This window comes from Podarcis muralis, chromosome 7 (genome assembly GCF_964188315.1).
Source record: "Podarcis muralis chromosome 7, rPodMur119.hap1.1, whole genome shotgun sequence".
Classification (NCBI taxonomy): Eukaryota; Metazoa; Chordata; class Lepidosauria; order Squamata; family Lacertidae; genus Podarcis; species Podarcis muralis.
The window spans coordinates 66,526,090-66,669,376 of record NC_135661.1 but is presented as its reverse complement, the minus strand read 5'-3'; the positions used below and the strand labels follow the sequence as shown (position 1 = coordinate 66,669,376).

Sequence of the window (143,287 nt, the reverse complement as noted above, 5' to 3'; positions counted from 1 at the left end):
GAAGGAAAGTTCTTAACCTGAGGTAATATTTCTGGGTTAGCGAAGTCTGTAACCTGAAGCGTATGTAACCTGAAGGGTATGTAACCCAAGGTACCACTGTATAGAAACTAGCCTATAGCCATAGCTGTCAAGTTACAGATTTGAAAATAAGGGACCAGCAGCCTCGAAAATAAGGGATCAGCAGCCAAAATAAGGGATTTTCCAAGCACAGGTATATTCAACTTCTGAGCCCCTCTGAGCCAAAGGCAAAAAGCCCAGCCAGCAGCCAAACGAAGCCTCAAGCGGTGGTTCCCACAGCACAGCAACCTGGCAAGGGGGATGCAGCAAGGGAAACCACCGTCACCTCTCTGCTGGGAAGCGCTGAGCAAAGGCGAGTCCCCAGGCAACGTGGCTGATTTGATTGGCACAAGACATGCAAGCTCCACCCCCTAGTCATTCTTAGACTCCTTATTGGGTGAGCAACGCAACCAAGCAACACAGTTGGAGCCTCCCTCGCCCTCCCTCCCTTTCCCGCCAAATAAGGGACGGTTGACAGTTATGCCTATAGCTTGAAGGTAAAATCAACATTTGTTGTTTCACCCTCTTTTGCCTCTAGCCATGCCCATCAATGGCATGCAACCCCCCCAGGGGAGAATACAGCCTCATACCCTCCAAAATGATGTGGCCCAAAAATCTGGGTCCAAAATCCTGTGTGAGTCACGTGAACTGAGTAAGATTTTCCCAGGGAGAGATCTTGGCCCGAAATCATGCAAGAGCAAGGTGCCCCAAATGGCCACCGTGCTCTTGTGGGGAAAAACCAAGACGTCCCAGTTTTTCTAGGGCAGTTGAAAAAAGTTCCCCCTCCCGGACTTAATGGGTCAGGACTCCAGTAATATCTTGACGGTGCCAACCTCTGATGCCAGACATGGGTGAGGAGATAGTTTGTGGCAGCTGGGATGGAGGCTTGCCTCTTAGGCTTCTTTGGGTGGTCTTGGCCAAATGGCGGCCTCTCCACTGTCATGAACGCAAGAGGTAACAGTTGCAAATCTCCTCCGCTTCCGGTGATTAGTTAAACAAGGGCAGCCTTGCCTCTTGTTGACAGCTACTGTTTGCACGTCTTAAAACGGTTCCTGCTGACAGAGCCAATACGTGCGGGATGTCTCCAATGGCCAGGGGACCACATGATCGCTCCGAGCAGCACGTGACTCCCATCATCATTAGTCTCCGAGAGCACGAGACAAGCGGGCTTAGTTGATGGCTTGATCACACATTGAGCAATCAGGCCTCTTTGCGAAGCAGGATTTCAACAATCAAGTTGTGTGCGGATTGCCGTTTGCATCTGTGGATTTCCCCCGCTTAATACATGGGGAACCTTGGGTTGCGATTACTGCATAGGGCTTATATCTCTCCATAAACAGAAGGGGAATGAGTGGGCAAGGATAACAGCCTGACCTATCAGATAAACACCCCAATGCTTTATTTTTTTGTATGTTTAACATTTTTATTCTTCTTGCAAGGAGTGCTGTCACATGCCACTTCTTCTTTTGCCAAGTTTAATCTCACAACAACCCTGTGATGTAGATGGTGGTGAGAGATCAGGGGCTTCCAGATGGGGATTTCACACTGCAAATTATTCCAGTTTTGTATTTCTGTAAAGTAACTTATTGGATTTTCTGCACCAAGGGTAAATCCTGACTGAATGGATGGGGAGAAACACGGGCAGGCATTTTGATGCTGGTAATATTATGTAGATGCTGGAGGGGGTGGGAAACAGAATCTTGCCTGCATGGGCAGTACTGATTTCACAATAAGAACTTATAGTGACTGGTCCAAGGTAAGAATGGGGGAGATATTTGATTCAGATCACATTTAAAGGTGAACCACATTTCAGAAATGCAAACCAAAACAAAGCCGTTTTTCAAAATGTGCACTTCTCTGAATTTTGCAATGCTGTTCTGCTCCCAAAACGACCAAGGTTTGCATAAAATGGGCGCATGCTAATTTATAAGCATATACATGTACATTCAAAAAGAACTGCTGTAACTGAAATAAAAATATTATTATGCCCACTAGCCTGTGTTTGGTTGTTATGGTGAATGTACCACTAAATGCAGTACATATTTTTTAAACAAAACCAATGCAAATCCCATGGTCTGTATGAGCCACAAACAGGATACAAAAAGGAATACAAAAAGGTAAAAGGAATAGCAAGGGATATTTAAATAAATCCATTTAAAAAGTGCAGTGAACACAGGCATCCTGTTGGGTAGGCCCAGCCAAAGTCCCATCAGTCACCAATTTCTGGGCCTCAGGAATGTTTCTGCAGACAGTGCGGCATTCTGGACTCTGCAACGCCAATAATAATATTCACTCCTGATTGCAGGCTCCAAGGTGCAGATGGAGATTATGTCCCATCTGGGTCAGAGACAGGCAGACAGCTCTCACCAAGGACAAAGTCTGGAGCATGGTGATTCCATCGTTTGCCTGACAAAGGCCATTCCAATGGCTTAAGTGGGTTCCTTGTGTTAACTGGAGGTGGGAATCAGTCCTACAATAGCTACAGCTAATGGCATTCCGGGCAGAGAGGGCTACACCTACATTTTTTATCTTACCATCTTATCTTATACCCACCCTTTACTGTATAGGTAAACATGCGGGATGCACATTCACAACCCGCAGCGTTCGCAACCTGTAATGGCGCGATTTAGCGCTACGGCGCATGCGCAACCCCCGAAACCCGGAAGTAACCCATTCCAGTATGTCAGGGAACTGCCATCGGAAGGACAGGAGGTGCAAAGGCTCCCTCAGGTTGAAAGAGACGGAGCAGCTGAAGAGGGAACCAGTAGGGGGCGAGCAGGAACTTCCAGGGAAAGTGAGTCGGAGGGGTGGCTCAGAGACGTTTCCAGCGAAAACAGTGGAGAGGTCTCAGGACCTCCTATAGGGACACCCACGCCTCGCCGGAAACTGTCACGCAGAGAGTCCAGAAGACGTGTTTCCGTGAAAGAGCTTTTATGTTGGAAACGTTTCCGAAAGCAACCACTTTCGGATTCTACTAGCGATTGACGCAGCCATGCCGGAGGGGCTCCGTCACAGGCAGAGGTTTGAAAACCTGATCAAACTCTGAGGGACTTGCATTTTACGCACAAGCAGCTCATCATCCCACCACAGCAATCCGAAAGTCCCTGAAAGCCAGCTTGTGCAGGGAGAGGCATCATGAGCGACCCAGCCGGAACCGGAGGAGCAGGAGCAGCTGGAGGAGGTCCAAGCCTGGAAGAAAGGTACAGGGCATTGGAGATCCAGCTGGCCATGCAAACGGCGAGGCTTGAGGAGAGGAGGGCTCAGGATGCAGAAAAGGGAAAGGAGAAAACCACCTCGATAGCCAGAAAGGTGCCAGGATTGGTGCAGAAATTCGGGGGAGATCCCAGAAACTATCATGCCTTTAGAACTGAGATGCAATACGCTCTCAACCTGCAGTATGATGACTTCCCCGACGAGGAATCGCGAGTGGCTTTTGTAATTGGCCATCTCGAAGGGGGGGCGAAGGATTGGGTTCGACCCCTGATGGCAGTGAATAATGAGATACTAAAGGACACGAGGAAGTTTTTTCGTGCCATGGACCTGATGTTTTCCAGTGACATTGAGCAGGGGGTGGTACGAAGGCAGTTAATGGCTTGCAAACAGGGGAGCCGATCTGTCCGTGAGTACTGGACTGAGTTTACTATGCTGATTCATAAATTGGGGTGGGACCTATCGGCGGAACCCATCCAAATGCTTTTTGAAGAGGGGCTTTCTTCGGCCGTTAAAGATGAACTTTCCCGGGGGCCAAGGGCGGAGTCTATGGATCAGCTGACCAAATCCGCGCTGGCCATAGGAGCGCGCCAGGAAGCGAGAGCTTTGGAAAGGCGGGAAGGGAAAGGAGAACGTTGGAGGGAACTGCGCATTCCGGACATTCCAGAGCCACCTTTCCCGCCGGCAGAGCCGATGGAAGTTGGAACAGCGCGGGCGCGCGCAGTTTCAAATCCCAGTGAAGGGCGGAAGAAGGAGGGAAAGAGTGCCAAGAAATGTTATCTCTGCCAACAGCCAGGGCACTTTGCCAGAGTCTGCCCACAAAGAAAGGAATGGCAAGGGATGGCAGGAGCTGTGGGGGAAAGGGAGGAGGAAAACAAGGAGCAAGTAAAAGCCAACGCCTGGCTGCCACCGTCGGGGCACAGCAGCCAGGCCAAAGAGCAGTGAAAGTGCCCACGCCAGAACCACCCAGACCTGCTTTAGTGATAGAAGTGTCACTAGAGCTGCCAAATGGACACCCCCTACAGGTCAAGGCGCTTTTGGATTCAGGCAGCTCCTGTAATTTTATGAGTAAGGAGTTTGCAGCTGAGCACCAGATACAGACCATCCCTTTAAGTAATCCCTTGCAGGTGACCACGATTGATGGCAGAGAGCTGTTGGGAGGAGAAGTTAGCCAACAGACTGTCCCGATGATAATGAGGGTGGCAAGGCACACCGAACGGATAGCGTTTAATGTGGCCACCTTGGGAGGAGCTCCCATCATTTTGGGGATGAGCTGGCTGGCGCTACACGATCCGCTAGTGGGCTGGCATCAGAGGGTGGTCTCCTTTGGGTCAGCGCATTGCCTAGAACACTGCAAGCAGGGGAAGGTTCAGGGCGGAGACAGAGTCACCCTAGCCGGGATGGAAGTAATGGGCAGAGGGAAGGTGCCCCCGCAATACGCAGATCTGAGCAACGTATTCAGCGAAAGGGAAGCAGACAAACTGCCGCCGCATAGACCCTTTGACTGTCAAATCAATCTACTCCCTGGGGCCCAACTCCCAGTGGGCAAGCTGTACGCCATGTCCGACAGGGAGATGCAGGAGCTGAGGGAGTTCATTGACAAAAACCTGAAGCGAGGTTTCATCAGAGAGTCCCGAGCGGTGGGGGGCAGCCCAGTGTTTTTTGTGGACAAAAAAAACACAGATAAGCCGAGACTTGTGTGTGACTTCAGGGCCTTGAATGCAGTGTCGGAACCCCTGGCTTTCCCTATGCCCCGAATTGATGACATTTTGACCAGGGTAAGGAAGGGAAAGATTTTTACAAAGCTGGACCTGCGGGGGGCGTACAATCTGATACGCATAAGGAAGGGAGATGAATGGAAGACCACCATGTTCACCCCTTTGGGAGCCTTTGAATACCTCGTTATGCCCTTCGGTCTACAAGGAGGCTCCGCGTGCTTTCAAGCGTTTATTAACCACGTTCTGGGGCCTTTGCTCTACAAGAACTGTGTGGCCTTTTTAGACGACGTGTTGGTGTATTCGGAGGATGAGGAGCAGCATGTGAGGGACGTTCGAGAAGTGTTGGGCAGGCTGCAAGCCAACCAGCTGTGGGTGAAACTGGAGAAGTGCCAGTTTCATACCAAGGAGGTGGAATTCCTGGGGTACCGCTTGTCAGACAAGGGATTGGCCATGGATCCAGGCAAGGTCCAAGCGGTACTGGAATGGAAGACACCGAAGACCAAGAAGGATGTGCAAAGATTCTTGGGGTTTGGGAACTTTTATCGGAAGTTCATCAAGAACTTTGCCCACTTGACGGCGCCCATCACCGACTGCCTCAGCAGCAAGAAGAAATTTGTTTGGACGGCGGAGGCGGAGCGAGCATTTGAAGAACTGAAAAGGGCTTTCGCCTCGGAAGAACAACTTCTGCATGTGGATTTACGAAAACCCATGAGAGTGGAAACCGATGCGTCCGACCGGGCGGTAGGGGCGGTACTTCTTCAACCGGGGAGGAGTATGTCAGAGTGGAGACCGTGTGCCTTCTTCTCGCGGAAGCTGAATAAATCCGAGAGGAACTACACGGTGTATGACAGGGAACTACTTGCCATTCACGAAGCGTTCCGGAGGTGGAGACATTTATTAATTGGGGCACAACACAAGGTGCAAGTGTGCACCGACCACAAGAATTTAGAGTATTGGAGAACAGCTCGAGTGCTCAACCAACGACAAGTGAGATGGGCACAGGAATTCTCTAAATTCAACTTTGAAATTTGTTATGTGCCAGGTCCAGAAAACGTCAGGGCGGACGCTCTCTCACGCAAACCAGAGTATTGGGAGGGGGAGGGGGCGATTGAAGAGAGACATGTCATCCCTGAGGACCGCTGGGTGTGTGGGGCGGCGCTGGTGGGGCAACGAGAACTGGTAGAGGAAACGGAAAATGATGAATATGCCCAGGATAAGCTCAGAGGACTCAGGGGGGAGGGCGAGAGCCCCGAAGGTTTTGAGGAAAGAAATGGGGCATTGTATTACAAAGGGGCACTGTATATACCCGAAGGTGAATTGAGGGGGAGAGTACTCAAGCAGTTGCACGATAGCCCCACGGCGGGACATTTTGGGCAACACAAGACCATGTGGTTGGTTACCAGGGAATTCTGGTGGCCCAAGGTGAGGGAAGATGTAAGGGAGTATGTAAGAGGGTGTGACCAATGTCAGCGAGCCAAAGGGGAAAGACGGGCGCCGGCAGGGTTATTAGAACCATTACCCACACCAGAACGGCCTTGGGAAGCGGTATCAATAGATTTTATGACGGATCTGCCGAAGTCCAAGGGGAAAACAGCCATCATGGTAGTAGTAGACCTGTTAACAAAGATGTGCCACTTTGTAGCATGCTCACATGCAGTCACAGCGGAAGAAACAGCGAAGTTGTTTGTAGAACACATCTTTAGGTTGCACGGGGCTCCCTTGAGGGTGATCTCAGACCGCGGCAAACAATTTACTTCCAGGTTCTGGAGGAAGCTCATGAGCTTGCTGCACGTGGAAGTCAATTTTTCAACGGCCCGGCACCCTGAAACCAACGGGCAGGCGGAAAGAGCAAATGGCATTCTTCAACAATATCTGAGGTGTTATGTCAATGACAGAGAGAACGATTGGGTCGAAAAGTTGGCGCTGGCAGAATTTGCCTACAATAATGCGGAGAATGTGTCCACAGGGATGAGCCCCTTTTTGGCTAATTACGGGTGTCACCCCAGGGCATTTCCAGGGGAGGGAGGGGAGAGATGGAGCGTTCCAGCGGCTGAACATTTTGTAGAAGAGATGGAAGCGATCCATCATCAGCTCCAGCTCAACTTAGAAAGGGCCAAGGCACAATATAAGAAGCAGGCAGACGAGGAACAGGAAATGGAAGGATTCACGGAGTCGGAGTTGGAAGAGGGAATAGACTCCGAAGACGAGGAGTATCGAGAGACGAGGGACAGTAGCAGGTGGAGGGAAGTGTTCGAAACTTCGGACGATGAGGAAGGTTCTTTCAGGGGTTTTACTTCCTCCCAGCCCGGAGGGGAGGAGACGGGAGGGGGTGAAGGGGGCCCTGGAGGGGAGGTGGATGTCAGGGAACTGCCATCGGAAGGACAGGAGGTGCAAAGGCTCCCTCAGGTTGAAAGAGACGGAGCAGCTGAAGAGGGAACCAGTAGGGGGCGAGCAGGAACTTCCAGGGAAAGTGAGTCGGAGGGGTGGCTCAGAGACGTTTCCAGCGAAAACAGTGGAGAGGTCTCAGGACCTCCTATAGGGACACCCACGCCTCGCCGGAAACTGTCACGCAGAGAGTCCAGAAGACGTGTTTCCGTGAAAGAGCTTTTATGTTGGAAACGTTTCCGAAAGCAACCACTTTCGGATTCTACTAGCGATTGACGCAGCCATGCCGGAGGGGCTCCGTCACAGGCAGAGGTTTGAAAACCTGATCAAACTCTGAGGGACTTGCATTTTACGCACAAGCAGCTCATCATCCCACCACACAGTACTTCCAGGTTTCGGTGGCTCTGTAACCTAAAAAAACGCAACCTGAAGCATCTGTAACCTGAGGTATGACTGTATTCAGAACAGTTTGAAACATCTTACAAGGTAATCATAGCTTGGGGACTCAGTATTCACAGAAAATAATAACAAAAGTGTGAGATAGATAAATAAATAGTGTATGAGCCTGCAGAGGTGGGGAAAAGAGCTCATTCCATCAGCCATGCTTTAAAGGCCAGCTCTCTTGAGTTGCCTCCTGCAGTTCATCATTATTTGTGGTGTGCAAATTTTGGCTGATGCTGGAGCCTGGAGACACAGCAGCAGGTACTGCTCTGAGCTGGAACCAAAGCCGGGGGTCAGGGCTTCCCTGGAAACTGAATGGGGTGGCAAACTCTATTGGCTTGTGAGTCCTCCCACCCTGTGCTCAGGTTGCATGCATGTAAATAAAACCACATATCCTAAAGATGCCACAGTCTCCATTGACCTTCATTCCAAGGCCTCTTTTGTTGCTATGTGTGTTTCCGCCACCCTGCTTGGTTACCTGTTCCAAAAGAACCCCCAATATGTGTAACTTTTCCTTGTGTGGGACTGGCTCCAGCCCCTCGATCGTTTTGGTTGATTTATTTTGCAGCTTCACCAGGCTGACAATATTCTTGTTTGATAGGTAGTGAGGGGTGGAAATCATGGACACCTTCCCTGCCACCCAAGGAAACTTGCAGTCTTTTCCTGACAGTCATCAAAAAAGTATTTCCTTTTAGGGCCATGCAAATATATGAGGTGAGCTGTTCTAAGTCCACCTGCAACTAGGTCCCGTCCATAAGTTACAGCGTGCACTTTCTTCCTAGACGGGCAAAGATCGCCAGCTGTAAAACAAAACAGCCAGTTTCTATCTTAACCACAGAGCACAAGCCAGTGACAGATGGCTTGTGGGTGACATATGTCTTATACTGAGGTCATCAAGCAGAAGAGACAGTTTGAAAAACATTTGAAAATGATTTTGAAACAGATGCTGTCAGAGAAAGAAACAGCATGTGAGACTATATACCGTTTCACAAGCTTGCTTTCTTTGTCAGATAGCACCAGATATACTTTTCTCCCCAAATATTTTTATTGATTTTGCAGTGGCATATATCAAATGAACACATTGTCATCTGTAAGGGGGACAAAGGTCTTCTAACAACTCTCAGCACTGTTAATAAACTACAGTTCCCAGGTTTCTTCGGGGGGGGGGGAGCCATGATTTCCAGTTTGTTTCCAGGCTCAATTCAAGGTGCTCATGTTAGTACAGTGTTTAAAGCCCTAAACAACTCAGGCCCCAAATATGGGGAAGACCACTTCCTTCCCTACAGACCCTCTCAGGTGCTAAGATCGGTGGGGGAAACCCACTTGGTGGTTCCATCGCCCTCAAAAGCTCCCTTGAGATGGCACTTGAGAGGTATATTTTTAGGACCCACCTTATTTCTGCAATTTTATATTGCTGCTTTTAATATTGCATAATATTGTGTTTTAATTCTTTTAACCCACCCTGGGACCTTAGGTGAAGGGCAGGTAATAAATTGCAACAACAACAACAGTTTAAAATGATATGATACTGCTTTAAATGGATAGTGCAGGTGGTGGAGCCTCAGAAAATGAGCTCGATTTATTGCTAGTAAGTAGGATGAGCTGAGGAAGCCTTCCTTACCAATTTGTCAGGCTGGCACAGGCCCCCTTCAATAAAGTATGCCACATGCTCTCATGATGCCCTGAGTACATGCTAGTACCTATAACAACACATCTCCATTCATCACCTACCTTTACATGATAAGAAACTGCCTTATACCGAGTGAAACCACTGGCTCACCTAGCTCAGTCTTATCAACACTGATGGCGGTATAGACCAGTGGAAGCCCTGTGGTGCCCTCCAGATGCTGTTGGACTACAGCTCCCATTATCTACTCCAGCATGGCCAATGATCAGGGATAATGGGTATTGTAGTCCAGCAACATCAGGAGGATAGCACTTCAGCTACCCCTAGTCTGAGCTTTCATCCTGACCCGAGGATGCCAGGGATTAAACCTGACAAGCCTGTGCTCTCCCATTGAGCTTTCAGCTCTTCCCTTTCACATCTCTGCACTGCGAACCAAAGTATACCTTTTGCCACGGCTATGCAATGGTGGTAAAAGGGACGCGGGTGGCGCTGTGGGTAAAAGCCTCAGTGCCTAGGACTTGCCGATTGAAAGGTCGGCGGTTCGAATCCCCGCGGCGGGGTGCGCTCCCGTTGCTCGGTCCCAGCGCCTGCCAACCTAGCAGTTCGAAAGCACCCCCGGGTGCAAGTAGATAAATAGGGACTGCTTACTAGCGGGAAGGTAAACGGCGTTTCCATGTGCTGCGCTGGCTCGCCAGATGCAGCTTGTCACGCTGGCCACGTGACCCGGAAGTGTCTGCGGACAGCGCTGGCTCCCGGCCTCTAGAGTGAGATGAGCACACAACCCTAGAGTCTGTCAAGACTGGCCCGTACGGGCAGGGGTACCTTTACCTTTACCTTTTATGCAATGGTGGTATTTGTATCACTGTTATGCAATTGCCTATGAAAGCAAAGGGAGATTAATTCTGACTTTCACGTGCATTTAGGATCTCATCAGCAGATGGCAAAACGGTGACAGGCACAGCAGGCCAGGCCTTGGCAGGGAGGAAGGTAAACTTGTGTTATCTGACTCAGTCCTACAGCTCTCAGAAGCATCTTCTCCCAACTAGTTTTTTCCAACTGAACGTAACAGAGTTGATTGTAGCTTGTGTGGCAGCAAGCTGCCCTTTCTGTGCCCTCAAAGGTAGCTATAAATCACTTTGTTCTTGCAACTTCACTCAGTAGGAGACAGACATGGGGGTGATAACAACAGATATACTCAGATGGTTGCTCTACAGACACCTGCTCTTTAGAGTAATAAAAGGGAGGCAAAAAGGCAGGTGATTTAAGGTGTTCAGAAATTTAACATGCTGGGCTGTAAGGTGGAAGTCCATGGAGTCCATGCAGAAGGGCTCAGTGGTACAGCACCCACTTCACATGCTGAAGGTCCAAGGTTCGATCCCTGGCATCTCCAGGAAAGGCTGGGAATCTAATGACTGAAATCCTGAACAGCTACTGCCAGTCAGTGTACACAGTACCGAGCTAGAGGGACCAATGGTCTGACTTCAAAGAAGGCAGCTTCCTATGTTCCTAATAGATACAATGCAATGGTAACAGCTATTTGGCCTTTTATGCAGAATGAAATCCAGGACTCCATTATTAAGGACATAGAGGTCCGGTTCACATGTCAGGGCATACTATAGTTTGCTCCGAGTCTGGTTCTCTGGTTTGTTTTATTTTAGATGGCTGTAACTCATCCTGTGACCTTGGGGTAAGGGTGGGTAATTAAATAAACAAACAACAACAGAAGAAGGATGTTTACCACCACCAGCATTACGGAATGTAATCTCCTGGGATACTTGTCTATAGCTTTGATTAGAAATTGGAGCATTAATAATAGCAACACCATTAATAATAAAAATACATCAGCAATGGTGCTTTTGCTAAGTATAAAAGGTCCCTGCCCTGAGGAGCTCACAATCTACATCTTTATCACAAGAGACAGCAGGAAGGAGAAGAGAAATGGTATTTATGTGAACCGCCCTGAGACCTTCAGGTACAGGGTGGTATAGAAATTCAATCAATCAATCAATCAATCAATCAATCAATCAATCTTCCATTGTCTCCTGAGACATACAGATGTCATCCATCCAAAACAATGTACTTAGGCTTTGCCACAGTAGGGTATGTGGACTAAAAAATTGTGCCAAACAAATGTGGGTGTTGAGAAATCCGAAGGAAATAAGAGAATTTCCAAAATATGTTTAGAAGTGTCTTAACACTATTGGGGAGGGGAGGGTTAGATAAACCTGGAGATAGGAAAGGTTGTGATTCACTCATCAGTTGCTCCATGCTTTTGCTTTGTAAAAACCAAAGATCACAAAGGGATGGGAGAAGTTGCTACTCAGTGGATTACTTAAGCAAAACCTGAAGTACAAGCCACCCAACAAAGAGGCAAGTAAACAACTGTAAATAGCAGTTTACTGCAGTTTGGTACTTCCATATCATGAGAGCGTGGGAAGCTGCCTTATAATCAGGGCTTTTTTTCAGCTGGAACTCACCAAAACTCAGTTTTGGCACCCCTCAGGTGGGCGCTATTGCCATTTTAAGAGAACAAGGGAGACATTCATAGTGAGTTCCAGCACCTCTTTTTCTAGAAAAATAGCACTGCTTATACTGAATCAGACAGACCATTTGTCCATCTAGCTCAGTATTCTACGACTGGCAGGTCTCTCTGGGTATTCAGACAGGGGATGTTCCCAGTCCTACATGGGAGATGCTGGGGCCTGAACCTAGAGCCTTCTGCATTCAAAGCATGTGCTCTGCCAGAGTTGCAGTCCTTCCTCTGAATGCAGAAATACAGAATTTTGCCACTTGCTTAGAGATATACAATGTTCCTATATGGCTGGTGCTGAACTGGACGAGTCTTTTAAAGAGCCTAAATGGAAGCTATATGCAAACCAGTCTGGACACTTCTGAGAAAGGTGCAAATTATGTAATGAGAAAATAAACACCTGTTCTGAGTCACTGCTATTTGTAGAAAAAAATTGCTTTGCAATCTTCTGAAAATATGGTGATTCACTATACTGTAGTCAGGGCATAGTAATTGTTTTTGATCAGCACAGTGACAGAAACTAAGCAATAGATACAGTTGCCTTACAAGCCTGGAGAGGATGTCATGACGCAGAATAAATTTTTGTGGGTTTGGCCAGAGTCCATTGCCTTGCCAGTACTGCTCTGCACCTCACCAATCTTCGTCCTCCATATTCCTGTTTTTAAGTTCACTGCAAGCTGTGTCTTTCTCAACACCCAAACTCAGCATTTCACCTGCGGTCTTTAAAAACCAAAACTAAACTTCTCCTTAGACTGTTTCAACAGTAACTCCCTACGATGATGCGAAGAAGTCTAATCAGGGATTTTATTCGTTCATTTGCAGCACAATCCTATCTATGCACGACTACTCAGAAGTAAAAACCACTGAGTTTAACGGGCCTTACTCCCGGGTAAGAGCATAAGACAGGATTGCAGCCTCGGGGTAACTTTTTGCTTTATTAACTTTGTTTCGAAGTAAAATAAAATTTCGTGGTGGTGGGGAACAAAACATGCGACAAATTATCCGGATGCTGAACCACAGTTCTGGATTGGGGCTACTTATTATTATTTGAGGAGGAGGAGAGGCCCAAATCTATACAGGTCTACTCAAAAGTAAGCCCCCCCAACTGGGTCGCCTGAAGGATTTCCAAAGACTAGTCCTAGATCGTTCATAGCCTGAGACGCACCCTAACCCCGGGAGGGGCACCGCATAGGGACTATTCAAGAGGGATCCGGCGTGGTTTGTATTTTGCTTTTCGGCGGCGCAGATATATAACGTAATGCGGCAACGTCACTGTTTCCCCGCGGCGGAGTTTTCTTACCGCAAAGCGCGACGTTGTTGTTTTCTTTCAGCGAATACAGAATGAATGAGAACGTGCCGTACGGTGACGTAAGGAAAAAGATGGCGATGCCCATGAACCGCGCGGGAGGGGGAGGAGAACGCGCATGCGCTGCTTGACTGGCTGGGCAGAGAAGGAAGAGTGCTTCCAAACGGTGAGGCGAAGAGTGTTGCAGGTAATGTGCCTCTCCGCCTTGCTGGAGACTCCCCCCTGTACAACACCTGAAGTTTTCTTCCTAGGCCGTGCGCACAGCCCCCGCCTGAAGTTACTAGTTCAGCCGAGCCGGAGATAAGGTTTTTGCGCCGCTGATACTAATTGAGACCGGGGCTTTGAGGCCTACAGACGGAGGGTTAGTTCGGATAGCATTTAGCTGAGAAAAGTAGGACTTCTCAGGAGATACTGGAGGTGTCTCGTATCTCACCCACACCCCCCATTTCCCAATGAAGATCGTATCTCTGGAACAAAGGGAATCCTTTTACGGGGATCTGCTGTGAAATAAGGAACATTTACAGCCTTCTTTTTGTTGTATTCCACATTCCAGGCAGAGGGCCTTCTCAGTTGTGGCGCTCCCTTCAGGTGTCAAGGAGATAAGGAATTACGTAACTTTTAGAAGACATCTGAAGGCAGCCCCGTATCAGGAGGTTTTTTATGCATGATGTTTTTATTCTGTTTTTAGATACGCTATATTCCGCCCAGAGTGGCTAGGGAAGCCCAACCAGATGGGCGGGGTATAAACAACAACAACAACAAAATAAATCAATCAGTTAGTTAAGAGAGCGACTTAAAAACATAAAGCTGAAAAATTAAAGAAGGTCCTGGAGTATGGCCGCTATGGTCAGATGCAAATGTGAATAGGGTTTTGTCAGGGGCTCTTTAATAGAGAGAATTTCAGCAGGTGTTACAGCAGTAGCCCTAGGAAGGAACACAGGAAAATGCTTTATATCGAGCCAGACCACTGGTCCATCTAGCTCAATATTGTCTACTCTTCCTTGCAGTGGCTCTCCAGGGGCCATTCCCAACCCTTCCTGGAGAAGCTGAGGATTGAGTGGGATTTTCTGCATGCAAAGTGGATGCTATGCAACTGAGCTATGGTCCTTCCCCTCCTCTGCATTACTGTTAAGTGTGGAGGAGCTCTCTGTTTACACTGGCTACCTTGCTGAGTGTATTTAAAATCCCTCTGGATGCTTACTTGTCAATATATTCTACAAAAACCCACAGGGCTTCCTACTATGTGTATGTAAGATAAAGCTGTTAATATTAAATATTTACATATGTACTTTCTAGTGGGGGTGGGAGAAGCTGGCTGCAATTCTAAGCATGCTTACTTAATGAAAGGGAATTCCGCTGGATCAAAGACAGTTACCACCAAGTATGCCTGATTAGGAGTGGGCCGTTTGTGTATTGTAGACCCTAATGGATCTGTATGACTTGTGATTGTTCTTGGTCAGGCCAATGAGTAACTTGTGGAAAGTTCATTTCAGATGCATGGTCATACATGTCAGTAACCCCAGGAGAGCCTCTGAATTGTCTGAGCTTATCGGATTTTACACTGGAGTTTGTCTGTCACCAAGTTGCCTTATTTTAGGATTGGGATGGGGAAGCTGTTGGCTCTCCAGATGTTCTTGACAGCTCCCATTGGCCATGCTGGTTGGGGCTAATGGGAGACGGAAATCTAGCAACATCTGCAAGGCCATGAGCTGGGAAAAGATTGGTTGCTTCCCTGTCCTGCTGCTAGGGGGAAAAGCTGGTGCAGGGGTGGGCAGGAGGAATTAGGCCTTGATTCATGCATCTTCCACACAGGGGAGGTAAGAACATGACCCCGAGGGAGTGCTTTTTCTGAGCCTAATTCTCTCCCCGCTTCTCTGCTGAAGGTCTTGGCAGACCACTTAATGATTTTTCTGCCTTCTGTAGCTGCTATAATGCACTGTCTTTGATGCTGTATGGTTTTTAATTGTATTTTTACAGGCACTCTGTGGACCCCCTGAATGAAGCTCATGAATCTGAGAACCCCTGCTCTGGATTCATTGTCTCCCAATTAATATTTGGACCGTATTATATACACACACAGTAATAAAGGTAAAGAAGGGGCACCTGTGGTGTTTGAACTGGGGATACGTTATGGTTCTGCTTTGCTGAAATAACCATGCTGTGGTTGGCCATTGTGAGAACAGGATGTTGCAATACATGGGCCTTTGGCCTGATCCTGCTAGGCTTTTCTTATGTTTTTACATTTATCTCATGGTTCAGCCTGAATGACCAGCTTGTTTTTTTTTTATTGATCCTGCTGCTTGTAGAGAAGTAAATACCATGGAGGCCCCTCCCGTCACCATGATGCCTGTCACTGGAGGCACTATTAACATGATGGAATATTTACTTCAAGGTAAGTCACGGGCAAGACTTGGCTTAACTGTAATATCTGATTCATTCCAGATGACATTCTACTGGAAGAATATATGTTTCTTTAGCAATGTAGATGTTTTCCTTTTATAGCTGTTAAAGAAACAGAACAACTCTTGAGATTGTGAGTGGACAAGTCTAGGGTCTTTCCACAAATAAAACCACAAACCTAAGTTGGTCACAGAGTATATACTCGATAATGAGCTGACCTTGAGTGTACCTGCATGATAGCTTTATTAGCAAACCCTTGTTTCACATTTGAGCCTTATTCTTTGGCCGATACACTTTAAAATGTGTGAAAGGGCCCCTAGCTGTATCTTTTGTGAAGAGCTTTGTGGTTCTCTGATCCATGTTCCATTGAGCAAGGCTATTGTACTGTTTGCAGCTTGCCATAGGTGGTTTTTTAAAAAATGTTGGCATGATGCTACTGGACTGTCTGGGCAGTAGGATGCTTTCCATTTGTTAATGAGGATGGTTACCTGTTCAGTGATGCTGTCTTAATCCCTCCTTTCTCCCTCTAGGGAGTGTTTTGGATCAAAGCCTGGAGAGCCTCCTTCATCGACTCCGTGGCCTATGTGATAACATGGAACCTGAGACCTTTCTGGATCATGAGATGGTGTTCCTGCTCAAGGGGCAGCAGGCCAGTCCATTTGTTCTCCGCACTCGGCGCTCAATGGACAAAGCAGGCACTCCCTGGCACTTGCGGTACCTCGGGCAGCCAGAAATGGGCGACAAAAACCGCCATGCCTTGGTACGCAACTGTGTTGATATTGCCACATCTGAGAACTTGACGGACTTCCTGGTGGAGATGGGCTTCCGCATGGACCATGAGTTTGTTGCCAAGGGGCACGTGTTCCGCAAGGGCATTATGAAGATTGTGGTGTACAAGATCTTCCGCATCCTGATTCCAGGAAACACTGATAACATTGAGCCCTTGTCCCTCTCTTATCTTGTGGAGCTCAGCATTGTAGCACCAGCAGGACAAGACGTGGTTTCTGATGACATGAGGAGTTTTGCTGAGCAGCTAAAGCCTTTAGTTCACCTAGAGAAAATTGATCCTAAAAGACTGATGTGAGCAAGATGGCCAGCAGCTAAAGCTTGAGTCTTTACTGTTACAGAGACTGAAGAATTGCAGAAAGCTTTAACGCAGGTGTGGAGAGCCTTTGGCTCTTCAGGTGTTGCTGAACTATGATTCCCATCATCCCTGGCCATTGACCATACTTGCTGGGGGTGATGCAAGTTTTTGTTCAGCCACATCAGGAGGGCAACAGGTCCCCCACTCTTGCTTTAATCAATACTGATAAGAGTTATCTTGCTCAGACCTTTGAAAGCAAAACAAAATTCAGAAGGTTGGGTTGGTCTCTTACTTAAGTAATAATGGATTTTATTATTATTACTTGGTGATTCCAAATAAAATTAGTATTGCAACTGGCTTTCTCTTACTGCATTTTGGAGTTGGGGCATCTAGTTTTTGTAATTTAAAATCAAATCTTCCTCTGGCAGGATGGGGGCAGAGCCAGCTACTATATCTTGCTAGAACTGATGGGAGTTGTAGTCCAGCAACATCTGGAGGGCCCAAGGTTCTCCACACCTGGTTTATACAAAAGAATGGGCAACTTCCTACACATACTGTTCTTCAGTTCACACCCCACATCATAAGACAAATGATGTACCTAGTGTTACTTATCTGGTGCCATCCCACTTTGCCAAGTGATTTTTCTTCATCATTCATGAATAAAATGTTGCCCTGGCCATGTTTCAGTTAAGTCAGAATGCATATGGATTTCCTGCTACCAGCATTTTATCCCCACAACAGCCCTGTGAGATAAGTTGGACTGGGAGGGAATGATCCCAAGTATCTCTCAGCAGCTATTTGAACCCAAGTTTCCCATGTCCTAGGTTTGTCCTTATGTGCTACATCACACTAGTTCTCCCAGAATCTTAGTATAGGAAGCTTGCATGTAACTCAGGGATTACATTCCAGGAGTCACACCTAAAGCCAGAATTGTGTGTAGTCAAAACACATTGGATTCAATGTGGGTGGGATTGCCAAAATCTTTTTTCGCAGATGCCCACCTCCTTTTCACCCCCTTTTGAAAAATCTTACAATTTTGTTTGCATGTAAAGCTGAATGCACACAAGTTAAATGTGAATAAGTTTTGGGCTTACTGAATGTCCTTTGGATTTTAGTTTATTCAGTTCTAACATGTTTTTCTCCTCTCCCTGCCGCTTGAAACTAAGAGCATAGTATAAGATATGGGGAAAAGGTAAGGTTGGAAGAATGGACATCCGCTTAGTATAAACATATTGGGTTGAGCTGCTGGCTGTTGTACAATGAATATCACAATAAGAATTTAGTAGACTAATTGGAGTAGAGGGGACAGGATGTATCCTTGTCTCATTGCCATTGCACATTGATGCTTTTATGGTGATAATAATAGAATGAGTTACCCCTGTTGCATTAACTTTGGAGAGACTGGATTATCATGCCACCTGGCCAGCAAAGGCACAGGAATTCAGGAGAGGAAGGGAGTGACTTCTCTCCCCAGGAATTTCTCTCACTTTCTCCTTGTACATTGTTAAAGAATGAGCAGAATGTCACATCTAAGGTGCTGCTGCCATTGAGACACAAGTGTTGCACAGAGGCACTTTAATGGCCAATGACACCAGCTGTGCTTATCCAAGGTGAGACCTGCACTGCAGCTTGGCTTGGTGCACTTAATTATTTCATAGGAACAGAATGTAACTTTGCCTCAGGACCTAAAATATGCCTGCAGAATCCTTTGTCCCTTACAGAATAATTACGCTGCTCTTTTGTTATGTAATTGGCATAAGACTCATCCTCTCTGAGCTGGATCGTTTCAGAACTGGCCATAATTACTCCACTGAAGAGCTTCCATTATGCTAACACTAATCATAATTAGTATAATAATAGCTAAGTGAGTAGTAAATGTTTAATGCACTTGTCATGTCCAAATAAAATAAAATCCTCCTCCTAACTGTTTCCAGATACTTCAGACTGGAGCTTAATGGGAATTGCTTCCCAGTAAAGCTGTATGGCATTGTCTTGCAAAGACATGTTCATGAGGGTCTGTTATATTCATGATTTACACTCCGCCCTTCAATTAAACAATTAGAGTGGCTTACAGTAAAATATAACATCTATAGAAATGTCCTTAAAATACCAAATTTATAAAAGCAGCAGTAAAACGTGCATGATAGAGTCACCTTCCCCTCCAACTGATAATCACAACTTAGCCAGAAAACAGCAATTTAAGAAAACCAATAAAATATGTAAGATCTGTGCATGCATGCACAAAATCATCAAAAGTTTAAAAGTCAGGAAATATAAAAAAAATTGTACCTAGTGAAAAATATTAAAGTGAGCAGCAGGCAGTCCTCTTTGGGGAGAGGGTTCCAAAACCAAGGTATAGCCAATGAAAAGACCCTTTCCTTGATGAAACCATTTGCCATACTAGATGGCAGGGAGCCTAGAGGAGGGTCTCTAATGAAGTTCTCACAGTATGGGTAGGCATGTGTGAAGATGGGTTATTGTTGTTTAGTCGTGTCCGACTCTTCGTGACCCCATGGACCAGACCATGCCAGACACTCCTGTCTTCCACTGTCTCCCGCAGTTTGGTCAAACTCACACTGGTAGCTTCAAGAACACTGTCCAACCATCTCGCCCTCTGTCGTCCCCTTCTCCTTGTGCCCTCCATCTTTCCCAACATCAGGGTCTTTTCCAGGTAGTCTTCTCATAAGGTGGCCAAAGTATTGGAGCCTCAGCTTCACGATCTGTCCTCCCAGTGAGCACTCAGGGCTGATTTCCTTCAGAATGGATAGATTTGATCTTCTTGCAGTCCATGGGACTCTCAAGAGTCTCCTCCAGCACCATAATTCAAAAGCATCAATTCTTCAGCGATCAGCCTTCTTTATGGTCCAGCTCTCACTTCCATACATCACTTCTGGGAAAACCATAGCTTTAACTATATGGACCTTTGTTGGCAAGGTGATGTCGCTGCTTCTTAAGATGCTGTCTAGGTTTAACATTGCTTTTCTCCCAAGAGAAAAGGAGATGGGTTATAGAAGAGTTATTATGATTCTCAAAAGCCAGTCAGGTTTTTTTTTGTGGGGGGAGGGGATAGATTTCTTAATCTACACCAAAAATACTGCATAAACAGAAAAAATATATATTGGGGGTCCTCTCTGTAATGTGTTGTGAATGTGTCAGTTGCGTGCATTTTCTGTCCACCGTTTCTTCATTCTCGTGATAGATAAGTTATACGTTGTTGGTGTGTCATACATGCCTTTCTGCTACTTTCATAATTGGTAACCATTGTCACAAGTCAATCCAACGTCAAAACAGACTCACAGCTGACACCTCACAAGTTAAGAGCGGCTTAATAAATCCTGATGACATTGCAGGTGGATAAACCAATACACCAGGCAACTCATTTTATGCACCTCCAGCTGCCTCCTGAAGTTGCCCCATTCTTCTTTTGACAACATATGCTAACATTTAAACAAATCTCAGAGCATTTTACAGCGCAAGTTAAAGCATATTAAATAAAAGATGGGGGAAGCTCCACAGTCTATAAAACACGATTAGCTGCTAAGAGCATCCTGTTTAGCATCAAAATATAAATGGGTTACAAAATACAAGGGCAGTTCCACATTGCAAAATATAAACAACCAAACAAAGCATATTCCAAACACCAGGAAATAAAAGACTACAAATTAAAACCATGCATTTCGCATCTATAAATAGAATGACTGACAGCTATGCAAAAGAGAGATCAGCTTGCTCTTCCCAACCACTGTATGTCCAATCAATCATACACTTAAACTACGGTAATCCCATTGAATTCCTAGCAACTAAGAGTTATATCTGAATTAGCACAAACTGACTTGTTGGTCAGCACAAAGATTTCTGCTTTTGCAACCGAACTTTGCCCACAAACTTTGACACGGAGCAATGGATCCAAACTACAAGAAAGAAGATTCCACCTAAACATTAGGAAGAACTTCCTGACAGTAAGAGCTGTTCGACAGTGGAATTTGCTGCCAAGGAGTGTAGTGGAGTCTCCTTCTTTGGAGGTCTTTAAGCAGAGGCTTGACAACCATATGTCAGGAGTGCTCTGATGGTGTTTCCTGCTTGGCAGGGGGTTGGGCTCGATGGCCCTTGTGGTCTCTTCCAACTCTATGATTCTATGATTCTTCTACCACTGTGCACCCTCTTAAATCTATCCTAGGGTATACCCCAATCCTCCGGAGCAGATTTGAGGGGGGGGGGGATTTCCTTGTGCAAGTGCAAATCCTTGTGCTAACAGAATGAGGACATTGGATTCTGCCCAAGAAACACAACTTAATCTGACTTCAGTTTAAAAAGCGTTCCATTCAGTTCAAGCACACCCATACGTGATCAACACGCACCAGTCAATCAAACACACACACGCACTTTCCATCGAAGTTTCTTCCTTCCTGTTGGGTTTCCTTCTTATTTTTCATGGCTTAATGGTATGTGTCCCCCCCCCCCTCTCTGAAGTTTCGGAACAATTGGAATAAGCTTTTATTTTTATTAAAAATCTGATAGTTCCTTTTGTCTTTTATTAAACCAAAAACAAACTCTCTTTCCATGTTGTACGGCTTGAGGAAAAAATGTGTTCCTACTCCAGCTTCTTGAGAATGAATTGGTAAGCTTCTTACTGTGTATGTTGTTGTTGGCATCTTTCTGTCTTGACAGACAACGCAGTGTGCCTCCAGGGGTGAAGTCAAGCTGATCCATTAGCAGCACCAAAGTGACCTTCCCAGAATGCAAGGTGGGCGGTGTGTATGGGGCTTGATATCTTGGACTGCCCAGACAACAAGACCCCCCTCTCAGCCTCGCTGCTGTGGTCCAAAGGAAAACAGCAATATGTTTGGCACAAGCTTGGCTGCAGAAGTTGCTGGAAGGAGGCGTACAAGGTGCCATCCAAGCGTTTTAGGGACTCCATTCTGGATATGTGTAGGGCTTACTCCTTAACCCAGGCTTCCTCAACCTCGGCCCTCCAGAGGTTTTTGGCCTACAACTCCCATGATCCCTAGCTAGCAGGACCAGTGGTCAGGGATGATGGGAATTGTAGTCTCAAAAATATCTGGAGGGCCGAGGTTGAGGAAGCCTGCCGTAGCGTTTTCTTCTGAAGATATCCCACAAGGCAGTGGGTACAAATTTTTCCTCAGGGGTTTACTCCCAAAGCCTTTCTCAGGAATGACTATATCTGCAAGGCAGTGGAGGTTAACTGTGTGTATGTGTATAGTTATATATAACACCCTAAAGTTGGGAAGGAATTCTGTTACAGAACAGTAGATGTATTGGTCTGCTGTATCTTGAAACCCCCCCCCCCCCATTGCCTTGTATACTTGGTTGAGGGTAAGAACACAAGAAGAGCCTGCGAGATCAGCACTCTGGCTATTTTGTCCTCATGGGCCATCCAAGTGCCTATGGGAAGCCTGGACACAGGACCAAAGTGCAAGAGCACTCGCCCATCCTGGGATTTCCAGCAACTGGTCATCAGAAGCATTGCTGCCTTCAAACTTGGAGGCAGATCATAGGCATCATTGCTCCAGAGCTGTTACCTCCCTCCATGAACTTGTCCAATCCTCTCTTAAAGTAACTTGATGAAACTCAGGGCAACAGATGTTGCTCTTTTGTAGTACAGTGGTACCTCGGGTTACATATGCTTCAGGTTACATACGCTTCAGGTTACAGACTCTGCTAACCCAGAAATAGTGCTTCAGGTTAGGAACTTTGCTTCAGGATGAGAACAGAAATCGTGCTCCAGCAGCGTGGCGGCAGCAGGAGGTCCCATTAGCTAAAGGTTAAGAACAGTTTCAGGTTAAGAACAGTTTCAGGTTAAGAACGGACCTCTGGAACGAATTAAGTACTTAACTTGAGGTACCACTGTACATTCCTCCATCAAAGTGCCTTGAGGTGAAACAGTCCTCGTACCTGGCACTTCCCGTGTCTCGTTCCCACTGTCTCAGTAAATAGTCTGGCACAAAATCTACCTTGTTGCTCTTAAAATGGCTTGGCTGCTTCCTCGGAATCTGGTTAAGCTGATATTTAATAGGACGAGTTGCCTATATTCATTTGCCAAAATTAGAATAGACTCTTGCCAAATCTACTGACACTGGCTGTTGTTGTTCCACACTGTAGCCAGAAACAGGGGAAGCTGGTAAGACTGCCCACACAATATAAATATCTAGGAAGGAGGGTACTGGGTGCTGGTCAACACTATCGTAACCAGTCCCTCTCTCTCTTTCTGTGCTTTATAATGAGCAACTAGCCTTGGGTGGGGTTCTTTCTGAACCCCACTGGTTGAGATCCTTTTAAGTTAAAGATGTCCGGGGACAAAGTTAGGAACAAGCTAATAGCCACAATGCAATACAATAATTTTTTTATTAATGGTTTATTGCATGGTTTGAAGCATGTTTAACACACATGACTTCCCCCAAAGAATCAGGGGAACTGTAGTTTCCACCTCACAGAGCTACAATTTCCAGGACCCTGAACAAATTACATTTATCAGTATTTGTAGGGGGAAGCCATATGCTTTAAATGTGAGTTCAATGTGCTTTAGATGTGTGTTTTGTTGTTGTTTTAAATGAAATCTCAGTCTTAATGGAAGGAGCCTGGATTGTCCCTCAACAGACCAGGTCTCCCCTTCCCCACAAAATCTGAGTTATACCTGAGTTATAGATATGTACAGCATACATTAGAGGTGGAGAACCTTTTTCACCCAATGGGCTGGAGCATTATCTCCAGGCCAGCTTGGGTCGGACTACCTATCTGTCAATCATACAATTTTATAATGATGCCAGGCAATTGACACTTGTCATGGTTGGTTGGTTGGTTGGTGGGGGTGGGAAGATGGGGTTTGCTCAGCCAGCTTCATTGTCATGCATTTGGGAAGCACTGCATAGCAAGCTAAGCAACCCCCATGCTTGGCGCTTGGGAAGTGCAGAGCGCTGATTTGCAAAGCACTTTACCCAGTGCTGGGAAGCGGGTGGCGCTGTGGGTTAAACCACAGAGCCTAGGGCTTGCCGATCAGAAGGTCGGCGGTTCGAATCCCTGCGACGGGGTGAGCTCCCGTTGTTCGGTCCTGACTCCTGCCCACCTAGCAGTTCGAAAGCATGCCAGTGCAAGTAGATAAATATGTACCGCTCCGGCAGGAAGGTAAACAGCGTTTCCGTGCGCTGCTCTGGTTCGCCAGAAGCGGCTTAGTCAGCTTGCCACGTGACCCAGAAGCTGTACGCCAGCTCCCTCGGCCAATAAAGCGAGATGAGCGCCGCAAGCCCAGAGTCGTTCACGACTGGACCTAATGGTCAGGGGTCCCTTTACCTTTACCTTTTTTACCCAGTGCTTCCCCAGTACTCAGTATATGGCTGTCAGGCATTTAGGAACCTCTGTAAAGGTAAAGGTAAAGGTAAAGGTAAAGGTAAAGGTACCCTTGCCCGTACGGGCCAGTCGTGACTGACTCTAGGGTTGTGCGCTCATCTCACTCAAGAGGCCGGGAGCCGGCGCCGTCTGAGGACACTTCCGGGTCACGTGGCCAGCGTGACGAAGCTGCACTGGTGAGCCAGCACCCGTGCCGCACACGGAAACGCCGTTTACCTTCCCGCTATAAAGCGGTACCTATTTATCTACTTGCACTTAGGGGTGCTTTCGAACTGCTAGGTGGGCAGGAGCTGGGACCGAAAGACGGGAGCTCACCCCGCCGCGTGGATTCGAACCACCGACCATGCAATTGGCAAGTCCTAGACACCTCTGTACAGGAACCTCTGTACAGAGCCCCTTTTGGCCAAACCCTGTCCTTACCTGCCCCACTCCTGACATCATATATGACATCAGGCTGGTGGGCATGGCTTGCCTGAAATGGGCAAGTGGGTCCTTTGGGGAGGCCTGGTGAGCTAAATTTGTCCCACAGGATGGAGGTTCCCCACCCCTGCTTTACATCCAGAAGTCCTGGATTCCGTCCTCATCTATTAGCCTCTCCAAATTGGGATGGGCAAGACTCCTGCCACTACACTGCTGCTCATGCACACAGACAGGTCTGAAGAAGATGAACCAGCGGCCTGATTCAATAAAAAGCAGTTTCCTGTCCCCTGTGACTGTTTGCATGCAAAATATGTCATTTAGTGTTCAGCGTTGGGCCCATATAGTAGTACTTATTAAATATGAGAAGAGTCCTTTCATAAGTTGCTCACTTTTTCTTTCTTTAAAAGCACGAGAAGCTGTGTTTGATTGCTAGAGAGGGCACAGGACGAAACTCCTGCATTTATACAGGGTGGATAAAGATTGGATGGGTGAAGGATTACCAGTGGAGGAATATTGACCCAAACATGCTGTCTTCATCTGACTAGTCCAGTCCGCAGTTCGTACCCCCTGTGTAAATCTAATCTACTGCATTCCTTGACACCTTGCCCTTGTCACCATTTGTAACGTCCTGCTGGTAAAGTACCTTGAATAAAATTGTGTTTTCTCTGCGGGGAACATAGAGTACGGTGATCCAATCCTGTACCAAAAAAACTAAGGCTTTTTTTTTATTCAACAGAGCCACCTTCTGGACATCGCTGGTACTTTATTGCTGCATATTTCCCGATCTCGTGATTAAACCACTGTGCTTAACCACTTCAGTATGATTAGAAAAGGAAACTCTATTCTTTTTTCTTTCTTTTCTTTTCTTTTCTTTTCTTTATTATTATTTCTCTTTTTTATGTATTTCTTTTTTGTGTGTATGTGTTATGTATGTTTCTTTCGTTTGTTTTAATGTTTGATGTAGCAAAACGAATTAAAATCAATTTTAAAAATTTAAAAAAGAAAAAGAAAGAAAAGGAAACGCTATTCTTTTCATCCCTGTTTTTCCAAAGTAGTTGTTTTGAATCCCATGGACTTTTTTTCTTTGAAATTACATTCTCCACAGCCACTAGGTCAGGAGTGGGGAAGCTTTTTGGCACTGCTGATTAGAACTTTATCTTACCACCACCACCCTGCAAGCAAAGCAGCTCACCCACCTATCAATCCTGCCCACCTGTCAAAGTTGACCCACGAGGGAGAGGGTGGGATCTGCTTCGTTTTCATTGATTTTGTTTATTTAGTGCACTACTTAAAATGAAACTCCCGTATTGCTAATGTAAAAATCGCCACGTTTCTCCTACTTCTGCTATCTATGATAACCTCTTGCATTTTGATTAAGGCTAGAGACAGGGGCAGAAAATGGCAGGATTTCATTATTTAAAAAATGGGGGAAAGCTGTGTGTTTCTTCTTCCCAGCCTCTCTATTTGGTCTCCTGAAACTGCATAGTAGTACCTCTTCCTACACTAAGGCTGAGACCAATACCGATTAAGGTGAACTCTTACCAAGCCTTAGATTACAAGGTTAGTTCTCATCAAGTTAGGGTGCCTTTCAGTAATTTTCAGGGTGTGTGTGTGTTCAAGTACCTATATTATAGGAACTTTAGGTTTGTGCAATTAAAGTGGATTAATGTGATCTGTCACCACAAATCCACTTTAAAAGGACAACAATAGACTTTTTTGTGGTTTGGAAAGTAGCAGGGAACTGTACCGAATGAAGTGTGGGATGAATGAATGGTGAATGGGAAGATGTACACACTCTCCACAAGCAAATCAGGTTATATAATTACTCTATAAGCAATTCAGAACAAATGCTCAATAAAGACTAGACACAGTCTAACCGCCGTGTAAGATTTGTGCAAGCAAATCCAGATTAATGCTGAGTAAACGGGCAATCTTTGGAGCCCTTAGATCTTTTTTCTTCTCCACCTCCGCTCCTTTGCTCAGCATCCAAGCTGATGAAGACTTCTGGTGTACAGTACTCTGAAGTTTGCTCCCTATTTTGTGACAGTTTAGTTCTACGATAGGTTTTGGAATCTTTAAAAAGTGATGGCCTCATCACTTCCTAACAGGGCTGTCAGTCTTCCTGCCCGACTCCTTCCCATTTAACATCTTACAGGACAGGCAGATATTCAACAGATATTTCACATTGTGGAAATGTAGAGAACAATGTCTGTTGAATATCTGCTTGTGACACAGCTCTTACAGGCACAGTAACCTTTTCACAAGTAGAAGAAAATGGCAACATATCCTGCCCTCCCAAACTGCATTAAAAATAGATGGAGCCTCAGCTGGTCAGAGATTAGGAGGCTGCTCCTCTCAAATGCAATTCTGATTATATATATTTCAAAACAGAGGGCTTTGCATTGTTACAGTTTTTATCATGGTAGCTCAAAATTGCTAGAACAGATAGATAATAAACTGAAAGAGTATTTGTCATCTATATTCCAGAGTCAGCCAGTTTCACTGCCAACTCGATTCAGAATAATGCCTCTGTGTTTGTTACACTTTATTAAAAGGTCATTAGGGATATAAATATATAGCAGTTCTCTACCACTGAAAGATTTGCTGATCTGCCAGAATTTCCTTTGTTCCTCTTTTCCCAGTTGTGTTTATTTTTACTTGTATTTTGCAGAAGCTCTGGAACCTGGAGGAAGTCAATGTGCCAAAGGAGGAATTTGTAGGCTTCCCACCTTTGGGTGCCAGTCACAACAGCAGGAGCAAAACTGCAATTCAGTGTGCATTTTAAGGATTTCAGGGTGGTTCTCTCACTATAATTATGGTATTGGATCCAGAAATCCCATAAACATAAAGCTCTCATGCCGGAGAAGGGTGGGGGCAGAGAGAAAGGAAGGCAAATTTTGTCAATTCCCCCCCCCCCACACACACCCTGACCCCAAACTGCTCCAGAGGATTGAGGCACCCTGCAGATCACTGTGGTGGGGAGGCATCAGAAGCTTCAGGGGAAAGAGGAAACAGCAAAAATGCAGCTCTCATTCCACTCTGGATCTTCTGCCAAATTGACAAAGGGAAGGAATTCTGTTTCAAATTTCTGGAACCAGAAATTTGTTTCTCCTTGTTTCTTGTTCCACACTCAGGTTTGTGAGCTGAAAAACTTAAATTTTTTATCTTGCCTTTCCTACAAGCTTAGCGAGGCATAGATGGTTTCCCCCACGCCACCACATTTTATTCACACAACCCTGTGAGGTAGGACAGACTGAGAGACAAGTGAGTTTAATGGGTGAGTGGAACCTGGGTATTCATTATTTTATTGGGGAAAGGCCGTAGCTCAGTGCTAGAGAATAAACCTTGCATGCAGAAGGTCCCAGGTTGAATTCCTGGCATCTCCAAGTAGGGCTGGGAGAGACCCCCACCACCTGAAACCCTGGAGAGCTGCTGCCAGTCAGTGTAGACAATACTGAGCTAGAAGGACCAATGACCTGACTTGTTCATATACCGGTACCACCCTTCATCAGAATAGAGTGATGAAGCAAAAGGTTTTAGTTTTGTACCAGGCTATTTGGGGATTGCTTTCTACACCTGGTTACCACAGCCAAAGAGGTCTCCATGTCACATGGATTCTGAAGAAGGCATTGGCAGGTAGGAAAACAAGGTATAGTCAGACTATGAGAGCAGCTAGTGTTGTCTACACTGATGGGCAGCAGCTTTCCAGGGTTCTGGGCAGGATCTCTCTCCCAGCCCTAGGACCTGATGAGAGGAGTAGGATGCTAAACCACTGAGGTATGGGGGTGGAATGGTATATCCTGGGAAAGGGAATGGTTGGTCTTTTTCATGGCTGGAACCTTGAACAGGAGCACTCCACACAGTTGACCTTTTGTTGCATTGTAGCAGGTCTTACCTGTCTCATTTAGTTTCCTTGTTCTTTCGCTTATGTACCCTGTGCACCACCCATTTCCTCCATGTGCTTCATTTATCTGTGGCCTGAGAAAACTCAAGTCAGCCCACAAAAAAATCCATGACCTCTAAGGCATCGTAACATGCTTTGCCTTTTTTCTGTTGTTGGCATTCAGAGGGATAAGCCCAGTGGTGGGCCAATGCCAGTGGAAGTCACCTTGAAGGGGAGACACCACAGGGAATTATCCTTCTGGTGTGTCCCCTTCTGAGGTATCACTGGGGGCTAAGTACAGCACCCACATAAAAGTGGCAGCTAGATGGTAAAAAGACTTTGAGTGAGAGTTGGGAAGCTGAAGATCTCTCAGGGTAAGAGACTGGGAAAGGAAAGGAAATTACTCAGATGAGAGCTGAGAGGGTTTGTCATTCTCTGTGGGAGCCAGAATTAAGAGTTGCCTTTGGACAGAAAGAAGGTTCTTTATTGGTTCACTGTTTTTATATTTTAGATACTCTCCTGCTGGTTTTCTCCTCTTTGTTTTTTATACTGTTGCTGCTACAATAATTTGTATTTTATGATAACCTGTATCCCATTATGCATTACATCTTTTTGTAATTGTATTTATATAACTGTCTTGATTTTCATATTGTATACATATTATGTTATGTATTGACATTTGTGTTCTTTTGACAAAAGGCGGTATATAAATGTAACTAATAATAATAATTTTCTGCACTGGCATTGTTGGCAAAAGTAATTGTGTGGTTTTGTATGTCTCTCTGCACAGCCTGCTCTTGTCCGCGTAAACAGAATTCTCTTCCGCATGATCAAGGTCAAATGGTTTGCCCGACTCCTAATTTTGCTAATGGCAGCAAGTTACTGATTGACTTTGTCCTGAAGCGAAAGTTCCTGAATCTTCTCTGCTCATGTAGTTCACCTTTGGTATCCCAATGGCTCGGTCTCACGTTTATGTATAGGAAAGATGACAGGATATTTATGACATGAGAGAAGATATTGTTGGTTGCTAGTATTTACGTACTTCTGTCACCCAGTTTTAAGAAATCTTATTTGACTGATGGATTGATTATGCTCACAAACTGATTAGATGGATCAATTTTTAAATCTAGATTCTGGCCCAGATTTGTAACTGAAACTGGCTTGACCACCATGATGGGTGCCTTACACCAGGAGATAAAAGGGGGAAATTCAACTCTGTTGGTTCTACTGGATCATTTGGTAGCATTTTATATCACTGAGGTTGGGGAATGAAGGCACCTCCTTCTAAGTGGCTCTGCTTCTACCTGGAGGGTGGATTCCATAAAGATCTTACTTCTGCATCATGACATTTTCATTATGGTGCCCCTCCAAGATCCATTTTGTCCTCCATATTGTTCAACATTAATATAAAGCTGTATGGAGCTGGGTATCATTAATCCAGCTCTATCTGTCTTTCCAGTCAGGTGATTGATAATGGGGCTGAACCAGTTCCCTTATGGTGAGGAAGTGCAGGGGTGCCAACTTGAATAATCCATCAGCACTCTTCTTATGCTCTTAGGGCTTGCTTAAGATCAAGTGCAGCCTAAATATATGCATGTTTACTCAAAAGTAAGTGTTAAATGGGACTTACTCCCTTGTACGTTTTACAGGATTGCTGTCCCTAGTGGGTTCATGGCAGAAGTAGAATTGCAAAAGGGAACTTCCAGATCGTTGTTTATTTGGGTCCCTCCAAAAGTTATTTTATGATACATTGGTTATCTGTGCATATGATGGTATCTGGGTGGTTATATTTGATTCCGCTTTCAATACTGTTTGTGCCTACTTGCAAAAGTGTTGGGGTGGACATAGGGCTGTATCTAATGTTCTTTGTTTTCTAGCTCAAGGGCTCTTGTGGTAGCAGATGGGCAAGTTTTAATGTTGCACAACAGAGGAATCTAATGCAACCGTTGCACTAGTGGAAATGTGTTGTGCAATAGACTGCTCACTCTATGGTACAATGAAGATGCCAGCAACTTGCTTCTGCAGTCTCTTGCACAGTTTTTTTGTAGAAGACATTTTGCCTGTGGAACAAATATACTGCTAAGTGACTTTAACTTAGCCCTACACTGGAGTTAACCCATTCATTCAATTTTGTTTCCAACTGGTGAGTGTCCTGAAAAATTCCTGCTGACATTCTGTAAGTTTTTGACCATTCCAAGGTGGTGGTGTTGTCCTGCTTTTGTAGCACTGTGGCACAAGAGTGCCCCTCCAGACAGCAATAATGAAGCGACATTGCAGAAGCATCACAGAACTACAAGTACAGTGGTACCTCGGTTTAAGTACTTAATTCGTTCCGGAGGTCTGTACTTAACCTGAAACTGTTCTTAACCTGAAGGACCACTTTAGCTAATGGGGCCTCCTGCTGCCGCCGGAGCACGATTTCTGTTCTCATCCTGAAGCAAAGTTCTTAACCTGAAGCACTATTTCTGGGTTAGCGGAGTCTGTAACCTGAAGCGTATGTAACCCGAAGCGTATGTAACCCGAGGTACCACTGTAAAGCAAAACAATGTGTGGACAGTCCAGCACAAATCCACTACTAAAACACTATTATTGCAAAATATGCCCTCCACCCCAACAGGTTGGAGGGGCCCATAAACCCAAAATCTTATGCATACTTTCCTCAGATTAAGCTCCATGGAGCTTGCTTTTGAGCAAACATTCATAGGTTTATGCAATCCTCTTTTTTCAGAGGGTACTCAAGGGTATGCAGTACCAGCACCCCCCTTTTTGGTTAAAATGTGTGGCAGTGACTGTAACAACTTCATGGTGAGTACTGGCACCTATTTTTCTAGAAAAAAAGCACTGGGTTTATGGAATTAGCAACTTTGATGCACAAACTCAATGAGCCAAGTATTATTAAGGCACTAGTCATAAGTACTGCTTAGCTATCCTAGCTAACTTCTTTTTTTTTTACAGAGAAAAAGAAATCATCACATGCTCTTCCTTAAAAGAGGTGTCAATTTAAGAAAGAAAGAAAGAAAGAAAGAAAGAAAGAAAGAAAGAAAGAAAGAAAGAAGAGGAATCCTGTGGGCATTCCTGGTACCTGAGTCATACTTTTGCCGGAAGGGATGCCTAAGCATTTGAAGGAGAAAGTTCATCTGCAGATTTCCACCCACTCCCTCTGTAAGGTGAGGCAACTGTGGGTGGAACTTGGATGACCTGCAGCTACGGTAGTTCTTGGAGTGTATATACTTAAGGCTGGACTGAAACCTGAGTTATAAACTCTGTCTGCAGTAGCTTCAAAGTCAGGGAGGTGTCATTTGTATGTTTTCATTTCTAAGTATGCAAATTTTTTTAATAACTAAGTTCCGGTTATTAGCAGCACAAGCTAAGTTATCCTTTGTGGTTAGTCAGATAATGATATTGTGGGAGGTATTTTAAAGATAAATGGGAAGGCAATTGTGTCAGTATTTCACCTCTATTAACATTTTTCCATGAAAAACAAACAGAACCCTTAGGATACCAGCTTAACTTTATTTTGTTAATCAACTAAAGCTGCAAATCCTATCTACTTGGGAGTAAACTCCCTGAATGAATGAAGCATATTTCTGAGCAGGCATGTACAGGATTGCACTGAAAACTGCAATACTAGCCTAACTGCAATACTACTGTTGTTATTATTAGGAATCATATCGGGCATCTGCAGCAAAAACTGCAAGGAGTCTCGCGCCGCATTGGCGTACAGTGGCATAAACTTTCGTGAACTAGTTTACTAGTTTACCCCACGAAATCTCATACCCTTGCCAAGTTTTTAAAGCGCCACAAAGCCCTCGGCTGTTATAACTCATCATCATCATCCCAACTGCAATATGTATTCTGCACTATATATATGTAGATTGAACTTATTGAACTATATATATATATATATAATTTGAATTTATTTCCCTCCCGAGAAGCCCGTCGGTCTAGTGACAAGGCAGCATCCCCGCCCCCCCACCAAGCCTCCTTTCCGCACGAAACCGGACGACGAAGCACCCGGCCTCCTGGCCCGTCCTCCTTCCTGACCTCACCTGTCCGGCGTCCTTGATCCCCCGCGGGCGGGGGCGGGGCCTCGCCGTAAACTACAAGTCCCGTCATGCCGCGCGCCTCACACACACACCCCTTCCCAGGAGCGGGGCTTCCGGCGGTGGCGACGGGGACCTTCAGCCCCTGAGGGACTCTCAGAAAGAAGAGGAGGCGGCGGCGGCGGCGGCGTTGGCGGCGCGAGGTGAGGTGAGTTGGAGTGAAGTGAGGGTAGGGGCCGGCCGCCCGGGCAGGAGTTCGCCAGGTGAGGAGGTGCTGCTGGTTCCCCTCATCTGACTCCAGGTGAGTGAGTGAGGAAAGTGAACAAGTTTAGCCGACAGTTAATTCTCACCCCCGCTCTCCGTGAGAAGCGAGGGGGTCTCTCTCGCAGCCACCCCGAATACTCTTTTGTTTTGTTTTCGCTACTTTAGTTTTCTGTGAGGGGTGGGTGGGGCATTTGCTTTCTTTTATCCCTACAGCCAACTCCCCACCACATCCCGCTTTTCTAATTTGCCAACCTCCCTTTCAGACGCTGCAAGGGTCTTTGCTTCCTGCTCCTTCTTAATCCTTCCGAGCTGCTGCTGCTTTTTTTTTTTTTTTAATGCATCAACATATCTGCTTTCCCCGTGTTGTTAATCGCTCATTTTCACTCGGTTGACATGATAAGTATTGTGGCTGGTTTTGTAAAGAGACTTCTGAAAGGCGGGATGTAACTCTTTTAAACAAATGAATGCATCTGCCCGTCCTAATTCACTGTCTTTTTCCTGAATTCTCTCAGCTCCCTCAGACCTCATAGTATCTTGCACCCATCATTAAAAAAAATATGGGGAGTTTCTCATTATTTCTCTCTTTCTCGCTCTCTGCCTCTGGTATTAACCCACCTCTTCTAATATTAGGTGGTAGTTGATCTGTCAGTGCCATCCTGTCACTAGGTGACCTCCCTTTTGTGCCCCTCTGCCCCCCAAATGCATTCTGAGTGACTTGCATGACCCCCTCACTCATCGCTCGTCTTCCCTGCCCCCTCCCTGACTTTGACTGTTGTGTTTTATCAAGTATATGGGCTCTTTCTCCCCACTCATGCCAAAAGGGAACTCTCCTCTTGAGTTTATAGTGTGTTACAAAAAACTAAATCAAGAGTGATGTCCTGGATTTACTTTTGGAAGTGTGTGTGTGTGTGTGTGTGTGTGTGTGTATGTGTGTGTGTGTCTCAATATGTATCTGCCAGTACAAGATGAAAATATGTTGCTGTATATGTTGAATGACACAAAAGACTGACTTGAATGCCTCAAAAGACCAATTTGAAGGGTGGCTGGTTGATTTGTGGTTGTTTTGTAGTTCAGAAAGTGAGATTTGTCTTTGTATTCTCTTTTTACCCTCATGAACTGATCTGAGCATGTTTGTTAACTTGTAAACAAATTATGAGATTTATTGGGAAGAATAGAAGTGGCTTGCTTGAACTTAAGCGGAGGAATCTGTGTGAGACAGACAGTAAACTTTTGGGATGCTGGTATCTTCCTCTGTTTTACACTAAGAAAAGGAAGCCACCCTAATCGTTTAATGTTTCTAGCTGCATTAAGCCTCAGGAGAGGCAGCATACCGTATTTATTTTTAAAAATTAAATATTTACATTTGCAAAAGTGGGCGTATTCAAACTACATCTTAATCTGCCCCCCCCCCGGTAAAAAGTGAATGTTTTAGTCAATTCTTCCCTCATCCAGAGTGTCCCAACCTTTAGATGTACGTACTGTGCTGCCCACCATCCCATTTGGACCTAATTAAATGGATGCTGGCCCATGATATGGAAATTGCTATCCTTTACATTGCAGTGGAGGATCTGTGCTTCTAGGCATCTGTATCTAAGATTAGATTCTTAACATATTTTTACCTACTTAGGGAAGTGTCCTTGTTCTCAGAATACTGAATTGGGAGATGACTATTCTACATTTTTCAAAAATGGGGTCACTTATTTAGGCACTTCAATGTTGGTTTCCTGGGGTATCTTTTGTCTTTTTCATGTGGTGTGTCTTTAATCAAGTCTTTTTATTCACATGTCTCATGTAAACATATTGTTGCTGTGGACTAAACATGCTATCTTTTTACTGTTTTCTTCCAATGGGATTATTAAAGCTTTTTGAGTACCTTCGATTGTGTTGTGCCAACCTCAGGTTGGGATTGACTGGGGTATGTCATACTTGTGCAGTGTGCAAAAGTTTGGGTTGTCGGTAAGAATGAAATAATTGTTTCAGGTCCCTTTTTCTGTATCTCAGTTATCACGTTCAAGAATGTACTTCCCTAACCCCAAATATGGGAAGTAAGACAGAGGTGTGCAAATGCTTAATGTGTTAACTCTTACAGCCTCATGGAGCAGGAAGTAATGCTTTTCCACAAAATGGAGGGAATGCATGTTAAATAGGTCAAATCAACACACAGCCAGCTACTGTTTTCTGAAAATGAAGACTGGAAAATAATGGTTGTGATTCTTCAGTTGTAAATTGAGGTTTTTTAGTTTTAGCTAGTCATAGATAGTAAGAAGATAGAGCTTCCATTAGAAGATCTGAGTGGGAATATAAATTGCTGCTGAGGAGCTGATCTAGACTGTGATTGCATTTTTGTTTCTGTGCTTTCGGATTAGAAGTATGTGATTATGCAGACTTTCTACTTCATTCAACCACCAGTTAAATTAATCTCTAGTTTAATTTGATAATCTTGGGAAGCAAATCACTTCTACCGAGCAAAATAGGTCTGTATCTTGGTCATGTGCGGCTGTTCTTGATGGTAGTCACTGAGATTGGTGATGTTGAGGTATTAATAAAATGGTATTAGGTGACAATTGCTGTTAACTTGATATATAAATTCTAGAGGGATATGTGTTGTGTCTGTAGCCTCAAAAGCAATATGTTTTTAAAAGGAGATTTATTGTGGCATAAACTTGAGAAAATCCAACCTTAATAAAGGAAACATGAGGAGTTAACTAAAGCTAGTTTGTTATTGACAGTGAAATGCACGCCAAACAGAAGGGATATACTTTGCAAGGAGCTCAAAATTTATGAACTAGGAAGTGCAAAAGTAAGGGCTTTAATCAGTAAGTCACAGAGTTTCCCTTTTAAGTCTGCAGGAAGTAATGAATACTTAGAAAAGAAGTTAATGTCATGGTTAGAGCATTGGGCTAGGCTGGGTAGCATGGGTTCAAATCTCCCTATCCCAGCTGTGCATCTCAATCATAAGACCTTAGGCTAGTCACACTCTTTCAGCCTAACTTACCTCATAGGGTGGTTGTGAGAATGAAATTGGGATGGAGGAAAGAAAAGCGAATATGTGTCACCCTGAGCTCCATGAAAGAAAGATGAGATAGAGATAAAGGTAAAGGTAAAGGTACCCCTGCCCGTACGGGCCAGTCTTGACAGACTCTAGGGTTGTGCGCTCATCTCACTCTAGAGGCCGGGAGCCAGCGCTGTCCGCAGACACTTCCGGGTCACGTGGCCAGCGTGACGAAGCTGCTCCGGCGAACCGGCACCAGAGCAGCACACAGAAACGCCGTTTACCTTCCCGCCAGTAAGCGGTCCCTATTTATCTACTTGCACCCGGGGGTGCTTTCGAACTGCTAGGTTGGCAGGCGCTGGGACCGAGCAACGGGAGCGCACCCCGCCGCGGGGATTCGAACCGCCGACCATGCGATCGGCAAGTCCTAGGCGCTGAGGTTTTACTCACAGCGCCACCCGCGTCCCTGAGATAGAGATATATACATGCAAAAGAGATGTCCCAACTAAAGTCCCAACTTCAGGGGGAGATATCTCAGCACATGCTTAATTTTCAGGGGAAGAGGCACTCCTGGTACCTTGGGACTTCAAAGTGTTCAACTGTGACTGGGTTGTGTCATCCAAGTTTTATAGCTCCATTATTGAATATGTCTCTCAGATCAATACTCCCTTTGTTAAGTGTATATCACTCTTTTGTTGCATTTATTTTAAAGCACACGAGAGGTGTAGAATGTTCTGAGACAATCAAAGCTTGCCTTTGAGTAAAGAACTTGCTTTTCCTAACGTTTATTTTTAGCTGTTAATTAGCAGTGCTCACCGAGTCGTTTGAGATAAGGGTTGTTTTTGGGTGTTGCTGTATGTCAGTAGCGGTGCTGCTGTTATGAATGACTTAAGTGGTGAGCCTCATTTATTTATTTAATTTCAAGTGTTTGGCTTCCTCTATTCCCAAAGACTTATTGCGGTATTTTAAAAAAGCCACTGAAAGAACTTCCCTTCATTTTTGACCAGATGTTTGCTCAGATAATAACTCTGAACACTGCATTTGGAAAGCCAAAGGCTTTAACTTTTATAAAGTGTCTGGAGAAAGTGGGGTGGGTCAAAAGCCAGAGAGCAGCTTGCAAAATGGCAGGCATTTGCATGTGGAAGGAATTGCTAGGAAGCCACCCTTGGCTACTGGTAGCAATCATTATGGGATGCAGGGAAGCAACTTACTGGTAATAGTTGTGTTTTGCTTCCTTCAACCTTTTCTCTGTTTTCCAGTTCTTGGTATCAAGATCATTGCCCACCACCCCACCCTGTAAAGTGCTTTCAAAACATCTTAGTATTTTTTTCTTTCTAGAAGGGTATCTGTAGGCACTGGCAGTCTTGCATTTGAGCACTAGCCTGGGAGCCATAATTGAAAATGGACTTGGGTGCAGGTAAGTGAGCTATGTGTAGGCATATGAGGGACTGAAAACTTTCTCCCTCCTCTGTGATCAGCATAGAAACTAATCAAGCTGCCAGAGGAAGAAAGCCCCTGCTTTGGTTTCCAGTACAGAGATGCAGCAGGTTTCTACAAGAGGGACAAGAGCTGCACATTACTCCTCTGCTAACACGCAGCAGACTAGTAAAAAGTTTTGGAGGCTAGTGACTTTTGTGGGCGTATTTACAAGGTTGCTAAAGGCTTTGGTACAATCAATAGGGATGCTTGTGGAACTGAGTTTCTGTGAATTCTAACAGAAACTTAACTGGCCTGAGCCACACCTCCTGCACACATGTGTTGATCTGATCATATATGATAACGATTGCAGTTAGAATGTTTATTATGATCTGATCCACACGTTTGTCCAGAAGGTGTGGATCAGGCCAGTTAAGTTTCTATTAGTAACCAATGCTACCTGAGAACTTCAGTGACAGTGTTGAATCCAAGAGCACCCACAAACTATGGACCAGCCCCTTCCAGGGGTCTGCAACCCGATCCAGGACAGACCACTTCCTCACCTCCTGGACTTAAGAATTTAGGGCACTTAACACCTCTTTCTTTTCAGAACTCTGCTTCAATTTATTGCCCCATCTCAGTCCTTCACCATCTCCAGGCACTGGTCTAGCACCTGGATCACTTTTTCTGATTCAGAATGAACAGAGAGGTATCAGTGGGCATCGTCTGCATATGGGTGTTGCCTCACTTCAAATCTCCTAATGACAGATCCCCAGCAGTTTCATATGGATATTAAATAGCACAGGGGACCCCCACAGGATATCACAGGAGAACTTCCATGGTGCTGAGCAGTAGCCTTCCATAACTACTTTCTGGAAACAACCCTAGAGGTAGGAGTGGGACCACTGAAGTACAGCCCCTCCAATCCGCACTTCCCCCAAGAAGGATACTGTGGTCGGCAATATCAGAAGCCACCAAGAGATGAAGGAGAAAAAGCAGAGCTGCACTCCTCTTATTTCGCTCTTAACAAATGTCACCCAGCAGGCAACCAAGATGGTTTCAGTGCTATGCTGGGCCTGAAGCCAGACTGGAATGGATCTATGTAATCAGTTTCTTCCAAGCATTAGGAATAGTGATGCAAAATCCATCTTTTAATTAAGTGTGGTGGGTGGGGTAGTCACTGAATAGTTAAGCTACATATGGGTAGTTAACTGCTTGTTTTTGATGCAGTTTCTGGGGTTGTTATTTTTTAATGAAAAGTGGCCCAGCACTCTAATTTAGTGAGGAAGCTCTGACAATTAAATTCCATTAAAGGTTTGTTTCTGAATAACAGCTTTTGATGCTATAAACCTTGTGTATGCTTCCAGCAGAGTAGCTATAAATTCCGTCTCTGGATCATATCTCATTTGCTTACTGCTTGGTAACTAGCCTTGCCCTAGTAAAACAATGTTTCACAGTTTAGGTTGTTTCCTGTAGTAACTGTAGAGCATTTATACACCCTTGAGATTTGTTACCATAGGGTAAATAGTTGAAGGTCACAATGTTTAATCAAAGTGATTATTGTAAAAAAATACTCTGATCTCAACTGTGTGTATGTATGTTGATCAGCTGATTTATAGTTTCCCGCCATTAAATGTAGATTAGAGCTGTTAAAGAGAAGACAACTTCCCCTGCCCCTCTCAAGGTCATAAAGAACACCCCCTCTCCTATTTTTTAGAAATTGATTTTTAGAAATCAAGTGTTGTGCTTTGTTGAAAACAAAAATCTGTGCTTTCCCCCTTATCCTATCACAGATTCAAAAATGAAAGAAAACTCGTGGCTATGGACTTTACTTTAGCCTGGCATGCCTATCTAACTGATCTCTGCCCAGAGACCTTGCTAAATCCTTATTGACATACTAATCTTTGTTTGAATTGTCTTCATTTCCTAATAACTGTCACCAAAGCTCTGTCATACAATGCTTTGGGGAGGGGGCGGGAGGAAACCATGCTTTCCCAAAATATTCTCCTGGTGGCATGAGCCAGACTGCATCTGTGAACATATGAAGTAGCCTTGTATAGGAGGCATTGTATGATACCAGTTGTCTAGCAAGGCAGAATGGGACACAATGGAGGAGAGGGTAGTATTAGGTACAACCCTGTCCACCAGAGCAATAACATTCGGCCCTTTTCCGGCCCTTATTATTCCTGTCTGTGACTTTCACTTTTCTAAAAGTGTGGCCATCCCCTGATCTCTTAAGGCAAAGAAAAAAGAGGGGTCAGAAGGGGAGAAAAATCATGTGCTAGAAATGAAATTTATTCCAGGGATGACTCTTTGCTTGAGGGTACGGTTTTAATATCAATTCTTGCCAAATGCACAGGACACTATAGTAACTTCATTGACTCTGCTGATTTTCAGTGATGCCCTTTATATCTTTTAATTCCTTCTTATGATGTCTGTATCGTGTTGCACCTCTCTTCCTTCTCTTCTTTCCCCAGAAAACTCTTAGAGGAGACACTTTTACTCAATCCACAACCCTTGCCCTCACTTGTAAACAACTGATACTGCAAAAAGAAAAGTGAATGCAGAGTAGCTTTCCCCAGGCTTGGTGCTGGCATGATGCATCTTTGGGTAGTTCCTGGAGCTGCAGTGCCAAAACCTGCCTTAACCTCCTACATTTGGTGGCTAGGAGCAGCATTATAATTTCCGGTAATGCCTCTGACATATCACTTTGGGTCACTGTGGTCAATTAAAATAGTGGCTCAAAGTTGCCTGATTCTCCTGGCTGTTCCATGCCAATGGATCCTTGACACGGTACAGTTGTTCCTAGCTTGCACTAGTGCAGTACTTGGTAAAGTAACAGGCCTTTACAGACTCCCATTGGTTTTAGGCAGATGGGAGGCAGTTGCACTGCTTCTGATATTTTATGTGGGAAAGGCAGGAAAGATCTGTTAAAGCACTTTTTGCAAATGATGTTATTCTGTTGTTTTTGTGCCAATGGTAGGTGGATTATGAAATGCAATTTGCAATTGCTTAATTAAGACTGGGCATGCTGTCTAGCCACCAAAGAATTGATGCTTTTGAATTATGGTGCTGGAGGAGACTCTTGAGAGTCCCATGGACTGCAAGAAGATCAAACCTATCCATTCTTAAGGAAATCAGCCCTGAGTGCTCCCTGGAAGGACAGATCCTGAAGCTGAGGCTCCAATACTCTGGCCACCTCATGAGAAGAGAAGACTCCCTGGAAAAGACCCTGATGTTGGGAAAGATGGAGGGCACAAGGAGAAGGGGACGGCAGAGGACGAGATGGTTGGACAGTGTTCTCGAAGCTACCAGCATGAGTTTGACAAAACTGCGGGAGGCAATGGAAGACAGAAGTGCCTGGCATGCTCTGGTCCATGGGGTCACAAAGAGTCGGAAACGACTAAACAACAACAACAACATGCTGTCTAGCCTAATAATAATAATAACAATAATAATAATAAGTTATTTCTATCCTGCCCATCTGGCTGGGTTTCCCCAGCCATTATTAGTTAATTGAGCATGTCTTCCTGGAAGTCAGGAAGCAATGCAGGGTATCCAGGGATGGAGGTCAGCTATGGAGAGCCTAGTGATTAGTTTCCAACCATAAACCATTATAGGCAAAGGGGTTTGTGTAGGCAAGATCAAATCAAATTACAAAGCTATATGCAAAAAAACTGGAATAGTGTCTGTCTCGTAGTAGAGCAGGGCCTATTTGGAGTTTTGCCAGCAAAACTGAAAGAAAGCTGTGGAGAGAAGGATAACCATGCCATTCACTAGTCAGTGGAAAGAATCCACTGAACTGGCTGCAGCCCCCCCCCCCCTGTCTTTTTGCTAAACTCAGCCCATTCTGGACTATGTCAGTCCTTGTGCTAGCTTTCAACCTTAATCACATCCTGGGTGAGGCTCATGCAGGTACGGCATAGCTGCAGATTGCAGGGCCTTGAGACTACATGTGATTCAAGTTCTGCCACATGTGAATCTTCTTAGAGGAAGCCATATGCGTTTATGAAAGGCAGTTCCCATCATAAATAGGGTACATTTGGACCCAGGAAAGAAAACACATTCAGAGGATGAGCCTGACACTTGCTTTAGGTACTATTCCAGCTGATTTTATAAATTATTTGAGTTTATTTGTTATTTTCTACCAAGATGTCTCAAAGCCTCTTACAACAATAAAATTCATGCAGTAGTAGCTTATATAAATATTTGAAATCAGTAACAACAGAGAGTGTCTTTCTTCAGGAATGAAAATACATTCAAAGAGTGAACTGTTCTTTTCCTTTTTTCCTCTCTGGCTTGGAAATTAACACCTGCAACTAGTAGGGACAAAGTGTAAAAGGTAAAGGTACCCCCCTGACTGTTAGGTCCAGTCGCGGACGACTCTGGGGTTGCGCGCTCATCTCGCTTTCCTGGCTGAGGGAGCCGGTGTTTGTCCACAGACAGTTTTTCCGGGTCATGTGGCCAGCATGACTAAGCCGCTTCTGGCGAACCAGAGCAGTGCACAGAAACACCATTTACCTTCCCGCCAGAGCGGTACCTATTTATCTACTTGCACTTTGTCATGCTTTCGAACTGCTAGGTGGGCAGAAGCTGGGACCGAACAACAGGAGCTCGCCCCGTTGAGGGGATTTGAACTGCCGATCTTCTGATCGGTAAGTCCTAGGCTCTGTGGTTTAGACCACAGTGCCACCCGTGTGTATTTTATAACAAATGCATTATGCTGTGGGTCCAAGCTGCGGCTCCTGATCCATATACCTGCCGTGTAAAACAGGATATTCCAGATGTCAGGAAAATTAACCCACAATGTGGCCCTTAAGATGGATGCATTCCATTTTGCTTTAGTTGTGTGCTGAAATCCCCTAGCTGACTAAAATTGTAATCAGAGCCAGGAGGAAGTCAGAAAGCATCTACTGCTCAAGCGTAGGAGTGTCAATGTGTGACCTGCTTTGCATTTTAGATGTGATGTCTGTATGTTTGTGGGTCTTCTTAACCGGATGATGATGGCTTTAAGTTAATCAGCTGGCTTTAGCTGAGCAACTTGTACCTGCCTGTGCATTTATGTTCTTTTTAAGTAGAGGGAGGCAGCTGTTCATTGTGGTGGTTGGAGATATAAAAATGGAAACAAAGCATGGAGAAGCATCTGCTACGGCCGTATTGACTACTTAATACAATAAAAATTCCAGTGTGTGTGAAATACTGTGTGCCTTTTGAGTTCCTTGCATCTCATTTTTATTGAGATGTAGACCAAATTATAGTGTTTAGATGCAATTTCCTCTCTGCCCCATCCTGCTCTCATCTATTATGAGCTGGCTATTGTGCCTGAGGCCAATTAATTGTAGAAGTGCATTTTAAATAAATGCCAAATGAAGCTGATGCCTTGTGAGATCAGCAGAGCATTGGATAAATCACATTAAGTTTCCTGTGGGGAATAACTAGTGCCCAGTATATCTAATGCTTGCCTTAGTCCGCATTGGAAATTTGTCATGGAAACAGGCTGCAGCTAAGCATCCCTGACCATTGGTCATGCTGCCTCGGGATGTTGCGTGTTGCAGTCCAGCAACATCTGAAAGGGACACAGGTTCCCCTACCTTGATCTGAATGATATAAATACCACGAAGCCTTTTTTGATAAATGTGGTTCTATTAGGATGCAGAAGGGCTAGGATTTGCCCTTTGTTTTAGCATCGTGCTTTGAAAAATTAAACTTAATTTGTCTTTTTAAAAAAACATTTTCACCCTTTCTTTGTAAAAATAAATAAACAAATAATACTAATTCCCTTAAGTAGGCAGGTAGGATGGCTTGAAAGCTTTGGAGATGCTTACATTTCCAGTTAGCACATAAGTTAGATTATCTCCTTTCTGTGAAGGATTTATTCTGATTTGGCAGCATTAGTGATGGAGAAATAAAAACCATTTTTGAAATCCACTTTGCTGCATTTGAGCCTCCAGGCTGCAAACCTGTGTTGAGATTTCCCTATCTGCCTGACTGGAAGCATTCTGTGTGATGACTGTGCTAAAGGTGGTTTCACTCTTAGGCACAAACTGGTTGTTTGGAGGAGGGAGGTGAGGTGACAACTGGACGGACAATGCATGTTGAATACACAGAAGCATTATGTGGGAAAGAAGCTTTCAAGGGTGGTCTATAACCATTTATTGGAGCCTTAACAAAACCTAAAAACAATTCTATTCCTTTAAATGCAGTGTGTGCATTGAAAATATGACAGCAGTAACACCAGAGGAACAGAAATGAGGAAGACAAAAGGAAACTCCTGGTTTTCAACTTCCATGCTATGTCTGTAGTATCAGTATATCCCTCCCTCCCTCTTTAAGGTTGAACGTAAAGCACTATACCTTTCAGGATTACTTCAATGTAAGATAACAACCAACAGTAGTTGACATGTGCCAGTTTATTGCAGGTGCAGAACTACATGTATATTCAAACTAATTTATCTTAATTGAATATATGCAAAGTAGCTGATAAGCTCAGGATATGTTTCCTGTGAGAAATCTGATCATCACCTTATTTTTGTTCAGGACCATATTGTACTATAGAAAGAACTCTGGTAATGTGATAAAATGAATTTCTAGTCCTTGATATGTTACATTTTATAATTCTTCCTTCCTTCCTACATGGAACTCAGCACCATACATAGGGTCCCCAAACATTCTTCCATCTAGGCATCAACCCCCTAAGCTTCAACAAGGTTGTTGCATCATATGCCTTTGAAAAATGCTTTGGCTCCGAATCATTCTCCTGTAATTGTGCACATGGCATCAGCCAACCCTTTTCAAGGGGATTATAATACCATTTGAGGGTGTTTCCTTAATTTAGGTTTGTAGCCTACCTTTATCCTCAGAGTGTAAATGTTAATCTAATCTAGCATCCTACGCCCTACACTGGAGATAGGAAACCCATCAATAGGGTATGAAGGCAGGAGCTTATCCCTCGATCTTGCTCTTCAGGGGCTGATATTTAGTGGCACAATTTGGACCTGCAACAAAATGTGAAGTTTTCCTGTCCAAGTTTTCAGAAACTCCGTTTTACCTGCCCTCCAAACAGTCAATCAGTACTGTTTGGCCATTGATCATGCTCCATCCTCTCACCCCTTAGCAGTTTTTCTAAATATTGTTTAAATACTTCTTAAAACATTGGGGCACCTCCAGGTTTTCTGATGGTACCTGACTTGTACCATTTTGGCTAAATATAAGCAATGGCACACCTAACCTAGACACTGGAAATAGAAGGGAATGATGTGGCCTCTGAGTATCAGATGCATTTGTTTATTTAATAGGGAAAGCGGGAAGAAACTGTTTGAGCAATATTGACGTTACTGCTTTTTCATGACAGAGCATTGGTGCCAACAGTGAGGGGAGTTTCCTTGGCACTGGCTGCTCTTTAGCTGCTGCCCAATCAGGTGCACCTCAGTTCCAGGTAGCTGACTCATTTCATGGTGCTACACAACCGTCTGTTGTTTCCATAGCAGCTGAAAATTTACCAAGAGGGTGGGGTCCATAGTTCACTGCAACCTGGTTTGAAGAGTGTACATATGGTTTTATACTTAATTCTGGTAAGGAATTTTCTGCTAAAAACATACTTGAACTCACCATCACTACTGCAACACGATGTGGATATTTTAACCATATTGGTGACTTTCATATGTTTTTGTTTCCTTTTTCCTGACTGCTAGCAATTCTTTCAAGCTAATGGCTCTGGGAGTTTCCCTAGGAAGTGCAGGTGTGTATAATGTTTCATAGCAAAGCAAGTTCTGCTTTTAAAGTACGAATAATCAGTAAAAGTCAGTAGAATGATGAAACACTTTCATTTGTTCTCAAAGAACTTTGCCAAGGAAGTATCAACTTGCTCAAATTTTTTTGGTCCATTTCACTTGTGTGAGAGGGTACAGGATGTAATTCTTTATTAGAGGCACCTGGATTCAAACAGCTATTTTGAGGTTGGTATACATTGCCTTTTAGGTTAAGAAAAACTTTACAAAGCTGTCCACCTAAAAACTAAAAAAAATAAAAAAAATTTATAAGATGTTTATTGAAAGTTTTAAACATTATAATCACCCAGCACATACAGACCCATCACCAAGATACAGTAAACAAAGAAAAACATAAAAAAGAAAAAGTTAACACATAATCCAAAAAATATAACCATACTTTCTTCACTTTTAAAAATAAAAATTTAAACCATCCTATATTACAATGGAGGGAATGCAAAGGCTGAATAAAGCCATTCTTCTCACTAAAATGTGTTAAAACCTGGACAGTGCCAAAAAGATAGTCTGCATCTGGTCAGCCTCCCTGGGGAATGTATTCCAAGCATAGGGTGTTATAACTGAGATGACCCTACCGCACCTTAGATGATGAGTTTTGGGGCTGGTTCCTGGAGCAGGAGGTATGAGATAAAATCAGTAGTTGGAACCAGCAGGTAAGCAGTGTGATTCAGCAGCAAAAAAACCCTAATTCAATTCTAGGCAGCATCAACATCATGCATAGTGTCCAGACCAAGGGAACTAATAGTACCACTCTTTTCTGCCTTGGTTAGACCCCACCTGGAATACTCTGTCTAATTCTGGGTACCACGGCTTAAGAAGGATAGCTAGCCTTATGAGGGAATTGGGAGTAGAGAAGACTGAGAGGTGATAGGATAACCATCTTCAGATATCTGAAGAGGTGTCACATGGATGATGGAGCAAGGTTGTTTTATGCTGCTCCACAGCATAGGACCTGACCAAATAGATTCAAATAACAAAAAAAGAGCTTATGACTAAATATTACGGAGAATTTTCTGATGGTAATAGCTATTCAACAGTGGAACAGACTACCTCAAGAGGTGCTGGACTCTCTTTTATTTGAGGTTTTTAAACATGTTAGATGGCCATCTTCCAGGGCCTCTTAGCTGTGATTGCTGTATTGCAGGGAGTTGGACTAGATAACCCTTGGGGACCCTTCCCCCTCTACAGTTCTATGAAATGAGGCAAGATTTAGCAGCATGCCAACTGAAGAACTGCCAAAGCATACACCAGAGCTCAGAGCACTTTGTTGCCTAAGCAACTGCAACAGAAAGCCCTCTTAAACTCTTTTCTGTCCCAAAGGAGCCAATGGCCAACTTGGGTGGGCAGAGTAAGTCCAGAGCCTGAGGGCACTTCACCCAAAAGTTGCTGCCTGCAGTTCAGTGGCTCATGACATAGAGCAGCTGCCCACCGATCCCAGCATCTTCTAACAGCAAAAGGAGGTTAACACCTGGGCCAATGTTTGTATAATGTGGTTTGCCCTTGAGGTATATGGTTCAGAGCCATTTAAGGTCATGACCAGCACCTTGAATTGGGCCAGAAATGGACCAGGAGCTAATGCAGTTAAAACTGTTGACAGATGTTCTAATATGGACCTTATCAGCCCACTGTAGAACCTTCCTTAGAAAGCTGCAGGAAGTACAGGAAAGGTGACGTCTACTAAGCTGTGCTCCTGTTGAATCCACCCACACCATTTTATTTTGTCATAGCTCTGCATGCAGAATTTGGGTGTGCACCTTTTTGGGGAACTTTTGTAGCCTGTTTAAAAATCAGTGGCATTTTAAAAAATGATCACTATTAGTATTGCTGGCCTTGGAGGTCAATGATCAGCTTTCCCCTCCCTTGTCATAAAATGTAACAGTTCTAATAGATTTTGCACAATGAACCTGGGCTGCGGACAGGAAGTTGTTTTCTGGACCATGTTCTGCCTTTCCAGACTGCATAGTCAATAACTAATTTCTTGCTGAGTATCTTATTATTTCCTGAAGTACTTCAAGTACATCAATAATTGGGATTGGAAGGCCAGCTTGAAAGCACAACTAGTGCCTTTGTGGCAGTGCTGGGAATCAAACTTGCACTGGCACAACTTCTAGGGACACAGGGTATGAATTGCATTCTTATGTGCAGAAAGGGGAAGTAAATACCATTTTAGTTTGCTTACACAGCAAATTTGCTACCAGTAGGATCTGCAGAAACTGGTGTAAACATGCACAACCTTTTTTCTTTCTTAATTTTAAACATTATAAATGTCCTCAGGGACGCTTACAAGAAGAATAAAAGCAAGTTAAAATGCATACTGTAAAATAGGTCAACAATAACGCATATGAAAGCTGCATAAAAAATGGCAAAGACAAAACTAACTGACGTAAGACCTGGAGCAGATTAAAAAGCCTGGGAAAGTAAAAAGTCCTTTGCCTGGTGCTGATATGCTGTCAAAGGTAGACAACAGACGTGCTTTTCTTGGGGAGGACATTCTGTAGTAGAGGTACCACCACTCATAAGTTCCTTTACCTAATAGCCACTCATTGCACCTTGCCCAGTGGAAACATCCAAAGAAGAGCCACAGAAGAAAAATTTAAGGTCCAGGTATGGAAATGTGGAGACTGAGGATCCTTCATGTACCTGGTCCCAAGTTATTAATAGTTTTAAAAGTCAAAACCAACATGTGAGGAAACCAGGACTTTGCCAAATGGGGTCTGGGCTCAGGATAACTAGAATTTTAAAATATTCCTTTTTTTATTTATTGGCAACTGGTTGATACCCTGTGTTAATTGATGCTAATGCCCTCATTCCTGTTATCATTGTCTCCTGGGGACATCTTGCCTGATACTTGCAGCTTCCAGACCTGGCACTCTCATCCACAAGCAGGTTTACAGCTGAGCCTAAATGGGTTCTTCCCTTTTACAAAGCCCTATGCAGAGGGGTTTCCCCATGATCAAACATCCGGCTGGGGCTCAGCTGTTAGGATGCAGACCACTGCTTGTGTTGCTTGCAGCCAAAGCTGACCTGTTGGATCTAGTTACCTGTTATTTTGTTTATTTGGAACTAGGAAAACTAACTGGGCTAAACTTTGACAACCTTTGCTTTAAATTTCTGTAACAGTTGTTCATAGACCACACCTTTTAAATGTGTGTGTTCATGTGCTCAGGATCATTTATTAGATGGTGTGTTTTTGGGAGGACTACTCTGTGCTTAGTTCAAAGTGTGCCTGTTGTGATTGGTCAATGTTTGTGTGGGAATTAAAGGAGGGATGGTTGCATGGTAGAATAATGCTAAAATAATTAACATGCTGTCCAAAAGTCTATTGTTTAAAGAGCTGAATTCCGCCATTGCTAATTACCATCATGGCTCATTCACACTGGTAGCTTGCTTCTTTGGTTTACTTGTTCAGAAAGGGTTTGACTGCAGTGCAGGCAGCTCCTTGGCAGTGCTGTGCATTATGACTTGACAGTGTAAATGAAAATACTGCACCTTTGCAAAAAGCCAAAACAAAAGAAAAACTGCTTGCCCAGTTGGTTAGACTTTGAACATTCATTTCTCGTGGGTCTCACTATTGCATCACCAGTCTTGTTAATACCTCAATGTTCTTGTCTGTTTTGCTAATGCCTCAAACACTAGGCCAGAAGACAACCTGAGAGAAGTTGTGTGCAGTGTTTAAAGGGAAATAGGAAGTAACTATTGATGCTGCATGCTCAACAAACTGTGTAGCGAAGTGCTATTGCTTTGTTGCGCTTGGATGTTATAGCTGTGAAATTTGAGTGTGGTTGCAGCCACCAGTGGTTATGTTATTGGATGAAAATGTCACAAGCCAAGGGACACAACACTCTAAAGTAGGCATAGGCAAACTCAGCCCTCCAGATGTTTTGGGACTACAACTCCCACCATCCCTGACCACTGGTCCTGTTAGCTAGGGATGATGGGAGTTGTAGTCCCAAAACATCTGGAGGGCCGAGTTTGCCTATTCCTTCTCTAAAGCATCTATTAAAGAGCTGTGTTGTGGTGTTATGGAATAAATGGAATCTGTTGCCTTTTCCATGCCAAAGATGCTCTGGGCTTCCTTCCACCTACATACATGCATGTTGCATGTCCTGGAAAAAAATGGAGATTCCTTTGGAATGTGTAGGATGTTCAGAAGCTCTGATTTTGATCACTGTAAGTGGCTATTTAGGACAGAATCATCTGGTGTCTTACCTGTACTTCTCCAGCTCCTGTTCTTAGCTGGAGTTTGGGGTGGTTGCCTAATTTTGCTGTTTACAGTGATTTTGACCTGACCTCATTTGGATGGATGGAGGGGGGAGTGGAATTGAGAGCAGAACTGAAGGGATTATCAGGCAGCTACAAGTAGAGTGCTTCTGCCACAGCTGCTACTCTGAATTAACCCAATGTGTTTGGGGAGGGTGACCTAGCCAGATTCAACGGCTTCTTTGCTTTTGTTTGCTCTTTTCAAAATGGTTGAGTGTGTTGAGGCATACAGGTGCCCAGCTGCAAAGGCAGGAGAAAGGACAGAAGAGGCAGTGGGTCCTGCTGTGGATCAGATAAGTGCAGGATAGAGCAGGTTGCAAAATGCTAGGAGTCGAGGGGGTTCTTTTTGAAGCTTGGTTCTTTTTATTCTATTAAAATGAAATATATTGTTGCCCTGCTAAGCTATAGCACCAATAAAGCTAAAATGTTAATCTGAAACATTTATGTTTGAAACTGAATTATCTCTCTTTCCTGATATGCAGAAGTGTACGTACATACATACGTGCATTAAACACTCCTCCCAATCTATGATTGGAATAAATTCTGAATCTTAGGTTTTACTATTGGAATCTTGACCCGTTTCTCAGATTTGGCCTTTTTGGATATTGAGGTTTGGAAAAACTACCGTATCTGACAGTAAGAGCTGTTTGACAGTGGAACAGTCTCCCTTGGGAGGTTGTGGACTCTCCTTCCATGGAGGTTTTTAAGCAGAGGTTGGATGGCCATCTGTCATGGATGCTTTAGCTGAGATTCCTGCATTGCAGGGGGTTGGGCCAGATGACCCTTGGGGTCCCTTCCAACTCTACATGTTTATGATTCTTTTATTCCCTCTAGCTTGATGACTCTTCTGAATTGGCTCACAGGTGAATTACACCCAAGTAAATTATTCCAGATACACGAGCATCATTCCTTTTTAAGTCATGATGGTTTAAGAACTAGCCAGCAACAAATTGAAGCATTTCTTGTTTGATAAATTTGATCCCATTTTGTAGCAAGAGGTTTGCTGGCATTCTTTGGGTATATTGATAACTATTGTAGTCACTTACGTTCAGTGTCCTTTGGAGAGAGTGTTAAGCATTATCTCACAAAAGCAGTTTCCATGTATGGAAATCAGAAATGGAAACTTTCTCAAGAAATTATTTCTCTTGACACTTTGCATATAAAACTGTTTATGTGAGTAACACAACATGTACTTAGATTCAGGTAGGTAGCCATGTTGGTCTGACGCAGTCGAAATAAATTAAAAAATTGTCCAGTAGCACCTTAGAGACCAACTAAGTTTGTTCTGGGTATAAGCTTTTGTGCGCATGATACACACTGAAGCTTATACCCAGAACAAACTTTGTTGGTCTCTAAGGTGCTACTGGACAATTTTTTATTTTTTTATTTATTACAACATGTACTTATTTATTTTGGCTATTTGTTCTCTGCCACTGCTAGGTAGCTTGTTGGGATTTTTAAACCTTTGCCTTTTGGTTTCTGAGCTCCACAATATTTTGGGTTCAGGTGAATCTGCAAAGTATTGATGTCTTTCACCAAACCACGAGGGCTGGTCTTCTGAAATGGCTATTGCATGTCTTGTGGCTTTAGGTTTATGGAAGTATCACTATAAATAAAACTGGCAGAGTTCCAAGTACCAAGCTGCTTTGATGTGAACATTAGATATTGGCACTTATAAATCAGGACCTGAAATCATGAGTGTAGAATCACACTGTTAGGTGGAATTGCAGTCAGTTGTGTGCATATTCACATCATTTCTTGTATTGAAAAATGGGGAATCTGGGATTCAAGGGTACAGTTTCGTCATTTAGGTAGAGGCATTAACTAGCTGACTAGCTCAAAAGGCTTAGCAAATGGTGCAAATGACCCATTTTGCAAGACATGTTGAGTCCCACTTGCTAGGAAGCCACTTATTGTTGGCCAGCTTGGTTCCTTGTTATACATTCACTTCACTGAGTTCATTGAAGAGTTCCTGGGAATCCTGGATTGATGAATACCGAACATCCATGTTGCCATCTAGGCAACCAAGAGGACACATTCCAGCCAGTCAAAAATATTTAAGGAGGGGCAGTGGGGGTTGTGACATAGGGAGAGGAAGTGTGGCTTGAGAACATTCTTATGGGCTGGATGGTGAGACTTGGAGGGCTGTATTTGGCCTGCTGTGGGTAAAACCTCAGTGCCTAGGACTTGCCGATCGCATGGTCGGCGGTTTGAATCCCCGCGGCGGGGTGGGCTCCCATCGTTCAGTCCCAGCGCCTGCCAACCTAGCAGTTCAAAAGCACCTCCAGGTGCAAGTAGATAAATAGGGACCGCTTACCAGCGGGAAGGTAAACGGCGTTCCGTGTGCTGCGCTGGCTCGCCAGATGCAGCTTGTCACGCTGGCCACGTGACCCGGAAGTGTCTGCGGACAGCGCTGGCTCCCGGCCTATAGAGTGAGATGAGCGCACAACCCTAGAGTCTGGCAAGACTGGCCCGTACGGGCAGGGGTACCTTTACCTTTACCTTTATTTGGCCCCCAGTGATGGGTCTCCATCCCTGCTAATTTACATTACAAAACAAAGATATTTCGTGTGAATGCTTAACCTTTGATGCTACCTAGCTGGCTCAACTGTTCACAACAAATGGCTTCATCTTGTTTAAGAGTTAACATGAATAGATGGAGCTGACTATGGGTAGTCATAGCCTTCACAATCATAGTTATCAGGGAATGCAGGGGGAACTTCTTTAGGGAGTAGCTGTGACATGAACTACATTTGGGAGTTGACTGGCATATCCATGAAAATCTGGGGGCCTTCTCAAATAAGACCTGATTCCAACCATACTGCTTAAACACATGAGTGTGTTAAAACTGTGTAATAGTAATATGGCTAATGTAATAGTAATATGCATATTGTCCAGAGGATTCATGCTTTCTTGAGTTGTCTAATAGCTGATAAACTGTTACTTACATGCTGCTTTCCTGTGGTATACACAGGTGTGCACAGCCTAGAGAAAAAGTGCCATGAGAACGTTGTGGTACATTTGTTTGGTTTTGATGATGTTGCAAATACTTTGTTACTTTAGCTGTAACTCTGACTACCTTTGAAATTTAGCACTAGTAGCGGCTCAGATGTTCCCTATTGTGAGGAAAGCCTCCCTTTTGGAAGTTGTAAGCTTTCATACTACAGTATTTTCTTTCATGGAGTTGGTGGTTTTTCCTTGTTTAATTTAGAAGCATGCGTATCGGCCTGTCTTGTGACTGTGTTAGGGGAGTTGGTAACCGCTTGTTTGTGTGCAAACTGACCTTTCTGCTGAAGCTTATTGTGAAGGAAACTAAAATCCAACGTGGTGTCCATATAAATTAGGTCTACTATCTATCAATTTTTTGAAGCATAAACTTGAAAGAATGTGGCTGATTCATGGCACATTTATTCTGAACAAGTGGCAACCTGTAGGGGATTTGGCAGTAGTTTTCTACAGAAGGTCACTTTCAGATCATCTTAATTTCTTAAAATTGGGTAGTCCTCAATACAGTGGTGCCTCGCAAGACGAAAAGAATCCGTTCCGCGATTCTCTTCGTCTAGCGTTTTTTTCGTCTTGCAAAGCAAGCCCATTGACAGCTTAGCGGATTAGCGCTACAGCGGTCTAGCGGCTTTTCGCGATCAGCTGTTAAGCGGGTTATCAGCGGAACAGCTGATAGGCGGCTTAGCGGCTTAGGAAAAGGGGGGGGGAGCGGAAAAAACCCGCGGCGACGCGCAATATTTTTTCGTCTTGCGAAGCAACCCCATAGGGAAATTCGTTTTGCGAAGCGCCTCCAAAACGGAAAACCCTTTCGTCTAGCGGGTTTTCCGTCTTGCGAGGCGTTCGTCTTGCGGGGCACCATGTGTGCATGCCAAATTCCTTCTCATCTGTGAAGCCAGTCACTCTCTGGCTAATCTACCCCACAAGGTTGTTGTGAGGATTAAATGTGGGAAACAAACTAGGCATGCTTTCCCGAACTCCTTTGTGGAAGGACTGGATATAAATAAGAGAGAATGCCCTACCTAGTATCACTTCCCAACATGAGAGCTATTTCTTAGGAGATGAAAACTTTTCAGTGTCTAATTGCATTACAGTTTGTGTGTTAATGCTGCTGGAGACCAAACCTTTGGTTTTCAGAGGATTGCTACTTCTTTGTCATCTCACCCACACACCTTGAGACTAGCAATAAACCTATAGCCCAGTGTGATTTCTACAAGCCTCATTTCCTTTGTTCTGCCTTTCCTTCAGGTCAAGGAAGAGCTAGATGGGTAGCCTCTCTTGTTTTGCCCAAAGGATACATTTCTACTTAAAATTTCCGCCCACTTGGTTTGTCAGTAGAGCCAAACTGGAAGCACAGAAAATGATGCTGCAGACAAGACCAGGTTAAAAATAGCTTAATATGCAACTTCATTTGTGAATGGTTCTTAAGCAGGAGTCAGCAAGGTTTTTGTGGCTTGGGCTGGTTCACGGTCCCACAGGCGCCGGAGTAGGCGGACGCACGCATGCGCAAATGCTATTTTCGATACACCTTCCGACACGGAGGAGACGTGCACAACTTCCCATTGGCTGCAGGAGCTTCCTGCAGCCAATGGGAAGCTGGCCAGCATCACAGAAGGTGGTCCCCTGTCTGCTCCACACCGGTTTAGTGCGGTGCACGGAAGCTGACCAAGTGGGCGGCGGGGTCCCTGAGCTGGCGGCAGGGGTCCATGGGCCAGTTAAATGACCCCCATGGGCCACAGGTTGCCGACCCCTGTTCTTAAGGGTACAAGTGAAATCATAACCTATCTAGAAAATCAAATGTTGCAATAAGACAGGGTTTCCCAAACTTGGGACTTTAAAAATTTGGGTAATTAAATGTTAACCTCTCTTTTAGGAAGTACCACTTCAGACTGCAGTTTGGTGCTCATGTGACTGAATTGCCTTTGGTTGAAAGAAACCCCCTTACATTTTTTTCCCCTCTATCACAAATGGTTTTGATTTTATAGCACTCCAAAGTTTCATGAAATCTGCGTTTCTGTCCCTCTTGAGATCCTCGGCCTTGTGTACATTTTATTTTTTTTCCTCCAAGAAAAGGGGTTTCTTTCAACCATAAGGGAAGGGTGTACACCAAGTTTCATCAAAATTCGAGACAGTGGGTGGCATGACCGCGTTGAACTGACGTGGAATGACCTCAGAGAGAAATGGACTAATGTGTTATTAGGGTTATTACTGATGTGCAGAAGTTCTGTTCTGATCTGGGTTAAAGATTTGTCCTACAGAGTGAAAATAATATGATTTTAAAGTTTAAATGTAATTTGGGGTCCACGCATTTTGTCTGGCATTGGTAGCGACATAATGTGTTGTCACCAGAACCCTGATCTTGTCCTTCAACACAATTTTTATTTGGAAGTAAGTCCCATTATGTTCAATGGAGTTTTGTAGTGGGTTGGTCATGTAGTCCAACCCTCTGCAATGCAGGAATCCTTCCCACAGCTGTTCCTGGGTGTGCTTGAACCACCAACCTTCTCGTTAAGTTGGAACTTTGCATGTAAGAAGGAAATCCTAAAGTTCCTAGGAACACTCTTTGACCATATTGTATATGAGTTTGTGTTTTTGACTGGAGATGTTTTTCTTTTGCTTGGATGTCAAAGCTTCTGGTGTTCAACAGATCCATGATTTAATATAATTTCTAATTTCTCTTTTCTTTTGCAAGATTTTGCTAAAAAACCAGGCATGTCACAGGAAATGGAAGACAGCATTGGTAAGTGCTCTTCTTGTTATCCAAAATCAATGTTTGCAATCCCTTCTGTCCCCAATTGTTCTAAATTTTCATTTTTTAAAGTTCACTTTTAGTCTTAATTGTGGCATTGGCACACTGGCACAAATGGCATTGGTACAGTGGGCAGTTGACTAGTCTGATATTATGCACTGACTGTATCTTATTTGACCACAGTCAAATATTGAGCTGGTTTATGCATAAGATTGCAGTCACTGTGCTTAGAATTCTAAAGTTAAATTTATAAAGTTAATTCCTGAAGTATATCTGATTATTTGACAGAATTTGATCAGTCCTTCACCAGGCAAATGCCTGACCCTACATACAAGTACATAAAGAGCTCTGAGTTTGCTGTTAGTTTAAGATTTTGACCTGAATGAGTTTTAGAACTGGAAGACATTTTCTCCCTTGGTTTGAAAAATTTGCAAGTATGTGATCTTATGTACACTCAGCTTTTTCAAAAATTTCTGTGAAAAGCAGTTATGATGCCAGAAGCTCTTCTCAAAACAGCTTCTGGGTCACAATGACAGTTCTGCGGTTGAGAGGTTATAGGTCAGTGGTAGAATTCAAAATGCTTTCCAGGCAGAAGGTCCCAAGTTGCGTCCCCAACATCTCCATGTAAGGCTAGGAAAAGCTGCTGCTTGAAAACCTGGGGAGCTACTTTCATTCTGAGTAGATAGTACTGAGCCTAAATGGACCAATGGTTGTGGTATACCAATGGAGAAGGAAAATGATTTATTTGGGTTCAGAAGCACTTCTCTAATTTATTTGTGCATGGCATTATGCCATTTGTTGTGTGTGAAGGAAAGGATTAAACACAGAATTAAAAACAGTTGTCTGTGCTATATGAATTTCCCAGGTCAAATTAACCTATGTAAGTGACTTTAATTGATAGCATAAAAAGGATTTGGCAAGTTTTAAAATTTGTGCAAAGCTGCCAGTAAGATGCTGTAAACTCTTCTCCATCTGATTTTTCCTCTCTCCAAAATTCTTAACAATACATAATGTGCAGCAAAGGCAATTACTTTTGCAAGTGATCCACCTGCCTTTTGACATTTATGGTGTTGCCTGATCTATTAGAGATAATTGTAAGAAACTATTTGTTTTGAGGATGGTATAGACTATACATTCTGTCCTTTTAAAAAGACTCCTCCCCCCTAAGTGATATGGCAAAGAGATTTTCTGACTTAGTTTTATTGTTGCAGCCTTTTAAAAAGTTTGTGACCCCAAATCTGCACAGTGGCCATTGATTTTGATTTTTATTTTTTGTAGTCCAAGACTTGGGAACCAGGAGGCACTGTTCTGTCATGCATTGTCCCAGTGCCCGTAATGACAGGGATTAGTTATGGAAAGGCCAGCTTGGGACACAGCAGAAATCGGTCTCCAAGGCCCTAATGACTTGGTTGGCATGACTGCAGCTTCCTGTCTATGCTGGAGCCCGTGACTGAAATGTCTTCGTGTTGGTGCTCCTGATGACAGCAGAGCTACTATTATGTGCTGTAATTGTTCCTTTAATTGGATGTTTCACTAGTGTTACTGCCCCATTTCTTTTCCCTTGAGATTTGATGCAAGCTATGCTGTACTGCAGAATGCTCTTTGGATAATCTTAGTGATAATTGTTGTAAAGGTTCTATTCTTAGATGCAGTGCTTTTTTCTGGGGGGACGCAGGGGTACGCATACCCCTAAACATTTTGCGAATTTAAGTTTGGCCTCATTGAGGGGCAGTATTTCAAGATGCGTAGGAAAATGAGAGAACCCCTAAACATTTTTTGAGAAAAAAGGCGCTGTCAGTTGTATTTAATATTCCTCCCATAGTAATCTATGCCTTCATGGTGCAGTGATCAAATCTGCAAACTTTTCGTGGCTGAGTTAATGCAGCTAAAGCCAAAATTCCTGTGACTTTTGAATCAGAGGGTTTAACACTGCCCCCCCTCCCCACAAACAGCCCAGCTTGGCAATGCTAGATTTCAGTTGCTAGGAGCAATTGATGCAGCTCTTTGCATGTTGCTGTTTTATCTTCCCAAGTAACTATTTAAGATCTGTATAGCCTTGTACTCACAACATAGAGTGAACATGGGGAGTCTTGTGTGCCTGCATGGAGTCTGTGTACTTGCAGCTGTTCCAGCCTAGGGTTCTCCCTGTGTAATTAGGAATCCTGGAAGAGAATCTTGCATGCAGATAGTTGCATCTTTGTAGACTCTATGTGTACATTAAATTGAATGCATGTAGCTTGGTGGACGACGGGGCTTTCTGTGAACCTACTTCCCTCCCACCAAGTATCTGTTATCTACTGCAAACAGGGCTCTGGGCAGAGGCCAGAGTGGCCATGAAGCAGAGCTTTGCAGTCCAGGTCTTTTGAGACCAGCTCTGTTGACTTCAGCACTTTCTCCCCCATCTTTTATTTACTTACATGTATTTCCCAACCAGGTGGCTGGACCGATTTCTGTCCTTTGCCATTTGTTTGTTTACCGCTTGCACAATAGGTGCTTAGCTATTTAGATTAGAAGACCTTGTGAGTCTTCTGAGTAGCATTGTTGTGCACCTTGTTGGCCACGAGGGGATCCCAAGGAAAGTTCCCCCCCCCCCCGGCTGCTTTTTGAAGAAACTGTGAGGAAGAAGCACTTTCTGCTTGGTTTCTGCAGCTAATCTGCTGCCTTATGGAGTAATATGGCTGATAATAAGATAGAATCTATTAGATTGAGCTTTTGTTTTGCCTTGTGTTTTCATGAAAAGATTAATTAATTTTTTTAAAAGCTTGTGGATATTAAACCCTCCAGAGGAGGATACATAATAGTTGTCTGGGTTTTATGATGCAGTGAGGATTAATGTGAATCAGCATAGCAATGCCTTTTTGGTGCAGGTCTCTATTAAAAGCTTGCTGTGTCATTCTTGCTTTCCTAGAAAACTTTTTACTCTTACAGCAGCATTCTGAAGTCGTATGTTTTTATTTTCCCTTCCTTGCATAACTGAAAACGGGGCAAATTTTACAGAATGGATTTGATTTGGAGGACACAGCACTAGAGGAAATGGTATATTTGTAAATCTTCTGCAGCTGTGTTCAAATGTCACATTAAGTCTTAGTTAATGGTTAGCTATGACTTAATGCAAATGAGCAGAGTTTTGATGCACAACAATCCCTCCTCTACTTTTAGTTGTGCCAGGAGCAGCAAGCCTTGACTTGTGTTGTCCAAAGTCAGGCTCATGATTTGGTTCTCTTTAAGCGACCATGGACCTGGTTTCAGATGTAATTCTAAACCTAACCATTGCTTACCTCTGGGTGGTGCTGGAGCAGCAGCAGGACCAGGGAAGAGGTGAAGAGACTGCAATTTCCCCCTTGGATATTACAGGCTTGCTAAGCCACACTTTGACTTCACGTTACATGTGAACCAGGCCTTTGAAATGCATTTAATGTTACTATGCAGCATTGTAATTGTATTGCATTGACGTGCTGGCAACACTAATTTCTATTTTGTTGATAAAGCCTCCAGGATTTTAGATGGCAGGCTTCTTGGGGACACGGACTATGCTTGTGTCAGTGTTTGCTTCAGTGTTTGCCCTGCTTCTCTCTTTCTGAAACACACCCTCAAGGTGGGTTGAGCCCAGCTTGTCTGTTTCTATGCAGCACCAGCTTCACTTTTCCTCCCAACTGAGCTCTGATCCTATAAGCAAGCTCACCTGTGAGAAAAATAACATTGGGATGGTGGGAGTTGGGAGGCCAATAGGGAGGTGAGCTGAAAGTGAAAGGAATGTCTCCCAATATTCACTTCTTATTCTTAAGACCAGTCCCATAAATATAAAAGGCAGGGCAGAGTTTAATGAGATCTTGTTAAGCCTCTCTGAATAGTAATGATGATGGCAAGGACATGGCATACACATTTTAAAAATGGAATAAAATGGATTAAAATAGATTTGCTGCCTTTTGCACAGAGTCTTCATATTTGGCAAATGCCTTATCTGTGGCAGTTGTAAACAAAATTTACTGCTGGCTATAATTCACCCTTATTATTTCAGTTCAAGATTTGCAGGCATGTTGGTCAGAATGTTGTTGTTCCTGTTGCACTTGCCTGTCTGACAAGCCTCAACTTGGCATTCATGCCCAATTTTTCTGGTTTCTCCAATTATATAAGTGCCTCATGTTATGTGTTGTGTAGTCAAGCTCTTCTGCTCTCAAGACACTAGATGGCAGGCTTCACTTTGAGCTTTATACCTTTGTGGCAAAAAATACCTGCCTCTTGTTTGTAATGAGTTGTTTTTAGAATTCTAATGGAAGATTTTACCTTATGTGCAGCTTCCAAGTGTTAAGCTAGGAATAGTCATTGTAGTGCCCTCCTAGTGTTGTTGGATTCCAGCTCCCTTCATTTTTTACCATTGGCAATGCTGACAGGGGTTGATGGAAATGGGAGTCAGACATCATCTAGAAGGCACTATATTGGCTATCTCAGTGCAAAGGTATAACGTCAGCATTCATTCATGAGAACTTTTTTGTTTACAGTTGTTTGTTAAAATGTTTTTTCCACATCCTTTCAATTTGTGGTTCCATGAAGCAACTATGAAAATACTGATTGTTTTAGTACATTGTTTTAAAGCATCATGGCTAAAATACAAGGCACATCTCAGCAACAGCAACAACAAGATAGACAATAGAATTATGGCAACGTCAGTCATTCAGCAATTAACTCCAAAAGGCAGGGAAACCCCTCCATGTAATAGGGGTAGACTAATGAAGATGGAATGAGATGGACCTCCTTTGGAAGGAAGCTCCAGTTTTCATGCCAGTGTTGAAAAGACTCTGACCAGCATGATAATCTACGATATGGGTCAAAACAAAAAAAATTCCTTCCAGTAGCACCTTAAAGACCAACTAAGTTAGTTCTTGGTATGAGCTTTCGTGTGCATGCACACTTCTTCAGATACCCCCTATTCTTCAGATAGGGGACGCGGGTGGCGCTGTGGGTAAAAGCCTCAGCGCCTAGGGCTTGCCGATCGAAAGGTCGGCGGTTTGAATCCCCGCGGCGGGGTGTGCTCCCGCTGTTCAGTCCCAGCGCCTGCCAACCTAGCAGTTCGAAAGCACCCCCGGGTGCAAGTAGATAAATAGGGACTGCTTACTAGCGGGAATGTAAATGGCGTTTCCGTGTGCTGCGCTGGCTCGCCAGATGCAGCTTGTCACGCTGGCCACGTGACCCGGAAGTGTCTGCAGACAGCGCTGGCCCCCGGCCTCTTGAGTGAGATGGGCACACAACCCCAGAGTCTGTCAAGACTGGCCCGTACGGGCAGGGGTACCTTTACTTTAGGTATCTGAAGAAGTGTGCATGCACACGAAAGCTCATACCAAGAACTAACTTAGTTGGTCTTTAAGGTGCTACCTATCTGTAACTACGATATGGGTGTTGGTGGGGTCACAAAGTGCAGGGCCTCTCAGAAGGATCTTCAGTGTATGGACAAGCTGATACGGGATAAATCTCGTTATAAAAGTTGGGTTGATGGGTGGAATATAAATATAGTGAGTAAAATAATACATTATAGGAGTCATAGCCCAACAACATCTAAAGGGCTGCAGCTTCTCTATCCATGAGGCAAAGCAGGGCTGAGGAACCTATATGGCCCTCCCAGTGTTGTTGGACCCCAAACTCTCATGAGCCCCAGCCAGCATAGCCAGTGGTCCAGGATGATGGGAACTGTAGTCTAACAACACCTGAAAGGCCACTGGTTCCCTATCGCTGGTGTAAAGGGCTTCCATGGGCCTTTTACTGAAATTACATGTGAAATTGCTCTGTGTTCCATTCTTTATGAAACAATAGAAATTTGACACTTGACGAGGTGGTTTGGTGTTGTCTTAAACTTAAGTGTAGCTCTGCATGTCGCAGGGATGGGGCTTCAAATTTAATGTTTTAGTGAGCTAGGTGGGGGGACCTAAGTAATTTTTCTTCCTTAATGCAAAATCTATCCTTGTAGTAATTGGCATAAAAAACACTGACTCTTAGCAAATTGCTGAAACACTGTAAGTGAGGTGCAACATCTCTCTCAAAAGGGCATCAGGCCAGTGGGAGTCAACTGTGCATTTCAGCAGTTTCGAATGGTGCTGTGTGGGAAGCTATTTCCGTTAGCTCCAAATTTATTTCATGTTCGTTTACTGTTCTTGTGTGTGTAGCAATATCAACACCCTATTTTATGTGGGCGGTGGTGGTTCTCATATAAGGACTAAACTCACAGTGGCCCTTCCTTTGGTCTCATTCTTCAGTTATTTGTCTTCTGGGACTGTTGTTGCAGCAGAGGCACAGTAAGGGGCTTACAGAAAGGCGCTTCTAGTGGGCTGAGCACATGTCTGCACCTTGGTAACCTGGCATTATTCATTTATTTTAAATTTATACGTTCTAGGTGACAAGCAAAACTTATACTTGTATAAAACAATTTAACAAAGCAGTTCAAAATAAGAATACAGTGGTACCTTGGGTTACAGACGCTTCAGGTTACAGACTCTGCTAACCCAGAAATAGTACCTCGGGTTAAGAACTTTGCTTCAGAATGAGAACAGAAATTGCACAGCGGTGGCAGCGGGAGGCCCCATTAGCTAAAGTGATACTTCAGGTTAAGAACGGACCTCCAGAATGAATTAAGTTCTTAACCCGAGGTACCACTGTACATAGAAGAATCCTCTAAGTTGTAAATCTGAGATGATCAGATCTCTCCATCTGCTGTTTACAATGGGTGCTGTATGCAGGGGCATACAAAGAGGGGGTGAGAGGGCGGCTCACCCCAGGTGCCACCCTGGGGGGTATGTGTGTGTGTGGCGTTCGTACGTGCCCCGCCCTGGGTGCTGAGAGTGGTGGAGCTTCATGCTCCAGAGAAGCTTCATGCTCCGGAGAGCAGGCGGGGATGGGGCTGGCACGCGTCCCGGGGGTGTGGCACACCGCCCACAGGGGCGTGACATGCATCTTGGGGGCGTGGCACCCAGCGCGAGTGGGGGGGGCAGCCTCGATGGCACCCCACCAGGATCATGCTGCCGGGTGCGGTGCGCTCCCCACACACACTCCTCTTCCTCCGCCAGTGGGTGCCGGAAAGGCTTCCTCGGCCCCTGGCTATATGGCTCCAGTGGAGGTGGCAACAGAGGGCAGCCATTCGCTCCCCCCTTCCTACTCTTTTTGCCATGCAGGTTTAATCCCTGTATTGGACAACTGCATATTCCTGCATTGCAAGGGTGTTGGGCTAGATGATTGTCAGGGTGTCCCAACTCTACAATTCTGTGAATCTTGGAATAGAGTGCTCACCTTTATCTTCGGAGAGTAATTTTTGGGAGGTTTCCCCCCCCTTTTTTTAAATACATCTGCTGAAAGTCTTAAACAAACCTTTAAAATGGCCTGCACCTTTGATGTAAGTGAAGCCTTCCCCTCTGACACTTGATGCCCCATTCACTGTTTGAAGCCTAGGAATTTGCTCCAATGCTTGCTATCGGATGTTACATCAGAACATCTACATTAAAAAATAAAATAAAATAAGGATGATCATACTTAAGGCCGACTGTCTCCTTCAGTTCTACAGATACATGACATTTGGTGCTCAATGTTATCTGCAGATTCTTAATTCAGTTTTGGGCATTGGGCCTCCAAGGTTGCAGGCAGCCTTTCTCCATGGTGCGGAGTCCCTGTGCTCTGCAAACACACCTGTATCCATGCACCCTGACTCACATGTTGGTGATTTCATGTGTGAATCCAGCCCAAGACTGGCCTTTTGAGGAGATGCAGGCAACAGCTGGGTGAGGTGAGCATTTCTCTGGATTGCTGCAGCCCTGGTTATTTTCTGCCTTCAAAAGCTACCTGAATACTAGTTGCTGAGAGAGGATTGTTGTTGTTGCCTTCATGATGGGCTGTTGGGTGCCTTGTTACTTTCTGGTGGCCACAGAATGCTGGACTAAAGGGGCATTTGGCCTGATTCATTATTGCTGCTCTTATGAGGTTTGCATACTCATCCTGGCTTGTTTTGAAACCCACAGTCTTTTGACTTCCCGGGGCTCTTCTTTTAGGAACCTTAAGGCATATCAGTCCCATGTTAGCCTGACTCAGGGGTAGGCAACCTAAGACCCATGGGCCCACGGGGGTCATTTAACCAGCCCCCGAGCTGCCCCCGAACCGAGCCGCCTGCTCGGCGAGTCCCTGCGTGCTGCGCTAAACCAGTGCGGTGCGGCACAGGGGCTCGCTTCCACGGTGCTGGAAATTGCATCTGTGCATGCTCTGATGCCAACACCGGAAATCGTGTTTGCGCAGATGCCAGAAATTGCGGCCGTGCCTGTTTTCTGCTGCTTTGCATGCACAGGGTGCAATTCTGACTTGAAAAATATTACCATAGAAAAATCAACATGTCTTCTATTGTGCCTGTCATGAAATCAAACTTTCCTTTTGTTTCCTTTGGCTTTCCAGTGTTACAGTTCCTTATTAAGGAAAAGGTGAGAAGCAAATAATTCTTGCTGGTCTTTGTAGTGCTGCCCAGAAGGTTTGACACCCACCAGGCATATCTCGGTTGATCCAAGTGTGACATTTCCAAAGGCTGTGCTGGAAATAGGTATAGGTAAGAACAATGACAGATATGACAAATCAGCCACATAGATCTTTAAAATGCTTCTTGCCACAAATATGACTCTTTTTAAATGCCAGGAATTCATCAAAGAGAATGCTAACAGAATCTCCTGGGACAAAACATTCCAAAACCTGGGTGTTAGTCAATCCATCCATTGTATGTAAGCCACGGTATAAGGCAACTTCCTGTGTTCTTTGCGCCGTGCCACAGATGGGGGTGAACTAGGGTGCTGAAAGATAGTAGCTTGCACAAGACTGCCTTGGGAGTTCATGACTGAGGAGGTGAGATCAAGCTTCAATTTTTAGCCTTCTGCGCAACTTGCTTGTCTGCTCAGCCAGGCACTCTGGGCTGCCAGTCCATACTGATGCCTGACAGCTTGAAATGCCCCCAATTGCTCTTGCTTCCAAACTCAATTGGGTCTCTCATTCTAGCAACTTTTTGTGGGACTCCATACCTGCTATGTGTTTGCCTATGATTTCTAGTTCTTACATTTATGATTTTGGTAGGAGAGCTTGTGAAGATAAAAATGAAGACCCTTCCCAAATACCAGCTTCATACATTCAATGTGTGTTTGTGTGCATAAATAATAGTCTGATCACTACAGGATTCAGAAGTTAACTGCTTATTCACTTCAACCACAGGCTGCCTATACCTGCAAGCTGGAGCAAAGTCTAGAAAGCCCACACAAAGCGGGACCCCCCCCCCCCGTTTGCTAACCTCTTGAAACCAAATGTGTGCATCTTGTTCTTGTAGAACTGAAAGTGTGAGATGGAAGGTGCGGGGGGGGGGGGTTGTGTCTAGAGAAAAGCCACGTATCTCAGGAAGTGTAAAAGATAATATCTGGAGAAGGATAACGTTTTTGCAGCTGTTTCTTTCATAATGCTGGAGTGCTGCACCTACCTGTTTTTCAGTCCCTGTTATCACCACTTGCCAGTTTCCACCCCCCCTCCCATCCCGCCCTGCAGAATGGCCTTTCCATTGTAAGCAGCTGTTATTTCATTGTGTCGGTAGGGCTGGACCCGCATTATGCAGGATCTTTGTTGTCCTCCCCTGCATTGCCAGCATGCTTGACTGATCCTCATTAAATTGGGTTAGGCATCAGATTTCTGTATTTGGCTCTGGGGTTAATTTAAGTAAGCAAAACACTTTTGTCTTGTTTTACCGGGGTGACCAGGAGATCTCTTTCAAGTTGCATAGAATTTTTTTTGTTTTTAAAGTACAGAGGAAGAATTTGGAAATGTGACTGCACGGGACACAGCCACTTTGATATTGGGGCTGAGATTGTGCCCCTGTCCCAAGGAATGTTTGTGTGGCCCCTGTGCTGTTTGCCTGTGACTGGACCACTAAGGCTATCTTATTTCATCTGGCCTTTGGATTGGACTGATTTGTCACCTGGTACGCTCTCTCTCTCTCTCTCTCTCTCTCTCTCTCTCTCTCTCTCTCTCTGTGATGGAGTAGTTTTGCTGCCCTGTTTATTTTCATTCTGTCTTATGAAAAGCAGCTACAAAGTTCAGGTCTTTTTAGCTTAGGGAAAAATCAAGTCAGGGGGGGGGGGAGACACATGATACAAATGGATAAAATTATGCATGGTCTGGAGAAAGTGGAAAGGGAAATGCTTCTCTCTCTCTTTCATACATCCATTGAAGCACAATAGTAGGAAAATTCAAAACAAACAGAACTATGTGCTTCACACAGTGTGTAGTTAAACTGGAATTTGTTACCACAAGATGTAGATATGGCCGCTGGTTTAGAGTGCTTTAAAAGGGGATTAGACGAATTCATGGAGAATAAGGTTCTAGTGGAGCTTGGCAATTGGCATGGGGAAGTAGCTTGGGATGCTAAGCAAGCAACCAGATCATCTCTGAGATGGCACAACTTAGTGATGTTCATATTTCTTGGGCAGATGTGTTGTTGGGCTTGTAGTAACCTGAATCACAAGGCTGTTAAACTGGAAGGGTTTCTTCTGCGCTGATCCTGTCTTTGGGGAACTATTTATTCATAAATCATTTCAAAAGGTATATTGGTGCAATGTACAAGGAGGCCAAACCTGTAATTATGGTTAGATTCATGCAATTAGGAAAGCCTAGCAAAAAGCAGTTGTGTGTATCTGTGACAAATAAGTGAACTACTGTGGAAGTCGAGAAAGTTTTAGTGATTACAGAACGAAATGTGAAGAGCATTTTTGCTCCTGAATTTATCTCTTCAAAATGAAAGAGTTTAACCAGTTTCTTGTTTGAAAGTTCCTTTCAATTACTTACCAGCGGTGGCCAAAGTCTTCCCGAAGTGATCAGCTGCTGAGCTTGCATATGCTGAACTTGCTTCGCATTTTAATAAGCTTCTAGTCCAGTTAGAAAGTAAAATAGGGCAGGTGCCTGTAAATATTGGTTGCTTCCCAAAAGCTAAATCAAAGAGCTTTTATTTGGCGTTATATAGCTAAGCCAAAAGAGCAAACACTGCTAGTAGTAGGAATATGGAAAGCTGCCTCAGACTGAGTCAGACCCTTGGTCCATCTCAGCTCAGTGTTGTCTATACTGACTGGCAGCAGCTCTCCAGGGTTTCCGACAGAGGACATTCCCAGCTCTAGCTGGGGATTGAAACTGGGACCTTCTGCATGCACAGCAGATGCCCTTCCTCTAAGCTATGCTCTTTGTTTATTATTCTCATATTCGAAAGCTTCTTGGACCCAACCGTGAAAACATTGAATTGGAGTCATATTGGTACAGGAAGCGGGGGTTGTGTTCTAGGTCATCCGCACGTCAGCGGTCATACGTCAGCCTGCCCTGCCCCTGCCGGTGTGGGTACGTCAATACGGACATGTGCAAAATGATCACTGCCTGCATAAGTAATAGAGGAAAAACCTGGTGCCAGGTATATTGGAGACTCCTAGGAAACTATGGTTTGCAAAGAGGGACAGTCTTGTGAATGCATGATCACTCCTTTCTACTCTTTTCCTCCAAGGAATGTTTTCATTGCATTCCTTACGTGAGGAATTCTTTCAGTTGTGTGCAGACTGATGCAAACTATGGTTAATATGCTTCCCTCCAAAAACACGCTGTTTTGTCCGGTTGCCTTTAGATGCTCCTAGGCTTCTGCATCACTGCCCTTTCCCGTCTACTATGTTTCTTTGGTTTTTGGCTCAATTTTCAGATCTTCAGAAAGTTCCACATATGCCTGAACTTACTTGTTTGAGGTTGGATTAGTTCCCTGTTTTGAAGACTTTGGCTTGTTTAATTATTATTATTTTTTGCACATTGCTTGCCATCCACCATTTTATTCCTTGGCCTAGTGAAGTTAGCTACAGCTGCCTATACAAGCCTTTCCCCAACTTGATGCCCACCCTCTGATGTTGATCTATGACTCCCATCTTGGGCTGATGGGAGTTGCAGTGCAAAACATCTGGAGCAAACCAAGTTAGGGAAAGTTGGTCTGTGCTGTGCATTCTGCCTCCCAGATGTGTTCCCAGAAACTAAAACTAAAACTTTGTATTCTCTACTTTCATTAAAGTCTTGTGGGTATGATTTTGTTTGGCATATATTACCCCTCCAGCAGATTTGGGGAAGTCTTTCTATTTCCTGTTTAGTTATGGGCTCACAGCTGCCAAACGAATTTTGGCACTTCTTCAACAGTACCTTCCTCCAGATATCTGGTTTTGAGGGATATTATTCTTTTAAAAACCAGGTATCTGGAGGAAGGTACTGTTGAAAAAGTGCCTAAAAGTGAAATAAGAAGGTGGGGGCAGGGAGAAGTAACACCCTTGATTTGGGGGTGGCAGGGGGAGGGGAAGAAAATCATAAACAGAGTTGGATTTAAAAGCCAGCCGTGAAATTGTCAAATAAGATTTCAAATCAAGTTGAAATAGTTGGGACATTAAAATTGACTGATTTGATTTTAATCATTAGTGTATCTTGCAAACTGTGACTGACCAGAGTTCATGTTCAGACCTAGCAGTTCTGTTGGGTTTATTCTATTTTTTTCTTAATGAAGCAGAGTGCATGAATTCAGCCAACCAATCTGAATACTTATTGGCACAACCTTATTCTGTCTGTGTTTGACTGTCACTTTCTGGCATTGAAAGATGAAAGCTGTCAAGCTTGTTTAAGGACTCTGAAATTTAGACACCTGTGTGTCCTTCAGAGCTCTCTAGTAATTGGAATAATATGAACAGTGTGTCTGAGTGAACCCAAAGTGAATTTGGCTCCCTTTCATGTTGAATTTCTGGTTGCAGTTGAGCCATTCTGATGGAATTTTGGATTTATTGGAGAATGGAAGCTGTTGGTAGAGACTGGAGTTTTGAATTCATTTGGTAAGCTTGTGGTAGTTAGTGGTCTTGGTTCTAACATTGCAGTCTTTAATATTTTAAGGGGTGTGATACCAATGAAGTCAGTGTCTCCAAATCAGCATCTTCTTTCATAATGCAAATGGGTCTTGAGCTTGTTTGTTTTTTAGAAGTCATTTTTTTCTTTATTGCATTACTGTAATTTGGAATGTTTTCTTTGCCAAGTTCAATGGGGAAATATTAAATACTGCCTTGGGGGGGGGGGATACCTAAAAGCTCCCTTTTGCTAAATTAAGAAGTTGTCATTTTCTTTTCCTTTGGGATTTGTCAAAAAACAAAATGAAAAATGTTCTTCTTGAGCTTTTGCAATGTGGTTGTATTAATTGTTACCAATTGCATAAAAAGTGTGTGTGCGCGCGCACACACACACACACACACACACACACACACACATATATATATATACGGTGGCAGCCTTATTTCCTCAAGAGTTAGGGGAATGCAAATACCGTTAAGTGGAAATTTGTTCAGATGTAGTATATTATGTGGGAAAATGAGTGCAAGTGCTATATTCTCATTTTCCATTTCACATACTATTTAAGAGGTTGGGGTGGCCAAATGCTGTTGGACTACAGCGTCCATCATCCCTCACCTGTTGGCCATGCTGCAGGCAGGGGCTGGTGGGAGTTGGAGCCCAACAGTATTTGGAGATGCCACATTGGCTGGCCCTTCTTTTGAGATTTAAGGTGTGGGCATCCAAATCTTGAACATGAGAAAGCAGGCCTTCAGTTGTCAGGGATGGAGAACCTGTGGTCATCCAGATGTTCTTGGACTCCAACTGTCATCTACCCCAACCAGCATGACCAATGGTCAGGGATAATAGAAGCTGTAGTTCTGCAACATCCGAAGGTCCACAGGTGTCACATGCTTGGTCTAGCAAAATATGAAAGCCAAGAGGAAAATCCAACAAGCAGGTTAAAAGCCCTTCAAAATGCGCACTTGGAAAGGGGGAGAGTGAGAGGGGAGAACCTGATGAAACAGAGTAAAACTATTTAAGAATGTTCAGAATGCTATTTGTTTCCACCTCTCCCTCCTTGAGCTCCCTCCAGGAATGTTTATAAATCCAGTAGTGATGCATTCATCGGACAATAAAATATCTTTCCTCAATTTGGATCTCCTATCTAATCTGTGGGGTCCCTGTTGCTGAGATAGTTGTAAAGCAATTGCTCCATCGTTGTTGATCCTGAACTGACAGTTCAGGACTGGCAAAAGGATCCTCCCATGTTAACATCTGATGTGTCTGAGTCACTGAAAATGTTTGTGTTGCAATAGTGAAGGCAAAGAATGTTAGTCATTCCTTATTGTAGTATCCTGTGGGCCTCCAGATGGCTCCAGGGGGTCTCAAAGCAACTTCTAGCTTCAAGTGCAATTAAGTGTTGAATTCCTTTTTGTGACATTAATGGGAGGATTTTGAAGAGAATGGAGGGATTGGTACTGGTTCACATTTTCTCTTTTTTCAAATGCGGGTTAAACTTTGCCAGTCAGGGCCAATGGATCCTGTCTTTAAGCTAGAGAAGCAAGTGTTGGGTGCCGAGTGTGAGCAACCACTTGGGGCCATGACCAAGGGCTCACTGAGGATGTGAGAGGAAGATGTACAACCTCAGCAGGCTATGGATATGTGTAAGAGTTTGATCCTGTGGGTCCCAGGTATTAGCCAAAATACCTAGAAGAACCAATACCCCAGAACCAATAAAAAACTATTTTTTAATTTACAAAATTACAAATCAGAGAACTTTTTGCAACTTTCTGTAGGTACTACTTTTGCAATTAAGGCTCTCTAATTTTTATTGAACTCTGCTGAAAGGGTTGGTTGCAGTTTCTTTTTCTTAGAAGGTATGAGGTACTAACATTATTTTTTCTTCAATATGTAAATGTTATAACTTTTCCTATTTATAGGGACAGCCCCAATTTTTCTAGTATCTCTCTCTCTTTTATTTTATAGCACCATTTTTTCTTTTTGGAAAGAATTTGAAGATGCCCTTTAAAAATATTGCGAGATTGATATCTGTCCACTTGAGTTCTTCAGTATTTAGCTTTCTCCTAGGTCTCATGTTAAATATGAGCGCATACCCCTCTACATTTCTCAGTTGAAAATAGGGACAACATATACTACACCAGGAAGCTTCTCCCATGTTTGATCTCCTGCACACATAGATGTCATATACACATCGACATCGGTCACGTTGAGCCAGTTTCAACCTCTCAGCCTTACTATATTGCAGTGTTGTTGTAAAGAAAAAGTGTGTGAGGAAAGGGATTGTGTACAGCATCTTCAACAGATAAATGGAATTGTAGCTCTAAGCTGCCTTGAGTCCCTGTCAGGGGAAAAGGTGGGATATAGCAATAACAGCAACAACAAATGAAGATGCCTGGGCACCAGGATGGCACCTGCCATCACTACATTGGGATCATTGGATCTGGACTGCTTTCACAAACTAATACCCCATCTGTAGGGTATATCTATCAGTTATATAATATCTGCACAATCAGAATGAATTTCTGGAACCAAATCACTTTTTCTGTGCAGCCTGAGCAAGAGCAGTCACCATTAAGAAAAATAAGTCAGAATAGGCCAATATATATGTGGACTATCCCTGGATCAAGTGACTTTCCTTCTTCAGTTCTCAAAGTTCTTAACCTAGCCCAAGGTTGTCATCTCGAACTAGCCAGATGTTTAACTGGAAATCAATCACAGTCAGTCCATCATTTGAAAAATAAGATTTAGAGCCATCTTGCCCAAAAATGGCAACTATACATTCCGTTGTGGCGAATGCAACCTTGGCTTAAGGAGCCATTTGGAGCCTAGCTTATATATCTTGAGTTCCTAACACTGGCTAGTCACATAAGAGTTTTGAGATACAACAGGGAAATAAGAGCCTTCAGCAATGGTGGGTTCAGACAGTAAAAACTGTTTTTTAAAGTCTCCCTGTTTTTCCTGTGAAATGTTGGAAGGCACATGTTTTTTATGTTCTTCAAGGCTCTCATTTCCATAAGTGGTGGCAGCTTGGTGGTGTTTGCCTTCGCTTATCGTTCATGGCTTGGTATGTGTGAGTAATCTAGTCTTGTTTATTCTATAGGTATATCTTGATATGCACATTGTGAACTGGGCTATGAGAGCTAGTCACCTTGATATATGGAGGTCCCTGAGTTAGTGCTGCCACTGGACTTTGGCCATTGAATGTGTGCTGTAAAGATGGATATCTCAGTTAGACCCGGAGACCCTTAGAAGTAATTAATGCTTAATACAAACTTCCTTAAACCTTAAGATGCTTGCTTCTAGGAAAGTTGCTTTGTATACAGATTCCTGCCTAGTGAGACCAATGACTATAAATAGCTTGTCTTATTGATGGGTGGTTCAGAATAGTTGCAGATCAGCTATTGTGGCATTTCATTGGTACTGACTGTATGAAAGACTTAACATTTCCTGAAATATGTATACCTCTGCTGAAGGCAATGATCAAGAACACTGCTACTGAGTAAAGGAGGTATTTTTAACCCACTTCCAAGTGGAATTTCAGGCCTAGAGGCAGAAGTGAGGATCCACAAAGGGCTGCTGGAGTATGGATCTGTAAACTGCCCCTACACCAGGGGTCAGCAACCTTTTTCATCCATGGGCCAGTCTACCGTCCCTCAGACCAGGTGGGCTGGATTATATTTTGGAAAGGAAAAAAAAAGAACGAATTCCTATGCCCCACAAATAACCCAGAGATGTATTTTAAATAAAAGCACACATTCTCCTCATGTAAAAACACCAGGCGGGTCCCACAAATAACCCGGAGATGCATTTTAAATAAATTTTTCGCTTCCTAAGACACACTTTTCCCCTTCCTTCCCTCCTCTGAGGCTCGCTTTAAAGCAGCAAAGTGGACAAGAGCTGCCTGCTTTGCTGCTTTAAATAGTTTAGTACAACATTTGATTCAGAATATTTTTTTTTCGTGTTTTCCTCCTCTAAAAACTAGGTGTGTCTTATGATCAGGTGCATCTTATGGAGCAAAAAATATGATAAAAGGACACATTCTATTCATGTAAAAACATGCTGATTCCCAGACCATCCGCGGTCCAGATTGAGAAGGCGATTGGGCCGCATCCGGCCCCCGGGCCTTAGGTTGCCTACCCCTGCCCTACACCATGTGTGTGTGTGGAGAGAGAGAGAGAGCGAGAGAGCACACACCAGCCTCAAGAGAGACTCTCCTGACACCTTTTTTAAGGTAATTTCAGTGTCAGATGAAGACTCCCCCCCCCCCAAGGCTTATTTAAAAAATCTGATTGCTATCCCACTGATTGTCAATTTGGATTTAGATGTCCCTGTTCTGCATTTGTTTCTGCAGCAATTATTTTTATTATATTTTTAATATTGTTTGTTATATTTTTATATAATAATATAATAATAATAATTTATTATTTATACCCCGCCCATCTGGCTGAGTTTCCCCAGCCACTCTGGGCGGCTCCCAATCAGTGTTAAAAACAGTACAGCATTACATATTAAAAACTTCCCTGAACAGGGCTGCCTTAAGATGTCTTCTGAATATCAGGTAATTATTTATCTCTTTGACATCTAATGGGAGGGCGTTCCACAGGGCGGGCGCCACTACCGAGAAGGCCCTCTGTCTGGTTCCCTGTAGCCTCACTTCTCGCAGTGAGGGAACCGCCAGAAGGCCCTCGGCGCTGGATCTCAGTGTCCGGGCTGAATGATGGGGGTGGAGACGCTCCTTCAGGTATACAGGACCGAGGCCGTTTAGGGCTTTAAAGGTCAGCACCAACACTTTGAATCGTGCTCGGAAACGTACTGGGAGCCAATGCAGGTCTCTCAGAACCGGTGTTATATGGTCCCGGCGGCCACTCCCAGTCACCAGTCTAGCTGCCGCATTCTGGATTAATTGCAGTTTCCGGGTCACCTTCAAAGGTAGCCCCACGTAGAGCGCGTTGCAGTAGTCCAAGCGTGAGATAACTAGAGCATGCACCACTCTGGCGAGACAGTTCGCGGGCAGGTAGGGTCTTAGCCTGCGTACCAGGTGGAGCTGGTAGACAGCTGCCCTGGACACAGAGTTAACCTGCGCCTCCATGGACAGCTGTGAGTCCAAAATGACTCCCAGGCTACGCACCTGGTCCTTTAGGGGCACAGTTACCCCATTCAAGACCAGGGAATCCCCCACACCAACCCGCTCCCTGTCCCCCAAAAACAGTACTTCTGTCTTGTCAGGATTCAACCTCAGTCTGTTAGCCGCCATCCATCCTCCAACCGCCTCCAGGCACTCACACAGGACCTTCACCGCCTTCACTGGTTCTGATTTAAAGGAGAGGTAGAGCTGGGTGTCATCTGCGTACTGATGAACACCCAGTCCAAACCCCCTGATGATCTCTCCCAGCGGCTTCATATAGATATTAAAAAGCATGGGGGAGAGGACAGAACCCTGAGGCACCCCACAAGTGAGAGCCCAGGGGTCTGAGCACTCATCCCCCACCACCACTTTCTGGACACGACCCAGGAGGAAGGAGCGGAACCACTGTATGACAGTGCCCCCAGCTCCCAGCCCCTCTAGACGGTCCAGAAGGATGTTATGGTCGATGGTGTCAAAGGCCGCTGAGAGATCCAGCAGAACTAGGAAACAGCTCTCACCTTTGTCCCTAGCCCGCCGGAGATCATCAATCAGCGCGACCAAGGCAGTTTCAGTCCCATGGTGAGACCTGAATCCCGATTGGAAGGGATCCAAATGGTCCGTTTCCTCCAGGCGTGCTTGGAGTTGTTCAGCAACCACCCGCTCAATCACCTTGCCCAAGAATGGTAGATTTGAGACTGGGCGATAGTTGGCCAAATTGGCCGGGTCTAAAGATGTTTTTTTAAGAAGCGGTTTAATGACCGCCTCTTTCAGCGGGTCTGGGAAGGCTCCCTCACAGAGGGAAGCATTCACCACCCCGCAGAGCCCATCGCCCAGCCCTTCCCGGCTCGCTTTTATCAGCCAGGATGGGCAAGGATCAAGGAGACAGGTGGTCGGTTTCACTTTTCCAAGCAGCCTGTCCACATCCTCGGAGGTAACAGACTGGAATTGATCCCATGTAACAGGACCAGACAGAACTCTAGCACTCTCCCGCCCTGGCCCTGCTCCCACGGTGGAGTCTACCTCCTTCTGAATCTGAGCGATTTTATCTGCAAAAAACTTTGCAAAAGCATTGCAGGAGATCTTGGGGTCCCTACCAGGCCCCGGTGGTACAGGTGGTTCCGATAGATTGCGAACCACCTGAAAAAGTCTCCTGCTGCTGTTTTCTGCAGATGAGCCGTCTAGAGAACTATGCTATTGGGCAGAAATGTAGATTAAGTGTATTAATCACATATAGGGAAGGAGTTTGTCTCCTAAGAGATGGAAGCACAACTGTGCTCAGTATAGCCTCTGGATAGTGTTCAAGGGCAGCCCAGTGACACAATAATGAAGTATTCCCAATATGCTCAAGAAAAGAAGGTTCTTTTTTTTAATGAAGTAATTTATCTTGATGATGACTTAAAGGTGAAACCCATCCTTTCCCTCCAGCTTTTGACAAGTAGCAACATTTTTCTTAAGCTCATAACACCTTTTTTAAAAGGGAGATCTTAGTTCCTCATTTATTAGAAAACTATGCAGAGATCATGGAAAGCCCCTCAGTAAATCTATGCCACAGTACGGATTTGAACGCAGGTTTTCCCGCTGAAACTGGTTTTAATAAAATTTGCTGAAGGGCTTTGAAGATTGACTATCACTGCAGAGAAAGCTGCTGTTGCTCTATTTACTTGTATTGACCACATTTAACCTTGCTGCTCTTTGTGAAATAAATTTGCTTATCTTTGAAGTCTGAAGTTCAACCTCATTATTTTAAGATACAATTTTTGAGGTGGTAATGGAAATTCTATCCTTCAGTTCTGCAGTTGTGGGAGACCACTCAATATTTCAGTGATTCCTAATGTATGAGACTGTCTTTCCTAATTGTTGGCCCCTGTGTTGTCTCAAGAGACAATGGAGTGTGACTCTGGGGGTGAAATCAAACCGCTGCATTAGCAGCACCAAAGTGACCTCCCCAAGGTGCAAGCCTAGGCAGTGTATATGGAGGTCCTGGGCTGTCCAGACAACAAGACCCCCCTCTTTTGGCCTTGCTGATGTGGTCCAAAGGAAAGCAGAGCAATATGTTTGGCACCAGCTTGGCTGCAGGAGTTGCTGGAAGGAGGCATATAAGCTGCCATCCAACCATCTTAGGGACTCCACTCCAGATTTGTGTAGGATTTGCTTCTTAGCCCTTTCTTCCCCCATAGATACCCTGCAAGGTAGTGGAGGGTTAGGATCAGAGTTTTCTTTCTCCTAGATGGGCTACTTTCCCAGGTTGACAAGCACCAGCTGCCTCTCTTCCCTCTACAGCACATGCAGAAGCTGCCTTCTTGACCGTTGGACCCACTATTGATCTTGTCTGCTCAATCTGCCAGAGCATGTTTTCTCATGCTAATTTCACATACTAACTCACTGAGGGTTTGAGACCCATTGGCTACCTCACCTGGTTTAGCCGGCTAGTCGAAGCTGTTTCCGGGGTGTGGCCGCTGTCACATGCTGACAGCTTCTAGGAGCCACAGGTGAGAGCTAACTGCAGGGTGGGGACCAAAGGTGGGCAAACTACCCCAGAAGGAGCATGGTGTCCCCCCCACTATAGAGGTACTATCCCTCCCCTAACACCCCATACACTCCCTAATGAGGCTTTGACATCTGACAGGGTCAGCTTCTCTTTGGCCTATTGAAACATTGGGCCAGGAGAAGTGTAATATCTGACTTCAATCACGGTTGCTTCAGATATCAGCAAAATGCAGAGTCTTCATTTCCATTGTGAATGCTCAAAAGGCATTAACATGACTGAAAAGGTGTGGTAAATGTGTCCCAAAGAGCAGCAATTAGCACAGGCTCGTAGGGCATGTTTACTAAGTGTTTTGAGACACATGAATGCCCTTCAGACATTAACCAAAATATAGTAAAGTTAGCTACTGTAGAAATGTGGGATTCATCATTGCTTTTGTGTGCAAACCAGCCTTTTGCCAGGTAACACAGGAAGTTGTGAGCCATTTTACAGGACCTATGGCAAGCCAAATATTTCTAGATACAAATTGTCCCCCGATCCTAGGCACATTCACTTGGAAGTTCATCCCACTTGCAGTATACTTCCAACTGAGTCTAGGATGATTCAGTATTAAACATTGCATGTAGAAGAAGCTCACTATCACAAAAATTGAAAACAAATATTTTTTTTCCCTTAAAAAAATTAAATGACTAATGGAATTGGTCATTTTGGAATTCATCTGTTGGATTTAACCTGTATCTTAACAGTGAAAACCTAGTGCTTTAAATAGACCTCAGTGTTCTCTGAGAATGGGCCACCAGACAACTGTCTACTGATCTATCATCAATCTATTTCATCTATCATCCCTTTTGGCTGAGGAAATCCATTCTCCCAAACTCTTCTTTCTTTGCTGACTCAATGTTGCCACCTTTGCACCTTTGTACTTAGTGTCTGGGTGATTTCTTGTACAGTGGTACCTCGGGTTACATACGCTTCAGGTTACAGACTCCGCTAACCCAGAAATAGTACCTTGGGTTAAGAACTTTGCTTCAGGATGAGAACAGAAATTGTGCTCCGGTGGTGCGGCGGCAGCAGAAGGCCCCATTAGCTAAAGTGGTGCTTCAGGTTAAGAACAGTTTCAGGTTAAGAACAGACCTCCGGAACGAATTAAGTACTTAACCCGAGGTACCACTGTACGTTTCAAAACAAACAACTTGAGCTTTAAATGAAGTGTCTTGATGAAGCTGAGTTCTTTAATTGACCATAATATAGATTCCAAGTCTTGTGAAGTGCAATGCAGCTGAATCTGTCTTGGGATCTGGAATAGTTGGGGTTTTAGCCATCTGTTAGGTTGGAAATCTCAACTGGAAGGAAAAGTAAGCTCAACAACTGCAGTAAGCGTTGAAGCCAGAGGAGTTGCATTCCCCCCTTCTCCCCCACCCCAATATTTCTCTTCCAAACTAACTTTCTGTCTTATGCCTAACTTGCCGCAATCCATGAAAGCAAATGCCATCTCCTTAGGAAGGACCACTTTAATTGAAAGTTTGTACACTGGCAGATGCATGCACAGGGCTTATTTCAGTGTTTCATAATGGTGGGAATTAAATTATTGGCAGATCATGGACACATACAGTGCTTTAAGTCAGATACTAGAGGGAATTCTGTTTCTCACATACTATGTGTCTTACACAAAACATATGTTACGTTAAATAAGACAACACATACTGAATAAGAACGAAACTATCCCTTTGGTTAGCCTAATTATTTGTTTGCACATTTTGCAAGCTTTATGAGTCCCATAGGAGGCACACACAATTGATATACTGTATTAGCAAAGTCACTGTCACCCTCAGCTCACATTTCCTTTTCATGCGGAGCACAGTGCCCACGTCCATGCTGGTACAGAAGAAATTAAGCACACCTACACCCAATAAAACCCCAGCTTTCTTGTTTAATTAAGCCTTTATTTATTGTTCTGCAGAATCAAACCAACACAGAGCACCTTATAAGAGCCTTATTTTGGATCTTTGTCTACTGGTCTTCTAATCTGTCCTCAACGGGGCTGGGGAAGCTCAGGTTTCTTCTCCGAAGAGCAAAACAGTGGCAATTAGGTAGTGGGGCTGTTTTTGTAGAAGCTGTTCTGCCTTTGAAGTCTCTTTTGAGCTCTCTTGATCCTTCCTCCACTCCCTTACAGCATTTAAACTCCTGCTTTTTAAAGAGCAAGGGGTGTTGATTTATTTGGCTTCTGGGGTTGGAAGACTCCGCCCCCCTTCCTGAGATCCAGCCCTAAACAGAGTTCGCACTGTGGAATGACAGGCATTCCTCCTTGAAAGGAGCTGGCATGGGAGCTTATTTATGAGAATCGTGAAGTGTCCGGCCCAGGGGTACAGGAAATACAGGAGGGGTTTGTGCTTCGACCTACACCCCGGCCGTTTCCTGAGTTCTGGCTGTTGTTGTTCTGCTCCCCGGACTCCAGACAATTCCGTCGCTCTCACCCTGTGGAGTTGGCTTGTCATCTTCCGAAGGCTAATGTCTGCTTCCAGAATAGACTCTCTTTTCTTTCTCTTCCTTCCCTGAGCTACCTCGAAGACTCTCATAATGGGGCAGACACGCTACTCAAGACCGGTAAATCCAGCTCCCTCAGGTGAGTAATGGAGGGTCTAGCTGCGGCTGTAGGCAGGGTGAGAGTTGCAGGTGAAGCGTGCTCAAAAAAGAATGTGAGGATTGTGTAACCTGCACTCAGCTCAGAGGGGCTTCCAGTTCTCAACAAGTGACAAAAAGGGATTGTTTTCTTAATCCAGAAAAATAATATTATTTATTAAAGGCCTTTGGGTTGGAATACACTTTGCTGTTTAACTTGCTGCTCTGTGGGCGGCGGTGGGGGGTTGTAGTTTCTGTGCCACATTGTTAAGAACCAGTCCTTTTGATCTCGCTTTTCCCTGCCAAAATGGTCAGATGATGTGAAAAGCTGGCTTTAAAGAGTTCAGCAGCAAGCATAGCAACATGTTGTGTGTTGGGCTGGAATTAAGCATTTCATACTAAGGATCAGGTGTTGAGTTATCTTTTTACCTCTCTGATATGACTGATCTTTAGTTGGATATTTTAATCTGTGTTGGCTGTAAATTGCATCTGTGATCTGATGTTCTGGAAGTACAAGAGTTTATTTGGGGGAGGGCTGCGGCGAAGTAAAACACATTACCATTTAGAGAAGCCCACCCTCCCCCTGCTGGTAAGACCATTTAAAGTCCAGAGTCTAAGATTACCTAACTTTGCCAAAGGGGCTGAGGAGGAGAATGCATTTGAATGAAAAACTTCCAGCCAGTAATGTCCAGTGGAAGCAGAGTGAGTTTTTGATTTGGGGATTTTTTTTTTTGTTTCAAGAGCTCCCATGTGGCTTATCACTATTCTTCCAGTGGGGCGGCATCAGTTGTCGTCTTTTCCCACTCCTACTTAGAGCTGGCAACTTCAGATCCCATTTGTAATGCTCCCCAGATGGCATGGTGGGCCTCACCCTGTCACCTGGCATTCCCTGCTATAAGGGCTGGATAAAGGGAGCTTGGCAGTTGAGGCTTTCTGTATATCTACCACAAACATTTACATAGTAACCCAAGCCAAATTACTAGTTTTTCCTTAAACTGACCCTGCAAATATTTTACAGATGGTTTTAGTTGAGGTGACGACTGATTCAGATGGTTTGTGGACTTTAAATATATTTTCTAGATTGACTTGTATGAGTTACGTGGCTTCTGTTGTAGGCTATCTTTCTGTGTGATTCATCTGATTTTTAAGATGCTTTTTTGTGGGGGCAGGCGGAAGGACGTACTGCATCAGGAGGAGCCACCATGGTGTGTTCCTGATGTTATTGGACTCCGGTCAGTTGTTAGGGGTGATGAGAGTTATAGCAACATCTGGGAAGCACCATATTGGCTATCTGTGCCATAGCCCCTAGCATGCTGTATTCAGTATTAACCTATTTATTTGTAAGCACCTTATTTGTATTTTCATTGGCTGGTTAGTAGTAAAAGGCTAGTAGGTGTATTTTGCCTTTTGTGGACTGAAGCCCACTTCCTCAGAGGCAGTTGATAAAGTGGACTCTAGTTCCTGAAAGCTTAAGGTGCAATAAAACTGTTAGTGCCACAATATTTGTGTGTGTGCCATGCTTTTGCTATAGCTAAGGGTACCTCCAGACTGCTACCAATGTTTTGTGGGAGGTATTCAAGCATATACCAGAACTTTAGGTTTGCATATAGTTAGTGAATTAAAGGACTTAACTGTGTGGCTAGCTCCATTGGTTAGAGTGTGGTGCTGATAATGCCAAGCTTTCAGGTTTGATTCTCATATGGGATAGCTGCATATTCCTGCATTGCAGGGGGTTGAACTAAGCTGATCCTTAGGGTCCCTTCCAGCCCTACCATTCTATGACTACTTTGCTCTAGCACACCACTTTAAAAAAAGAATTGGGCTTTTTGCAATCTAGAAGGTGGCAAGGAAATGTATTGAAAAGTGTTTGGTAAACAAATAATGGGAAAACACCCCTGCAGGCAAATTGGGATGAATATTCATTGTCATATAACCACCCCACAAACAAATCAGAATGAATACTCCGTAAAGGCCAAATGTAATCTAACCCCCCACATAATGTTTGTAAATAAAAATAAATCAGAACAAATGCTTGATAAATACGTCACCTGGAGGAATTCTAACATGTCTACTGTGGCACGCAAATAGTTATATCTGCTTGTTCTTTCACAAGTAATTAGAAAACATTTTTGTCCCTAATGCAGCCTGTGTATGCGGCCTTTGTGGATAGTATTGACTGAGTCTATAATGATGGAAACAACCATTTTTAAATCAGTTGTTAATACCTTGGAAAAGTGTTATTTAATTTGCAAAGATCTGCCAGATACATACACTTTTATTATTTTCATTTTTAGCCATGGAAGCAACATAATAGGCCCTTTCCCTTTGATGGGAGTGGGGATGAACTTCCCCACACTCAGATCATGATAGTTGTATAAACATTTGAGCAAACCTAATGTGAGGCAGTCCAGTTTTCAGGTAAGAGACTCATCCTTGACTTGTTCTTAGGTTCCCTGTGAAAAGAAGTGCCACCCAAACGGATTCTCATGTTTGAGCTTGAACTTCAGAGTATAATTAAGCAGCTGTGGAAACAAGTGATTTCCTTTTCCTACTAGGCTGCAGCGCTCACAAAGCATTATGAAGTAAGAATGTTAACTGCCCGTGATGTATTTGTCTGCCAGAATTTTGGTATAACTTCTGTATAGCCATTTAAAGGACATATAATTACATCTTACCTGACTTAAAGTTGATCGTTTGTGAAATGGTGTGAGTAGTGTTGGAAAAGTTGGGTATTGCCCAGGGGTGGAGAAGCTGTTGCCCTGCAGACGTTGCTGGACTTCCAACTCCATCTGGGATGGCAACTGTCAGGGACAGTAATGGGCGGTGGAAATTTTTCTACTGCTTTGTTTTTCCGTGGGGATTTTTTTCTTTCATAAGTTCTTTAGTAACAATGAATGAATGCCAATTGCAGATTCATTATTAGGCAATCTTGGCAGTTTCAAACTGTTTTAACTTGTTTGCTAAGTACAAGTAAAATAAACATGCTAAAGTAGACCACTCTTTAGGGCATTAGACATATTCCCAAACCTATGGAAATTACCCAGTAATTTGCATAGGTTTCCAATTCAAATTTTTCCAGAAGACCCACCTCACTAGTCAGGGATGACAGAAACCATAGCCCAACAGTGTTTGCAGGTTCCCAACCTCTGGTATAGGCAAATAATTATGACAAATTCTTTAAAATATTATTTTGCTGTCAAGAAACAAGGAAGTATTCAGATGGTACATGCAGACGGCAAGACATGTCTAAAATGGGAGCAGTGTTCCCTGTGAATCATTCAGATACCTGAATGAAGTAGGTGTCTCAAAACTGACTGCTACTCTTAATCATATGGGAGTTGCAGTTTCTGAATGAGAAATACGACTTTTGGCAGAAGGTATGTCGAGAGCATGTGAAAAGGCTTCCTTAATGAAAGAGCAAAAATGGAAATACCACTGCCTTTATATTACTACATCAGTACAGTACAAAAGGCTTGCATGGGGAAGGCCATAGCTCAGTGGTGGAGCATCTGCTTTGCATGCAGGTCGCAAATTCAGTCCCTAGCATCTCTAGGTAGGGCTGGGAATACCCCTTGCCTGAAACTCTGGAGAGCTACTGCCTGTCAGTGTGGAGAATGCTGACCTAGATAGACCAGTGTTCTCCCCCCCCCTTTTTTTTTTCTTTAGATAGACCAGTGTTCTGACTCAGTATAAGGCATCTTCCAATGTTCCTAGATTTTATTGCACTGCTGGTTGGTATGAGTAAGACCTCTTTTGCTGCATTTTAGGGTGCAAAGTGTGTGCTATTTTGTACTGACCTCAGAAGAATTGTTGCTGGCTTCAGGTGAGAGCAAATGCAAAGGTGAAGTGTCGTTGAATTGTATTTGTTCCTATTCCAAGGCCTACTGGCTTACTGTGCTGCATAACAGGTTTTCACTGATGTGTCTGTCATCATGGGGTTTTCTTGGCTTGGTGACATCAGCCGCATGATGACTGTGTTGGTGTTATGTCCAAAGTTGGCACCTGCTGCTGGTGCAATGCAATATGCTAATTTTACACCTAATTTTGTGGTCTTGGTATTGGGCCTGAAAGAAATACACTTGCTATGGAGCAAGTGTGCTTCATACTTTTACCAAAGTATATAGCTTTGCACTTGTAATCTTTTTCTTTTTTCATCACTTGGGGACATACGACTTGTCATATAAAGTAGAGCCCTGTGGCTTAATAAATACTATATGATTTATTGTGGCATACATTTACAAGGGCTAGAGCTTACTTCATCAGATGCAAGAAGTGCTGCCTTTACCTGAATTATGAGTGCATACACACGTCTGTTTGCATATCTATATTTGTATGTTTAATTTACTTGCTGATGTTAATGTATTGGATGAAGTGAACACATACCCACAAAAGCTTGTGCCTCATAAAAACTGGTAGTTTCTAAGGTGCCATGGGACTCCTTCCTGTGTTTGTTGTAACTAACCTTGCTACCCTTCTGGAATGTATAACACAAGAAAGCTTAAAAAAGAAGAAGAAGAAGGTAAAATAATGATAGAACCAGACAGCCCATGCTCACAAAGTCTTTGAATGGTGAAAGGATACGAGCATCTCAACTGCATCAGTCCCTGTCATCCAGCCATTCATAACATCCTTAAAAATAAGAGTGAGCCAGTTTCTTTGACCACATGTGGTGCTTTGATTCATCAGGGTTACTGCATTTAACTGTTGTTGTTCCATTCCCCTCTACTTGCGGTTGAATGCCGTCGCTACACACCTGTGCCATCCCATTGTGTGTTTCCAATGAATTGCCCCTTTAGAACCACTATTCAGTGGAATATCAATGTTCCCATTGCCTTTTTGCCTAGTACTATAATTGAATATTGTAATTTTAAGCAACTTGTCAATAGAAAAATGTGCCTTGGTGTAAAAGCTGTGGGTGTTCACATAAGTTTCAGCTTCTTGTTTAATAAAATATATGACGGTGTTTAAGGCATATTGTTTTATTATGTTTATTATATCTTCCATCATTGAGGTCAAGGTGTTGTACATAGGTTTTCGGGCAGCTTGCCATCTGAACACTGATCAGACTCAGACTTCAATTCAGCGAGATGGGTGTACCATGTGTTATCTGACTGTGCAGCTTAGAAACAATTAGAATAAATCTCTCTCTCGTATTAAGACCGAATATACCATGGTAGTGCCTTATATTATATAGAACTCTAAAAATAATTCATCTTGATCAACTGATATGGCTTCAATAAAAAATATTTTGGTGTGTTGGTATTTGCAGTATTCTAAATTTATCTTAAGGGAAGCGGGTGGCGCTGTGGGTAAAACCTCAGTGCCTAGGACTTACCAATCGTATGGTTGGCGGTTTGAATCCCCGCGGCGGGGTGAGCTCCCGTCTTTCGGTCCCAGCTCCTGCCCACCTAGCAGTTCGAAAGCACCCCTAAGTGCAAGTAGATAAATAGGGACCGCTTTATAGCGGGAAGGTAAATGGCGTTTCCGTGTGCTGCGCTGGGCTGGCTCGCCAGAGCAGCTTCGTCATGCTGGCCACGTGACCCGGAAGTGTCTGCGGACAGCACTGGCTCCTGGCCTCTTAAGTGAGATGAGCGCACAACCCTAGAGTCGGACACGACTGGCCCGTACGGGCAGGGGTACCTTTACCTTTACCTAAATTTATCTTCCTGTCAGCTATCAAACGTGTTGCTGCTGCTCCCTCTAATAGCAAATTCAGGTAGTGGGGTGGTGTCAGGAGTGGAGCCAAAAACAGGAACACTGAGGGAACATTAAGTAAGGTCTGTGGAAGTACCCAAAAAACCCACAACCTCTTTTAAAAATCAAAGTGGGCAACCCTTCCACCAAAACATCTTCTTGGGCACCAAACATACTTAGCAGCCATGGAATGCGGAGGGTCAGTTGGAAAAGAGAACAGGAAACTATGCTTATGGTGCTGTCTGGGTGACACTTAAGGCTACCTGGCACCTTGCACTGGAGTACACCTATGTGGAAAATGAGGATATACTGCAACATTTTGTTGCAGGTCCTGCTAGGTTCTTCTTTACACATATAATACTGAAACAGTGTTGTGTCAAATGTCTTTCGCTGTAGGTGAAACTTCGTCTCCCAAATCCAGCAATTGCTATCCAGTGAGCCATGGTTATGAAAATCACCCCTTGGTTTAGATTCCCTTCGGGGTCTGTGGCTGCGGTCCCAGTGACCCACTTCAAAGTATTCATAATCCATATTTATTGGTATATGCAAGAGCATTAATCTTCAACAGAAATGCCATGTCATCCAAGTGTCAACCTCTCAATAATTGTGATTGTTGGCGCATTTGTCTTGTGTGTCTCTCACTGATGACATACGTGAATAAATCCTTAGAGAATTATGATGCTTCATTGTACCTCTACTGGAATGCTCCACTCTCAGTCACAGATCCTCTGATGGGGCACTTCCCCAGTGGTTCCCCATTGTCCTGAGATTCGTTTTGCCTTTACTAGGGCCTTTAGTATGGCAGTCTCGGCCCTGTGGAACTCCTTGCCAGTGGAGGTTTGGCAGGAATCATTCCTACCTTCTTTTACACATCTCCTGAAAACTGTTTTGTTTAGGCAGGTCTTTGCAATATGTTTCCACCTTCCTTTAAACCAACCAATACTTAAAGGTAAAAGGTAAAGGTACCCCTGCCCATACGGGCCAGTTGTGACCGACTCTAGGGTTGCGCGCTCATCTCTGATCTGACGAGCCAGCACCAGTGCAGCACACGGAAACGCCGTTTACCTTCCCGCTATAAAGCGGTCCCTATTTATCTACTTGCACTTAGGGATGCTTTCGAACTCCTAGGTGGGCAGGAGCTGGGACTGAACGACGGGAGCTCACCCTGCCGCGGGGATTCGAACCGCCGACCTTACGATCAGCAAGTCCTAGGCACTGAGGTTTTACCCACAGCGCCACCCGCGTCCCTTACCAAAACTTACTGATGTTTTATTGGTGTTTTTATTGATGTTTTTACTGGTGCTTTTACTTGTTTGATTATAATCTTGTATGTTGTATACCACCGTGTTATACTTTTATGAAAGTGGATTATAAATACAACAAATCAATCAATCAATCTGTGTTCACAATATCTACCAACATAGTAAAATGTTTGATTTGCTGTATGAAATTGTTTGGGATTAAAAGATGGTCATGAATTTATAAACATACACTTACTTAGATTGTCTGCTTTGGTAACCTTGTTGCCAAATGTACTTAAAAGTTCACACATACTGTGAATCACAGGCACAGTAGAACTGTAAAAAAGAAAAAGAAAAAAGTGATATAATCCAGATTGTGATATTCTACTCACCTTTCTCAGAATCTGTGCAGTGCAAAAGCTTGAATATTCCAATGGAAGGAGACATTGGTTTGATATAAGAACTGATCTTACCTGCTCTGTACCTTTATTTCTTGGGACCAAATTTATAGCAAGATTATGCATAATAATAATGATGATGATGATAAATTTTATTTATACCCCGCCCTCCCCGGCCAGAGCTGGGCTCAGGGCAGCTAACACCAGTAAAATTACAGTAAAAACATAATAGGAAAAGAAAAAACCAATTTAAAATACAGGTTAAAATGCAATTTAAAATGCATCCTCATTTTAAAATTAGCCCATAGATCAAAACCATAAGGGGAGGGAAACAAAAGGGTCAGACTGAGTCCAAACCAAAGACCAGGCGGAACAGCTCTGTCTTGCAGGCCCTACGGAAAGATGTCAAGTCCCGCAGGGCCCTAGTCTCTTGTGGCAGAGCGTTCCACCAAGTCGGGGCCAGTACTGAAAAGGCTCTGGCCCTAGTTGAGACGAATCTGTAACTAAATTTTCCTCAGGTGATTGATCTGGTATTGTAGTGCTCATCTGTTGTAGTACATGTGTTATAGTTGAAATGTTGTGGATATGTGTCTTCCAAGAATTTTAAATGTTTTATACTGTTTTCCTGGAATATGTTTTGATTTGTGAACCACTTTGATTAGTGTTTGCATTTGTGGTTTTTATTTTACTCAACACGAGAATAAATTCATACATTGAGAGGCCGCCTTCTACTGAGTGAGACAGCTGGCCTACCTAGTTTGGTGATGTCTACACTGACTAGCAGCAACTCTCTTGAATCTCAGACAAAGGTCTTTCCCACCACTTGCTACCTGAGATCCTTTAGAGATGGAAGTGCAAAGAAACTGAACCTGGGCCCATCGGCAGGGAAAGCTGAGCTGCAGCCCTTCCCATTTCTCAGTTCCACCTGCTGTGTCTTCCGGAAGGCACGGATGTGTCTATTTTTCCCAACTTCATGACTCAGACGTGAAGTTGGTGTGTGCTCTCTGAAGCTCTTTCTTACGCAACAAAGATTGATCGGCACCGAGAGAGGCTTTTATGCAAGCCCTGCCATTTTTTATTTTATTTTTTTAAGAACTCCAAATCTGGACATGAAATGCCAGTGTGCAGTTGTTTCCTTGAGTTGCCACGTGCCTCATCTCTGCTCTTACCGAGATCCAGATTTGTTCCAGGGGGAATCCAAGGGAACACACGCCCCATCACTTCAGTGCATAAGCCATCTCTGAGTAATCCAGTTACCTGAAATGCCTCACTCCTAAAGCATACTGGGAGCAGCTGATTCACCCACTAATTAATCATACAGAACAAACAGAAGACACTGTTGCTTCATAAGGTGGATCTTTTAGTGGCTCTTCTGTTTGTGTCAGTGGTATCCCACTCTTCCCACCAGCTCTTCTGAAATCACCTCATGCCCCTGAACTGTTTCCTTTTCTTCCTCTTCCCTCCTTGTCCCCCTTTCCTCTTGTGTCATGCTGTTAGGTTATATGCCTGTGGGCAGGGACTGTCTTGCTACAAATGGTTGTACGTAAACCACTCTGGGAGCATTTGTGACTGTAGACATGCTCTAAATAAATGAATAAGTGGAAGTGAATGTTAATAAACTCTTAAAGGCCAAAGGAGACGTGGTGTGGGTGGGAGGTCCATGAACTGTTTTGATTTCTTTTTTTTACTTAAGCAGCTGTGTGCTGCAATGGTGGTGATGGATTAGAACAGGCAGTAATCTTTTACCTACATTCTCCCCCTCCCCCAGTCCTGCTGTTATTAATCCTACTGATGGAAAAGACAGTTACCTGTATCATATCTGTGTTATTTTTCTCCAGCTGGGTAATAACTTGGAGGGGGCGGGAAATCAAAACCCCAGATCTCCCAAGTCACATCTGTTTTCACTCTGAGCAATAAGAATAGCATCTAGAAGTTTTTATTAGACTTCATTGGGCATTTTAGCATAATTCTGTGTCAGTCTTGTTTAGGATGATGGAAAACTGTTCTTAATTATAAACTAGCCAGAATAAAGGGCAACTATTGTATGCCTTAGGTTAAGTGGCGGTTTGGCCATGCATTTATCTTTTTATTTTAAATTGTAGCCATGCTGTTGTTGTTTCTCGCTTCTTACTTGTTATTTGTCAATGTCTCTGAATGTTACAAGCCCAAGAGTAAAAAGCAGAATTGTTAAACTGTGCATTCTAGGCAATGCAGGCATTGTATTGAATTTCAGCTGTGATAAACACAAAAGCAGGCTTGATTGTGACACGTAAACTCCCTAATTGATCATTTTGTTTAGTGCTCTATCTTGACATCCAGAGGGTTTTGCAGAAGGGGGAGAAAGAAACCCTCCCAACTTTTTATATGAAAGTGAAGAAGTGACAGGCGGGCCAACTTTGCATGCCACCCATTAATTAGAGGATCAGAAAACTTATTTTAAGGAGGGAACATAGCTAGTTTTGCTCCAGAATGTCCTATCAAATCCTGGGTTTCAAAAAGTACTTGAAGTGCATCCCAAATATATTTTGAGGTCAACTTAGCTGGTCTTCTGTCACAACATAGGTGTTTGCTGTTTTGCATGGCACCATTACTGGCCATGAATAGGCTTGGAAATGTTTGCTCACCATTTCTTGCCAGACAAAAGTTCAGAATGCTCCAATGAGCATTGTGAATACACTTCTTGGCAATTGAATGTTTCTGACTGCTGGCAGGCATCTCCCTGATTCAGAATGAATTTTTCTTTCCTTCCTTTCTTCTGGTAGTACCCTTCCTTCTTCCCTTGTGTGTGGAAAGAAGCAGGCTTTGCACAGAGGACTTAGTTGATCCATGTTTGGATCCAGGTTGTCAGCATCTGCGTTACAGATTAATGTTATAGGTCATAGCAGAAGGAGGGGAGACAGTGCATCTTGGAAGTGCTTCTGTTTCCCTGATCACCTCCTTGCCATTCCTGCACATTTTAATGAAGTTAATGGCATTCATTTAGTTAGACAAAGGAATCTGATGAATTGTTGTTCTCTGAGTAAAATGTGATGTGGAAATCATGCTTTCCTTGCTCAGTCTTCTTTTTCTGGAATGTCTTAATGTCCTTTATCTAGTATCCTGTTGGTTTGAGCTTCCCTAGTATTTGCCACAAAGATGATAGACATCCTATACAGTGTGTGTGTGGTGTGTGTGTGTGAGAGAGAGAGAGGGGGGGGGGCAAATGTATTTATTTCTAAAGTGGTTTTCCGTATGGTTTTTATGGTTTTCAGTGTGCGGAGTGCCTTGCATGCTGCTGTTCTTGTAAAAATGCTTTGTGAGTAACACTGAGAGAGGAGGATTTAGTCAAGGAAATTAAGTGAGGTTTAAATGGGGATTGGAAGCTTGATTTTATAATGTTCAAACCCTATACACTGCATTCTACTTTCACTGCATCACAAACCACTGTATAGTCACTTGGACAAGCTGGAAGGATTTCTGTAACAGTACTTTATGGTGTCCAACACCTGTTGATTGTCTGAGTATTTTATAGTATGCAAAGTGTTTTGCACCCATAGGGTATAATGTTTGCTCTGAGCTCCTAAACTAGGGGACTCGTGACATTTGGACTCTATAGTATCCTGATTTATTTATTGGGAATGGATACCTTTTTCACTTTTAAGTAAAATGAAACTTCACAACATTAAAGCTAAATCACCCAAAAAATGTAGTGGCTGAAATAGTACAATAGGAAAGAGTGCCCCTCCTCCTGTTTTCGGTGGATAATATTTCAAAGGCTAGACTTGCTCTTTGATTATGTCTGCTGATTATTGTTTGGTTGGCCCCTTCCTTCCCCCCTCTCTTTTAATTGTTTCTTTTTGGTTTTCATTCTGTGTTAGGAGTGGCAAACGCGTTCTTGGGCTGGGGGACTCATCTGGACATGAAGCCAGTATTTATACCCCACACCAAAGACCTCACCAAAATTTGTGGCTGCAAAAATAACATACAATATAATAAATAATAATAATAATAATAATAAATTTTATTTATATCCCGCCCTATAGAGCAGGGGTTTTCAGCCTGGTCCCTACCACCCACTAGTGGGCGTTTCAGGATTCTAGGTGGGTGGTAGGGGGTTCTAAGGCATCCTTCCATCGAGCACTGGTGGGCGGTAAGGAAATTTTACCATCAAGAAAGATGCATTAGTGGGCGGTAGGTATAAAAAGGTTGACTACCCCTGCTGTAGAGTATACATGATGCTCGGGCGGGTGGAGAGGTTTAAACCAGTTAGCCAGCCCAGTGTCTTGATGGGTATGTAAAGTGCCCCTCTTCATTCAATTGATTGATCATCTGATGAGTGGAGAAGAGGTGAGAACAACCCCCACCTCAGCTGGTTTGCATGGGTGGGGCTGTATACCTGTGTGTGAGAGAGCAAGAGTGTGGGGTAAACACACCCACCACTGGCAAGAAGCCCCCTACAGGATTGGCCCAGAGTGAGTGCGGCCTTATGGCCACAAAAGGTTAGCTGCCCCTGTTAACCTTTTAACTCATTATATTTTAACCGTTGGTAGCTGTTTTGGAAGTTTTTCCAACTGGAAAAAAAGTAGGTAGGATCAAAGGGTGCTTGAAATGTAATAAAAAAAACAAAAGGGACACAGAGGCAGGAGCAGCTATTGGTGAACCTGAGGTCTATGAAACGGGCACCTGCTTGCCAGTGGAGGCATTATGCAGCTAGCCTTGCAATCAGTTGATCCGTGTTTTCAGGAGCTTCCCCCTTCCCATCCATCTGCCTCATTCTGCAGTTGGGCAATCAAACCAAGGTTGCAGAAAACATAAATATTCTGCATGAGTGGCTAATCTATCTGGGCTCAGGATTCATATTCAAGTCCTGTTTGTTTTGCTGTACTCATTTGGGTGCTTCAAACTGCAGAACTCTTTCCCCACAAGTCAACTCTCCCCTCCTGAGCTCTTTTCCTTCTTGAAAATGTTTGGAAAATGCCAGAACAGTAGGTGGAGTAGGAGGCGATTATTGTGTTGCTTTCCTGAGATTGTTACTCTTGGCCCAGGATATCAGCACCTTCTTTCTTTTTTTAATAGGAAGGAAAAAAACAAATAGTGTAACTTTACTGATAAAGTAGATAATTTTGGCTGGTTTGATGTAAAGACCGTCCTGCAAAGCAGTACAACAGAAAGTATTTTTGTTTGTGAATCATAGGTCACATAATGGATTTATGAACACATTTCTACCTTCTCTTGCACACACATATTGGACTTTGCATATCTACTGTTTTCCTTGCTGCTCTTGTTTGACAATGCCTGGCTATGTGAAGGTTTCAGAGTCATCTTGTCTGGCTTTGTATCTCTGTTTCTCCCTTCCACTTACATTATGGCTGTGTACACACCATACATTTGAAACATGTTCAAAGTACATCCTCACCAGAAGAACCTTGGAGACTAGCTTCCCCCTCACGGAACTACAGTTCCCAGTACCCCTAACAAACTACAGTTCCCAGGGTTCTTTAAATGTGGGCTTTAAATGTGATTTGAAATGTATGGCGTCTATGTAGCCTGTATTTCTGCTAGTCGGTCAGTTGGAGGATTGGCTTTGAGGATGGAAAGGTGGAATCTGCAAATGTTTTATTTATTTAGAACGTTTCTTTTAAGGCAAGGCAGCTTACGTAAAATACAGTGCCATAACTAGGAACACTTCCTCGTGAAATCAAACAGGCACCTACAATTATAATGTTTCCTTACCTGCTGAAAAAGTTTTTGCTTTTCCCCAAGCGTTGCTCGTTTTGTTCTGTATGTAATGATTTTACACCATTATGATGTTTTTACGATTTTACGGTACACCGCCATGATTCTTTCCTTTCCTTGGCAGTTTATAAATGTCCTTATAAAATAAATAAATGAAATAAAATAAATATTTTGTTTTAAAAGACGTTTGAAGACAAGAGCTGACCATTATGAATTAAGCAATGCAAAATAGTTTTAGATCTGCAGCACTAGAAAACCTTTAAGAGAAAGCAGCTGAGCTAAGTGGATTTGCCTACAAAGATGGGTTCGTATGCAAGTCATTCTTTGTATGCAGTAGGTCTCTGACATCTCTACTTAAAAAGCTCAAGTAGCCAGTGATGCAAAAGACCTCTTTCTGTCTCAGATCCTGGGGAGCTGCTGCCAGATCATAGTGGTCTGGACGGACAAATAGTCTGACCTGGTATAAGGCATCTTCCTAACACAGAACAAGAGAGACAGTTTTTCTTTATTTCTTTCTCCACTGTACAGGTAATTAAATATTTCTGTATTTCCTTTCTGTGTAGCTGAGGAGGTGGATCAGCCATCACAAGATGCTGGAATGGGGTCTGACGTTCTGGAATCTGGTGACACGACACCTCCTTCCAAGAGAAAAAGCAAGTTTTCAGGTTTTGGCAAGATCTTTAAACCTTGGAAGTGGAGAAAAAAGAAAAGCAGTGGCAAGTTTAAGGAGACTTCGGAAGGTAATACACTAAACTTTTGTATCCCCTTCTTCCCAGGCCTATGAGGGTTCTTTGCAATGGAATGGATTTGTCCTTCTTGGGTCCCACCTTTCTCAGCTGCTTTCGCAAAATTCCAGAATTGGCCCGTATCAAATCTTAAACTTAAATTTAAGAAGTAATCTACACTCATGCAAGGGAACAGCTGTTTCTGCAACTGTCTCTCTCAAGCTGTACTTCATCACATCACATGGAGGCCCCTAAGTGTTTGGAGAAGGCTGGTGGTGGTGGTGGTGGAATGGAGCTGTAAAAGATGTCATACACAGTGATGTGGGATGGAAAATGTTCCTTTTAACAAATTTAGGGAAATCCTCAAAACTGGTCAAACATTAGGGACTGAAGCCTTGAACAAGGCACAATCACAGACAGAGGTTCCCTTGAAAAGATGTTTGGGAAATACTTTTCTTAAAAGTAAAGGCTATGTGCTTTTAGCAATAAGATGCTGCTAGCCCCTTTTCTTGCAGAGATATGGTTTGGGGGAAATAGTTAGTGTTTTAGATAAGCACAAACAGTCTGGACTCTCTCGTAGTTTAACATTCAGCCCTTAAAAAAACAGTCACTTAGGCCACATATGGTGTCTTAAAGGATTTTTTTTTTCCAAAATCTCCGACTTGCCCTGTATTCTGAGTGCTGGTTTTTTTCTCCAATGTAATGTCAGTTTTAGAACGAAAGATTTCAATGCGAAAGCCAAGAGAGGAGCTCATTAAAAGAGGGGTTCTGTTGGAAGACCTTGAACAGGGTGAGTTTACCCGTCTTCCTTTGTCCACCCTACACTGCCCATTCTGACCCCCCAGTAAACCTCACCTCTGGGATTCCATGCCTGTGTGCAGCCCCCCACCCTGACATTTCTGCCCCCACCCCACCCCATCAGTTACATGTGATTCTTTCTCCTTGTTCTGCCTTTTAAACTTTTCCCACTATAGACATTGCTCATTCTTGGAGGTGAACAGCTGTTTTATTTTGTTCCCTTCCCCAAAGGGACCCCGTGTGACATTTTAGCCCCAACCACATTCCTATGAGGTAGTTTAGCTTGGGAGGCTGTGTCTTGCCAAAGTTTACGTAGTGAGCTCCGTATTAAAGGTTTTCTCTTGGATTTCATGTCTATATGGTAAAGAGAAAGAAGCATAGCCTAGTGGCTTTGCATAAAGAAGGTCCCAGGTTCAATGCCGAAAATCTGCAGGTAAGTCTGGGCAAAAGGAGTATGTATTGCTTATCAGTGCTTAACAGAAGTGTGAGTGGGGTGGAGAGTTTGAAACTCTGGAATAGCTCCTGCCAGTCAGTGTAGGACATACTAAGCTAGATGGATCACCAAGCAGGAATATCAGGCAGCTTCTTATATTCTAAAGCAGATGCTCAGACAAGTCCCTGCTTAAGTGTGGCTGCTTGGCTACAGCATGGCAATAATTGGTTGTCGTTTTACTAGAGGCAGGAAGGTCTGAAGCAAATTGGAGTACAAATAACTCAGACTTCCTCCCCTCTAGGCTAGGCTGAAGGATGGTCCCAGGAGGGGGGCTAAGCAAAGTCGTGTTCTGGGAGTCTTTTTCTCACGCTTGCAGATCTTTGTCTCTCATCTGCCATGATTTTTACACTAAAAAAAAATTGTGCAGACCAATACATCACCATGAACACAGCTTCCCTAACACCACTGCACCTCACCCTTGCAGTCTTCTGCAGGAAAAAGTTCAGGCTGGCTAAGCTCAGTGTGTTGTTTTCTTCCAGCTAGGAAGTGTACTCCTCTGCCTTGTGCTAGTGGGGAAAGACACCCTGTTCTGAGCTATGGGGAATTTTGTAAAGAGCAAGCTGGACACATTTTTTGCATGCAGTCAAACCATTAAACTGAACCGTACTCTGTAGAGGCCTTAGCATAATAGTTAATCCAGCCCTGCCCACAGGAAAAGATAGCAAAGGAAATACCCTTTCCTCTTAGGTTCTCAATAGAATGAGAGCTTAGTCCCCCTTCCCTTCCTAGCCCTCCCCTCTGACTCTAAAAGAGATGGGTGGAGGGGAAGAAAGATAACATCAGCCTTGCCGTTGGAACAGAGTCTGCTGATTCTGGTTGTTTTGCTCTCAGCCCTGCCGTAGAGACACTTGAGTGCCTAGGCAACAGCTGGCTAATTGTAAGTGGGAGCCACAGAAGACCAGTTTCCTTTATACTTCATATCCACATAATCTCTTATCCTCCTGCACCACAGAGTGTCCTCTGGTAATCCAGTTTGAGGAGGATGATAGCTGTAGAAGGGGAACAACCATTTTAGTGGAATTTCTAAAATTTTAGAATGAGTCTTCTTATATCTTGATGGGTGGTTGAAAATAACTTTGAACCTCTACAATTTAGAGTTAAGAACAGTATAGCTGCTTCGCAGATTTGTTTCAATCTCCTTGTTTTAGGGACTAATTTTTCTGCTGAAGGAATAAACTCTCTCTGTGTGTGTGTATTTTTTAGAAAGAAAGAGGGACAGCAACATGCTTTTGAAGCCCTCCCAGCTGGCAAAAATAAAACCTAGGCAGCTTTCTCCAACTTGGTGTCCTCCAGATGTTGTTGGCCTACAACTTCCATTTAGTTATTTAAGTATTTAGAATCATAGAATTGTATAGTTGGAGGGGACTCTGAGGGTCATCTAGTCCAACCCCCTGCAATGCAGGAATCTCAGCTAAAGCATCCATGACAGATGGCCATCCAACCTCTGCTTAAAAACCAGCAAAGAAGGAGAGTCCATCACCTTTATATATAGCCCTCTCACAAAACATCAGGGTGGCATACAGTAACATTTAAAAAGTTTAAAAAGCAATGCAGAACAGTTTTTTAAATGACTTACTACACGTCCCTGACCAGTGGGCATCCTGATTGGGGCTAATGCAAGTCAGAGTCTGCCAACAACTAGAGGGCACCAGGTTGCAGAAGGCTGGACTGTAATGAGTGAGCTTGAAGGAGCTTGTGCTTCCTGTCTGTCCCTTGGAGAACTTTAATTCCAGATGTGGGTTCTTTGGACATTCACACAAGTTCAGAGGTGGGAGGGTGTTTGTGCTCCTTCCTACCTTGAGCTTATCTTCCAGATCCTTTTCCTAGTTACTGCTACGCTCCTTTATCCCATTCATATAGGTTTTAGTCTTCAAAAAACATATTTCATTGCATCTACCATCCCTCACAAAAACGACTCATTTCTTCACTCTCTCGCATCAGCTTTCAGTTTTAGAAGCCATCATATGTCAGAGGCTTTTTGCTTTGCCTTTGTAAGGCATTGCATCAAAAGCCATTGCCTTTATATGTTGCCAGGATAATTGTCTGAACTTCTGCCTTAATTTCCTCCTTGAACTGAAGCATGCTGAGAAATTAGAAACAGAAAAAAGTACCAGGGTGGGGGGTAGCGTGGCGGAAAAACCCAAATCAACCCCCACAGAAAACGAAAAACTCGGAACAGTATATGACAAAAAATGTTGCTAATTAATGGTATGTTGATATATAGGACGCGGGTGGCGCTGTGGGTAAAAGCCTCAGCGCCTAGGGCTTGCCGATCGAAAGGTCGGCGGTTCGAATCCCCGTGGTGGGGTGCGCTCCCGCTGCTCAGTCCCAGCGCCTGCCAACCTAGCAGTTCGAAAGCAACCCCGGGTGCAAGTAGATAAATAGGGACCGCTTACCAGCGGGAAGGTAAACGGCGTTCCGTGTGCTGCGCTGGCTCGCCAGATGCAGCTTTGTCACGCTGGCCACGTGACCCGGAAGTGTCTCCGGACAGCGCTGGCTCCCGGCCTATAGAGTGAGATGAGCGCACAACCCTAGAGTCTGTCAAGACTGGCCCGTACGGGCAGGGGTACCTTTACCTTATACCTGTTGATTGAGCAGCTGATGTTTGCAAGGTTCAAGGGTACATTGGTGTAATGTGATAAGTACATTGAGAGATAAAGCTGAACTACGGCAGGCAATTTTAAAACATTTAAAATCTTCCAGGCACAAGCGATGTTAAATGGGGGTTTGTTTCTTGAATTTATCGTAGATTTTTTTTTAAGCAAACCACAACAACTCACTCTCAGTTGCCCAAAGTAAACCAAACTTGGAACAAATTGAGTCAAGAGGTAAATCAGAAGTAGAGTAAGAAGAGGAGCCCCTTGAGAACTGGGGGCTTGTTTCTGCCTTTGCTCGGTCGCTGACATAATTAGACAGTAGTAGATCCAAGGAAGAGAGGCAAATAGAACAGTGCTCCAAAAAGTATATATATATATTGCTTGTCATTAGAGGGAATGACTGACGCTTTATTATTCCTCTCCCTCTTTACTGCTTCTTTTAAATGTATTTTTCTGGCTTGGGGTATGTGCAAAATTCCTGCGTGAGTTTCGGCTATTATTATTTTTTAAGTGCAGGAAGGAGATCTTACCAGGTGCAAAAGTTGTCGCTAGGGGGGGAAAACAACCTCCTTATATTGGCAGAGAATGAATGTGGTGACTTTCACATATATTATGGCCAGGGAGGGAAGGCTTAAACCTTCCTTCCCCATGCGGTGCAATCTTGATGTCAATTGGGCTCCTTTTTAAAAATACACAATGTCAACGTGTAGTTAAGCTGTTGGGGCTGCATGTGATTTTCTCGGAAAAGGTAGCACTGATACGAGTGGCGGGCCTTCTGCTGCTCTAGCAAAGGCCCAATGTTGCCACCCTCTGGATCTGACCTTGCCCTGGGCTGCTACACCAAATGCTGACAGTGCAGAAAGAATTAAGCACAATACATGAGAAGATGTGGAGTGTTATTTATTCAAGTCTCTCTCTATATCACTTCCTAGCACAACCCTCAGGGTGCTTTCGTTAAGAATACCATGTTAAAAGGACCTGCAACACAGGGCCCTGGCAGATGTGTACGCAGCAATGCAGGAACAGGTCTCTTGGGGTGCAGTTCTATGTCATTGGATGTAAAAAAATGTGATTTTATGAGTTGGCAAAACAATTGAGCAAACTTGTTCCCTCCAAACTAGAATAAGATTAAGTATTTTTCTAGTCAGTGTTATGTGACTGTGCATTCAAGGTCTTGCACTTCTTTCCCTGCCTGTGCCCCCCCCCATTTGACTTATTTTTAAGACATGTTTTTTTAAGAGTGGCTACAAAAAAATAAGCATTGTTGCTTGTACATTTGAAGTTCAAGAGCTGCAAAGTATACATTTCTTGAGCAGTTTCTTTTAGCATTTCCCTTTGCTCCCCCATCTCCTCTCACAGTGCAAAATAAATATTGAACTTGGATGCAAAGGTATTCTATGCATATATATTTTTGCCAAGTCTATGTACGTAATAAATAGAAAATATTTTTCTAGAAACAGAGCAGGTTACACACCGCTTTAATTTGGATTGAAATATTGCCCATAACTTAAAAGTTTCCATGTTTTATCAAACCAACCAGTAAGAGGTGGCAGGTGCTTGCCTTTTGATCTATCCAGCACTTGCTGTTTAGACCCCATTAATAATGAAAAGATTAGATCCCTGGCAAGACTCTTGTGGATTTGTGCACAAACGTTTGAACCTTGACACAAATAGATCAATTAAAAATAAATAATGCTTTATGTCTGTATCTTGGACCACTTTGATATTATAACCAATAGGATGCATCCTGCTAGCTTTGGGTTGTATTTAACTATGTTCTAATCGGAGTAGGCCTATTTAAATTAATTTCGATGGGTCTACTCTGAGTATAGCTAACATTGGATGCTACCTTTTGTGTTAAATTCTTTTTGAATCATAGATCCTTATTGTAGCTATCCAGGGGACTCTTAGCTCCTTTCCAAAAATAATAACACTAACAGGGAAAGCTTTGGACTCCAGTTGTTGAACCGAGAAAGTAGGGAAAAGCTTCCCACCTTTGTCAAGGCTAGAGGCACATTATGAATTCTTTGGGGTTGCTGGCTGCTGTCTCTGAGTTTCTCTGGTGTTTAATTAGAATAGATGAAAGCTCCTAGGCTGTATAGCTCCATCGGTTGCAGTGTGACTGCATTCCTCTGTAAGCTTCGCATGTCAGGTCTAAATAAATAGGGCCCTCAGCCTTTTGACTGTGTTGAAGAAAAATGTGCTAGAAAACGAGAAGGGCTGCCCCAGCTGCTATACTTGGGATTCCCCCACCTGTGTCATGACAAATGGACCAGATGTTATTTTACCTTAACAACGCCACTCATCAATCCTTTTTACTTGAAGACATTATCACAGAATCATAGAATTGTAGAGTTGGAAGGGAGCTCAAGAGTAATCCAGTCCAACCCCTTGCAATGCAGGAGTCTCAGCTAAGGCATATTCAAAGGTGCCTTCTTTCTTTAAATCCCAGCCCCCAATATTTATTCCTCAGCCACCACCTGCAGACTCGGTGTTTTTCTGGCAGGCTTGTTGTTACATGGTATGTACACCTTTTCCTTCCTGACCAATTTCCTGCCTCAATCTTCAGGCCTGTGCTTTCCTTAATTCTTATTTATTTAATCTATCTCCCCCCACAACCCAAACAGATGAGGAGGAGCCGGACAAACTCAGCCACGATGCCTTGAAAAATGGACACACTATCCCCATTGACGGTTCTGGGATTGTCAACCTTGCACATTTGGAGGAAGAGACTGGAAAAAGAACAAGCCTTAAGAAGCCTGTTCCATTAGAGGAGCTGAAGAATTCACAAGGTGAGAAACTGGGATGCAGGAGTGGTGGCTCTCTGAGAAGTGTTTTTCATTAACTATCAGGCTTTCACTCTGAAAATACCAGTTTTGGGTCTCTCCTGTGGAGCACACCCACCCATGAAGATTTCCTCATTCTCACACAAGTTTCTAACCCAAGCGACTCACACCTTCACTTCCAGAGGGTTAGCCCCACCCAATTTATCTCTCTTATTATCAGACGTTCTGTCTCCTCCTGCCCACGCTTTGCTGGTGAGTGCCAGCCTTCACCTTGAACTCTAGTTTGGAAATTGGAAGAAACCTTTTAAGTTTCCTCCAACAAACAGCACATAAATAACTGCAAAGACTTTCCAATGCAGCTTCCCCACCCCTTTCCAGGGACAATTGTTTAATGCTTAATCAGAATTCTTTGGAACTGTTGGGTGGAAACTGAGAACAGTGCCTAGGATCCTTTTCCTGACTACTAGGAAGAGGCCCTCTTTGCAAAAACTCAGCACTTTTAGAATGCTCTTCAAGTCTGTGGTGCCATAAAGGCAGGGCTGGGGCAGGAGGTAGAAGTCCAGTGCTTCACTTAGCGGAATGAGCAGGAGGGTCCCCAAATGCAGCAGGTCTGGCTAACTACATTCTGAAGAAATGAGCATTGCCATTTAAAGAGGGCTCCCTCAATAAAACAACTAAATCCAGAGTTTAAAACCACCTAATTCTATTGCTGTTTCATTGGGGAAGGGTCATAGGTCAGTGGTGGAACATCTGCCTTGCAAGCAGAAGATCCCCAGTTCAATCCCTGGCCTCTCCAGGTAGAGGTGGGAGAAACCCCCTGTCTGAAACCCTGGAGAGCCACTTCCAGCCCGTGTAGACAATACTGAACTGGATCTGAATCCGCTTAAGGTTGCTTCCTGTTTTCTGATAAGTGGAGGCGCTTATTAGTTTAAGCCCTTTCCATCTCATATGATGGCAGCTTACAAGCAAGTTTAATTTTGAACACGAAACCTAAAAACACTCCAAAAAATGTGCCATGTACAAACAGGCCACAAAGCAGTTGGTGATGGCAGGGTGTGTGTTCATATATGCATGAAAGGAGTGCCTGAAGGGACTACTGGGGTGCTATGAAGTGATCCTATCACTGGAGCAAAGCATAGTTAGGGTTAGCATATTAATAATCCTACTCACTGGTTTTCATAAATGCTTAAATTTCAGGATATCCCTGCTAAAGTTCTAAATCAGGGATGGAGACGCTTCAGGCCCTCCAGATATTGATGGATTCCCTCTCCCATCATCCCCAGGCAACATAGCCAATGGTCAGGGATCATGGAGTCCAACAATGTATGGAGAAGCACAGTTTCTTCACTGTAAATACAGGAACTGGGAAACACTTGCTGGTTTTGATCTGTATCACACACAGAGGCATGCAAGGTCTTAAACACTCTGCTGATGAATACTGGTTGGCATGGCTGGCAGAAACCAGTATGCACTGTGGTATCTATGTAGTCTATGGTGGCTTTTTAGGGTCCCTGTGCTGGAGGTGTCATGGGTAGGAACCTTCAGCTGCTGTGCCCAATCAGGAGTGCAAAACATATTGTCTGGATATGCTCTTGGCTTGTAGCCACTCAAAGAGAGTGGTGTGAGGCACCTTAAGGCCAGCTGGTTTACAGTGGCCAATGCTTTTGTGGGCACTACTCTTTCCCCTCAGCCTGGTGGCTGCTAGATGCTTTGGTTGTGCTTGCTGGGGCTGGTGAGAGTTGGAATCCAAAATATCCGGAGGATACCAGGTAAGAAAGCTACATTAGAGGCAGAAGGTCCATGTTATATAGGAAGTAAGTTGTGGTCCAAACCTTCATACTCGGCAGAAAGATGAATTAGTCTCTAAGATGCCACAACCCTCTCCTTCATGTATGTAAGGAAGCTCATGGGTTTATGTCAAGTGGGCAGATAACAGTACTTTTAAAAGGTTTGGCTCCCTTTAATGATGCTCCCTATAATGATCAAACAGTGAGCTACCCTGAGATGAGAAGTTCTTTTCTAGGTATTGTAATAATGTCACTGAAAACAAAAGCAAAATATGTTTTATTGCAGGAACCTTGGACGGCCATCCCAATTCAGAAGTGGAGCACCACCACCATCATGATTCTCATGCTCCTAAACAGCCTCTGCTTCCCCCGAAACGACCTTTGTCATCCTCCTCTCAGGAAACGAGCAATGTGCAGGCGAGGGATCTTGGCCCTCCCAGCAGCACCGCAAGGACTATGCCTCCCTCCACAGTTGCGGCTGCCACCAGCACAGCAAAAGGGGTCAATTTTTCCACTGCTCCCTCCCCAGCCCCTAGGACTGTGCCCTCTGCTTTCACAAATGCTCGCACTACTGCTGCTACGAATGCTACCATGGCAGCACCAGCCAAGCAACCCCCTGTTCCACCTCCCAAGCCAATGAATAGGAATAGCAACCCCTTAATAGGTAAGTGGCTCTTCTTTGTGTATGCACTGTGCATTGTTCCATCTCCAGGCCCTTCCTTGATTCTTACTGCAGTTGTAGTTGATATGAGCTCAGTGTGGATGGGGCAAAGCCTGAAGACAAAGCACCAAATATATATATATATATATATATATATATATATATATATATATATATATAATTACTCAGTTTTCCACATTTTTCTTTTGCTTTTTAATGTCTGTACTTGTCCTTAGATTAGCGCATTTGTTGTGGTACAAGTCTACAAGGGCTACTTCATCAAATGCATGAAGTGTTATGCTGAGATACAGGAAATAATTGTTTCACTCTTGTCTATTTGTTACCAATTGGGAGTAGATCATGGCACACATGCTCTGGATCTTTTATTTTTCTGAATGGATCTGGTTTGCATTCACGCTCTACACAGCCTCTTATTCCTTTCTCTTGCTTTGCTAGGCCTCCTGATGCCACTTTCCTTTCTCCTTATACCTCTGTTGTAAGTATCTTAGGAAACTTTTCCAAAGACACAGCACTAAAACTTGGAGCATATAAGACCATCATAAAGAAGTTTGTGTGTGAGAGAGAAAGAGACAGGCAGTCCTAAACTCTCAAGCCTCTGTTCTTCAATAGGTTACCCTCCAGGGTAACATCAGGAATAAGATAGGTCTTTAATTGGCTGTGAAGTTTGCTGTTCTTTTGGCATGGCCACCATGAGCAGGACTGTTCTGTGACTTAGACTCTTAACTGTCCTACCTTTTCTGCAATGCTCCTGGTAACTCTTTCCCATTCCAAACAGCAAGGATCCATTGCATAAGCCTGTGGAAATGTGCCGTGTACACAGCACAGCTCATCACAGGCCAAGCATGAACATGTAGTAAGACAGTACTGCATGCCTGTAGGTGTGTGTACTTGTGTAGTGTTCACCCTGCAAGTTTACAGCTGTTCATGGGATTTCTAGCTGTTCCTCCCCTCTAGATGCTGGTCAGGTTTTAGAACTCTTAGTTTTCTGAAGCAAAGTTTTTTTTGTGGTCACTTCATATATTGTAAAGGATAGGTGGAGAATATGTGGCCCAAGCCAGTGCTGTATTTCCCAATGTGTCTCTTAACACAGTTCAAAGGTATATCAACAAAGCCACTCACCTGAGCTGTTTAGAAATGGAATGCCATGAAGGAAGAAAGGCAAGGGAATGTAACCAACAAGAGCAGGTTGCCATAAGCTTTTCGGAAAGAATGTCTGTAGCACTCACAGCCTGGCAGTATATAGGGAAGGGCTATGCAACACCTGCGGTTTGAGGGTGTGGGGAGAAGGAGGGGTGAAACGTAAACAGATCTTCCAAGACTGCACCTGTTCCTGCTCACCTGCTGAGAATTCGCAGTGGGAGTGTGTGGTAGATTTCGCAATCCTACTCTGAACGCACATGTACTCACATTGTAAGGTGTAGTGTGCCTTTTGTTTCTGACAAAGAAGGTAATGATAGCAGGAAATTCTATACTGTATCGCTTGCGGAGCCCTACCTTACAATCTCATATGAAGGGAAGAGCATAAATATAAAGCGATGAGAAGGGACTTGGCCAGATAGCACTTGGGGTTGGGGTGTGTGTGTGTGTTAGGGGATGCATGGAAGTAGAACTTCAGAGACAGAAATGGATTGGTCTGTAGGTATAGTTTTGATCAGGCTTCCTGAAGCATGTGACTCTCCAGATGTTGTTAGACTCCAGCTTCTAACACCCCAGCCCATTGGTCATGCTGACCAGGACCAGAAAGAGTGGGAGTCTAGCAACATCTAGAAGGCACAAAGTTTGGGACGACTGACTCAGATAATACAAAGAGGACTCGCCTCATCCCATGGAAATAAACATGGCACACTTGTGGATGAAACTCTAGGGAACGAAAACACTCTTTACTAAAAGCAGAAACCAGAGCCATCAGACTAAGCAAGGAGGTGACCCAGCTTCCCATGTTAATATGAAGTACAGTGGTGCCTCGCAAGACGAAAAGAATCCGTTCCGCGATTCTCTTCGTCTAGCGGTTTTTTCGTCTTGCGAAGCAACCCTATTAGCGGATTAGCGCTATTAGCGGTTTAGCGGCTTAGCGGCTATTAAAGGCTTAGCGGCTTAGCTGCTAAAAGGCTATTAGCGGCTTAGCGGCTTAGAAAAGGGGGGGGAGCGGGGGGGAAATCGCAAGACTTGCAAGACGTTTTCGTCTTGCGAAGCAAGCCCATAGGGAAAATCGTCTTGCGAAGCAACTCAAAAATGGAAAACCCTTTCGTCTAGTGGGTTTTCTGTCTTACGAGGCATTCGTCTTGCGGGGCACCACTGTATGTAGGCATCCATGTTAGAATATTGATGTGGTGAATCAGGTGTGTATGAAATCTTCAATACATATGTAAAAGGGGAGGGGGTACGGGAGTAGTAGGGTGTAGTCTGTCCTTCCCCTAGAACCTGTTTGGGCGGCCACAGGGAGGAACATGTCACAATTTGAGCTTTTGCTATAGAGCTTGATGTGATCAAGAAAGCCCCAGGAGAGGCAGAAAACAAAGGGCTAAGATAATATTTATGAATGAGTGATGAGCAGGGATTAAATCCTGCAGCCTTGACTGCATTATCTTGTTCCCTGCTCTCACATCCAGTGTCGAATTATATCCCGTCATCCTGCCCATCAGCTGATGTAACAAGGCACTTCAGTTGATGGGTGGGTGGATGTGGTTTGGGGCAAACAGCATTGTGGACCAATATTGGACCTGTGGTGGGCCAAAATTGGCCTGTGGACTGGAAATTACCTTGCTGTAGAATAATAGGTAAAAATCCAGTATTCAGTGTATGACTGTGATCTAAAGCTGTCATTTTTCTATACAAGGTTGTTGCTTTCTCTTAATTTTTTGAGATGGGGGTAAGTTGAGGAACTGAGGCTGAGAGAGTGACATCCCAAAATTATAACACGGGTTTGATCACAGATCTAAATCTAATGGTTATTATTATTTATTAAATGCCTTTACACCCCACTTTTTAAGAGTAAAACTGTCACATTGCAGTTTAGCTGTTTTGGCTGGGGCTGTAGTCCAAAACAGCTGGAGAGCACCAAGTTGGGGAAGGCCAGGATTTCCTTAACAAACCACAAGTTTATCAGGAGTTTCCCCACAGATGATCAAAGAAACCATAGCCTGTATCTCCAAAGTTTCTTTTGTTTTCCAGCTTCACCTGCCCCTTGTGGCTTTATAGTTGAGTGAGCATCTGGGTCAGATGTGGGAAACCTTTGGCCCTCTGGATGTTTCTGAACTACATCTCCCATCAGCTCTAGCAGGCATGACCAGTGACTAGGCATGATGGGGGTTATAGTTCAGCAGCATCCAGAGGTACCCCACATGCAGCCAAACAAACCATGGTTACTGAAGGGTGGTGGTTTTGCATCTAGTGCCAAGCCATCATTAAAGTAGACTTAAGGTTTGCAAGTCAACAATGAAAACATGACTTTAGATTGTGGTTTGTTTGCATTAAACATAATTAAGCCAGTTGATCAAACAAACCATAGTTTAAGAAACCCTCATTGAATAAATCATGGCTTGGTTAACTAAGCTAGCGAAACATTAACAGCCAAACTCTGTAAATTAACAGTGTGCAAACAGCAGCACCTAAATATATGAGGCAAGAAAAGAGGAAAAAGCCATCAATAAAAGGATGAGTAGGAAAAACAAAACTTTACAGTTCCATTCATTATCCGTTCAACCTTGCTGGCTCTCTGCCCCATTTGTCTGCCAATGACCTGTAAAAAGGTAAAGGTAAAGGACCCCTGTCCAGTCGCAAACGACTCAGGGGTTGCGGCGCTCATCTCGCTTTACTGGCCGAGGGAGCCGACGTTTGTTCTCCGACAGGTTTTCCGGGTCATATGGCCAGCATAACTAAGCTGCTTCTAGCGAAACCAGAGCAGCGCACAGAAATGCCGTTTACCTTCCCACCAGAGTGGTACCTATTTATCTACTTGCACTTTGACGTGCTTTCGAACTGCTAGGTTGGCAGGAGCTGGGGCCAAACAACGGGAGCTACCGACCTTCTGATTGCTCAGTGGTTTAGACCACAGCGCCACCCAATGACCTGTAGGTACCTGGCAATTTGTTTTCCATTGGGGTAAGGACTGAAGGCATGGAAAGGTCCTGCCTCTCTCCGGAATTTGCCTGGTCTGGGTCCCCTTTGTGTGATCTGGGGTGCTTGCTGTAACCATACCTAACAAGCGTTCCTCTCTTCTCTTCTAGCTGAATTGACTCAAGCGATCAGTAGTGGCACAGCTTTGTCTAAGCCTTCTCCGCCTTTGCCTCCCAAGAGAGGCATCCCATTAAACTTGCCTTCATCCCTTGAATCGGCTGCTGCTCCCAAGTCGCCTAATGAAAGGTCGTCCTACCCTTCCTCGATACCGGCGCACATGCTGCCACCTCACCCGCCGCCTTCTCCTTCGCCACCTCTGCCTTCGCACATTCCTCCAGAACCCGCCCATGTCCCTTCGCCTTCCTCCACCCCTGGGGCAGAGCCTCCCCTTCCCTCTGAACTGCGGGCGGAAACCCCGCAGGAAGGGCTGTCCGTGCTAGATGCAGGCAAGAGGATAGCCGAGCAGGGCTTTGGAGAGCCTCGGATGCCTTCGCGGCTGCCCCCACTCCCGCTCCACATCCGCATCCAGCAAGCGCTGACAAGCCCCCTGCCATCAACGCCGCCAGCAGAAGGCTCACACAGGGCACACTCGCTGCTCTTTGAGAACGAAGGCTCCTATGACGACAACGGGACCCTGGGCAGAACGAAGTCACTGCCGGTTACTATTGAGATGCTGAAAGTGTGAGTCCGACTTGAAATTGCTGGTGTGGAGCTCTGTGCAGTCCGTTTGTCCTTTTGTTTCCCACTCCAAGTCTCAGCTGCTGCATGCCCAACACTTTATTGAGATAAGCTATTTCTGAACTCTTATTTACTTATTTTTATTTATTAGATTTATATACCGCCCTTCATCGAAAAATCTTAGGGCAGTTCCCAAGATAAAAATGCAAGTTAAAAGCACAAATAAATAGTTAAAACAGAAACAATAAAACAATAGCCCCACTCCCCTCTCCCAAGCACGTTTAAAAGGCTGTAGAATATTAATCAGCTGAAGGCCTGGTTGAAAAGGAAGGTTTTTGCCTGGTGCCAAAAGGTGTGTAATGAAGGTGCCAGCAGAACTTCCATGGGGAGGACAATACCACAAATGGGGAGGCACACAAAGAACTTTGTGATGCATGAGCACCAAAATCCTTAATGCTCAACTTGGTATTATTATTATTTTATTACAGTGGTACCTTGGTTCTCGAACTTAATCCGTTCTGGGAGTCCTTTCGACTCCCGAAACCATTTGAAAACCAAGGCGCAGCTTCCACTTGGCTGCAGGAGCTTCCTGCACTCAAGCGAAAGCCGTGTTGGACGTTTGGCTTCCGAAAAACATTCGCAAACCGGAACACTTGCTTCCAGGTTTGCGGCGTTCGGTAGCCAAAATGTACGAGTACCAAGGCATTCGAGAACCAAGGTACGATTGTATTAACTTGCCTAGGTATAGTCTTTCTTGGGCTGTTGAGTCCTAAGCAGCTTCTGGATGTTTGTTTTACGTGGCATGAAGGATAACTTCTGCCTCTTCAACCAGGCCTTGGGCTGATTGACATCCAATGCCCTTTTAAAAGTGTTGTGGGAGGGGGATTATTGGTTGCTGTTCTCATTTTTGTTATGTATTTTGTGGTTTTTATATTGTAATTTTGTGTTGTAAACCGCCCTGGGATCTATGGACGAAGAGCACTATACAAAGTTAATCAATCAATCAACCAATCAATTAATTATAATTATAACAGCTTATTAAGGTGTTCACAAGTGGGGCATGATTGTAATATCCAGCACTCTGAGCTCTGAAAATAGAGCTTGGCAGGCAGTATGAAATCTGTAAAGCATGTTCTGTGTAATACACATTGACTAGTCATTGCATGGGGAAATGGTTGCCAGAGCTGTGGGCAGCTTGCTGTCCCTCCTCCCTCCATCAGCCCTGACCCTTGGTCATGCTGGTGCCGATGACAATTGCAGTCCCAAACATCTGGAGGGCACCAGTTTGGGAGAAGCCACTGGCGGTTAATTGCTCTTCAGGTATCGAGGTCAGAAAGGAGTCCTGAAGTGTAACCATAAGTTTCTACTGAATCAAGGCCAAGGGAAGAAAAAAACCATGATGCATGGAATTGCATGCTTGTAGAAGGCTGACCTGGAGTGTTTTGTTTTAAAAATCTCAATTGTGTGCCTTTCTGTTAGTCCAGACGATGATGAAGAGGAGGAAGGTGTCCAAGAGGATGTGCATCATTCCAATTCCCATGTTTACATTGGAGAGTCTCCCACTGTTACGGTCATTCCCAGGCTCAGCCTCCAGACAGTACAGGATGAAGAGGAGGGTCCAAGCGACTCAGACTCTGAGGGACCTATTCTGTACAAGGAGGAGGAGGAAGAGGATGAAGAAGATGACAGCCATAACAGTAAGGCTCTCACTTTTGGACAGAACTAACTCCAGAGAGGGCCGCTAAAATGCAGGGGAGAATTTAACCCTTTCCCTTCTTTGGGACAGGTGCTGTTTGCCTTGGGGGCAGGGAACCCCTCTTTGATGTCGTTGTGTGTTTTTCCCCTTCTCCAGTGCCAACACTAACATCAAAGGGGATGTTAACCTCACATCCACAGCAGGAGAGGAAAAGGTTAAAGGCCCTGCCTTCAGTGCTGTGGGCCCAACTCTGTGGAACTCCTTCCCACTAGAAGTCAGACAGGCCACTGCCCTTGCTGAGTTTCAGACACCTGAAAATGCTGCTCTCCTATTTTTAAAAAAATCTGGTGTTATTAAATATCCAGGGGGTTTAAGTGTTTTTGAGGTTTAATTCATGTTTTAAGTCCTGTATATATTTCTTTGGAAGCCTCTTCAAGACCTAGAATAAACAGTGCACCTCTCCTTCCCCACACTTGCTGTGACCCCATTAATGATCAGGGCCCCTCCCTGCAGCTGTGTGTGCTTGTGTTTGTGTGTGTGTGTGTGTGTTTAAGCAACATACATAAATGTTATGTCACATTTACTTTGGCCCTGAGGTGCAAGATCAAAAAGGCCTATATCTGTACATGCTTTGCATTAGGAGACAGGTGCTCCTTTGCTGCAGTGGCACATTCCTCCTGCTTTGTGACTTGTCCATGCTGTGACTGTCAGCAAAATGGTAATGCGAGGGTACAGCTGGCTGGGGGGTCAGCCACTCTGCTTGTTTTGTGACAAGATCTCCTTTTCCTTCTCTCTTTCCAAAGCTGCACTAGCCAACAAAGTCAAGAGGAAAGATACCCTAGCCATGAAACTGGGCCACATGGCTCCCAGGCAGGAGCTACCAGAAGAGAACACCACGTTTCCTCGGAAGAGCAAGGAAGAGTGGCAGGAAATCCGCCAGCAGATTGGGACGACACTGATCAGGTAGGAAGGCAGCAGGAAGTGTGCAATAGGGCCCAGTTAGGGATTGTGTGGGAAATGTCCCAGGTAGGGGCCGTTTTCCTCTCTGGATTTGCACTAAACAGAGCCATGCACCCAGCTGCAGTCCTAGGCAGATCTTGCACATCTGGCCTGCCAGCACTGGAAGCAGGAAGACACTTTCTCTGCTTCCTGAAATCAGAGCCATTCAGACATGTTGCTGTTTAAGTATTCATTTATTTCTTGCGTTTTATATCCTGCTTTTCCATCGAATGGTACACAAAAGTCACTAACCGCAGTGATGCAAATACAAGGCAATGAAATACAAAACACAGTAAAACAGGAATAAAATATAACCATCTCTGCTGTTCTAGAGCTGTACAGGAAAAGAGCAGTGTGTGTGAGCCTGACACTTTACTCGGGCTCATTGCGACTCCTCCACATAGTGCTAAACCATGGTTACGTGCAAACTACCTTAGTGCAAAGAAAGATGGGGAAAGCCAAAGGTTTTCTTGTAGTCGGTGTCAGAGTCTTCTTTTGTGCTTTTGTCCTAAAAGGATGCAATTGTGATTTGCCTTTCTGCCCCTGCTTCCTCTTAAATTAGGCGATTAAGTCAGAGACCAACAGCAGAAGAATTGGAGCAAAGGAATATACTTCAACGTAAGTAGAAGCTTCTCCATGTGCTTGTTTTCTAAGGAGTATTCAGATCATTTCTATAGCACTCTGGCTCCAAGGCATTGTCCCTTGGCTGCTGTCCCAAACACTGTGCTGCTGCAGCGTTGCTTGCTATTCCTGCCGTGCAGCATTCTTGCTACCGTACCTGTGATTTGCATGGAAAGTTTCATTTGAATTTCCAGCAGACCATATGCTGCAGTAGGTGATCTGGATTGCAATTAATGAATAGCGCACAGGGCAAGCTCTTCCCGCTTGGCAACTGCAGGTGGTAGAACCGCCTTTTGTTGTAGGAAGAGGAGGAAGAGTGCTGTTTTAATAACGCCATGCTGTTTTAATATGGTGGCCTGCTTTTAAAAAATTTTTATAACTGGTGGGTGGGTGGTTTTTTTTAGCTGTATCTGTTTTTAAATTCATGTTCTGAGCTGAGAGATCCACAGCCATGGCTCTAGCCCCATAGAAAAAGCCCTACCTGCTAAGGCCTTCCAACCTGAGCTAAGAGGGATGCCACACACGAGTGAGTCTTCCCCAGATAACCTAAGGAGGAGGACATGTGGAGAAGGCGGAGCCCAAGTCATAGGACTTTAAATGTAAAACAAACTCCAAACTCTCCGTAAACTGGATCCAGGAACACACTGGCAGCCAATTTAGATTGTCAGTGATGTGGAAATAACATGATTCCTGGTGGGTGGGGTGGGGCCAAGCAGGAAATCAAACTGCCATGTTTTGCACCAGTTGAAGTTTCTAAACTGTCTTCAGGGACAGGTCCTGTGCAGAAGAAACATTTCAGTAATGTCATGCTGCTACGTTCTGTGGACTAAGGCAAGAAATGCTATTCTTCTTCCGCAATTCTAGTAAGGGATTGTCAGATCATAAATCTAGTTGGTTTCCTCTGCTTGGATTTATCCAGAGTCATTTAATAAACTGTTTCATGCCGGGAATGAGTGGTATAAAGTAAAATCAGTGGATCGAATTGTTTCCAAGGGAACGGACTTTTGCATGGAGGGTCATAAGGAATCTTGCTGGGTGTGGATGAGAACCCATATTCCCTTTATATAGTATCAAATACACACATACACACCAAGTTCCTAATACCTCCTTCATGCAAGAGACCAAATCTGTAGAAGCACTTGATTGACAGGTGTGTACCATTCATAGAGCAATAATTGCAACATTTTATTTGTTAATGCTAAACCATGTTGGAAGGAAAGAGAAGTTTCAGACATCATCAGTCATTTTTCTCTTTCACAGAAAAAAATGAGGCCGACCGGCAAGCTGAAAAAAGGGAAATAAAGCGCCGGCTCACCAGAAAGGTATTGGGGCATCATGGGCTGCTGGGAATTCTGTACTGCTTTATTAATATTTTTTAAAGTAAAAAAGTTTCATTAAACATTACAAACAACAAAGAAAACTGCACAGAGTTATTTCATTTACAAACTTATACAAAGCACAGCACAGAAGCAGGGGAAAGTATCCACCAATGTAATATTGTAAACACTGCTCTCCTACATGTGAAGAGTCAGCTTGTGGCACGGATCCTGCACCTCATGCATTACCCCACTTTCCACGAACTACCACTTGGCCTCTGCACAGTGGAGCCTGAGAGTCTACAGAGTAGGCTGCCCCATATTTCTACCCCTTTTTGAGACTCCCCAATAGCTCTCCTTCTCTGCATAGAGATCGGAGAGAGCCATGCCCCAGATGCTCTTCATGGGTTTTGGGTTAATCCTTATTTTGCAAGGTTGCACCAAGGCAAGAGGCATCTTTGGTTTTGTTGACTTAAGTGAGTTTTCTCTTCACAAAACCACTCACCCACCCTGACCATACACCACACTTCCTCTTTCCATATCTGATTATTGGGAGGCTTTGCACCAGACAGATGCACCAAGGCAACCCACACTGTTCCAAGTCACTGGACTGGAGCAACTACCTGGATATGCAGTGCTGCCACGCTAGGACTTGTGACACTGGATTGGTGCAGCGCTTGTGCCAGGATCCACTTTAGCCTTGTGAAGCAGGCCACCTGATTTCACTTGCAAGTCACAATTTCTTTCTCTCTCTCTCTCTCTCTCTCTCTCTCTCTCTCTCTCTGCCTTTTAGCTTAGTCAAAGGCCTACTGTGGCTGAACTGCAGGCAAGGAAGATCCTGAGGTTTAATGAATATGTGGAGGTAACAGATGCCCAGGACTACGACAGGCGAGCAGACAAGCCATGGACCAAATTAACCCCTGCTGACAAGGTGAGAAAGGCAAATGCTCTCTCTGCCCAGCCTCTCTCTCCACACTCCTGTCCCAAGGCATCTCTGCCACCCTCAGACGTCCAAGGCCTCCTGTCTTCTCAAACGACTTCATCTGCACCTTACGGACTGGGGCTGCCTTTCAGAATACTCGTATGACATCACCTGTCATTTCCTTCAAAACCCACCTTTTCTGCAAAGTCTTTCGTCCCTGCAGTAATGAAACCCCTGTGTGTGTTTTGTGGCTGTGTGCCTTCTGCTCTGCCTTCCTCTTCCAGTGACCTCCAGATGTTGTTGCACTCCAGCCCCCATCAGACCAAAACAGTGTGGCTGGTGATCAGGGATTATGGGAATTGTAGTCCAAGAACATCTGGAGAGACACAGGTTCCTCATCCCTACTTCCCATCCAAGCTCCACAATCAGAGGCAGTAGGCTTCTGAATGCCAGATGCTGAAAACCGAAAGAGGGGAGAATACAGTTGAGTTCAGATCCTGCTTATGGGCTTCCCATAGGCATCTGGTCGGCCACTATGAAAGCAGGATGTTGAATTAGGTTCAGGTATGTGCATCTGAAGTAAATACACGTTCCACCCCTGCCTGTGTCTGTTTGCAGTTCTCTATTTGCTCACCTATACAAGATACTAGATTTTAAACTTCTCAAGGAACCTCCTGTTCTCTTGTGCTCTGCAAAAGTGCCATACACTTGGGAGAGTGCTATATTTCACCACCATGTTCTTCATTATCTTATAAGTTGAGCCTTGCCTATGTGCAAACTTTCAAGGGGTTTGTTCTGTTCCTCATCCTCTGGGCAGTGAGGAACATCCTCCTTGCTGCCTCCATTTCCAGCTGCGTCTCATGCCTCTTGCAGCACCATCCGTTTGCCCGCCTCTGCATAATGAGGTTTCCTGTGCTATATTGCAAAGGGGGGACCAAATGCCATGATGACCACAACAGCACTGATTATAGTCTGATAGAGCTTGTTATAAGTAACAGTCTGGTACACCTACACAAAGAAGTGCCACCTATTTTATAGGTCCATGTGTTTGCATCTGTTGAAGAGGCTCTTTGATAGGGGAGCTTGTTTGCTGGGCAAGAGTGAGTGCCTTCTTGGTGGCTGCATGAAAACTGTGCAACAATGTTCTGTTGGAAGTGAATATTCTATCTGCACTTCCTTGTCTGTGTTATACACTATATCGCAGGGTGTTTTGTCTTGATACTGGAATGTGATATGAAATGTTCTGTTTGTTGGAAGCCGCCTTAAGTGATGCTTATGCATTAGAAAAGCAGGGGAAGCATTCTTACATAACCAAAATAATAAGTAAGTAAATAAACCATACTGAAACCCCCATCAGTAATGAAGCTGCCAGAAACCCTGTGTTTCCTGCCAGCTGTTTCCCCACCTCCCCACCCAGGCCCCTTCTGGTCTCCTGACAGATTCTTTCCTTTCGTTCTTTGATCCTGGCTACTGGTCAGAACATCCAAAGAGGAAGTGCAGCACAATGGCTAAGCTGGGTTACTTCTGATAGGATGAAATAGACATAAGGCAGACATACACAGCTGGGACACCCTGCTGATTGGATAGCACCTGTCAGGGCTGGAAGTGCTCAGATCTGAACTGACAGGGCTCCTTCTCCCCACTTCTCCCCATTTAGGCTGCCATCCGGAAGGAGCTGAACGAGTTCAAGAGCTCTGAAATGGAAGTCCACGAAGAGAGCAAGCAGTTCACACGGTGTGTAAGAGGGAGGTGCCCACTTTCCTTCCCATGCTTCTTTCGTAGGACTGTAGTAGCTCCTAGCATTCCCACTAGCCTTCCTTGCCATGGTCAGGTTTGAACCAGCATCTCATCGCCTCTCTAGTGTGTGATATCTTGGGGTGGGGAGAGGGCAGAAACTTGCCCCCATGGATTTCCCATCTTTAGTGAGCTTTGGACATGCCCCTGCTAAACCCATGTTTGGTGCACGTTGTGTGGCAGGCTGGAGCCAAGAAGGCAGTGGGTATGCTCTGGGTGAGGGGCAATGGAGACATCAACACAGGCAGACATTTGCTGATAGTATTTGATGGTTGGCCAGCACCATCTAGCAGTGAGAGCTTGACAGTTGTGGTTCTCATGTCCTGAGGGCATGACCTGGATGCGGCATGCAAGACCCAAAGCGGGGGGGGGGGGGGGGAGGCGTCCAAGCCCATTGCCATTCTCACAAGCACAATGTGATTCTCTTGCAGGTTTCATCGGCCATGAATCTTTTAGAAAACCCGCTCCCCAACACTGATAGATGTGCCAGAGAAGGTTGCTGATGACTTGAGGCATTTGCTGGTTGCCCTCTCCTGAGCTGAAGAGGAACCTTTGAGGCTTGTCTAAGATTTGCCTTCAGATCGTATCCAGGAAATGACCTTCTTCAGGGAAACAAAAGAGGGGTGGGGAGAGCCTTGTCCAAAAGTTGCATTTCATTGGAAGGAGTTTCTGTCAAGTGCCATCAAATCACAACGGCGGGGGGAGAAACACTATACCTCAGATGAATCAGCAATAACCCCCTGCTTATAGCTGGGTGCCCTGACTCACGTTAGACGTGGACAGCTCTAGCGTTTGAATGGATAATGCCCCCCCTCTTCCTGTTCTGCTGTAAATAGTATGTTCTGATCTGTTTCACAGGCTTTTTCAAAGGAAGAGATAATATTGGAGCAGCCTTTGTAGGTAGTGAACAGGAAGCAAGAATGTGTGCCTGTGCATGTGGGTGAGAGAGATTGAGAGTGAGTGTGTGCTTGTGCGTGCATGTGTTCTGTACAAAGGAAACTTTAAAATACTGTCCTAGCAGGAAACTGACACATTATGGGAGATTTTGTTTTTGTTTTTTTGCTTATGTCTTTTGGATGTACTTAATATGCAGAATCACTACTGACCAATTTTAAATCATCCTGCAGAAAAATTGTATAGTTCTTAAATGGCATATGCTGCATTTTGAGAGAGGGGGACAGTTTTTAGACAATTTTTTTAAGATGGACAACAAAAAAACTTGTAACGTTGAGACCTCTTTTTTCTTATGCATATTTAGTCCTATATAACAGGAACTGCAAAGCCTAAAACAAGTTGCCTTCAGGAAGCAGATGGCATGGAATATATTGTATATTAAAAAAAAAATCATGAATTCTTCCTTTTCTTTTTAAAAAACTTTCTGAAATTAGAGTGGAACTTGCCTTTTCTTAGTCAAGTAGCAAAATGTATTGGAAGTTCCAAATGTCACATGCTTGAGAAGGGCTTGAAATCAGCCTTTTCATATTTATAAACGTTAGCAAATACGGCATCCCTTGATCTCTCGTGGAATGTTTCTGAATGATTTTGCAAGCCACTGCTGGGTTGCAGGGTTGGCCACCCTTTCGTGCGAGAGGCTGGGAGGGATTTGGATGCGTGTTAACGTAGGTCAGCTTCCCCCAGCTTCAGGCCTTTCAGATGTTGTTGGCCCACAACCATTGACCACGCCAGCTGAGGCTGTTGGGAGTTGTAGTTCAACATCACTTGGCAAGCCTCTGTTTGGGGAAGGTGGATGTAGGTGGCTCCATGTTTGACAACTGCTTTGGTTGCACAAGCTACCCTTGCAGAACATGATGCTGTACCAGTGGGTAGGCAGCGCACAGATGGCTAAAGGCTGTGTCCCATGCCATTCTATGCTTCCTCACCTTGAGAAGAGGCCATTACATACTGCTGAAGCCTACCCAGTTGCCAAACCTTCTGGTGGGTAAGATGCAATAGAAGAAGGGCTGCTATATCTTGCAACAATCACATAAGATAAGGAGTGTCAGGAGGCACTGGATCCAGATTAAATGAATTTAGAACCCACTGAAATCCATAGGAATACGATTGTCAAGACTTTAAAAACCATTGATTTTAGTGGGGACTGCACCACTCACTTTATCTGAATCCAACAGAATACCTTTTCATGAGCAAAGGACAAAAGCCTGGAACACTCTTTGCTATGCAACTGTTAAAGGCAGCAGTAGACAGGTAAGTGGGTGCCTCCAGGTAATCTTGGGCTATAACTGCCATAATCTATGGCCATTGGCCATGCTGGTGGGAGTTCTCCACCCCTGTGCTGAAGCATCAATAATCCCATTCCAATATGTCCTAGTCACCTTACTGGGCAGACCAGGGATACAAAGATCTCAAACTCTGCTTTTGTACCTCAAGGGTTTCATTCTACCCCTAACCCCCTACCCCTCAGATGACCTTTTTTGTTCTCTCTTTCTCCCCCTCCTCCAAACCCTTTTGTTTTCTTGAGCACTGACTTGGTGAGAATATTTTGCAAGGGGCGAGAGGGGTGGAGTTTGGCTTTGTTGCCTTTAAGGCAGAGGATGGGCAATCTGTGGTCTTCCAGATTTGTTGGACTCCTATGGGACCCAGTCAGCATAACCAAACGCTGGAGATTATGGGAGCTGGAGACCAGCATCTGGGAGAGCCCACAGGATTCCTACTGCTACTTGAATAGCGTTTCTTCAGGAAGAGTGCAAGGAGAGAAGCTATTGTAGACATCAGGGGAGTGCTGAAGCGCTCCATGCCAGAACTGCTTTTTCAAAGTGTGTAAAATATATTTCTGTAGAGCAGATCATTGCATTGTATAGCTGTCTTCCTTTCAATAAGATTTTATGGAATAAATTTTTTTTAGAAAAGAAAAAGCTTGCTCTTCTCTTCTCCCTCTCAGTTGCATCGTCGACCTCTTGTGCAGTCACTTCCCAGATACAGAGAGTGATTTGGGGTGTCATAGTATCATAGAATTGTAGAGTTGGAAGGGACCTCAAGGGTCATCTAGTCCAACCCCCTGCAATGCAGGAATCTCAGCTGAAGCATCCATGACAGACGACCATCCAACCTCTGCTTAAAAACCTCCAAGGAAGGAGAGGTTTTTAAATTTCCAACGAAAAAGAGGTTTGCTACCTCTACACTCCCTGTAGAGGTAAAAACTATCTTCTAAAAAGTACAGCTACATACCCCCCCCCCCCGTCTTACAGATGGAAGATTATTATATCAAATCTACTCAGTGTAATGCATTCATTTCCTCTGCAATTGCTTGTCCTGAACGGTCGTAGAATTATTATTTTTTAAAGGGAGATATAGGTGAGTTCAGTGCTTTTTTTCTAAAAAATAAATGTTTTGGGGTACTCTCATTTTCCTAGGGTACTCTCATTTTCCTATTCATATTGAAATACTGCCCATCAAGGAGGCCAAATTTAGATTCACAAAATGTTTAGGGGTATGCATACCCCTGCATCCCCCCCAGAAAAAAAGCACTGGGTGAGTTTATATGTGCAGAAACCCCTGGTTTTGTGTTATGAATGTCATGTGCCATACAAAAAAACTGCATCCTGTCCACTCTGCCTGCCATTGTCCCCTGTCCCCTGGAAGGCTGCCCTCGGGCAGAAAAGGGTTCCCCATCCCTGGTGTGCAGGGTTCTTTCAAAAATCAGGCCAAAACATGTCCACTCTAGAAAATTTCTACCCACTAGAGGGCAGCCTTGAACTGTTCTGCAAGGACTGTCACTATAAAAAGTTAGATAATTTAGAAAGTTCAAAGGAACAGGAGGTCTGCATCTTCTGAAATTAGATCAATACTAAAGACGGCAGAGTGTTTGGCCCCCTCTTGAAGGGCATCCTGGATCACCTAGAGGGGGCAGCTGAGGGTGCCTGGAGCTTCAGACAAAGTGGAATTGTGCTAAATTTTCAAAGTGTTGAGTTTGGGGAGCTGGGTAGTATGCAAAGGGAAGGCCACAAGCTGCATTTTCAACATTGAATAGCTACTTAACTGCGCAGTATTCTGCATGTCTGCCCAGAACTAATTGCACTGAGTTCAATGGAACTTATTCCCTGGTAATTCCATCAAGCTGCCTGAATGGGAGAGATAGGAATCAGGGCTCATTCCATCCGCTCTGCTCCAGGACCAGCTCCTCCAGGCACCTCCTAGCCCTGAACTGTTTCCCTGCCAGCTGGCTGTTCTAAGAAATACTATTTGACCATTTGTTGTCTGGGTTTGCTTTTTCCCATTTGTGCCATTCCTTCTGCAGTGAAACATTGAGTGAGTTTTAATTCAATTCAGTTTTCAAAAGCAAAGAGCATTAAATCATAAATAACATTGCAAAACCAAGAAATGGAAATGGATAGGTTCATCCATTGCAAGTGTCCACAAGCAGTGGTTGTTTCCGTTTTGGAGGAGGGACAATTCTTGTCCCTTTTCACTTCAACTGTACAACATTTGGTAATCCACCCCAGCTCAACGCAAACTCATTCCATTCAATAGGGGGAATGTTTGAGGGCAGTGAAGTCCCTTTCAGATCATTTCAAACATTACCGTATTTTTCGCCCCATAGGGCGCACCGGCCCATAGGGCGCACCTAGTTTTTTGGGGGGGAAGCCCGAGCTTCCCCCGACCCCAGCCCCCAGAACAGGCTGGTCTCCGCAAGCCGTGGGAGGGCTCCCGCGGCTTGCGCAGAGCTACCCGAAGCCCGGGCGCAACTGTTCAGCGCACCCAGGCTTCGGGAGCAAGGCTTGCGGATAGCTTCCTGAAGCCTGGAGAGCTAGAGGGGTTGGTGCGCACTGACCCCTCTCGCTCTCCAGGCTTCAGTGAAAGCCTGCATTCGCCCCATAGGACACACACACATTTCCCCTTCATTTTTGGAGGGGGAAAGGTGCGTCCTATAGGGCGAAAAATACGGTAAATTATCTTCATTTAACACCCTTCTCAGCAGAAGCATTTTCTCCTCACTTACAGGAACAGTAGGAAGACATATCCTCTTCCATAATGAAGCTGGCCGTGTTGTGAGCCTGGTGTCCTAGAGGGACAGTGGGAAAAAGTGAGGTCACACTCTGAAAGGCCTATGGAATCAAAGGGAGGGTGAGGAGGAGAACAGGCACTCTCAGGCGTGGCTTACAAGGGCCATGATGTACTGTGGCAGAGCAGGGACGAATGCATAGGGGCACTGCATACCAATCCAATTTCTCCAAATTCATTACCCATCCAGAGACACTCCATGGGGCACTCAGAAAAAGATTCAGGAGGTGCCTGGTCCCCTGCCTAGCCGCATGCCTGGATTGTAATTTCCATCATTCAAGAGGCGAGTCCATCCATCCCTACCAGGGAGGGATGTTGCTTTACTTACCATCAAGCAGTGCTGCCACTCGGGACACATACCTGTTTGTTGGCAGCAGGCTGCAATAAGCTCAGGGCAGCACCCTGGATGACGTCCTTGCTGTACGTCTTGATCTATCAGAAAAGAAAAAGGAGAAATGGCAGGTTTGTGCACATAGGAGAATATCCTATACCCACCTTAAATGCCAAAGACATCCCATGTGGTTTAACACACAGACTAAGAGCACTGGAGCTGGATGAGGGAGACCTGAGCCCAATTTGCCACATGGCTAGGAGCTTATCTAGAGGATTCTGGCACAGCCGCTCCCATTACCAACCTGACAGGGCGGTTGGAAAGATAAAATGGGATGACCCTGCGCAAAGCTGCCCTGCTCTCCTTACAGCAGCTCACAAAGCAGCTAGAAGCATCCCAAGAATGAAGGCGACCTTACCAAATATTTAGCTGCCTTATGCGGTGCATGGTGCAGGTGGAACACATTCGGTTCTGCCCACCAGATGACTTTGGGGACCAACAGCTTCAGAGCAGCCTTTGCTGCCTGCAATGCAAGAAGAGAAGTGGGGTGAGATTCCTGAAAGCAAGAAGCCCCAAGTCATAGATAGGCAGAGGAGGGGAGTCAAGAGAAGGAGAAGAAGCTGGAGAGGTTAGCGGCCTCAAAAGTGGACATGTCCATGAGGTTCCGGAGAACAATCCATGCAGGCCCTCACCTCTGCCACCTCTTGTGTGTCCTCCAGGTGAATGAGGACATTCACCACTTCTGCAATGGCTTCCTCTGGCAAGCTGGGATGCCACCGCTGCCCTGCCCTGCCCCACAGCAGCCCCAGGTGTCTAATTGCCACTGGCGAACCAGGGCTTCGTCCTGAAAGCAGGGGAAAAAGAGGAACCATGACCACAAATTGTCCCTTCTCACTTCCAAAGGTGAAAACATTAAATCCATGCCCCCTTTCCACCTGTGTCCAGAGGAGCCCCATGCTGAAACTAGGAAACCTTCCCTGTAAACCTTAAAAGAAACCCTTAAAGAAAAACCAAATCAAAATGATAAAACATCTACAATAACACAGTCAGATGCTGACTCCGACCAGACTATCCACAAAGGGAAACTGAGGCAAGCCTGAGGAGATGAATGGGAGGGGGGGGGGGACAAGACGGACTGGTCAAAAGGGGGAGGGAAAGTGAGCAGACTGGCAAAGACCAGCATTTCCTGTCTTTGGGCACCAGAGGGAACCAAATCCACATGCTAGCATGGGAGAATGGCTTTATCTTTGGGTACTGTATCTCCCACTCGCAAATGAGCTGCAGCTGTGGGTCCTGTGGGCAAGTGAGTGGCAACTGCGGGTGACATCCTCAGGTGCAAACAGTTGCAGCCAGACCATTCCGCATCCTGATCTGGTTGGCAAAGAGGTGGATGGCGTGGCAAACCCCTGCAGACCATCCATTGTCCACATTATTCTAGGGTGGTGTTTTCTTACTTCAAGCTGCCTTGAAAAATGTGGAATAAATAGCCTGCATTCAGAACACACACACACACACACACACACACACACACACACACACACACACCATAACGTGCATTGAAAAAGAACAGGAAAAAGTACTCACATGGCCAGTTAGGCTGCAATCACCTTTTCAATCCGGCCCGCAGACAGTCTGGAAATCAGCGTGTTTTTACATGAGTAGAGTGTGTGCTTTTATTTAAAATGCATCTCTGGGTTATTTGTGGGGCATAGGAATTCGTTCATTTCCCCCCCTTCAAAATATAGTCTGGCCCCCCACATGATCTGAGGGACTGTGGACCGGCCCCCTGCTGAAAAAGGTTGCTGACCCCTGACTCACAGGGTTGTTGTGAGGATGAAATGGGGAGGAGCAGAACCTTGAGCTCCTTGGAAGATAAAGGGGGCCTAGAAATGCAGTAAATGTATAAATAATAAAATGTGTGCAACAGAACGACTTTACCATTTACCTCACCTGCTACCTGGGGGTACTTCGTGAGGATGAGGATTCCATAGCGGAGGGTGCTGCTGCCGGTATCTGTGCCCGCAAAGAAAATATATTTTTTATTATTAATATTACTACTACTAGTAGTAGTAATAATATTATTAGTATTAAAATTTTTATTTATACCCCGCCCATCTGTTGGGTTTCCCCAGCCCCTCTGGGTGGCTCCCAACAGAATATATGAAAAACACGATAAAACATCAAACATTAAAAGCTTCCCTAAGCAGGGCTGCCTTCAGATGTCTTCTAAAAGTCAGATAGTTGTTTATACACTTGGGAGCACTAGACCTCTACTTCCTCACAGAGCAAGTACCCCTCACTTGATAGCCAAGAGGAGATACTTGTTGGGAACTCCGCCTTTCACAAAACAAGATTTTTCAGGAGGTTGGCTCACACGCTGAAAAGAAATGGCCCAAGTCTCTTCTCTACAATCCTTGCAGTACCTTACCTTCACCATTTTGTAAGTGAAGTGCTTAATAAACTGTTGGAGCAAACAATAGAGGTCCATGGTCATAAATTAGTGCATAGCAGCAAGGTGCTCAGTCAGGAAGCTCATGGCCTCAACTGTGAACTCCCAAGCAAAGCCAATACCTGCCAAAAACAAACTGATCAGTGCCAACTGCAAAACCCGCTGGGATCAGTTATACAAAGGTTCTATACAAAGGTTATGTGTTATGATACCTCATTGCCCACTCACATGTTCCTTGACCTCCTTCAGGACGAAAACTTCTGCAGAGCTTTCATCCGCAATCCAGCCATCTCCTGGCTTTTCATACCCACGAGGACAGTAGTCAGCTGGATCTTGAGCTGCTCTTCAGTGAACCCCTCTTAAAGAATGCCAGCAGCATCAGAAATCCTATCAAACTGTACTGAGACACTGAGGAATAGGATTGTTGTTGTAGGAAAATCCTTGGGCTCACATTTTTTTGTTGAATTTATTATTTTAAATGGTTTTATACAACAATATTTATTTGAGTGTGTGTGTGTGTGTGTGTGATATTTTGCTCCATGTGCATCCTCACTTCACACTTAAGTTACATTGAAACACATTTGCCATTTTAACGTCACCCAGTTTGGAGAGATTCTTGTGGAGCCCTTCACAATCCGCACGTTTGATCATCTGAAATCATGGAATCACAATAGAGTTGGAAGGGACTCCAGGGTAAGGTTACCAGATGTCCCCGTTTCTGGGGACAGTCCCCGGATTTACAAATTAGTCCCCATACAAAATCCATTGAAGTTGAAAAGTGTCCCCGGATTCATTGAAAAAAAAATCTGATAACCTTACCTCAGGGGTCATCTAGTCCAACCGGCTGCAATGTGGGAATCCTAGGCAGGCTCGAACCACCAACCTTCTGGTTAACAGCCCATCAGCGTTGTCCACAAACTTTGCTACCTCCCTGCTCCTCAATAGTTTATGAAAAAGTTTAAAAGCATGATTACTTTTCTCTTTGCTGAGAGATGATCTGCATATTTATTCAAACTCTTGTTTTCCTGCAGACTTTAGCTACAGACCCACAAAGGGTCATATGGAGCCCAGCCCTATAAATACATATGCAAAAGTAGCTGAGTGCCAGGTGAAAACATTCCTCATCCAGGCCTTTTGTGAAATAAACAGTCTATGGCCTTTTAAATGGTGTGTGTGGGTGTGTGGGTGTTATGTGTGTGGTGGGTGGGTGCGCACTTATGGTGTGGTTTTTTTTCTACTGCAAACCGCTCTGTGATCCTTACATGAAGGGCGGTATGTAAATTTGATAAATAATATAATAGGTAAATAATAATATAATAAAAAGTATATCTGTGTTTAACAGAAACTACAGAGGACAGCCCAGTTCTATGCATGCTTACTCGGAAGTTGTGCTTGCATGCCACAAAGTTCCCAGGAGAACAATAAATCACACTGACACTGAATATGGGTTCAAATAGACCACAACTTTATTGGTTACAGATGTCAGTGGTTTGGCTTAGGTGCAGGTGTGAAGCCAGGCTATGTCTTGACTCTTGCTCGTCTGCAGGGAAGAGTAAATCCACGGATAGGGGGTGCCCTATAACTTTTGTCAGATAGGTCCCTGTAGGGGCTGTGACATGGCCCTAGCCCATGCCCAGGCTTTGGACAGTATTCACATCCTGGATCCCTTTAACAGGATACGCTTACTGAGGTGGGGCAGGTGGGGCAACAACCTCCCTTCCAACGAAACAAAGGCTTACGCAATGCCTAACCTCACAAAAGCTGTGGATTGCTACTAGGTAGGTGAAAACCAAATGGCTGGTGTCAATTTGCCACGTGGAAAACATTCCTACCCGGCCCCAACAACATGGTGACTGACAACTGCCATAGCAAGATCATAGCAGAGCAAAGCATGAAAAGAGGGTGCCACAGCCAAAACGACCAGCAGCAACACAAGGCAGATGCACACACCCTCAAAAGCACCCACACAGTAAATGCAAATAAACACGAGCACAGCCGCGGGGAGGGGGGCGGAGTTCTCACAAAATCCACAGAGAAGCAAGGTGTGGGGTGTGTGGAGCAAAGGGTTAAGGGGGGGGAGAGGTAAGGAGAAGCAACTGGAGACAGGGGATCCAAACCATCTCACCCAATCTGAGGCTTGTGGTGAAGGGAGACCTCTGAAGCAATGCCTCCTGGCAATTAGCGAGCGGGAAGTCAAAAGGCAGAGCAGAAGGGCGGTGGACGCTGCTTCAGCAGCCCAAGGAAAATACGCGCTGCTCCCCAGCCGTAAGTCACATCTGATTGCAGGCAGCCGGCCCTGCTGGAAGCGGTGGCTGCAGCCCGGCTGCTAAGCACTGCTGGGGAAGGCAACGAAGTTCAAAACAAAACAAAAGGCTTCTAGAGCAGGAAAAAAACGACCGAAAGAAAACCGCAGGTAAAGCTCGGTGCTATTCCGAAAAGGCAAGGAAGAGTGAGCGCGCCACGCCAAAATTAAATGGCCCGTGGCCACACCCACCCTGGCCGCAGATTGGCTGGGGCGATCCCCAGCACCTAGACAGCATCTTAAAAAGCAGAGACATCACCTTGCCAACAAAGGTCCGATAGTTAAAGTTATGGTTTTCCCACTAGTGATGTATGGAAGTGAGAGCTGGACCATCAAGAAGGCTGATCGCTGAAGAATTGATGCTTTTGAATTATGGTGCTGGAGGAGACTCTTGAGAGTCCCATGGACTGCAAGAAGATCAAACGTATCCATTCTTAAGGAAAGGACAGATCCTGAAGCTGAGGCTCCAATACTTTGGCCACCTCATGAGAAGAGAAGACTCCCTGGAAAAGACCCTGATGTTGGGAAAGATGGAGGGCACAAGGAGAAGGAGACAACAGAGGATGAGATGGTTGGACAGTGTTCTCGAAGCTACCAGCATGAGGGAGGCAGTGGAAGACAGGAGTGCCTGGCGAGCTCTGGTCCACGGGGTCACGAAGAGTCGGATGGACACGACTAAACAACAATCCCCAGCCCAGATGACGGGCAGGCTGTGACGCGGGGTGGGGGGCAGGCAACGTACCTCCCCCCTACGCCTGAAAACTGCCGCGGCTCGGCTGACTGGCTGCAACGCCGTGAACGGACTTCTCAAGCTAAACTGAAACTTAGTAAAATCATCAGTGTTTAATAAAAGATGTAGGAGCCCATCCCTCCCCCCCCCCCCCAAATCTCTGCGAGGCGGAGAGAACGTGCGGCTGAGCGACGGGGCCGGCCTCAGTGGCGTCACCACGCGGGCTCATTAGAACCCTCGATAGAAGGCCGCTTCAGGAACAACGCCGATGCTGCGACGCGATAGGCTGGCCGGACTTCGCCCCACCCCCCTCGCCGTCCCGGAAGCGGCGCTCCCGCATCCAGGAAGTGACGTCACCCGCGTCCCCCGGCCCGGAACCTCCCCCTCCTGGTGATGGAGGAAGAGGAGGTTGCGGTGGGGAAGATGAAGCAGTTCCACGGCGGCGTCAGCGTGGGGGTCGGCGGCGGCGCCGGGGGCGCAGGGCTGGATCCGGAGCGCTGCCGTTTCCCTTACTGCGTGGTGTGGACGCCCATTCCCGTGCTCACGTGAGTCTCCGCCCCTTCTCGGGACGCCGCGCCGGAGACCCCCCCCCTGCCCCGCTCAGCCTAGCCTACTTCGCAGGGCTGTCAGGAAGGTGAAATGGGGTTTTTTGGGGGGTGGGGTGGGGGGGGCGACACGGGCAGTCTTGCAACACTTGCTTTGGGTCTCGCCTACCTCACAGGGCTGTTGTGACGGTAAGAGATGGGCTGTTCTTTTGGAAGGAAGCGGGGCTCGAAGTACTGTTGTTTACTGATTGCACATTAACGAATAAAGTTCTCTGGGCCGCTCACAAAATAAAACGGAAGGTCGAAATAATGATTTAAGCTTAAATGTGTAAAAGACACAAAGATAGGACCAGGAGTTATTGAAGCAATAGCTCCAGTTTTAACGGGGACGAGATGGTGGGGGAGAAGAGGGGAGAAACAGCAGCAGCAGCAGAGACTAAAGATGTCCCTCTCTGCATTTTCCTAAACACTTTTCTTTAGGGGCAAAATCAAACTTCAGAAGTATGTCAGGTTGTTGGGTCATATATAAGACTGTGCTTATTAGAAAATTGTGCTGTATCAAGTAGTTAAGTAGGGCATTGGGATCTGTTCATTTTTGAAATGTTTCCCCCTGTGAAGTAATTTAAAACAAAACAAAAAGTTTAGAATGTGGTGTGATTATTATTTTTTTGTCTACACAGCTGGTACTGTTGCTTGGGTCCGTTTTCCAGCCCCCGGGTTTGTTCTAGTAATTTTGTTTCTCCGTTGTGGGCAGAATCTTTTTTTCCCTTTCCTGCTTACAAAAAATAGTACATGGGGGGGTTCACCTTAGTGCACTTCAGATGAACAGTAGGTTCAGAACAGAAAGACATAAAATAAATGTGTGTACAGAGATAGATAGGTCTGGATTTTTAGGATTCAGCTAATCACTAAAATATTGAATATTCCTTAACCCATCTGAGCATTCCATCCTCAAAGCTCTATAACTGCCACCTTAAAAACAGCATAATTTCATCTTTATCAGAATAGCTGATGAGGCTGAAACATTTTGCAACAGAAATTTTAAAAACCCTTCTTGTTAATCACAGCAAAGACACCTCTGACTTTTGCGTAGCTTGAATGTAGAAAGATAAGAGTCACATTTGTTGCTCCACCCATTTTGTTGCCTCTGGCCCCAGCCTCACCTAGTGTGTAGAAAGCTGCCTGCCAGAGAGTGTGGACCTTGGACTGAGAAAGGTTCTCCACCCCTGATGTAGGAGTTCTGTAGTCAGATCTTTGAATGGAGGCTTTAAAGAAGCCATTGTGAACCCCAACTTGTAGTGCTGGAGAAAAAGATATTCAACATTTTTTCTCCGCTGGTCTCATTTTCCTGACCTAAATGTCAGATGTTCACACCCACAAAATTGCTGCTACTCTCGTATGGGGAAATCTAGGATTATCTGTTTTTCCCCCTTCTGCGGAGCAAATAGGAGCAGGGCGTTGATGTCGGTTTAGATTGGGAAAGTGCCTATGGGGAAAGAGTTAAACACCTGCCCTTGGAGCCAGTACGCTAATTAAAATCAGTGCTCCACACAGCCGCTTTGAATAGCATTTAAAGAAAAGCTTTGGGATCTTATCACAGGTAACTAAGAGTGTATTTATTGCATTAAGATGGAAGCTGGTCTCAATAACCTTTGAGGTTTCTCCCAGCTCTATGATCTCCCATGTTGTGTCTCTTTGGGCCTTAATGTGGCAGGCTTTGGTGCCTAGACCTAATGCACCCTGGGGTTTAAAAACACAAACATGGTTTAGGAATACAGAAATTATATTTGTCCAGTATTGCAGGTATTTACATAACTCAGAAATTATTATTATTATTATTATTATTATTATTATTATTATTATTATTATAAATATTTATTACTTTTCCAACAATTTAAACACTACAAACAAAAAAGAAAAGAAAAGAAAAAAGAACAATACAATACAATACAAAAACACTACATAACACTAACACATTAAACTAACAAAACAAAACAAAAACAGTTTAAAACACATTACTCAGAAATTATTTTGAAAGCCTGAAGGACAAAAGAAGAAAATGTTGCTTGACTCTTACAGGTCAGAAAAAAGATCCTAAACTTTCTGACCAGGTGTGGGGAACCTATGGTCCTCCAGATGCTGCTGAACTACAACTCCCAACAAACATGGTCAGTGGTCAGGGATGATGGGAGTTGTAGTTCAGTAACATCTGGATAGCCACAGGTTCCCTATTCCTGTTCACCTCTTCCTTGGTTTTATGCAATCTTCTAGGGCAAACCTCTGGGGCTCCCTGGCCATAAAACTTGTGTGTCTGCTGCAGAGGGTGTCAACTTCTTCAGCTGGTACTGACAGCATTCTGTAGATTGGCATCTGGCGTATGATGCAGTCCTAACCATATCTACTCAGAAGTAAGTCCCATTTAATTCAGTGGGCCAGCCTTACTTCCAAGTAAGTGGGATTAGAGTTGCAGCCTTAGTTAAAAGGTAAAGGGACCCCTGACCATTAGGTCCAGTCGTGACCGACTCTGGGGTTGTGGTGCTCATCTCGCTTTATTGGCTGAGGGAGCCGGCGTACAGCTTCTGGGTCATGTGGTCAGCATGACTAAGCCGCTTCTGGTGAAGCAGAGCAGCGCACGGAAACGCTGTTTACCTTCCTGCTGGAGCGGTACCTATTTATCTACTTGCACTTTGATGTGCTTTTGAACTGCTAGGTTGGCAGGAGCAGGGACCGAGCAGCGGGAGCTCACCCCGTCGCGGGGATTCGAACCACTGACCTTCTGATTGGCAAACCCTAGGCTCTTTGGTTTAACTCACAGTGCCACCTGCGTCCCTGCAGCCTTAGTTATCTTCTGGCAAATATGCTTGATGGCTTTAAAGACCATGGAATCTGCCCAACTGTTGCTGTACTTTGGGTTGGATTCAATTGCATACCACCATATTAGGTCACACCATTAGGCTGCTCCTGTGAAATGAATCCATGTCTCCCAAAGACTGGTGGGAATAAAGCTCCAGCTTTCTTCTTCTTGGATGCTTCCAGACTTGCTATTTGCAAGTGAGATTCAATCACATACTGGCAGATCAATTGACTGGGAGGCATTGCAGGACAAACCCACCTCCCCAAAAGATCAAACTTAATGGAGAAACACACTGGAAAGTGTGTGGTGACACTTGCTTTGGCACAACATTGTCTAACCTCCCCAAAACAAATCAGGGTGAATGTTCAATAAATGAATTGTCTGCAACTGCCCCTAGGTTACAAGGGCTTTCTTCCACCAGATCACCTGGAGATGATTCCTACTTATCTACTTGTGGCATGGAAAGTAGTTGTTTAGAAGCCTGCGTGTAGCCTGTTCAGGAGGAATACATATAGTCTACAACCATTCAGAGCACAGGGAACTTTGAAACAGGAAAAAGACCAAATAGCCCATCTGATTTGTGCCCAGGTTAGGTCCTGTTGGCTTTGATGGACTGTCAGAATTGTCGCTGTCTCTCACCCTGTTCAGTCCTGTCAGGCCACGGCCTTGGGCAGCCACTGCAGCATCTTTTTAGCAACTTACCTTCAAGGACAAAAAACTAGGCCCCCTGATACTTTCTTTTCTTCTTTTGGTAGATGGCTGTTCCCCATTATTGGTCACATGGGCATTTGTACCTCAGCTGGAGTCATCCGGGACTTTGCAGGGCCATACTATGTCTCGGTAAGTAGAAGCTTGTTCCTGTGGCTTTGTTGGCAACCACTGAGTCGTGGCCAGTGCTGCTGTTCCACTATCGCAGCAGTACTCTTGCTTTTTCCTCCTCTTCTCAGCAGCCGCACCCCTGCGCACCCTCAAAATCTGCTCCAGGGGGTTGGAGGACCCTCCAGAGCTGATTCTGAGGGCACGTGGGGAGGGGATTACTAGTTGCCTATGATAACCAGGCAAGTGATTAAATAACAAGACTGAGTTGAGATTCATCCAGGTGGTCATGTAAAGAATAAGACTGGGCTCTCCACCACCAGTTGCTCCTTCCTCTTGTACACGAAACCTGGAGGCTATAACAGTGCAATCATATACTTCTCTACTCAAAAGCAAGTTCTCTTGAGTTCAGTGGGATGTATTCTCAGCTATGTGTGTATAGATTTCCAGGGTTAGTTTCCTTTTCCTTCCAGTACTAGCTCCAAAGAGCTCTGAAAATTCATGTTTGGTTACTAGTTTCAGAATGTTCTGAAGCAGACAGATGCACAAACCTCTTGGCCTCTCTCTATCTCTCGAGAGATAATAAGCATTGAAGAAGACAATCCTGTTCCAAGTGTCCCAGCAAATTTAGGAAAAGAAAACATGAAGGGGGGCTGGTGGTGGGAGAGAGTAGCTAATTTGTCTGACTTATGTGTCAGCAATATTTCAAACTGGAGTAAGTCTTTTGGCACCAAGCACATCCAAACATCTATTCTATTGACTAGAACAGAATGGTGTGTGTTTTTCAAGTCAATCTTCAACAAGGGGAGGGGCCCTTGTAGGGAAGGTTTCTGTGGGCGTTAACAGCCCCTGTTGTAATTCCTCAGAACCCAAGATTATGTATTTAGTAATATGAATTTCTTTATTCTATGCTACTCAGGAAATGAAGTGTGCTTATTATTTTCCCTCCTACTCTCTCTAGGAAGACAACATGGCTTTTGGGAGGCCTGTAAAGTAAGTGCTGTTTTCTCTCCGCCCTCCTGATGCATTTACTTGCAAAGAAACTGTATCCACAGAAAAGCTGAGCAATGCATGCCGTATTTTAGCTATTAAGGCAGACTAAAAATTCAGATTGCAGGAGAGAACTGGGACCTGTGCTTCTCAGTGAGGAGCATAACATGAAATCTCTCCTTAAACAGAAAACCTGCAGCCGTCTGAGGTTCCAGTGTAATAATAATATTTCTGCTGGTTTGAGAATGGATGGAATGTCATTTATTGGTGCCCACAGACTAAGACAAAAAGCTGCTGAAACTTCTGAATGAACAGAATCCTTTTAGGAGATTCCAAGTCTGTAATCCTTATGGGGAAGACAACTATCAGACCTCTTCAAAGCTACACCCCGCCCCCCTTTTTTGCCCAGATCCAAGCATAAGGAGCAGGAAGGTCTAGAAGATGCAGATCCCCAATACACTGGGAATCCTCTTTGGGAACCATCTTATTTACAGCTTCTGAAATTCCACCCATGCACTTTCTATATTGTGTGTGCGCAGCAGTAAGGGCTGGAAACAAGTTTAAGTAGGGAAAGGGTTTCTCAATAATAATAATAATAATAAATTTTATTTATATCCCGCCCTCCCCAGCCGAAGCTGGGCTCAGGGCGGCTAACAACAATCAAATAACCAAATAGTTGAATAATCACACATTCTAAAATATTTCATTATAAAAATTAATTAAAATCAAATTGATGGCAACCAAAATACTGTGCAGGTTGCCAGAGGAGGGAGTCAGGCTGCGCCCTGACCAAAGGCCTGGTGGAACAACTCTGTCTTGCAGGCCCTGCGGAAAGATGTCAGGTCCCGCAGGGCCCTAGTCTCTTGTGACAGAGCATTCTCAGGATGATAAATGCTGCATCCAGTTATAATTTCTGCACTTCCATTACCTAAGCACAAGTAATGGCTGATGAATGCACACACAGCACAAGCACACATATACACAGCCTTGCTTTCAGAGTTTCTGGATCTAAATTTGCAGAGATGTCATTTGAAAATCCTACTAGCAACAGAATTTATTAGAAAGGAGAATGTTGTGTGTGGGGAGGGAGCAGGTTGTTGAAAACAAACATGTGAACTGGCATCCTTCGTTCTCTTCTCTCTCTATCCCCACCCCCTTTTCCCAGATACTGGAAGCTGGATCCCAGCAAAGTGTATTCCTGTGGCCCTAATGCTTGGGATACTGCGGTGCACGACGCCTCTGAGGAGTACAAGCACCGTATGGTGAGGTGACTTCAGTACTCAAATCGGCAGGGTCACATGCACCCAGAATTGGTTTGGGGATGGGAGGGCAGAGTAAGGCTCTTGCTACTGATCAAGAAACCTTTTGGAAACACAAGCTTGCTTGCCAGCTACTGAAGAGAAACAAGGAGTTGTTTTAGATGAGCCCTTCTAACTGTGAAAACCCTGCATCGCAGACCGGCAACCTGTGGTCTTCTCAGATGTTGTCACACTCCAACTCCCATAAGCCCCAGCTAGTTGTTTTAGATTGTTTCTAATACTGTACTTAATGCTGTAGCCTGCCCTGGGACCTTAGGCTGAAGGGTGGGTAATGAATATGTATTTAATAATAAAAGTATCGTCAGCAGTGTGCTTTTTACCATTTCAGCACAACCTCTGCTGTGACAACTGCCACTCTCACGTAGCCCTGGCCTTAAACCTCATGCGATATGACAACAGCACTTCCTGGAATATGGTCAAACTTTGCTTCCTCTCCCTTCTATACGGAAAGTACGTAAGGTGAGTAGAAAGCTTGGCTGTTGCTGTGAATATTGTGGCGTGCAGAGGTGCAGACTTTGATCAAGGGCCTTCATCTCCACCAAGCTTCTGCAGTACGTAGCAGTCTGGTGACTGGTTATGTTTATTGGGATTTGAAAACTATTCGGCTCATAGAGTCTGATAGTGCTTGCAACATCAAGCCCTTCTGGACGGCAGGTTTGGTCCCGGGGTCAACAACAAGCCCTTGTGATGAGTGGCCAACATTATGGACAGGAAGTTGGTGGCTGTGGGCAAAACCTCCTGGGAACTTCACTTGCGCAGTTGAGAAAGCACAGCCAAGTGTGCATGCACACCAAAGCTCACACCAATAACAAACTTAGTTGGTCTCTCAGGTGCTACTGGAAGGGGAAAAAAATATTATTATTTTGTTTCGACTATGGCAGACCAATACGGCTACCTACCTGTAGCCAGTTAATGTATTTTCTCCAGCTATTCTTTTCTAAAGTACAGCTTGGAAACTGAGCTTTCCTGTGCTGGAAAAAACCCCTGAGTTACCTGGTATTTATGAAGATTTAAGTAGGGCTGAGCTTAAATTGCACACAAACACTTTCACCACCTTGTACACAGGTTGGAAATAGCCTACCCTCCCACCCTAATCCTGGGAACTGTAGATTACTGTTCACAGAGCCAAACCCTGGACAGGCTCCCAAGATTCTTTGGGGAAAGCTGAGTGCTTTGAATGTATGGCACAACCTTCCTTAACAGGCTTAAGTAAAGCCGAGATGACTGGCACAGCTTGTTTTCCCTCCTGTGCTTCCAGTTTCCCAACACCCCTCTCCAGTTTCTGCCCCATCTCCTTCATGGTCCCACCTGCCTCTTACTCGCCCTGCTCCCTCTCTTGTTCTCTAAATCTCTCTTTCTCTCCCTTACAGCATAGGGGGCTTTGTGAAGACCTGGCTTCCTTTCATCCTCTTTTTGGGGATTATCCTGATAGTCAGCCTGACTCTTCACTTGCGATGATGGACAACGCCGGCGTTCTCCCCTCTTTTGAAGTCAAGTCTTGAAAACTCTGGCTCTCTGAGCCCAGGAAGGCTGCGGAAGTAAGCTGCGTGGCCCAGAAACCCGCAGAAAAGAAGTGCTGCGTAATAACAACTCTTCCTTTATCCTGGTGGACTTTCTTTTCTTCCCTCCCCACCCCCCTTTTCTTCCTCATAATTCTTCCCTTCAAACATCAAGGGAAAGGGGGGAACCACCGCATCTTGCTTCTCGCCAAAGGTCTCTTCTGGTTCAAAGTTCCTGCCTAGGGATGCACGACCTGGACTTGGATTTGTAGGTGGTGTGGCGAGGACTTTGGGCACATCGCAGTAGCCGCCGGGGCTGGTTGTAAGCTTCCCCAATCTCTCGCAGAAAGCTTCTCGATGGCACTTTATGAGGAATGATAGCAGTGGATGCTGTGGGTTGGAGTTGGAGGGGTTTTTAAATCTGCTTGCGCTGGTAAAGGGGGTTTGTGGCATTCTTGGTCGTAACAGTGTTCCTGTGGCAGGGTACCGCAGCGATTGGCAGCCTGAAATGACAGCCTCGTTGCTCAGGAGAGCTGGGGTTGCCTTCAGCCTTTGCTTCTGCAGATAGGACTTTTTACCATAGCGTGGAGGTTATGTCCTCTTCTCCTTTGCACAAGAAGTGCATTTTTTTTTGTTTGCTTTTAATTTGGTGCTCCTCGGAAATGCCATTGTTCTGAAAGCAGCTGATTTCTCTACCCCCCCCCCCAAGGTCCCACCAACCTAAGTGATATTTGGTGCAGTCGTTTCCAAGGGTGACCTTGAGCTGTTCTTGTTGAGAGTTCTATTAAGACATCTTGGTCTGCTTCATAAAACCAGTTCCCAAAGATTTTTTGCACACATGTGTGTGATAGAAACAGAGTGTTCTACCCACCTGATGGTTAAACTCTATGGCTTATAACGTAGTTCTGCACAACACTGTGCCTTGAAAGACTCCAGAAGCAAAACTCGCCCCAGGGAGATGCCTGATCTAACCCAGTGAAGCTGGAAGTCTTACCAGTATGAAGTCTGTTCTGAAGGGAAGAGAACCATTCATTCAAGAGCCAAGTTCTCTCGTACTGCTTTCCAGGTAACCTGAAAACAGGGCAGTCTTCAGCAACCTGGTGACCATGTTAGGTTTTGCACTGCAGCTCCCATCAGTCACAGCTAGCACATACTGCCTGGGGCTGATGGGAGTTGTAGTCAAAATATCTGGAGGGCACCAGGTTGGCGAAGGCTGCACTAGAAAATTGTGTGCCGCCCACTTAATTTTGGCCTTGGCCCATGTAGCAATGAAAAGCGCAGTCTTCCTCCTCCTTTTTTTAACTGAAGGGGACGGAAAGTGCTACACTGCTCTGCTGCATGCCACCCCCTCCCACCCTCCCCTCCCCATGCTAATCTCCACCCTTTCCAGTCTTTCGCACACTCCCTGGATGCCAAGTACTTTGCACTGTGCAAAGGAGCAGCGCATTGTCTTCCCCTTGAAACACCTGCGTCCGAGCAGGTCCTCTTGGGTGTCGGACTCTTGCCATTTCAACCATGAACAACGGCAGCTGTAGAAAGCCGATCAATAAGCTCTAGGCTGATTGGAGATCAAAGGTCTTAGATCAAAGGGAATGCATGTGGTGGCCTATCCCGCTGCCCCTCTGCCCCTTCGCTTACACTCCCACACCCAGCGGGGATTCTAGTTCTGAGGGAAATAATAAACCAGATCCACTGAATAGATCCCTCCTCCCTGCTCTCGTGTGTGTGTGTGTGTGTGTGTGTGTGTGTGTGTGTGTGTGTTGGAGTGGGGGGAATCTTGCAGTGATTTGCCAAAAAAAAAGAGCTCCAGGAAACCCAAGCAACTCACAGACCCGGCGCTCACAGCCAACTTCCTTTCTACAGTAGCAGTAGCCTCAACTGGTCTTTTGAGTCAATTAAAAAGTGCTTTGCTGACATGATGCAACTATACAAGCTTTGCCACATGTTAAAGTTGGCAATAGATGCAGGAGGAGCAAAGATGCCAGAAACTCCCATCACTCCTTTCCCTCCTTCCCTCTCTCGCTCCCTTTCCCCCCTCCTAGCATTCTCATAATATTTCTACATTCTTGAACAGCCTGCTTAGCGGTGAAGAGAGGTGACCAATTGGGAAGACAGTGGAACTTCTCCGACGCACCCCAGAAGTCAAATGTGCTAACCTACTAAAGGCACAGAGAAGTTATGAATCTGGGTCTTGAATCCCACTCCAAAGGATTTCCTTGTTGCAGCCAAGGGATGGGGATGGTGGGCACCGATAACTGATGGGAAGCAACTGCCCTCTCCCATGCCTGCCCCCAACACACACTGCAGGTCTTCTGTGGTGAGTTTTTAAGTGGTTGCTGAACTCTGCCCCTTATGACAAAGCCACCACTTCACTCCACCGTGGTCCCGAATTTCAGCCCTGCCTTTGTTTACCGTACTGCTGGAAAAACCTGAAACTGTTGGCATGGCCATGGCAGTGGGTGGGAATGCGGGTTTAGTGGAAGAAATAAAATTGGGACATCCTTACCACAAGCCCATATAGCACGCAAACAACGACCCCGCAGAATGAATTGGCCCTCCTCTTTTCAGCACTTGAGTTGCCACTCATTTTTGAATGCTGTGCTGCCCACTTAACGCCACCTCTTTAGGGCAAGGGTGTGAGTTACAACCTTCCTCTAAGGGGAAGCACTTCCGTGCAGTGATTTTTGACACCAGTGTGTCACTCACTCATAGGGTGCAGCACAGAGGGTTTCTTGGTGTGCGTATATGCGCTAGCATACAGCTGTTGCCTCCCATTTCTTTCCAGAAATTTGCTGGTTGCAGGGACAGTGAGAAACCTGTGGTTTAGAGGTCATTGTATGCCACTGTCTCTGCACGCATTCTGCATTCACATCGGCTAGATGTCTTCAGAGATTTGGTTAGATGCCAAGGTTCTTCTCAAAGGTGTCATTGTTTATTTGGTACCTACCCCGTCGAGGCTTTCTAGGGTTCTTGCTTTTTGTTTTGTTACATTCCAGCCTCTTCATTTTCCTTTCTTCTCTGGAAGCTTCATTGATGTGCCACTTGGGGTTCCCCCTCTCTCCCCTCCCCCCTTTGCTGATGATTAGCCAGATGGGCCTCTGTCCTGTGAGTCGTTTCTCCAGGGGGTGCTGGATTCCTTTGTATATACTGAACTCTGCTGCTGTGATTTCATAATCCCGATGATGGTGAAAAATAAATGCATTTCTGTGTATGTCTCCAAGCAGTGGTGGCTTCATTGTTCAGGCTGCCTCTTTCCCTCCCTCCAGCTGTCGGGGAGGAGAGAAGGGCTTGTGTTCAGAATTGATGAGCGCTCAGCGGCTGCATGGCTATGATCAAACTCACTGTAGAGAAATTAACGTTTACTCTCCCCCCCCATAAGGTAGATTCTCATGATGAGCATATTTAAATTCTATATTTCTCTAACATTTTTGAAGGGAAGGTAAGGTTACCATCCTGTTTTTATCTCTTCTGTTTTAGAAAGCAGAATAGTTTACAAGGGCATTCCTAGTGGATATCCAAACCAAGCACATCCACTTAACAGTCCCTCCAAAAATGGTGTTCTTTTGCAGGTGTATTCTACAACATTACAGTGGTACCTCGGGTTAAGAACTTAATTCGTTTTGGAGGTCCGTTCTTAATCTGAGGTACCACTTTAGCTAATGCGGCCTCCCACTGCTGCCGCACAATTTCTATTCTCATCCTGAAGCAAAGTTCTTAACCCAAGGTACTATTTCTAGATTAGCAGAGTCTGTAACCTGATGTACCACTGTACTATTATCACATATTACTATATTACTATTACCTTCATCCCAGGGTCTTAGTTGAAAACAACTAAAAATTATGAAACCAAGGTGGGTCCTAAAAATATACTCTCACATCTCCAAAGCCTGGGTGGACAGATGTGTTTTAGTTAAGGATTGTGCACGTATTACTGCTTACTCTGGTGCTGGTGCACTGCTGTTCAAAGCCATGTACACATGACATTAGCCACAAACCGTATGTACCCTGTAGTTTCTTGAGAAATGCTCCCGTTTGGTGCTCAAACCAGCTTCCATCGGATTCAAATACAGAACCTGCTGTTAGGCTGAGGCATTTTAGACCCGAGTCAGCCATTGCACATGCTCAGATGACAGCTTCATAGAATAGGAGTTTGGTAGGGGAGCTTGCAGTGTGGGGAAGCAACTCAGGTACAGCAACTTAAAGACACGAAATGCAGCACATGGGGCGGGGGGGGGGGGATTATCTCACTGTGGGGAGTGTGAACAGAAGCCCATTGATGGGGCGGGGGGGGGGGTTGAGAGGGGATGACCCCATTTTCAATGGGCTTACAGTTTCCTTTGGAATGTGCTTTCAGGAAATATGGGCAAGGTACCCCTTGACCCTGTCAGGGGCTTGTTTTGTATGCATGAATCAAGTGGAACCTGCAACATTGGAGGATTTCGCCAAGGTTTACGCCAGCCCAAGCAATTGTTACCCCACACGTTCCAGTGCGTTTTCCTGTAACTTTTCTAAGTCAGGGGTGGGGGAACAGATTAATTGCACAAGAATGCCAGTCACTTTAGTTGCACAGCCAGAACTTGCCAGCACATGCTGGAATTCCACCTGCAAATTAGGAACAGTCTAGAAGTGCCCTCAGGAATTTCCCATCTTGCCGTTGCTTCCTACTGTGCAGAAGACGTGTGTGTGGAAAGGAAAGGTGAGGGGTCCTTCATGTGTGGCTGGGTGGAGGCAGAAATTCTGTTCACTTCTCATTTTAGTATGAAGCTACGTACGTTGCGCCTTCTGAAACAAAATTTACCTCTCCGCATTTGCACTTACTTAAATTTGGCAATGTAGTTCAACCCACCAAAAATATACATATATTGGGGGAAAGTTTCAATCTAAAAAGCACACGTGAGTTAAAATAGCTTACAAACATTGTATCAGGGGAGAGTTGCTTGCAAAAAATATATATACAAAATACAGTCGGAATTGCACTGAAAAATGTTTGCTGTGGAAAAACGTGTGCTAAAAGTGCTGGTGCGTTTTCCATAGACAAGAAAAAAGTATTAATTGGCAAAAGGATGCAGACGTGGAGAACTGAAATTAACACGGGGGGGGGGGGGGATGAGAGCCTGAAATTGACAAGAACTGTCCATCCTTGCTAGCAGCTTTTCTGGGAAACCTGCAAAGCTGCCTTGATCTTCAGTTGCTCGCTCTCTACTTGCATTTATTGGTTTAGATGTCAAGGCCCCCCCTGTCCATGGAGACCTCACACTGGCAGGATGGCTAAGCTAAGCACTGACATTGCCCCTAATTAAAAGCAGGTTGCTTTTAGTTGGCTGGCTTCATCCCTGAAACCCTGCAGCTTCCCTTTATTAAAGTTCCTCTAAACCGCTGCCTCCGTGGACCAGCGGTTCACACACTTTGCTGTTGTTTCCACCTCCACTGTCACAGCCTTGATTGATTACAAAGTCTGTGTCCCGGCTGACATTTGGGTTATTAGATCACGACTGCATGCTTTTGATGCAAATTGGACAAGTCATGGGAGCAAGGAGGCTTGAGTTCAGATCATGACACAAGCTCAGCCTCCTCATGTGTCATTTCTTTTCATTTATTCAATTTTTAAAACAAGAATTAATAGCCACTTGATCAAAAAACAAAACCACGTGCTTAAGCAGTCTGCATAAAACAATGTAAAATATCCGAAAGAAAACGCTCTGGAAATCAAGTTGAAAGGCAAATAGACATCATGAACGTTTATTAAAGCATAGAGAAAAGCAATGGTTTTAAAAGCAGGCCTCATCTGCGCAATACATTTTTAAAGTAATATCATGCCACTTTAAGTAATCCTGGCTTCCCACAAAGAATCCTGGGAGCTGCATCTTGTTAAGCATGCTGAGAGTTGTTAAGAAGACCCAAACAGTCGTACCTTGGTTCTCGAACTTAATCCATTCTGGAAGTCTGTCCGTTCAAAAACCAAGGCGCGGCTTCCGATTGGCTGCAGGACCTTCCTGCACTCAAGTGGAAGCCATGTTGGATGTTTGGCTTCTGAAAAATGTTCGCCAACACTTGCTTCTGGGTTTGCGGCGTTCGGGAGCTAAAATGTACAAGTACCAAGGCATTTGAAAACCAAGGCACAACTGCATTCCTCTCAGAGGGCCACGATTCCCAGAGTGCTTTAACCACCAGTTTATCCTCCCAAGAAACTCAAGAATTATAGCTTTCAATAGGTCTGCTTTGAGCAAAATTTAGTTGCAGGACACCCATTTGTTCTCATTTCTTTGGAGCACGGTTGCGTAGAACTCCATCCCCATCCCTAGAGATCTAGTCAGCTCCCTCCTTGCATAATATTTAGAATATGTTAAAATGTTCTTAAATCTTCTTTAGCTTTTGTTTTGAAGTTTTCCTCTCTGCTGTTGCCTACATTTTTGACTCTCTTATTCTGCACTTGGTTTAACTTACTGTGTTTGATTTGCTTTTATTGCATTTTAATTGTTTTCTTGTGAGGGGCTTTGGTGTCTGTTTAAGGGCTAGTGAGTGGCATTATCAGTGATTTTATAAATAAGGGTTAAAAACTGGGACATGGTAACAGGGACGTAAGATGTTGCCTTATATTAAGTTGGAACAGTGGCCCATCTAGCTCAGTACTGCCTGCACTGACTGGCAGCATCTCTCCAAGGTTTCAGACGGAGATGCTGGGGATTGAACCTGGGACATTGTGCATGCCCAACAGATGCTTCACCACTGAACTGTGGCTATTCCCCTAATAACCACTGCAGTTAGCTGAATTCTGCACACAAGATGCTCAGTTATTTTTTTCAGTTTTGAAGGCACATGAAGTAGATTAAACCTCAAGGTTTCTAATAAATCAATCACAATTTCTCCCCCCTTAACAGGACATGGGCTGCATACATGCTGAGCCTCTTGGGCTTGCCAATCAGAAGGTCGGTGGTTCGAATCCGCACAACGGGGTGAGCTCCCATTGCTCTGCCCCAGCTCCTGCCAGCCTAGCAGTTCGAAAACATGCCAGTGCAAGTGGATAAATAGGTACCACAGCAGTGGGAAGGTAAACAGCGTTTCTGTGCGCTCTGGCACTCGTCATGGTCCTCTGTGCGCCAGTAGCGGTTTAGTCCTGCTGGCCACATGACCCGGAAAACTCTCTGTGGACAAACGCCGGCTCCCTTGGCCTGAAAACGAGATAAGCGCCACAACCCCATAGTTGCCTTTGACTAGGCTTAACCGTCCAGGGGTCCTTTACCTTTACACATTTAAAGAAGCACCCCCACCCCAAGTATTCTGGGAACTGTAGTTACCTTTCACAGAGCTACAATTCCCAGCAAACCTAACAAAATACAGTTTCCAGAATTTTTTGATATTTCTTTTTCTTGGGTGGGGGGAGGGAGTACACAGCCACGAACCTGATTATCCATTTTTGTACTTCCCCTCTCATCTTCATCTCACCAAGGTGACATTCTCTGGAATCTTCCCTTCATGTTCTCAAGCTCCGTTTCTTGCCAAAAGCTTTTTGGCGCTCAGATTTCAGCTGATGCCAGCACAAGACCTGGAGAGATCAGGAGTAAACAAGTAAAATAAGTTGATGGGAGGAGAATTCTCCTTCCTTTCCTCCCCCAATAAAGTTTCCCTGACCCAAACCCCATTCTACATTCAGGGCGCCCCCTGGTGTCCTACTTTTTGGAGACCCAGCCTCTGTTTGGTAGGCTGTCAGGTCCAACGCCGGTTAAGAATGCTAAGAAAGGAGACGCGCCTTGAAGTTGCCCATTCAGTTTGCACCACCTAGACAGCATGTCATACAGGTCACCTGATCACAGTCCTTCCCACCATGGTAAGGGAATTGCAATTTAAATTATAGTAAAGGATTTCTAAAATTGCATGTATGCATAGAAATTAGCACACAGAAACTTATTGCAAACAAGTCCCTTTTGGGGGCAATGCATAAGCAGCCCTCCTAACCCCAAATGCTGCAGAGAGGCTCTTTGGGGGTCTTATGGGGCAGCGGGAAGGAAGAGACAAGAACATTTTAAAAAATGCATTTATCTTAAATTTATTTGATTTAAGATCCAAGCCTACAGTGGTGCCTCGCAAGACGAAAAGAATCCGTTCCGCGATTCTCTTCGTCTAGCGGTTTTTCGTCTTGCGAAGCAAGCCCATTGACAGCTTAGCGGATTAGCGCTACAGCGGTCTAGCGGCTTTTCGCGATCAGCTGTTAAGCGGGTTATCAGCGGAACAGCTGATAAGCGGCTTAGCGCCTTAGGAAAAGGGGGGAAAAGCGGAAAAAAACCGTGGGGACGCGCAAGATTTTTTCGTCTTGCGAAGCAACCCCATAGGGAAATTCGTTTTGCGAAGCGCCTCTGCGACGGAAAACCCTTTCATCTAGCGGGTTTTCCGTCTTGCGAGGCGTTCGTCTTGCGGGGCACCACTGTATATATCTGCGATGCACAGGTCATCAGTTTAGCCCACAGTTGTAGTGTTATTGAAGAACCAAAGAAAGAAATGTATTGCTGATTTATTCCTCATGTTAGATCAGTGTTTCTCAAACTTGGGTCTCTAGCTGTTTTTGGACTACAGCTCCCATCATCCCTAGATAGCAGGATCAGTGGTAAGGAATGATGGGAATTGTATTCCGAAAACAGCCAGAGACCCCAGTTTGGGAAATCCTGCGTTAGATAGAGATGATTTAGCTACAGTGTTGTATCTATTATGTCAGAGATGGGAGAACCTTTTTGGTCTGGAAGACTAGAGCCTTATCTGCCCCCATATCCGTGGGACAACTTGACAGATGGGTGTGACAGCTCACCTGTCAATCACCTGGTATCATTATGACATCCGATGATGGGTGGGTTGTCCTGTCTTGCCTCTCAAAGCCCCTTGCACAGATCTTCCCAAGTGCCCGGCAACCAGTTGGCTGCCATGCATTTGGAAGGAGCTGCACAAAGTGCTTTGAAAGCCCAGTGTGCTCAGTACCGCCCAAGGGCAGGCCATGGGGATCAGCTGCATGACTGAGTTTGTCGCTACCTGCTCGATACCCGGTGTCAGGTGTGGAGCAGGTGGCCGTAGCTTGGGGAAACTCTTAGGGCTCACCTGCACCTTGACCTGTATGTTGATTTTTTTTTTTCAAGGCTCCCACTAGTAAGAATAAGAAAACCAATATAAAGCTACAATAAAGCATGCCATATAAACAATTTTAAAGTCATAAAAGCATACAAAACACAACCGCGGTTGCAGCATGAGTAAAGGCAATCAGCTGGTATGTTCCCCAAAAGGCCCTCTAAAATAACCAAGCTTTCACTGCTTACCTTTCAGCAATGGGCATAAAACATGTCACTTGCCATAAATCTGTGTAAGCCAGTCCATGAACACAAATGGGGCCCACCAATCCCAGATGCCCTTCGGCAGGCTCCACCTGGCAGCCTTTCTACTTGCATCTGGCGGGGGGGGGGGGGCGGGCAGCCCACACTGCCAGCTTCCTCTTGCTTAGGCTCCATCTCACCCTCATAGGACCCTGCAGGAGGAAGGTGAGGACAAAATTAGAACTGCCTCTGGCTATTCTACTGTTGGCCTCCCTGCCTTCCACCATAACCAGTTCCAATGGACCTTACCTCTGAGTAGGTATACCTAGGCTTGGCCAGCTTGGCTGGAATTCTGTGCACACTTACCTGGGATTAAGCCCTCTTGGGCTTAGTGGGCCTTAGGTAAAGGTAAAGGGACCCCTGACTGTTAGGTCCAATCGCGGACGACTCTGGGGTTGCGGCGCTCATCTTGCTTTATTGGCTTTATTGGTACAGCTTCCGGGTCATGTGGCCAGCATGACTAAGCAGCTTCTGGCGAACCAGAGCAGCGCACGGAAACACTGTTTACCTTCCTGCTGGAGCGGTACCTATTTATCTACTTGCACTTTGACGTGCTGTCGAACTGCTAGGTGGGCAGGGGCTGCGACTGAGCAACGGGAGCTGACCCCGTTGTGGGGATTTGAACCGCCAACCTTCTGATCGGCAAGCCCTAGGCTCTGTGGTTTAGACCACAGAGCCACCCGGGTCCCGGTCAGTGCGACCCGCGTCCCAATCAGTGGGCCTTACATCTGAGTAAATATGCATCAGGTTGGACTGCCTGCCTGCCTGCCATCCCTTGCAGGCTTGCTTGGGCATAAGGCCTGTTGGTTGGACACAAAGGGCTTTAACTTCCACATAAAGAAACAGGGACCGGAGCTTCCTCCTCCTGCATCAGATCAGATTCCTTTGCTGCTGCCAGAATAGGGTTGGGGAGAGAAGGAAAGGAAAGAAACCCTGTCATTATTACCAACACAGCATTAACATTCCTCATCTTAAGCAGAATTCTTTGCCTCTTGGGGGAGAAAGGAAAGGAAACAACCTGCCCAGCAGGAAAGCCTGTGAAAGTGAGGGATGGTTGTGGAGGAAGGCAGGCCTGCCGCAGCAGGGGTCAGCTGCTAGGCATCCTTTGAAGTGGAGTTGGAGGGGAGGGCGATGTCACAGCTGGATGGAAAGAGGGGGTTGCCTTTCTCACCCTGTTAACACGCTGTAGCATCAAAGGCCTTCCTGGTGAAATGATATCAAATTGCACTTAAGCTTGTGCGCATTCGGAACTTCTGAAATGACAGCAGCAGGGGCTGCCTTGCTCCCCTCCTAGCCCAGCCCCAAGCTTGATGCACTAACAGCTTCCACTGGCTTTTGCACAGCAACCTGGATCCTGGAACCTTCACTCACAGACACTGAAAACGCTTTTGGGGAAGCTCAGAGACCATCTAGTCCAGAGGCAGACCGGCTTCAGGCTTGAGAATTCTGTTTCTCTCTTTACTAGAAGCCTGAGGGCCACCAGGATGTAGAACGGGGGAAATTTTGATCCCAGGATTTTGTTTCGGATGTTGTATGCACACCGTCCATTTAAAATACATTTAAAGCACCTTACCTGTTGCCACCAAGAATTCTTAGAACTGTAGCTCACGCTGCAGCTACAGCTCACAGCACCCTTAATAAACTACAGTTCCCAAGGGTTCTTAGCTCTGTGTGCTTTAAATGGATGGTGCACGGAGGCAGCATGATGGTCAGAACTGAGATCACAGTCCACACACACACTGAAAAAATAACTCTAGGTATCCTTTTTCTCCTTCACTGGCTCCTGCTGCCTTCATTTGAGCAGTGCTTGGGGAGGGGTAGGGTTGTTGTTTTTTTGCCCTTCTTAAACAACAGGGAGTGTGAAATTCTTGCCAATCTATGTGGAAATCATCCAAAGATCCACCACCGGACTTCTGGTCTACCTTCTGCCCACCCAGTTCTGCTAGTCCAGCATCCTGATCAGTGCATTAAATCTCTT

The 143,287-nt window shown here is 44.7% G+C and overlaps 4 protein-coding genes across 7 annotated transcripts; 3 read left to right on the top strand and 1 right to left on the bottom strand.

The window, feature by feature from the left end:
* The first annotated feature begins 13,252 nt into the window (after positions 1 to 13,252).
* MED18 (mediator complex subunit 18) lies at positions 13,253 to 17,115 on the top strand. Its single transcript, XM_028738707.2, has 4 exons — positions 13,253 to 13,461; positions 15,252 to 15,362; positions 15,581 to 15,666; positions 16,205 to 17,115. Exons 3-4 carry the CDS (start codon positions 15,594 to 15,596, stop codon positions 16,756 to 16,758), a joined length of 627 nt encoding a protein of 208 aa, XP_028594540.1. The 5' UTR covers positions 13,253 to 13,461; positions 15,252 to 15,362; positions 15,581 to 15,593; the 3' UTR covers positions 16,759 to 17,115.
* Positions 17,116 to 32,574: 15,459 nt separating this feature from the next.
* On the top strand, positions 32,575 to 115,978 carry PHACTR4 (phosphatase and actin regulator 4). Of its 4 annotated transcripts, none has more exons than XM_028738712.2 (14): positions 32,575 to 32,674; positions 54,874 to 54,921; positions 91,659 to 91,835; positions 92,530 to 92,610; positions 98,336 to 98,500; positions 100,568 to 100,945; positions 105,190 to 105,760; positions 107,237 to 107,454; positions 108,257 to 108,416; positions 109,015 to 109,070; positions 110,334 to 110,395; positions 111,183 to 111,320; positions 112,969 to 113,045; positions 113,537 to 115,978. In XM_028738712.2, exons 2-14 carry the CDS (start codon positions 54,894 to 54,896, stop codon positions 113,550 to 113,552), a joined length of 2,127 nt encoding a protein of 708 aa, XP_028594545.2. In that variant the 5' UTR covers positions 32,575 to 32,674; positions 54,874 to 54,893; the 3' UTR covers positions 113,553 to 115,978. The 4 variants fall into 4 exon arrangements, with proteins under 4 accessions (XP_028594545.2, XP_028594544.2, XP_028594542.2 ...); XM_028738711.2 differs by having other exon boundaries at positions 32,633 to 32,767; XM_028738710.2 differs by lacking the exons at positions 32,575 to 32,674; positions 54,874 to 54,921 and adding an exon at positions 77,702 to 78,051.
* Positions 114,149 to 119,956, bottom strand: LOC114603114 (uncharacterized). Its single transcript, XM_077931998.1, has 3 exons — positions 119,148 to 119,956; positions 118,874 to 118,978; positions 114,149 to 118,556 (listed from the first exon to the last, which is right to left on the bottom strand). The coding sequence occupies exons 1-3, from the start codon at positions 119,409 to 119,411 to the stop codon at positions 118,455 to 118,457; spliced, it is 471 nt and encodes a 156-aa protein (XP_077788124.1). The 5' UTR covers positions 119,412 to 119,956; the 3' UTR covers positions 114,149 to 118,454.
* A 4,233-nt stretch (positions 119,957 to 124,189) lies between these two features.
* Positions 124,190 to 135,179, top strand: TMEM222 (transmembrane protein 222). Its single transcript, XM_028738713.2, is given in 7 exon segments — positions 124,190 to 124,294; positions 124,297 to 124,481; positions 128,091 to 128,175; positions 129,113 to 129,144; positions 130,307 to 130,403; positions 130,789 to 130,919; positions 131,831 to 135,179. Coding segments are annotated over 7 exon segments (708 nt in total). The 5' UTR covers positions 124,190 to 124,204; the 3' UTR covers positions 131,919 to 135,179.
* Positions 135,180 to 143,287: the final 8,108 nt, after the last annotated feature.

Coding starts and splice junctions, on each gene's coding strand:
- MED18 (XM_028738707.2), top strand. CDS start 15,594: ATGGAGGCCCCTCCCGTCACCATGATGCCTGTCACTGGAGGCACTATT. Junction 15,667..16,204: donor GATGGAATATTTACTTCAAG/GTAAGTCACGGG, acceptor TTCTCCCTCTAG/GGAGTGTTTTGGATCAAAGC.
- PHACTR4 (XM_028738710.2), top strand. CDS start 78,006: ATGGGGCAGACACGCTACTCAAGACCGGTAAATCCAGCTCCCTCAG. Junction 100,946..105,189: donor GAATAGCAACCCCTTAATAG/GTAAGTGGCTCT, acceptor CTTCTCTTCTAG/CTGAATTGACTCAAGCGATC. Junction 105,761..107,236: donor ACTATTGAGATGCTGAAAGT/GTGAGTCCGACT, acceptor CCTTTCTGTTAG/TCCAGACGATGATGAAGAGG.
- LOC114603114 (XM_077931998.1), bottom strand. CDS start 119,411: ATGGGGCTCCTCTGGACACAGGTGGAAAGGGGGCATGGATTTAATGTT. Junction 118,979..119,147: donor ACACACAAGAGGTGGCAGAG/GTGAGGGCCTGC, acceptor CTTGCATTGCAG/GCAGCAAAGGCTGCTCTGAA. Junction 118,557..118,873: donor ATAAGGCAGCTAAATATTTG/GTAAGGTCGCCT, acceptor CTTTTCTGATAG/ATCAAGACGTACAGCAAGGA.